At 42.2% G+C, this 144,179-nt stretch overlaps 4 protein-coding genes across 4 annotated transcripts; 2 read left to right on the forward strand and 2 right to left on the reverse strand.

Annotated features, from left to right (window-relative positions):
- Nucleotides 1-26,489: 26,489 nt before the first annotated feature.
- On the forward strand, nucleotides 26,490-44,267 carry HEXB (hexosaminidase subunit beta; the record flags this gene model as incomplete). The annotated part of the gene is made up of 14 exons (XM_084278745.1): nucleotides 26,490-26,782; nucleotides 26,878-27,035; nucleotides 29,708-29,773; nucleotides 30,531-30,577; nucleotides 30,898-31,008; nucleotides 33,394-33,495; nucleotides 35,108-35,237; nucleotides 37,015-37,195; nucleotides 38,314-38,400; nucleotides 38,946-39,018; nucleotides 39,945-40,119; nucleotides 41,095-41,185; nucleotides 41,350-41,454; nucleotides 44,065-44,267. 14 exons carry the CDS (start codon nucleotides 26,490-26,492, stop codon nucleotides 44,126-44,128), a joined length of 1,683 nt encoding a protein of 560 aa, XP_084134871.1. The 3' UTR covers nucleotides 44,129-44,267.
- A 232-nt stretch (nucleotides 44,268-44,499) lies between these two features.
- GFM2 (GTP dependent ribosome recycling factor mitochondrial 2) lies at nucleotides 44,500-63,727 on the reverse strand (the record flags this gene model as incomplete). Its single annotated transcript, XM_084277998.1, has 20 exons — nucleotides 44,500-45,224; nucleotides 45,671-45,853; nucleotides 46,086-46,201; nucleotides 47,634-47,819; nucleotides 47,953-48,091; nucleotides 48,566-48,642; nucleotides 50,595-50,784; nucleotides 51,572-51,671; nucleotides 51,753-51,893; nucleotides 52,295-52,443; nucleotides 53,150-53,230; nucleotides 55,424-55,603; nucleotides 55,694-55,754; nucleotides 55,998-56,086; nucleotides 57,013-57,101; nucleotides 57,843-57,968; nucleotides 58,936-59,033; nucleotides 59,969-60,014; nucleotides 63,044-63,128; nucleotides 63,665-63,727. The coding sequence occupies 20 exons, from the start codon at nucleotides 63,725-63,727 to the stop codon at nucleotides 45,096-45,098; spliced, it is 2,328 nt and encodes a 775-aa protein (XP_084134124.1). The 3' UTR covers nucleotides 44,500-45,095.
- A 1,587-nt stretch (nucleotides 63,728-65,314) lies between these two features.
- Nucleotides 65,315-70,331, forward strand: NSA2 (NSA2 ribosome biogenesis factor). The gene is made up of 6 exons (XM_084279003.1): nucleotides 65,315-65,388; nucleotides 65,600-65,787; nucleotides 67,482-67,632; nucleotides 67,939-68,118; nucleotides 69,199-69,391; nucleotides 70,053-70,331. Exons 1-6 carry the CDS (start codon nucleotides 65,386-65,388, stop codon nucleotides 70,118-70,120), a joined length of 783 nt encoding a protein of 260 aa, XP_084135129.1. The 5' UTR covers nucleotides 65,315-65,385; the 3' UTR covers nucleotides 70,121-70,331.
- Nucleotides 70,332-75,352: 5,021 nt separating this feature from the next.
- On the reverse strand, nucleotides 75,353-94,465 carry FAM169A (family with sequence similarity 169 member A; the record flags this gene model as incomplete). Its single annotated transcript, XM_084278493.1, has 12 exons — nucleotides 75,353-75,880; nucleotides 76,640-76,840; nucleotides 77,623-77,785; nucleotides 79,784-79,922; nucleotides 80,261-80,315; nucleotides 85,476-85,588; nucleotides 85,784-85,912; nucleotides 87,786-87,965; nucleotides 90,220-90,391; nucleotides 91,699-91,784; nucleotides 92,785-92,884; nucleotides 94,331-94,465. 12 exons carry the CDS (start codon nucleotides 94,463-94,465, stop codon nucleotides 75,353-75,355), a joined length of 2,001 nt encoding a protein of 666 aa, XP_084134619.1.
- Nucleotides 94,466-144,179: the final 49,714 nt, after the last annotated feature.

Genomic DNA, 144,179 nt, shown 5'->3' on the forward strand with positions numbered 1-144,179 from the left:
GAGGTACTCCTGAACCTGCTCATGAGAGCTCCTATTTATGCTCAAGTGACAAAGACCATACAGAGCACCTCTGCTCCTCTCTGCATTGGAGTTAAAACTAGGTAGCTCTGGCTGAATACAGTTTAAAATGCATGTAGAGTAAGAATACCTGCATGGCTGGCATAGAAAAAGTGCTCAATAAGTTAACCTGGTCCAAAGCAAATCTTTGGCCTGGTTTATGTTGTTCTAAGAACTAAGGTCACATTTAAACACAGTTCAGGTTAAGCCAGTTTGTAGATGGGCCAATCTGTATTTTGACACTGCTGAAAACAAAGCTGGCCTAGCCTATCCCAGGACATAGTTTAACATGCCCACTGAACTAGTTTGAACATGTTTCTCCTAGTATTCATATGCCAGGATAGATAGGATCTTTGAAGCGTTGCTAAATATCATTATTTTATCACAATTTAGAAGAAAATTGGCCCTTTTCTCAAAGCTCCAGCTTGCAGAATCTTTGAAATTGGGATGGGTATTTTTTGGTTTTTTAAATAAGAAGTTTGAAAAAATGGCCACATGAAATGGAAGTGTGGCCTTCAAAACCAGAAAGCGTGTAAAACACCAAATACTGTCACTTTTCACCTCTGGAACTCCAAGTGCCACATTTATCACTGAAACCATTACAGTAGCAAAAACTACTTTGTTCAACTCAAATCCAGCTTGCTATGCAGAGAAGCACTGCTATTTTAACTAAATGAATTTCACCTCACGCTTTATTTAAATTGGTTTGGCTTCTGTGTTAAGACAGGTTCTTAGATACTTGAATGTATAGCACAATTTATAATACACCTTTATTGACACTTAAGTGCTTTGCAGACATACCTACGTAGCTGAAACATCTTCCAGACTACTCACCAGCAAGAGTTCCAGTGCTGGCAGAGCTGTACCAGCAATATAATCCATTTACCAGCACAAGTTATTTCATTCAGGAGATGGGAATACAATTTTGGTTTGTTTTGTTAGTATCAGCTGCATCTACAGTAGCAGGGTTTGCCAGTACAGCTATCTTGGCAACCCTTTTAAATGCAAACAAGCAGTATGTGCCCGCAGCACAAGCTGAGATCTCATTTTTAGTGCTATTAAACAGCTGTGTCTCAGGCTTTTGCCTTGTTAGACTCTTTTTAACCACATTATTTTGTTCAACTGCTAAATAAACAGCATGGGTTTAAATGTATTAGTGTAATTTATCTTCATTCCTTCCTAATTTACACTTCGAATGAATTAATTAGAATGATCTAATTAACACTTTACAATAGCAGTACCAGTGCCAGAGATCTCACAGGGGGATGGGACCCACACCTGCTTTTCTTACCATTTTCCTTCAATGGGCTTCTCCAGCCTGGCCTGCAACCAGAGTTTAGGGCTGATGTGGCACAGTGCTGCTTTAGTGCCAGAGAGACACATTTAAAGTGTTTGGTGGGAGGTCAACATTCAACAGCTCTTAGCAAAAATTATGCCTGCTTATACCCACTAGTTTTGGGATCACAGAATCATAGAATGGCATGGGTTAGAAGGGACCCCAAGGATCATAGAGCTCCAACCCCTCTGCCACAGGCAGGGACACCAACCTCCAGCCTAGATCTACACAAGGTTGCCCAGGGCCCCAACCAACCTGGCCTTGAACACCTCCAGGGACGGGGCATCCATCACCTCTCTGGACAGCTCATTCCAGCACCTCACCACTCTCTCTGTAAAAAACTTCCCCCTAATATCTAATCTAAACCTTCCTTCATTTAGTTTTAATCCATTCCCCCTTGTCCTGCCATTGTCTACCCTTTTAAAAAGTTGATTCCCCTCCTGTTTGTATGTTCCCTTCAGGTACTGGAAGGCTGCAATGAGGTCCCCCCACAGCCTTCTCTTCTCCAGGCTGAACAAGCCCAGCTGCTCCAGTCTCTCTTTGTAGGGGACGTGCTCCAGCCCTCTAATCATCCTTGTGGCCCTCCTCTGAACCCTCTCCAACAGTTCTGTATCTTTCTTGTACTGCAGGCCCCAGACACAGTACTCCAGATGGGGCCTCACGAGGGCAGAGTAGAGAGGGACAATTACCTCCCTATCCCTGCTGGCCACCCCTCTTCAGATGGAGCCCAGGATACCACTGGCCTTGTGAGCTGCAAGAGCACACTGCTGACTCATGTTAAGTTTCTCATCCACCAGAATCCCCAAGTCCTTCTCAGCAGGGCTACTCTCAAGGAGCTCTTCTCCCAGTCTGTATCTGTGTCTGGGATTCTTCCGGCCCAAGTGCAACACCTTACACTTGGCAGTGTTGAACCTCATTAGGTTCACCTGGGCCCACCTTTCCAGCCTGTCAAGATCCCTCTGGATGGCCTCCTTTCCTTCTGTTGTGTCAACCACACCACTCAGCTTGGTGTCATCCGCAAACTTGCTGAGGGTGCACTCAGTGCCATCAGCGATGTCATTGATAAAGATGTTAAAGAGCACCGGTCCCAAGACAGACCCCTGGGGGACACCGCTTGTCACCGGCCTCCACCTGGACATAGACCCATTGATCACCACCCTTTGTCTACGTTCTGTCAACCAGTTTCTTATCCACTGGATGGTCCACCCATCAAATCCACATGTCTCCAATTCAGAGATAAGGATGTGGTGGGGGACTGTGTCAAAGGCCTTGCACAAGTCCAGGTAGATGACATCGGTTGCCTTCCCTTTATCTACTGATGCTGTCACTCCATCATAGAAGGTCACCATATTGGTGAGGCACGACCTTCCCTTGGTGAAGCTGTGCTGGCTGTCCCGGATCATCTCCCTCATGTGCTTCAACATGTCATCCAGGAGGATCTGTTCCATGATCTTCGCAGGCACAGAGGTGAGGCTCACCGGCCTGTAATTCCCTCTCTTCCTTGCTCCCTTTCTTATAAACGGGAGTGATGTGAGCTTTTTTCCTGTCCCCAGATGGGAAATCTCAATCCTTCTTTGCCCTGTTCTCCTCACCTCTGGGTGTACTTTTTCTAAAGGATTATGTTCAGTCAGGTTGACCCTTTAGATGTCATTCTTGCATGGCCTGGCAGCTCAGAATGAAAGGGAAGTATCTGCTACTGTCTAAAAACTAGCAAATGTTGGTGTATGTGACATGCTTCTCTCCAAAACATTTATACTGTATCAGTAGAACAAACGGTTTTGAGGTGGAAGACCCTTGTCACCTGTAAAGTATATAAACACCAGCCCGTTTGAAGTCAGCAAGTTACACATTCATCTTACATGTAAGAGATTGGAAAAGTCAGGTCTTGAATTCTATTTAAGACTAAATATGCTTTGTACAGAAGATTTTCAGAAGTGTCAATTTGGCTGTAAAATAATGCTGTAGATGTGGATAATGTCTGGAGTGAGAAAGATTTTCATCTGAGTTCTCTTTTCTTGGAAAAGCTCGACTATTACGTCTAGTCCAGAATTTGCAAGTCTCTATTATTCCAGCAGTATGTACTTACACAGAAAAGTAGGACTGAGGAAAAAAAAAATCTCACAGACTATAAGGAGAAACCATCCACTTCTCTTTTGTACATCATTCCTCTGTCTAATAATTTTCTAGTTCGTCTTGTCCTCTAATTACTCCCCAAAAGCCTCTGCTACCTGACTTTATTTTTTTTGCCTTCTCCGTATCGCCCGTTCTCCCTCTTTGCCAGGAAAGTCATTCCTGGCCCGTGAAGACAACAGTGATGACAACCCACTTTTGATCAGGTTAGATTAGCAAGGGGTCTCCACTGTTTACTGGTATGCAAGCCAGTCCCCACGGATGTGTGGACCAACACAGGACTGGGAGTGCCGCTGCACAGAACTGGTACCGCTTCTGCCACCATTCACGGTCACATTCAGCAACAGTCTTAGCATGTTATTCATATGTTCACTGTCCGGAGGTTTCAGTTCCCCGTGCATGCGTTTGCTGGCTATTCCCACCTCTAACAGTCTCTCTGCAGAGAGGCACTTTCCTGCTCTGCTCCAGGAGCTATCTCAAGTCCCTGCAGGCTCCTGGCCTTGCAGCAGCTTCCCTTTGCTGCTCTCTTGCTAAGTAGCAGCGGCTCCCAGTGGTGGCAGCGAAGCCAGCTTCTCATTTCGAGTTTTCCCAGTCCGTAACGAAAAGCCTCCAAAACGTAACAGAAACTTGGCTCGAGGAGTTAGTAGTGAGGTCCCTGCATCTTCCCGTTACGCAGAGACTATGTGCCGCTTCCTCCTGTCCCCTTCAAGCCCCTACAAACCTAAACTTGGGACTGACCCACGCTGATAAAGCCTCAGAGAATCCTGCTGTACCTTATTATCTATTTAAGAACATCGCCTTGCTCATGAAATGTTTAGTGTTTGAGAAGAGACTGTGTAATTCAAACGGAGGACACCTGTCATCTAGGGAGATCCCTGAATGATGAAGAGTTTTTGTTTGTCTTTGTCTTCTGCGTTAGCATTGAAAGCAGGAAGACAAAAATGCGTTAATGCAAATGAAGAGCTTTGGCTTTGTAAGGGCAGGAATACACATCTGAGTAAATTTTCTTACATTCATGAGTAGTGCTGCACATTTAAATACACGGTGTTTCAGGACTTTTAATACTTAAGGACTATTGAAGGACTTTCATTCAATATATTTAAGGACCGGGATTTTTGACATGAGATGGGAGTACATGTACTTTTTTGGTGGTGCAACTTTGAAACACTCAAGTCTGAAAACACAAACCTGTATGTGTTAGGAAAAAAAATTGTGTTTGGGGACTTGTTACACTATAGCTTAGATGCTGTTTTGCCCTCAAGTCAGAAGGGGACTGACCAGCTTTTCACCTTTTCAGGCCTGCTGAAGAGTCCAGCCACACAGTGACATATGCTAGAAGAAAAGGGCAATGCACAGGAGCTGGAATGGCCTGACTGTGACACATGTTTTGGAGAGAGCTTTGGATTTCTTCAGGTGGATAAGAGCAGACATGGAAAAAACCAAAAACCAAACACAAACCCCTGCTGGTTTTTTTTTGGGCCCTGTTTTTTTTTTTTTTTCAGTGGGGCATTGAGCTATTGTATCCTTATGTTATGTTCAGGACCAGGTTGGTTGTAGACTTTGCTGCCAAAAATCTACACCTCAACGCTGCTGTCATCCATTCTACCAAATTAAAGTGACAGTCAACAGACATCTTGTAGTCATGCTTTCCCTCATTGTATACCTAAATCTTGCTGGACTATTTTCCAGAATATGGGCCGTGAGGTCATGGGAAGTGGTCCACAGAACCCAAGTAAACTGTGAAGTTTATATTGTTTCCAAATCAGAAAAGTTCGATGCTAAGAACACATAAGAAATTTTGGAAGGTTAACATGGTTTGTTGGGGACCACTACTGTAAAGAGACAGAGACTACAGCATTTCCTGATTTTTATGGGTCCAGAACAGATCCAGACAAGTAATTTAAAGTAAGCTTGTTTGTTTAAGTATGACTTTATTAATTTTCCTGCTGAACAATTCACCACAAACATCTGGAACGGCATTATTAGTAGTTTTGAGGTCACATTAATTCTGGATGTTCTTAAATAGCATTTTTACAGATACTTAAAGAAGGAACACTTTTGAAGGCTCTTGGCAGAACATGAGAAGGTTAAAATAGAGTCTCAGTTACCTAGTCTTATTCTGTGAAGCTTGATGATCATGAGGACTAAGTAATCTGATTCCAGACACTTTAGCAGAATTAAATGTGTCCTATGGAGTTGGTATTTCTGTGGTTTAGATCTAACTTTTGAACATGTTGCCGACAGCAGGGGTTGTTTCCCAGGCATTCTTATATGCACAAGTAGCCTCAGTATCCTCATCAGCCTATGTCTGTTTAATGAAAAGGACTTAAAAGGACACATTTGCTTGTTTTAAAAGACTTGTTTACGTACTCTCTCAAAGCCTTTATATGAGACTTTATTGTTCTTGTGCACAAAGGAAACCAGTGAATTGAATCCTGCCACAGAGCCCGTGTGTTATACAAAGGTTTAAATCCTTCATGGTGTTAGTTTGAATTTTTAAAAGCTTTTTTATAAGCAAACCTTTGTAGAAGATGAATTCACTGTTGGTGCAGTGGTGGTGCATTTTGATCTGCAGCAAAACCTTTTTTAAAAAGAAAAAAAACAGTTTATGAGTGAAGAAACATGAAATCATAATGGGTAAAATCTTGCAGGCTTCATGTTTAACAGTAAGGAGAAACCAGATTTCGAATACAGTGAACCATATTTCAAAAAGGTCTGTTATGTCTCTGCTCTAAATGTTAATTTGGACGATTTAGTTAAACCCAAGTTAAATAGAAAGGCTTAGATTTAGAAGAATGTGTAGTGCGGGCAAAGCTTCAAAACTTTCTTAGCACAGTCATTGTAGCATTTACTCTGGTTATTGATTTGCATCTTCAAAGCTCTGCTTTGTTTTAGGCTAATGGAGGTTAATTAGAGATCTGATTGCTGCTAAAAGTAGAAAAAACCGAGACTGTTGATGCTTTATTTGAGCTAAACATTTTCTGGCGATTTTCCCAACCTCTAGGACATGTCTGAACATGTTTTTAGTTCCTACCTGAAGAAGGAGCCACTTGGCTTGTCAACATATGTATATTTTGGCTTAAAGAAAAGACAGTAGTTTGGAAATACAAAAGACAGCTTCTGTCTTTTGTAACAGGTCGTGTGTTAAGATGTAAAAGAGGTGATACATTAAATTAGAAAGAATTTGAAGTGCATATTTGGAAGATAGCTAACTGATCACCTGAGCTTTCTTAAAGAAATGCATTTAAGGTTTTAGCTAACAGGCAATTTCCTTTTCAAAACCTACTTTCATCTGTATGTAAGCTTAGAATTTTGCTCAAATAGAATAACAAAGCCTTGTGACTCACCACATCCAAATAATATATTGGAAGAAACATCGGGTTTTTCCCTACAGGAATAATGCACATTCAGCTGTGGAAGCAATCATATTCTGTGCTGGCTAAAAGATCAGAAGACTCCCGCTAGTACATTCTCTAAGCGTCTTTGAATTTAATTGCTTATTGCGATAAACTGCACACTACACACGTATTCTGGATAGAAAATACCTGCAAGCTTCGTCATATCGCGATAAATAGACGTGGGCTGGCAGCCTCAACACAGCGTTCCTCACATAGCAGTTGCCAAGCACACATGAATGGATTTTGTCCTTCAAAAGTAATAATTCACCAAAATATCTAAGCAGATACCTCTAAGTGCTCGGGAGCCTGTGTGAAGTGCCAGCACTTACGGCGCGCGCACACACACGCGCAGAAGCCCAGCCTCTGGTATGCACAAGCCCAGCCAGAACTTGTGTCTGTACATGCGTAGTCTCATTTTCTCAGCTAGAAAAAGAAATACCTATTTTTTAAAAAAAATTGTATAGAGAGGATGAATTATATGAAAATTCATCAGGTTTGGAAATACGGCTTCAAAAATTTCTCAAGCAAATTTTACATGTTCATTGTTCTCGGGGAGATTGAAAATACCTAAAAACCTCAGTAAATATGAGTGCAACTGCCAGATTTTCGTGCAAATGAAAGCTGCATGCATATGCAAACAGAATCCTAAAATTTGCCTAGAGGATTACTTGAGCTCCTATGACTAAGATACTTTGGAAAGACCTTCTGTTCACTTCTGCTAAAGTACATTTCAAGAAGCTTTCCTTCTTCTGGGTGTGTTTGGCATTCCAGTATGTTAAATGGGGAGAAATCTTTGCGGTTAAAAAATACCTGACAAAAATCATAATTGGCTTGATCAAATGCCATTGATTTTGCCAGATCACAGTCAGATCAAAAGAAAAATATTTTTAAAACCTCAAGAAATAACACAGAATTCCCCTGTATGATTTACACAACCGTTCTTATAAAAATCAATAAATAAAATTATTTTATGTTGCTTCTTTGAGTAGGTCTAGTGAAGATGTATTTCTGCAGGAGAGCTATGTTGTCTGAAAGCAAGAGTGTTCTAATTTTTCTAGACTTCCTACGTCTTATTTCCTATTAAATAACATTAACATGTGGAATTCTAATACGTGCATGAAATAACGTGATGTGCTTTAGCTTTTTCATGCTAATGAATCTCAATAAACCACCTGCAGAAATGAACATATATTTAAAATGCAGGATCCTAGCCCATCCAGATATAAAGCATAAAATTTTGTCCCTGATCTTCAGAATGAGTTTTGACTGGACTAATCTTCAGAGTTCTTGACTTGTCAAACTTTTGCTTTCAGTGTATCAGTGTATCCTAAATATTTTGAATGTTTCAGAATACCCCGATATACTCTCATAGGAGAAGTAACCTCAACAAAATTCAGTCCGATGTTTTAAGGGACCAAGATAAAAAGATCCTTTCATAATGTATCACTACAACAAAGTTTATAAGAAGAGGGAATGTCTTCAAACCTTCATTCTTCTAGTCTTACAGTACCACAACTGCAACTGCAGAACACAACGTGTTCAATCATTTACTTGCTAGGCATAATGCCTTAGACACCTCTTTTCAAACCATGACAGCCATCAAGTCTGGACTGAGCTGTGCAGCCATGTGTCCCACAGTCCCTCGCAGCGAGGTGGTGGATGCCTGCACTAAGCCCAGCATCTCTGCAGGCAGGGTGGGACATGAACACCCTCCCTGTCCGGCTGGGAGACAAGCACATGGCATTAGGCCAGGCAAAGAAAGTGCCCAAAAGCTCGTGAGAAATTATGTTAAACTGACTGTTTAGGCAGTCCCTTATCATGAACAAAGCGATGGGATGAATCCTGGCTTTGTTGAAGAAAGCAGACAGATGATGGGAGACGTGGCTTTGTCTCACCAGTTATTATGGAGCTGGGCAATTATGTTTGGTGGAACAGACACGCATTACCTAGGCTCACAAACGTAAAACTAACTCCACCCTTCCCTCTTTAAATACATCCCTCCTCCCTCTTTTATTATTACTTATGGTACAATTACTTTTTCTTTATAGGTAAACTCATGATAATGGTATTTTTTTCCTTTCTTGGTTTCCGAATATATTTATTTCTCTTTGCACATCCCTGTCTTGCTGCTTCATCTTGGCATAGTACATCCAGGCTGTTAACAACCTACATTTTTCTTAGCTGCCCTTTTAGCGTAGCAGTATTTGTCTATGGAGGTAAAAGGAGCTGCGGAGAGGGGAGCCTGCCAATTGCCCAGCCAAAATATACTCAGTCACACCCTGGTAATGGACTGATTTTGGAAGGATTGCACAGATTCCACCCTGATAGGTTTTGGTACCACACCCCCTATCTGATCCACTTACTTCAGTAAATCCCACAACCATGAAATGATAGGTCTGACCTGTCAATGCCTGCGGGCATAATTGTCCACTCTACCCTGATCTGAACCAACAGATTAACTCGGAATTTTCTGAAGTGCATTTTGTCAACAATATTAATTTAACACTAAAATCCAGCTCTGGTGAATTCAATAGGAGTCTTGCCACTGAACATCAACACCTCTGCTATTTTACTCCTTGGCTTCCTAAGCAGGAACTGCCAATCATGCTGCACTACACAGTAATTTTATTAGGCATCCAATCTTTCTCTCAGTGAAGTAGAGACAAGTTACCCTTTGCCTTTACGGGCAACATATTCAGGCACCTTCAGCAAACCTCCAAGTTCTCTACATGTTTCTTTTGTTGGAAGACATAAACCATTTTGACATGTGAACTGATAAACATTATGCCATCACAAACATGTAGTATCAATCTCCTGTCTGCAAGGCTGTTTTCTGACTTTCCTCCACTCTCCAGGACCTAAGTATTTTCCCATTTCTGTTTGAGCAGCAAAGGCTGTAAAACTAGGCATTCTGTGTTTTATCATTCTGTGCAACTAATACAAAGTGTCAAGAAAACATAAGATAATAAAATTTGTAATATCATTTTTCACCAGAAAATCAACTTGAGCTTTACAAAAGTACAGAATTGCTACTTCAGTGTCTTTGCCTACAGGTATGTATTTCTGAGTGAGATGTCCTTTTATCTGATTATTAAAAAACCTCAATAATTCTATATACAACAAAACATATGGCTAATGATATTAGGCAATCTTCTTAAAATATTGGCACCTTGGCACAGCCACTCTTGGCAGAACTCAAAGCAGTAGACAGATATGGCTTTAAACTGTCTTTCTCTCTCTTTCCTTTTCTCCAGTTCCAGTCTCAGCCAAGGCAAGAAGCCACCTCCAAGCTTCTTTCCACAGTGTTTACTCTCAATAGCCCTCAGGGAAGGAAAGCAGAAAAATGTGTGCTACTTCAGGAACACAAAACACCAGTAGCACAAGTCTTCTTTATACAGAGGTTTGCTTTAAAGCAATTTGGCACCGTGAGCATCCATAGAGGTAGTTCCAAGCACAGGGTGGCCATCTGACAGCACATTTCCACTATCCACACAATTGACTTGAATAAAGCTGGCTTTCTAAGCATTCTTCAGCTGACCAAAAATGGTGTTGTGAATTATAGTTGTAAATTATAATACTATATACAGCCTATCTCTGATACCTTTTATTCATAGCGGTACTATGACGAATATTTACACAAAACATTCCAGGTAATACAAGTAACTAATGACCACAAGAAGCAGGAGTTAAATAACATGATCTGACCACTTCTTCTGACAAATTTAACTGCAGATACAATACACGAGTCTTGGAGCTCACTGAACAAAAGAGATTACTTACAGACTGCCAAAAAGGAAAGCAACATCTGTTACTGGGGTCTATATGAAGAAAATATTACTGTTTAACTGCAATCAAAACCATTCTGCAGCTCTTAAAACCTGCAGTCCAATTTAAATGCATTGGGTTTTATTTTTTTGAAACTTGATATTTTGTGAAGTTTTCTTTATTGCTTTAAAAAAGCTTCTCTCCAAAATATTTCACAATAATTCTTGAAATTCTTTTCAACAGGTCTTACTGAGTATACAGAGCTTACAAATGCCTTTTAGTTATATTGCGGTAGCTCTTTGGACTGTGGATCAGTATTCAGTCCTAACTTTGCCTGAAAGTCTTAGTACTCACAGCTTTCACAGCACAACTGTCAGGTACCACACTGTGCTTCTAAAGGAAATTATCACAGCAGATTAACTATTCATGGTAAATATTAGGGGCTTGGTATGCGTTATCAATAGCTACACTGATTATGTATTAAAGGATCAATCATTCATTCATGACTACACAGAAAATGAAAAATATTTCAAACCTAAAAACTAATATACATATCACTTTTAAAGATAAACTCAATAAATTTCACAGATTTTACTCTACATGTGTTGCCACTCTGCTCGTTACAGACTCAAAATCAGGAAAGGAGATACAAATCCAGTGAGAGCTCTGAAAAGCAGAAGCTTCGTGTTGAACCCAAATTCAAAGACACCTGGATGGATGGAGAGTATATATGGAAAAGTAACATAAGAATGGTATTCTGGGTCTCCTGAAGCTTAAGAGTATAAAGAGTTTGAACAACTGTAGAAGAAAGAGCTGAAATAGTTGAGACAGGAAATGATTCAAGAAAGAATCAGGATTTCAGCACAGACAGAGCTAAGACAAGGAAGAAGCCTGGGAGTGTCATAGAGATTGTGGGAGGTCAGTGACACACAAGCAAACTGTAAAGGGGGGCAGCAGCTTAAACAGCTCAGTCTCAAGGACGGCTTCAAGATTTCTGGCCTTCACTTCTGCAGAAGATAACTAAGCAAAGCATTGCATTAGTTGGAGTCTTCTTAGCAAAGCTAAAAAATATTATTCCATAGCTGCCAAGCCAGCACCCCTGCAGGGTTTTCCTTCCTTTCAACATAAACAAAGGGAAGGAGGGATGTGCTAGAACTACAGTGGTATTTTGGCACTGGCACCTGTCGAGGCAGGCCTCAGTGCACTTGCTTTGTAACAACCTATAACATATATTTGGAAATATGCACATAGAGATATTGCAGAGTGAAAAAAGCTGTAAGAGAGATTTGACATTGACAGCTCATCTACAGGTAATAATGGAAGAGGACACGGGACAGAAAAATTATAGCAAATGCAGGCTATTTTAGGATCCTCTAATATAGATAGAGCTCAATGGGCTCAGTGGAAATGCGAATAGTCAATGAAAGAAAGTCATAGGTGCCATTCTTGGAAAAGCAGTTACGATTCAGTCTGAAAATAGTAAAAACCTTAGACAAAGAAAAGGTGTAGAGGAGGGAACAGCTCGGTTACATGCTTTTCAGGGCTGTTTGGAAAGTAACAATGACAAAAGCAAGGTGGACAGGGTTCAGCGGAATCCCTTTTCCACCCAATAGATATTCAATTCACCTTACTTGAAAATGTCACGCAGGACCGTAAAAATGGAGACTGTGCAGCTGGCTTTCATGCAAAGCTGTTGTCTTAATGAGAAAATGTGAAAGGCTGAAGAATAAACGTAAAAGAATAATTATTTCATAGACCTGTAAATGTAACAGAACACAGTCCTAGAGAAGAAATAAACAACTCTTAGATCAAAGGATTCATAGATCACATTCACTGGAGGAATAAGTAGAAATTTATTAGTTGCCTTTTTCTTTTTCTCACAATAAGTATACAGCTTAATGTCAACTTAAATTACATCTACAGTTTTCTGACAGATTCATTTGCTTTTTCAGGTTTATGTCTAACACACTGACAGTTTCTAATCAATAGGAGACAATTCCCTTTGAGAGTTATTAAAATATACCGTGCATTTAAATGCAATAAAAAGCATGACTGAACATGCCTCTGTTCCTCATAACACATAAATACCACATCTGGTCCATAAAAAACATGCATTATACAGAGGTTGTATGAATGCCAGATACATATTATTACATGGAACTGTTTTATCCATCTAGCCTAATTTCCAGATGTTTTATTACTTGTAGACATGAGTATTGTCAAAACTGTTGCTGGAAGTCCATTTATTTCAAGAGGGCAAGGACAGGGATAGTGAGTTAAGCTACAGGAAATGTTTGTGATACAGTTAATGGCAAGTCATGTGACTGAATCATCAGTGCTATCATGTTTAAAGAAATGCACTTAAAAATTAGATTTCAGACTAAAATTTCAGTTGACTGCGTTTTAAATATGCATTTACTTATTCTTTCAGTGGTAAATGACACATAATTGCAGGTAATATTTACAGAAAACAGAGTGAGCAACTAATGGAAATGAAATGGAAACCATTACTACAAAAGTTGCTGGTAACTATAACTGCATCCAAAAACATATTTAGCTAAAAAATCTGAACTAATATCCTTTAATTCCTTAAATTTGGAATTAGGCTGTGGGATTCTTCTTGGTTTTTTTCTCTGTGAGGAACAGAAATGTGTTTTCAAACACTACTTCAAATGAAAGCAACAGCTCTGAAAGAGCCATGTGACATTTGAAAAGCTTGTTTGGTTAACCCACAAAAGTGAAGTTTCCAGTGCAATAGAAGAAGTATGAGGTGGAAGAGGGGATGAAAAGGCATGTAGGTGAGCACATAAAGGAAAGGAAAGCAGCAGACACTAGGTCGTAAAAATGGTGTTTCTCCGAGACATCAGAAAAGACAGGTCTAGGCTTACTCTGAGCACAGCAAGGTAGAAACAAAGCAATGGTAAGAATGCCACTAGAAAGTAGGCACTAATGTTAAGGGTCGGAGAGTAGCGTTTCCTTGTCATGAAAACATATTTCATTAAACATAGGATTTAGTTTAGTGAAGTACAAGCTATTCAGAGACATGAAAACTACCGAGTGAAGACACACTGATTTTTAGAATATTTGCCATACCAGTGTGACATTTCCAACTTTCTACCTGAAAACAAACTTAGAAGTAATGTAGTAAATTTACTTTACAGTCCCATTCAAAATGGCATCATAACATTATCTCATAACTTTTGCTTCTAAATAACATTAACTCCGGGCTCTTTTCTGTCCTGTAACATTTTGTATACTGGCACTGAAAACGTAAAAGTTCTTCCCCTCCGTTCATTGTGGGTCCTGTTTCAAATCACATACTACTTCTTACAGCATACCTTCTTTTTTAGTAAATCCTGAGCAGTAGCACAGCCATTAAAAAAAACCCCAAACATCTCTATGATCAGGTAAAAGCAGGCAGTCCTAATAGGGTCTCAAGAGAAGTCTGGAGGCTACAGTCTATGATTATAATGTCGACATCCCAGTTAAATGATTAATTTGAGTAGCTCTCTTCAGATGTACTAAAACTCGACATTTAAAACAGGATTTTTTTTAATCTACTGAAAGCCTAGAAAACATTTCCAAGTTGTTTCAGATACATGAATACCATGCCCCCATAACCTGTATTTACCCAAACCCCAATGTAGTCTGTAAATGTGACCCAAGGCTTAGACAGGAACTCAAAAAAAGGGAAAATACTCATCATCCTCTCCATGAAAAATATGAAGGTTGCTTCCTGCATTACCAATAGTCTTTCAGAAATCAAGTTAGGATGATCATTAGTAACATACCTTACTTCTCCGGTTAAGGCATGTCCTGCTGTGGCCATTAGCCCTCTTCTCTAAGAACAGCTCCAGCTGCAGCCTTATTGATTAGCATTTCAGCAGGCCCCTTACACCAGTTAGAAAACCTGTGGTTTAGTGTACTGCCAACAACTGCGAGTGCAGGACATCTAGAATTACAGACTGAGTAGAACAGCACAGGAGGTTACCCTTGTTAAACACAACATGCCTTGGTGCAAGTAAACAAGAGGATGAATGGCTTCTCAACATGGTTTATGGCCAAAACCTGGAGACTTCTCATGTCCCCTGTCAAAAAGTCTGTGTACAATGACCGAGATAGTTCGCAGAATCATAGAACCACAGAATATCCTGAGTTGGAAGGGACCCATAAGGATCATTGAGTCCAATTCCTGGCTCCACACAGGAACAGCCAAGTCAGAGCATGGGACTGAGTGCATTGTCCACACGCTGGGTGCTGTGACCCCTTCCCTGGGGAGCCTGTTCCAGTGCTCAGTTGCATAGCTGCAATAAGACTAAGGAGGTAATTAATATTTCTCAATGCATGTATCAGTTTTAATCCCTCCCTTTTCTCTTTCAAAGTCTTTGTTCTCTCAAAGTAAACTGAAAGGACTCTGGACAGAAGGCATGTCTGACTCTGCCTGTACAGTGTACTGCTTAAAGAGGACAGAGTACACAGATACATCCTGCATACAAACACCACCAAGAAGAGAGAGACAATGCAGTGCTGGATGAAAAATATCCTGTACATTCCTTGAAATGTTTTTGTCTTGAAAATGTCAGTGAATTTTTCCTTTCAGATCCCACAAAGAAGCACTGGTTAAATTAATTTTGAGCATGACTCCTACTATTGTAAGTAAATACAACTTAGCTTCACTGCACTGCAAAATACCCTGCGTGACTCCTCTAGGGATCAGATCTGTCACTTAGAATATGTCCATACTCTATCTAGCAGGATGAAATCAAACTTGACTGACTACAGCAATATAAACACGTAATACTCAAAACAACACCGTGTTACAAATATCACAAGACTTTCACCTTTATGCTCAAAATGGATATTTTTCTAAAACTAAGAACATGTGGACTATAAATGCTAATAGGACTGTTGATGTTAGGAGGTCTCCAAATACTATGCAAAGGAGACACAGCTCTCCAAATACAACAAGCTAGCCAAAAACGTGCTAACCAAGGCACAGAGACGGAACAGTCCCAAGCTAAATCAGAACAGCTGGAAATTGTATGGCAGGTAGAACTGTCCTCATACACAGTCTTTAGCATAATACATTCACCTGTGTCCCACTATCAGTTTTTATTGAAAGCATCTGCAAACTCTCACTACAACACTCTATTGTGCAAGAGAAAGACAAGTGTTGTTAAAAACAAAACAGTATCCTCAAAGTTTGATCCTCTGGGGACTTTTCCATATATTGTTACCTATGTTATTGTCTAAACCAGAAGTATTCCTTTGCAGTTCTCATGAAATCTAAGGAAAATGGATATCCATCTATTTTTTAATTTTCTGGACTAGAAAATGTGTCTGTCTTGTATGTACTCTGGGTCTTGCCTCCATACATGCTGTAATCCTAACACATGTTCTTGTTTCATTTTATAAGGACCAGTGGAAGAGTTTGTATCCACTGGCTTCTTTACTGCTCCATAAAGCATGCCTCTTCTATAATCAAAGTTTGTGATAAAAATGAAATGAGCCCAAGGAGGCTACTTCATGCTTCCTTCCTCCATATCCCACATCCACTCCATCCTGCATTCAGGAGTCTGTATTTGACATTGCAAAAAAGGTTTTAGATTATTTTCTTCATAACAGACTGCCCTGCATGCAGCTTTCTACTTTTAAAGATCATGGTCCAGGTTTAGAATAATGGAAAACCACTAACAATTTGCCAGCTGTGGACAATGCACAAGATCTAGTTTGGCAACACAGCAGAGCACAACAGTGGTGAGGAATACTATCTGAGCTTTTGGATATACAGACAACAAATAGATACTGTTACACAAGCATACCAAGCATTTTCAGAGGATCTCTCCCTTTCACCTGCTAAGCCCCTTCTTGTTAAGTGATCTGGCTGTTCTTGAGCCTGAACTTGACTTACGGGGCTCTACCTTGATGGAAAACCTGAAGCAGTGTGTGACACCCCCCACACCGCCCCCACCTTTTTCTTCTCTTCTGCCCTCCCTTCCAGGACCTCTTTAACACAATGGTAGCTCTGCTCCACATCCAGAATTGCTCTTCCTGCACCACCTCAGTGCACCAAGGCACAGTCACAATGAAGCTGCAGAGTCTCTCCAGCTGCACCATGAAGAGGCACAGCATGGCGAAGTGGCATCAAGCAGCTGAACCTAGTAAAAGTTATCTAAGGAGGACAGAAGACAGTATCATTAGGGTACTTAGACCATTGCCTAACACACGTTTACCTCATTAATCAGTACATATACTTTAACTGTAGTATGCAATATAGATCTGCTGCTGCTGCTGGCATAAAACTGCAACAGCACCGATCAAAGAGTATTGGCATGAAAGGACTTCTGGGCAGAGGGGACTGACACCACCACCAGCTGAGGTGAGCCACAGCTGTACCTGGCCAAGGTCAAAAGCCCCTATGGATGAAACTCTGTGGCCTCTCCAGGTAGCTTTTTCCACTGCTGCACCAAAGAAGTTACTGGCCTGTCCTGATGCACAGGGCTATTCTACCCCTGCACACTCCTCATCACTGAAGTCCATGAGTTTTCTTGTCAGTCCAATGCTTGAGTTTCTCAAAGTCTCTCTGAACTGACGTTCTACCTGTAGGCCTGTCATCCTCTCTTACTAAAATTGTACTGCCCCTGAAATGGGCATCTCACCATGACAGACCCAGCATAACCCAAGGTCTCAGCAACTGAAGTCATCCTAAATTTAACTATTCCAGTGACAGTGGGGAGAGGGGCAGGAACAAAACAAGACCCACTCAGGCCCTGAGAATAATTTTGTTTCTTGCTTCTCTAAACATAGGTGGTTTAGCTTTTTTTGCTACTGGAAAAGCCTTTCATTGTCCTTAAAGAACATGGTCTTACCCCTGTGCAGTGAAGTTTGCCTTGTCTCAGAAGCTGCAACAAATAACAATTAGCTATTATCTTTCAATCTGTAATCAGAATTTGAATGCTAGCTACTCAGAAACAAGTCATCATGAAGTAAGCTTCTGATTTGCATGGATTTCTTCAGTGACAAAACGCAACAACATTATTTAGCCATAATCTGTAATCAGTGAATTTGAATGCTAGCTACTCAGAATACAAGTACTCATGGAGTAAGCATCTGATTTGCATGGGTTTCTTCAGTGACAGAAAGCATTAAGATTCATTTTGCCACATATACACAGCATGCAGGAATTCAGGAAAAAAACTATGAGCGTGGAATCCCGGGGCTGTTTCTAATCAGCTAACAAAAGGAGCAGCCGAGACTAATTGCTGCTTCCATCACGTCTGTAGCTCCACTTACACGGTGATGTCCCCAGGAAAGAGAGCCAAACCCTGCTTCCGCGAGAACATAGCACCACCTGCTGCCGAAGACAAGGCTTCGAAGGGAGGAAAAGTTTTTGACCTTTCCTTGTAATATTGCTTAGTTTAATTTAAAAAGAAAAAGAAAAAAAAAAGTTAAAAGAAAGGAAAAAATAGAATTACCTCTCTGTATAGAATTTATCCCCTTTGATTATAAAACCTGCTTGGGTTCTGCACCTCGGACATTGTGTGGAAATTCCTAATAAGTGTTTCTGGGCCTTTCACATTTTTCTATCCTGTTCGTATTCAATGCTGACAAGGTGCTTCTCTAGAAAACGTCCCTTTCAGAGCTTGTACACACAGGCAGTTTAGTCTAGTATAAAGCAATAGTGTAGAAGGATCTGTGTCTTTAATGTGTAATTTATTAGCATGACGCAACAGATATGTGACTAAGATGTTCTGAAAGGTATTTAACCTCAAATATACAGTAGTTATGTTTGTGTGGGTCTGCCTTTGGTTCATAAGACATTAGCAGGTGCCTTCCTGTACCACACCTCTTCCTGATTCACCAACCTGCTCATGTGGATGCCCTCTGCTCTCCTGAGATCTTCAAAACCTTGACGTCACCTCTCTGAAAAAATGCTGTTGTGCAGCCAGGCTTGAACCACTTCCAGGAGATAGAGCACCAAACTAGCAGACTCAGCACCTGGTCTGTGTGCTGTGCTGCCTTGTCATGTTACCTCCTGGAGCTCTGCTGGTGTTATGGATTTTATTTCCTCCGGGAAGCAGCAAAGGGGCAGGATGCCCTGAATGTTTAATATCAGAAAATTATTGAGGAAATTACTGTCTTGTACTGCTATCATAGCTGTCTTGCACAGACAGACTACTGGTCCTGTCCAAGTCCCTGTTTATATATATATATATATACACAAAGCAGCTCTAACATGATTATAAGTTTTGCACTAAAAGACCTTTTAATAGCACTTAGTTTCATGACTGAGGGAATGCTGTTGCAGGAAGCCAGACAGATAACAGGCTGGAGATAATAGTGCATAATTGTGAGGAAGCCTGCCCAGAAGAAAGTTAAAAAGAACAATGGACCTATTTTTTAAGGACAACTTTATTTAACAGAAGGCCAGAGCTACTTGAATATTTGCTCTGTAGTGATAAAAGACCTGGAGATTTTCAGGGAAGTGGTCCTAGAAGCATAAGAAATTCTCCTTCTGCTTGAATAGTCCCTATTACTCTGTGCTCAAAATAGTGACTCATTTGCTCACTACCTTGCTTCTAATCCAGGACAGCCCTACCATGTCCTGCCCTGCCAAACTGCATGGGCAGTGATGGACAGTGGTCTGAGAAACCAGTAGATAATGATCAGGCACAAATCATTACTCAAACCAGACTGTACAACAGCCCATACTTGCTTCAGCCTTCCTCTCCCCTTTGATACCACATTGCAATCACTACAGACCAAAGAACCAGGGCAGATGAAACTAAATACCCTGGAGCAATCTATTCGGGAGCAGCCATTCTCCACCAGAATGGGATACTCCATCAAACTGAAGTAAGTCACCAAACCCAGAGTCAGTGCTGCTTCAGGCCTCAGAATTCCCAGAGAGCTGTGAAGCAAAAAGGCAAATCAACATAAGATCACAAAGTTTTATAGCCAGCCAGTAGACTAGAATGTTTCTGCTTCTGGCATGTGCTGGTGCTTTCTCCCAGCATGTTTTTCACACCACCTAGGGGCTTAAATGACAAAGCCACAGACTTAAATCCTTACCAGAATCATTCAGATTTTCTGAAATTCCAACAACATAGCAAACATTGAAACACTAATCAGACTGTAACACAAAGTGAGGCTGGTGTTCTGAACCCCAATTCTCTTTACAAAACAATATGTGTGTACAATATATGCTTTGTCCACAGTTTGCTTTGTAGCTGGTTTACATACTTAATACTAATCATGCATCTGGCATGTCCATCCATTCACATACTGTCCTTGCTATTGATTGAAGCAGTTTTGGCCTGTGAGTTTTCTTCACATTACATCAGTTAAACATCCTGTTTTGGTTTAGTTCTCACCCCTAATTACTTGCATTGTATGTCAACATCACTACAGCATTCTCAGCTTATAGCTCACATATAGCTCCTGTATAATCTTCTTCCATTTTGAAATTTGCCTCAGCCAACAAATATACTTGAAAGTCAGCCAGCCCTAAGCCCATAATTCAAGTACTCTGTGGTCTCACAAAGGATTTCTATGCTGTCAGGGGTTTCTAACCTGTTATTTCTAATACATGCCTGAATATCCTTGATATATAATGAATGTCCTTAAAACCAAGTCTGTCTAAAGTGGCTAGGATTAAAGAGAATATGTCTGGTGAAATCTGAACATACAATCACCATGCAGAAGATTGTTTATAAGCTAGGTTAGGAATTTACTGTGCAGCAAGTGACTCCCTGCTAGAAGTTTATTCCCTTGCCAAACTGCACAATTTTCACAACCTTTCCATGTAGAAAATTAATGTGAGCAGCTACTTGTAGCATTAAATTATCATCATACCTTACTTGGTCACACCACTTCCTTGGAGGCAAGCTCTTCAGCTGAGGTACCCTATGCCATTTACCTTGAGAGTAAGCTGACTGCATGTAAAGATCTAGGCTCATCTGAAAAGAGTATGCACTGCTCAAAAAGATATGTTCTGCTACTCACACAGTGGAACAGCTGAAATGCCTACAACTACAAAAACACTTATTTGTAAGTCAGTCTCAGCTAACTTAGGAAGTTAACTTTGCTTAGAAATGCATCTGGTTTTCAACTAGTGAGAGAGTCACACTTCTGGCTAACTGTGATAAATTTCTTTCAAAAATTAATGGATGGGACTTTAACATATTCTAAAAATGTCTTCAAGAGACACTAATGTGGATTTCCCAGTCTGGTGTCAATTCACACCCTAGTTTACTGGGCAGTAACATCCCCATATGTTGACCAGACTGCAGTGGTCACAGAGTAGTACTTGGTGATAAGAACTCGCTATTTCGTCCCTGCTCCTTTGTGATTTCTCAAATAAGAAAAGGAGTCAAGTGCAGAGACTATATAATAAATTTCTTTGCACACCGGGAAACATTGCTGAGAGCTTTCCAGTCACTTTGAAGTGACTGCTATAGCCACAACAGAATTGGGAGAACTGAGAGCCACCTTTATTACTTCCTCCTATCAAAGATACTGCTGTCCAGCCCTATTCCACTATTTTGGTTGGCAACATGAACCGCTGCAATTCCTTAATGTTCAAAACAGCTTTTTTTTCCCCTCCTTTTTAACACAGGGAAGTGTGTGTGAAGGAATTTGTACAAATCCGTTGTAGAAGTCCAGTTCAGCTACATTCATATCATGGTTTTTATTTTTCACTGTAGCAATTTTTTCTTCAGACCTCCCACAAGAGGTAAACCATAACTAACTGACACCTAACTTCTACCTTAGAGAATGGAAAAGCTATCTCTGACAGAAGCAGGGGATGCAGCTTCCTTACCTGAATGATTCATGTTAGCACTCCTGAGGCATAGATAAGAGAATTTTCCCATTCTACAGTTAGCAATCAAAGCAAAAAGTCTAAAATAAAAGGATCAAAACCTATTCCTCTCAGGAACACAACATTGAAGTTATAGAACAGGCTAAGGAAGGATAAAGCATTGTAGATTTCCATGTCCAGTTTTGAGCTGATACTGAAGTACAGTGATCTTTGGGAAATAATTTCATTGCTTTCCCACGCTGTCCTATGAATTAGAGCTATAAAGTCATAAATGATTAACAGATGCTTTTAAACAGCATTTGCTAATCATAGTACAGTGTGGAAGTATAACCATACTTGTTATCATTAAAATCTTATCTATCACTTTATGTATCAGCCTAGCTACAATTTTCATAAAGAAAACCAAACAAAATAGGATGATTGTACCCTAAATTGTGACACTTCTTTTAACCCTCTGTAATGAGTAACTATAATAAGGTATATCTCTCACCTGAAATCTACTTCCATGGTCAAAGCCTCCTTAACAAAAATAAGGCTAAAATGTCTCACCTGAGGTGTTTTCTCCAGCACCATTCCCAAGTTTTATGGACCCATTTCCATGTCTCTACAGATAGATAGCTGCAAAAGATTTGATTTAGATTGGATATTAGGTACAATTTCTTCACCAAAAGAGTGGTCAGGCATTGGAACACGCTGCCCAGAGACGTGGTGGAATTGCCATCCCTGGAGGTGTTCAAAAAACATGTAGATGTGGCACTTCAGGACATGGTTTAGCAGACATAGTAGAACTGGGTTGATGGTCGGACTTGATGATCTTAGAGATCTTTTTCAACCTTAAAGATTCTTTGGTTCTATGATTTTATGAAAAGATTCCTTCTCTCAAAGTCTCCTGCTTCATCCATATTTATTCCATTCACTATGTCTCATCTTGCCTTTTTCGTCCACTGCCAACACCCATATCTGACTCTCGTAAAAAGGGTGGTTAGAAGAACTAGTAATAGCAGAAAAGTTACTCAAGAATTTAATCCCACAGTGCATATTCTTCAGGAAAAGGAAATGACCATGCCACATCTCACCACTTACATGTTCTACTATAACTTCCTCTAAAAACGCTGTTATCTCCCAGACCCCTGACCACAGAGTAATAGCGAATAACATACCACATAAAATAGCTTCTACTGATGTCTTACTTTCCCATGAGAACATAAGAAATCATGTGTTCTGCCAGAATATGCAGATATGTTTCCATTACTGACAGCAGGGTTCATTATTCACAGGGAAGAGGGGCCATGCTGTGTTTGCTGGGGGAGTGGGAAATGGAAAGAGGCTCTTCGGTTAGTTAGTCATAGGGAGTGGTTATGGGGTTCGTAAGAGATGAGGACACTAAAGCAGGCTGTCTGGCCAGGGAGCCTGTAATTTCCTTGGCTTTAATAATAATTTAATCATGGCTATCTTCCCTGTAACCTTCTGAATGAAGATTTTTTTGGAGGACATTTATTAATCTGAAGGAAGTTGCTTCCTATTTACAACCAATTTATGCCATGCATAATATTTTCTTTCTGCCTTGCTAGCTGTCTTTAAGGAACTGAAAGCATCAGCTGTGTGTGTTTGGGATCCATTCAATCTTTCAGATCTTGTGTTCATTCTCTACTGAGGAAGTACAGAGGGAAAAGCACACCCATCAGCCTGTTGCTGCCTAACCTCTGACTACGTTCCACATCTCTGCAGTACCAACCCAGTCTCTTTATTGTTTTTAAATTTCTTCTTGATAAGGCTCCTTGATTGACTAAGGCTTTGTTGGTTGTTTTTAAAGAGCGTGAATCACACTGCTGTCTTCTCTCCTTGTGCAAGGAACAAGGAACAATTACAGTCCCAGCTCTGCAGTTTCATCATTCTGCTATGCTCAGTGGAAACCCCACTGAGATCAGCCAGCCTCTGAAGACACCAACATACTGGAGGACTGCAGCCTGCAGTCAAATGCTCTTCAATTCTGCAAGTCCCTGCTTGTCCTCTACTTCATCCCAGTGAGCTTAGAACCAGTCCCCAGATGCAATATGAAACTTGGTTACCTTACAGAACTTCAAACACAATAATTTCTAAAAAGACCAATGCAAACTCAGATTACTTGTGGTTATTAAAGACACTACAGTCAGGTTCCCTCAGAAAACCACACATAGAACATGTTAGGTTAGGAGGGACCTTTAGAGGTCCGACAGTCTAACCCCTTTAACTAGATAATGTCTACTCCACCCTTCCAATCAATAACTTTTAAATCCCAGTGGCAAATTTCAGCAAAACTGACAGAGAAGTAGATGCCTCAGAGGCAGTAGGCTTCTGCAAGTCTATCCAATATACAAACAAATAAAAAGAATGAAACTGTATTTGTGGACTTCGGTGAGGAAAGACTACCTGCTCTCGTGTTTATCAGAAAACCTATCCAGAGGAAGAAAAAAACCCCAAGTAAAATATATTTAATTAGTTTCTGTGCACAGAATAGATTATTTCTTATTATTAATAGATAGAAAGAGTGAAAATAATAAACAATTAGATGAACATTTATTAGGTGACTAGATAGTGTACTTAATTTGTATACAACAACTTTGCTCTACAGAAGCTACAATTACTGAGAAGAAAACTGAAAGTAAAAATGCTCAATGCATATATAGCATTGGGATGGGCAGGCTGGTTAATGTTTACACATAAATAGCAGACCTTAAGAATCTTAATTAACTTACTTTACCCCAGGAACTTCAGCTACTCATCCCCACCCTCTACTTCCCCAAGCGAATTGTGTCCAGTTCTGGGCTCTTTTTGGTTTAAAAAGGACAGGGATCTCCTGGAGAGAGTCCAAAGAAGGGCCATGAAGATGATTAGGGGCCTGGAACATCTCCCCTGTGAGGAAAGGCTGAATAAGTTGGGACTCTTCAGCCTTGAGAAGAGAAGACTAAGGGGGGACCTAATTAAAGTCTATAATTATCTTAAGCAGGGGATGCAGGGGGAATCAGCCAGCCCCTTTTCAGTGGTCTGTGGAGACAGGACAAGGGACAATGGCTGCAAGTCGGAGCACAGGAAGTTCCGCACCAACATGCGGAAGAACTTTTTCCCAGTGAGGGTGACAGAGCCCTGGGACAGGCTGCCCAGGGAGGTGGTGGAGTCTCCTTCACTGGAGATATTCAAGACCTGTCTGGACGCCTATCTGAGTGATATGTCCTAGGGAGCTGCTTTGGCAGGGGGGTTGGACCCGATGATCTCTTGAGGTCCCTTCCAACCCCTACAATTCTATGATTCTATGAATTTAGCGACCTCTCAGTTGTGCCAAAGAAACCCATGAAATAATCCAGGTTTTCTAAATATGCCTAAAAATGCTGAACAGAGGTAAGGACACAAACAGTTGGGTCAATCCAGTTGTGGAGACAGTCACAGCGGGCAAAAGGAAGGTTGTGTGGTATAGGGAATCCAAAACCTTTGCTGCCACTTGAAAAGCAATGCCTAACTATTGCCTCTAAGAATGCCAGAAAAGACTGCTCTGCCATTTCCACATCTCTTTGGCACACAGTGGGGTGGAAGAGGAGATGTGCAGGTGTGATGTGCTCTCAGCCTGTTCGGTTTCACATAAGAATTGCCTTTTAGTCATAGCACAACAAGATTAAATAATATTCCACCAAGATAGCCTGCATGAAACATCTTCTATCAAGTCTTTGTAGTCCAAATGCATGGATGGGCACAGCAAATGGCAAAACCAGCATGTTTTGGGATTCCCTTCAGGTGCAGTTCACAGTCTAAACAGGCCTTTATTTCCCACTCCCCCCCCCCCCCCCCCCCCTTTCCAGTGTGCCACCACTTTCTTTGGAGGGGAGTGACATCAGATCAGCTCCCTGGATCTGCTGAGTGCGTGACATAAAGCTGACTGCATGACTGGGAGCAGCACTGGGGACACTCAGCAGTGGGTACCCACCTCCTCTTAAACTGCTGCGTGGCCCAGCCCTGCCATGATTCACTAAGCAGGTGAAGCACCAGTGTTTCCCCTGGGAGTCCTCTAGGTAGTAGGAAGATCTTCTCCTCCAAACTTGCTCAGTGAAATAGGCCAAAGGAGGAGGAAAAACCTACCAAAGAAGAGGCTTCATAGTAACTCAATGGCAAAATGTCCGCATTCTTTACACAGAGATGTAACTTTCATTACAGCGACACTTTTTTTTCTTTAAAGAGACTATTTTGTAACCCCAAGCATGTGACTCCAGAGTTACCCTTCCACACAAGGAAGATCCTGGAGAGAACAAGGGCTGACTGCTTCTTCACTTACAGGGAACTGACAGCAGTAGGGGCACTGGCTCCTACATCGCTGTGGGTTTAACTGGTGCATCAGAGGAAGCAACAGTGATGGTGCTGGCATTAACCCTATGGTTAGACAGCTTAAAAACCTGCATTCCTCCACGCTGTGCCTGCCAGCCCTCAAACGCTTCATTTGCTACCCGAGCGCTTCACAGCAGCTTTCCAAAATTGGTACAGGGATCTGTCAGACCACCTGGCGTGTTTGGTGGGAGCTGGAAACACTGCCCTGCAGCTCGGACTTCTGCCTCTGTGAAGACACAAGGCGGCTGGTTTATGGCACAGTCTGTCTGTTCAAAAGCAGTTTCCGCGGAGGCTGGAGCGGCTCTGTGGCGGTGCCGGACGCGCACTCCCAAACCAAGACCTTTCCACACAGGAATTAAGCCGCTCAAAACCTCCGAGCCAGGAGCGCTCCCTCGTTATTCCTCCGAGCGGTTTCACGAGCGGGGCTGCACGACAGCTGAAGGGCGGCACCTCTCCGGAGCAGCGACGCGCCACCGGCTTCCCGGGCCGCCGGCGGGAGGCACGCAGGCGGGCGGGCCCAGGGGCTCGCTGCCGAGGCCCGCCCCCGCCGGTCCCGTGATGGCAGAGGCGGAGCCGCGCTGCACTTGAGAGGGTGGCAGCAGTTTGGCGGGGCTGCTGCGTTCGCTGCGCTATGGGTAGAGCCGTGGGGTTGGTGGGTTTGCTGGTGGGGCTGTTCCTAGTGCCCGCCGTGCTGGTGAGCACCAGCCTTCGCCACGGCGCCCCGCGGACCGACCCCGAGCCGGAGGCAGTCGAGTGGGAGCTGGGCTCCGGTGCCGTGTCCGAGGACTCGCTGTGGCCCCTGCCGCAGTGGCTCCGCACATCTTCCCGCCAGCTGCAGCTGGCCCCTGGCCGCTTCCAGGTGGTGCACGGCTCCGGCTCCTCGGCGGGGCCGTCCTGCGGTCTGCTGCAGGACGCCTTCCGCAGGTGAGGGGCGGCGGGGCTGGGGGGCTGCAAGCGGCGGCCCGCTGGCGGGAGGTGTTACCGCAGGGCCCCGCCGGGGCCTGTGCTTTCCCCCGCAGGTACTACGAGTACATGTTCGGGCAGTCCCACCGGCGGAAGCCCAGCCGCAGGCCGCTCGGCGCCCGAGCGGAGCCGGAGCTGTTGCAGCTGCAGGTGGTGATCGAGTCCCGGGACCCGGGCTGTCACAGCTACCCGCACCTCGAGTCCAGCGAGGCCTGTGAGTACCGCGTTCCTCTCGCCTTCCGCGGCTTACACGGCACCGCTAGCGCGTGTTTCCCAGTCCCGCCTCCCGTGCGGCAGCAGTTCGGGGGGTTGTTTTGGTTTGGTTTTTAAAGGAACTGAAAATCGCTCCCTGAGCTGCTTGAGGACCTTTCACAACAGCGGCAGCCAGAAGATAATTCTTGCTCTTCGCGCTGTGGGAAATCTCAGCCCGCGGTGAATCACAGAGCTGGGTGGAACTGAAGCAGTTCAGCTGTCATTCAGCTCGCTTACCGGCCGCTGGCCTTTCTAGTAACTATCGCTAACAGTCAGAGGCATCGTGTGGTGATGCACCCACTTGTGCATGGTGACATCTGCGTGTAGTCGAGAGATCATCTTTTGCAATACAGGGTGGCGAGTGAAGACTGATGCTGCTTATTTGTCTGCTCTCATCAGAGATAGCTACACTGGAGTTCAAACTGCCTGTACTGGATTGTACATACAGTATTTCTGGTTTGCCCTGGAAAAACAGAGAAGTGTGTTCATTGAACTTCTTGTTGTTAATCTTGAAGTATTATAAATCTGTTTTCTATCAGTAGACACAAGAAAGGATTTAAAACCATGGATTTGTTTTGCTATGCTTCTTTAGTGCTATCACTGAAGTCCAGAGTGAACTACTCTAAAATCAAGTCTTACTCACCAGAGAAGCTTCTTAACAGAAATAAGGATGATTTGATAGTGTTGCTTTTTTGTCTGGACAGGTTAGCACAGAAATCAACACACGCAATTAGTCTAGTTCTGTCTTGAGATAATCTTCTGCACTAGGCAAGGCAGTTGTTTGGTATCCAGGATACAGATCCTCACAAAAAGATCCTTTTAATCTTAAGTCATGTATCTGCAGCAGGATTATTCCAGTGACTGGTGATCAGTGTACTGATTTCAAGTGTACTCAATCTTTCTGGTACATACAGCCAAGTAATGCAATTTCTGTGTGCAAGTTTATGATAAATTTCAGTGCGCATAGGTGTAGCAGCAGAATTGGTAATGCTTAAGGATTTTTGTGTCACAGTGAGGTTCTTATACAGCTGTACTACTTGTTGAACTTTGAACTGGTTTCTGAACTTCAGATTTAAACCAAAGCAGGGTCTTCTGTCAGGGGATCCGTCAGATCATGTGATTTTTAGGTTGAACTCTTCAGAATAGTTGGAATTTTTCCCTCTGCTGTAGGTAGGGAAAAGTTCCTGTTACAAGTAGTGTTCTCTGCACATAGTAAGCTGAGTTGTTCAGACTTCAGTGAGGCTTTGATTTTCTACATTTAATGGTAGAGCTTGTTCAGGGGGCAAATGCTGAAATAGGCAGATATTAGGCATGTGAGCAGTTTCTCTCCTTTTCTGAATAGAGATAGTATGGATCACTCGGAGACTATGCTGTAGCAGTATTGTCTGTGAAGTCAGTGTGAGATACCTGCCTTTCTCCATGCTGGCTTCTTGCCTGCTTGTGTAAAAGCTTCCAGACAGCTACACAAAAGTTATTGTTCTTTATTCATTTAAGGTGTGAAACATGTTTGGGGAGGAAAAAAAGGAAGCAAGTCCCTGACTGAACATTTTTTCCACAGAAAGACTTATGGAGATGGCAGTAGTATTTTAAGTTCTGTTTCGTACATAGAATTTCCAGTATATCCAATCTGTGCTTGAGTTGCTTGCTTTGTGGCCCTGAATGGCTTTCATCTGGTAGCTCAGACAGGTGTTTGAACTGTGTAACTTATAACCAACCATTCTTTCATGCTGAGGCAGATCCAATAAATCATACAGTAGTTTATCCCTCTGATTTTATCTGCTGCTTCAAATGTGTGACTCTGGTCAGTTTATTGTTGCTTTGATGTTTAAATGGTAAAATTTACATTTGTAGATTTACAGCTATAGTGTATTTTTATACATAAAGAAGCATGTGTTTTGTAAAAAATTAACATACTTGTTTCTTCACTAAAATTTACTGAATCACCTTAAATAGAAAATCAGAAATATTTTAGCTGCCACCTCTCTGTACTTTATACTGTACTTCAGTACTCAAACTTAAGGGAGAATTGTAACAGATACTTAGCTTCAGATGGCATTCTTCGTTTTACTTGCCTTACCTTCACTCACTGCCCCCATACCATGCTCATTAGAATGCAGGGACTGAGGTTTTGTGGTTTAATTGCGTTTTTTTCCTTTTTAAATTTGACTTTTGCAATAAGCATCTAACATTATTATGTGGCAAACTGTATCTCTAAAAAATTATGTAAGTATATAATCTGTATAAAAGGAAGGCTAAAGGAGAAGTGAACTTCTGCGGTTAGGTCTGGCTTAGTTACCCAGTCCTTATCACCTGTGTCTTAAATGCAGAAATGCAATATTTTAAATCAGTTGGGTTAAACTTGATTGGAATTTTGGCCCATGTGCAATATTTAATATTGCCATTATTAAGCACTGTATCTGTTCACTCATCGTAATGATTGGAAGTTGACTCTAATAGCTTGCATTATTTCAGGAGTGCATAAATTAAAAATAGCTGCGTGGTGTCACTGTTGAAAAGAGCAGTTAGGATTTAAAAAACAAAGGGAGAAGGGAGATGTGGCACTTGGAGGATCTCCTTAATGCCTGTTAGCACTGTCCGTTCCTCGGGGAGTAACTTGTTTCTTTCTTTCTTTAGATCATTTAACTGTAAGTGAGCCTGTGGCTGTCCTGAAAGCAGATGAGGTGTGGGGTGCTTTAAGAGGTAAGCTGGCGCTTCTATAGAACTATTTGTCCTGGGGTTTATGCAAACTGGAAGCCAGACTCAGAATCGGCTAACCGCTAAGTTACTTCTCATGAAGGACTGTGTGAGGCTAAGCTTGGGCGTAGAGGTCAGGATATCCAGATGTTTGCTGGCCAGTCCTCCAGTCTAGATGCTCAGCATCACAGGTCCAGTGGCACACTGTAAAGGCATGCTTGCTGTGACTGAAATCAGGCAAACCAGCCAAATCCTGGGTGCTAAAAAGCTCTCCGATCTGCAGCGTGACCAATTTAATTCTCTGACTGCACCTGATAACTGAACATGCTGAACGTATAACTAAGTTTCAGTCTGCTGTTCTTACTAGAATGTCAGTCTAAATTAGCAGATTTTTCATGCTGTGTTGGAAACTTCACCAGCTCCAGAAATGACAGGAACAGATGCATGAGATCACCAGAAATTTCTACCTTGTGCTCAGTAATATACATGCTGCTCAAGGTTTAATTCAGTACAGCTGAGCTGTAGTGCTAATATTCAGTACCTGTGTATAATGAAGAGCTTGAATGAAGTTCTGAAGAGAGCACCATTAGCTGTGGTGCTTGTGTATTTAAGGAAACTGCTGAAGAGAAGGAAACTCAGCTACCAAGCATTCTTTCTAGCTATGTAAACACCTGTAAATAGTTATGGTACCATTTTTAACTAAAACTTTAAGGATAAGTACTGGATTGTACTCCAGATGACTTTCTTGGATTTTTTTTCTTAGGTTTGGAAACCTTCAGCCAGTTGATTCATGAAGATGACTATGGAAGTGTAAGTATAGCTATCAACTAAAAACCACGGTCCTGATAAGGTAGCCACATTCTCTAGTAGGCAGTCTTCTAGAAACAGCAGATCTACTAGTTCCATTAAGTATTTTTTTTCAGAAAATCCTAGAACTATAGAATATCCTGAGTTGAAAGGGACCCATAAAGATCATGGAGTCCAAGTCCTGGCTTCACACACAGGAGCTGCCAAGTCATAATAATAATAAAAAATAATTCTTCAAAGCTGTTAATGAACTGAAAAGTAAATAATGTTTGAAATGCTGAATATGAAATGGGAATTCTAATTCTTAAATCTTGTTCTCATAGTTTCTTGTCAATGAATCTGAAATTGATGACTTCCCAAGATTTGCTCATAGAGGAATCTTACTGGACACTTCCAGGCATTACCTACCAGTGAAATCTATCCTTACAACCCTGGTAAGTGGGCTATTTTGTATCATTAATAATGAAAGCTTTTTGTGGTTGTGTTTTGCCTCCTGAATTAGGTAGCAACTGGAGTTGGCATGAAAGGAGAACCCATATTCTCTGTCTGTCTCCTAAAAAGGCAGACTGAACTGTGCTAAGTGAAGGTTAGAACATACACCAGAGTGAAAAGACATAGTGATTAGTGAATCTATAAAGGATGCTAGGATTTATGGTATCTTGGGTTGGGTTTTTTTTTATATTTTCTGTTGCTTAAACTAGCTCGTGTATTTCTTGGAAGCACTTTTTGAAATATCTGACTACCACCAAATAGTCCAGGGGAGACCCTGCAAGTCCTGACTTTCAGTACTGATTGCTGTAGGAAAATTCGAGTCTTTTCAATAACCAGGCTTTGGTAGTCCTTTCTTCAGCTGCTGAGAGCAAGCCAGCAGTTAAGTAGTACAGAGCAAGGGGGTAAATTGGAAATGTTCACTGGAAGCCACATGTTCCTTTCACTGTGTCCTTTCAAAAAGAAAAAATCCCATGTAAACAAAAAACCCCAAACAATCCAAAAAGCACACTAAGAATTGTATAATTTTGCCTTGATGAGAAAGTGATGAATTTGTGTAATCATGGCATCCAAAGCTGTGTGGTTTTCTCTTTTGTACTTCCTTTTTCTTTTCTGCTGTTGAAATCCTTGTAGCAGGGTTTATTTGGTGGGCTGACATGGAGGAGCCTTTAAGTCAAGGAACCTGCAGTTTCTGGCAAGAGGCTGTAGTGTTAGAAACTTCCCTTCCATGGTGCTGAACTTTTCAGAGCAGGCTTAAGATGAGCAGGAAGAGTAGTGCAGGTAAAACCTGACTTCATTTTTGAGGTCATCCTTGACCTATGCTCAGAACTTGTCCCTCCACAGGTATTTACCACTTGTATTTACCTGTAAGATCAGCCCCTGTTCAGCAAGTGGTGTTTGTGTAGTGTTTCATTTTTCCACTGATGGTGCTTCAGAGACTCAGTTACCTGTGTCAGTATTTTTCTTTTCTAAAAAAGATGACAGTGCTCAAAGAGTAGCTTAGTTTCTTGAGGCTTGCACTTGCAAACTACTTTTGTATTTCTGCAACAGTTGTTATTCTTTTTCCTTTCCTTAAATTATGTCTGTGGCTCTAATGATTTACCAGAGCTATATTTTATGACATTTTGCTGTTTTAAGAAAACTGTGCTTTTCCTCTTGCCTCTATGACTACTTGAATCCAGGCTAAACTAAAAAAACACCAGTAATACCTTCACTGATGTGTGGTAAGTAGATGCTGAAGGCAGAAGTTCAGGTGCATTTCTTGTTTGTGTTCAGCTGCTTCCAGGAAGGGCATAGTCCTTGAGGAAGGAGTGGCTGAGGTGAAGGTCAGGAGAGAGAATTTTCTGTGTGGAAACATGGTATTTGATAGAAGTGTGTGAAGGGATGTGGCAATGACATTGTCTTCTGTCTAATAAAACAGATGAGATAATTTTGGAGAGCGGACAAGGTATAAATCTTCCTTTGGATTTGGTGAGAGTTTCTGAAGAGATTTTTGGACTTCTTTAAACGCAGCTTGGTGAAAAATGAAAGGGAGAGGGGTGGAAATTATTGTGGCAAGAGTTTGGAAGCAACTCAGTTGCAGTAACTCAGTCTCCAAAAACCTAGAGAATAGTTACTCCTGCTCTCAGCACACAACACTCCTAGTAACACTAACAAACTTGTGATATTCAGAGTATGTATATTTGTCAACTTTCAGTCACTGTTCTAAAATAAGTGTGTTAACGTTTTATCTTGATTATCTTCAAAAAAGGGAAATACTAATGTTGTGCTGACTGAGAACATAAGGGGAACAACACTATCTTCTGCTGGAAAAACACATTGTTTAATTTGGAATGGGTTCTGCAGAAGCCCATCTAAGTAGGGATGTACTTAATGGTCTCTCATACTTTTTAGTTTCTTTGAGTCCAAAGTGTTTAGGTGGAACATAACTATAATATAAGCTCTCTCTCTCTCTTTATATATATATATAGTATAAGCTCTTTTCTAAGCTGAAATAGCTGATGCATAGAGACTTACCCAGATATGTTCCAAAGTGCAAGAAATTCATAAGCAGTTATAGCAGTTCCCCTTCTACCAGCGTGATCAGATCAAGAACTTGTTGACTGGAGTTGTGCAAGTAGATGGAGCAGTAATATAAAGAGGCTGGGGTGTTGTGGTGCATTCTTTAGGATTCAGTGAAACATGGTATAGTTTTTTTTTTTAAATTATTTTTTAGTTGTTGCTTTAAACATGCAGGATATACTGGGACAAGACCACCTTTTTTTTTTTTTTTGCATAGGTTTTCTGAGAGTGAAGTGCTTCACAATATTGTAATGTGTTATTTGTTACAGGATGCTATGGCTTTTAACAAGTTCAATGTTTTCCACTGGCATGTAGTAGATGATCAGTCATTCCCTTACCAGAGTATTTCCTTCCCAGAGTTAAGCAACAAGGTGAGTAAGTATTGCTGGAGCAGGGTGGGAGGGCAGAAATCTGGCAAGTATTTTGTGAAAATAAAATGCAGAGCCCATCGGTGTTTGAATACATCTGCCTTGGCTGATTGTGAAACAGTACCAGAGTACCAGTAATCAGCAAGTCCACATTTAGGATCCTACCTGAGTGTCCCTGTGGACCATTTTCAAACCTTCCTTGATGGATACATAGTAAATGACCTTCCTAACTCTTCTGTGTAGATTTGCTGGTGACAGTGATCCTCAGTGTTTGCAGGCCTTCAAGCAGTAATGGTGTACAAATAACCTGTGGTGAATGTTGCTTGGGTTTCTGCTGGTTGGTTGGTTTGTTTAAATGGTAGACTTCCTGCCACTCAAGCAAATATAAGATGTTTCCTGTCAGCTCTATGTTTGGAACCACTGCAGTAGTACTCTTGTCCTTTCTGAGATCTGGTTGACTTTACAAAATGCAACATGTCTATAGTCCAAAACTGAAAAGGTTTTTTTCTAAAACACAGCGTAATGTGTCTCTTCACTTTCTCATTCACAGCAGATTTTGCAAGGGAATGAAAGTCATCATAAGGGGTTTTTACTCAGTCACAGTACAGTAGTAGCCAGATCAAACATACATAATTAAGCAGACAGAGCCCAAGTGCAAGATTTGTCCTTCTTTTTCTAAATGCTTTCTAGAATCTGACCCTTGTGAAAATTGTTGCCAGTGCTTGGGCAGATGCTGTGAAGAATTTTGTAATTCAAAAATGATAGATGCTGGATGGTGCAGTTAGATTATTTTTCCTAGTAAAGCCTGTGGAATTGTGTCCTATTTGCCACTGACAGCTGGAGAGGTGGAGATGGCCTTTGTGCCAAAAGTGTTTTTGAAAGGCTTCTTGTTTACCATTATCGTGTTTGAATTACTCAGCTGTGCAAACCATTTCCAGACAAATAGAAGCTATGTGGGCTCTGTTAATCATGAGGAGTCATGATGCTTTTCTTAAGTGGTTTGGCCCTTTGGCAAGTATCTGTTTTGCTAAACTGGAGCAGTCTGGATTATGTGCCACATTTGTTAGCCGTGCAGGAGTGGAACAGTGCTCAAACTCAGTGTCAAAACAAACACATCCTGAGCTAAAATTGGCCTTGTATCAAAACTGACAAGGAGAGGTGTTGGAGGAAGATGCCATTCTTGAAGGCTTGGCAGAACTTTTCCATTGGCCCTGCATGTCGTCTGACAAGGGCCCTATGTTTCAGAGCTGATGATGCAGAGATGGAGAGAAAAGCTGATTTGCTGCTATACAGAAGAATTGAAAAACCTGTATTGGAAATCTGATGGACTAGAAACTAGCTTTTCAGTTCAGTAACTGTGAGCTGAGGAAAGAACAGTCTCCCAAGGAAGTTCTTCTCAGTGTGAAAAAAGGGGTTAATCTTTGTGAGTGCGTTTCCCCCTGGCCCCCCATGCTGATCCACAGGAAAGTTCTGTCAGTCCGTGTGCACATATGACAAACCATAAAAGACCAACTTGTAAAACTGCTCTCCAGTCTACGTTGTAACACTGATCCCAACTTTGTGAGCTGCTGGCATCATGTTTTGTCAACTGTCTTTAAATATGACTGCTTCACAGGGAGCCTATTCCTATAACCACGTCTATACTCCTGCGGATGTCCACCTGGTGACTGAGTATGCCCGGCTAAGAGGCATTAGAGTTATCCCAGAGTTTGATACCCCAGGACACACAGAGTCTTGGGGAAAAGGTATGTCCAAGCAAGTATTAATGGCTAAAAGGTTGTGCTAAGTGGGATGTAACAAGGAGGTGAACTTGTTAAAAAGTAGCCTTTAAAAGGGCTTTGAAAGGCCCTTGATAGGAGGAAAGCAAGGGGCAGACTCAGTGGGGTTTATGACCTTTACCTGTCAGAGAATTGGAAGGGAACAGAGAAAGCTGATGCTTCCTGTGCTGTATGTGCATGTTAAAGCACATCTGTCTGCCTTAGACTTCACGTTGTTGTTATTCCCTCCACCCAGTGCTCTTGATAAGTTTAGAGCAGTAAGGCAGTGGCTAGAAATAGTGAGTTGCTGTCTCTGGAGATTTCTGCTTTGTGAAGGTTCTTTCAAAATGGTTGATGTTTCTGCTTATAGTAACAGCAAAGTTGGATGCTGCTTCAGTCTGTTTTCTGGGTTTCAGAGCAATGCTTCTCTTGACAGAGAATGATTCAGTCCTGAGAGTGGTGGTGTTTATGTGTATTCAAGGACCAGGGAATTTTGTGCCTTAATTCAAGGTGCACTGACTGCAATTTCACTACAGTTAATGTGAGGTGGTTTGGGCCAAGCTGGAAACAAATATTTTTCTAGCATTTCATAGTGTTAGCCATAGAGCAAGCTTTGTGCTCATCCTGTGTGAGTGTGGCCATAATGTTGGAAGATGCCTCAGGCTCTTTCTCCCTAATTGAAAATTAGCAGGAAAGAAACAAGGCAAAATCTATTTTTTTATCTATTCACATTTGCTGAACAGTCTTTCTGAATGCATCTCATGTGGTATTTACATTCATACAAAGAGCAAGACTCAGTTCCCTTGCCTAAAATCAATTGATCCTGATAGCTTCTTGTATAATAGCTTTGTTTTAGTGTGATGTGTAAGAGCCAGTCCTGGCATTGCCTATGAACCCTGGGTAGCTGTGCTTCCTTTGCATTCAGATTCCAGAGCTTGGAGGCCTGTAAGGAGGGTGACTGAAATGATTATAGAATCATAGAATGGCATGGGTTGGAAGGGACCCCAAGGATCATAGAGCTCCAACCCCCCTGCCACAGGCAGGGACACCAACCTCCAGCCTGGATCTAGACAAGGTTGCCCAGGGGAAATGTGTTCCCTTTTTGGGGAAATGTGTTCAGAATAGGAAACGTACAGCCAGGATAGGTGCTGCTGCTGCTACAACCACAGGCTAGCCAATAACCTGGATTTAATAATCTCCAAGCTATATATAGTAACTTGTTCTTATGTCATTACCCTGGCCCATGTTGCTTCAGATGACTCAAGAACCAGTGCATAGTTTTGATGTCTGTCTAGCATTCCTTTCTTGTGCAGAGGTAAATTCCTAGCAGACTGAGGTAGAACATCTACCTTGAGCCGTATACCTCCCACCTAATCAGGTGTTAGCAAAGCAGTGATAAAAATTGAAGAGAGGCCTCTGGAGCATTCTTATTATATTTGGATTCCTTTTAATTGACTACCTTCCTAAATCCATTAAAGCTTTTTTATTCAAGTAGTTACCCAGAAGCTGTTTTCCAGGTGCAGTGACTGGTTCCATAAATTAATGTATATTAAATAACTGAAAGTCAGAGTCCTGATTTCGAGTTACAGGTTTCTTCAACCTTGGGCAATTTGTTTTATTTCATTCTGCCTCTGATTATACTTAGAATAGTTGAGTGCTGAAGTCATGAATATTAACCTTTTTAATGTGGGTAACAGCCTCTTCCTGCTGTAAAGTTAGTATACCAACATTGAACTGAATATCCTCTGTTAATTGTTTCTATTAGGTCAAAAAGATCTTCTCACCCCTTGTTACAGTGGTGGACAGCCAAGTGGGTCCTTTGGACCTGTAAATCCTGTTTTGAATACAACTTACGACTTCATGAGTAAATTCTTCAAAGAGATCAGCAGTGTATTTCCAGATGCATACATTCATCTGGGAGGAGATGAAGTGGACTTCAGTTGTTGGTATGGTGACAGTTCAAAGAATAAGTATCTAATGGCCCTTAAACGTGCCTAAATCTACCAGTTGTGGAATTCAGATGAGTAAGACAGTTTTTACTGCTTAACCCAAAGATTTGCATTCCTACTTCTGTAACTATGGGCCGAGCATTTGTGATCCTCAACGAGTAAGTGATGCTGTGTTCAATTTTGCTTTGACTAGCAGCTTCACAAATGTTCAGGTACTCTAAAGGATTTCTTTGTGAAAATTAACCTGGCAGGATGGAGAACTAGTATGGTAGAAAAGTATTATAATGATCATATAATAAATCAAGAATTGGAATTAGATCTCTAAGGTCTCTTCCAACCCAAACCATTCTATGATTTGATGATAATTAAAGTTTAAATGCTTTGTGTTGAAGGTAAAGCCGGTCTTTACCATTGCCATTGAGTTCTGCCTTCCACAAAATCAGCTAACATTAAGTAATAAAGTACTGACTCTCTTGTGCTTGTATTAAAAGTATGGTATGTATTAACAGAGTCCAAATATTTTGGAGCCTCTCTACTGGAGTAAGTAATAATACAGAATTTGGAGTAGATAAAGTTGGATGAACGTTCAGATTGATTAGTTTGTATGCATTCTCTTGAAACATCAAATCTGAACATTCAGGACTTGCTTTATTTTTTTTTAAAAAAAAGAACATTTCAGACAAATGCTTTATCACAAAAGTATTGTTTTGCTTTGGGACATATTCCCAAATTTCTGATGGCAGTCCTGCAGATGCCCTGGTTGTTATGGTTGCTCAGTTTCCAGACCTGCTGGCAACCTTCCCACACAGTTGTAGAGAAACCAGGAAGCCTAGAACTCTTAGCAGTGTGAGGCAGGCTGCCAGACACTGCTTCAGAGCAGGGACTCCAGTAGTTCTACCAGAGGACTACTGGCTTTATTTCAAGTCAGGATTAAACTGTATCAGAATGCCTAAGTTGTGTTATCCTGCTGCTTCCGCTCCCACTCTGTGCCTTCTAGGCTATGGCGTGCCTAAGGCATCAGCTGGTGTGCTGTGCATTGGTGGAAATGGTGGGGAAATCTCATTTAAAACAAACCAAAATCGTTCTTTTAACTTGTTTTATTGTTATGATTTAAGGGAATCTAACCCTGAAGTGAAGGAGTTCATGAGGAAGCAAGGATTTGGCACTGACTATGCTAAGCTGGAATCTTACTATATTCAGAAGTACGTTGGTTTTCTTAATTCTTCCTCAGCTTTTCGCAGCTGCTATCTGAGGGTGGTGCAGAGGTGCAGATACCGAAGCTGAGTTAGGCTACCTAACATAATTTCCAAAAACTGCCAGGTATTGGGGGCTACCTGCTATAATTTACTGAATGTAACATTCCACAGCTTTAACATGCGGGACACAAGGATGCATAGGCTAGTTCTGCACATAGTCTGAATGTACTGGGTACCTTAAGGTGTCTGATGTCATTCATGTTAGTGCTTCGGGTGGGAAGGAAAAATTCTAAGGTTTTGCAGACATTTATCTATCTTGTTCTTAAATAACGTGGATTTAGACACCTGTGTGAGTTGTTAGTAGTTCTGAGTATCAGTTTGTGCTCCTTATACACAGGAGAATGTCCTCTTTGAGGCAGAGCACTGAAGGTAAAAATCAGAAAAAAAAAAAAAGGGTTTTCATGGTTCAGTGCTGCGGAACTGACGTTCCAGAAGGTAGAAAATGTGTCTGTAGGGATCTCACTGACATCATCTTTATTTCTGAATTCTAGGATTTTGAATATTGTTTCCTTCTATAACAAAAGACACATAGTCTGGCAAGAAGTGTTTGATAACAAAGCACAGGTAAGATGGGAAAACAAACAAGATACTTCTGTGTAACAGCACAATGCTGTGAGGGGCTTCCAAAGTAGACAATGTATGGCTGTGTCTCTTAAAAATTAAAGCAAGTCTACTGACTTAGTCTCCCCAGGTGTGGGACTTGCCTTGAAATTATCAGTTATTGAGAACATAAAATGCATGGAACAGGAACACTAGCATTGAAGCACTTTCTAAAGCTGAGCAGAGATAATATGTTTAGACCATTGTTTGAGTAAAGTTTTCTGCAAGTTTCTTCTTCCCCCCACCCCCACATAACTGTGCATCTGGTTTAGTAACAGCAGGTGCTTAGCTTTTTGGATAACTAGTGCAAATAACCTGGTTCCTACAGAGCCCTCACAAGGGCATGTAGCAATAGGACAAGGGGTAATGGTTTTAAACTAGAAAAGGGGATATTTAGGTTGGATATTAGGAAATTAAAAAATCTTCAATATGAGGGTGATAGATCACTGGAACAAGTTGCCCAGAGAGGTAGTGGAGGTTCCATCCCTGGAGCTGTTCAAGGTCCGCCTTGATAGGGCTCTGACTGATCTGATCTAGTGAAGATGTCCCTGCTTACTGCAGGGGAGTTGGACTTTAAAGGTGCCTTCCAACCTAACGTAATCTATGATTCTGTGATTCTCTTAGGGCATTAACTGTCTGTTGTATAACCTAGGCTTCACCCGAGTGTGTTTAAATCCAGCAAAGAGCTAATCAGCTTTAGACTGGGGGCGGGGGGGGGGGTGGGGGGGTGGAAATGACATTTGGGTAGCTCCCAAAATACTCCTCTGAAAACCAAAATACCCACTTTTGAATTCCATCATTATTTTTCCAGATAACAATTAGATTATAAATAAAATAAGACTGTCTCTAATGTTTTGGGGTTTTGTTTGCTTTGTTTCCTCTCTTTTTAGCTGAAGCCAGACACTGTAGTTCAAGTGTGGAAGGAGGACAACTATGCTCATGAACTGAGCAGCGTCACTGGAGCTGGGCTCACTGCTATCCTGTCAGCTCCCTGGTACTTAGACTACATTACTTACGGACAAGACTGGAAGAAGTACTACAGCGTTGAACCACTTAAATTTCCTGGTCTGTTACTTTTTTAATACTCATGTTCTATTTGTGAAGTAGATACTTGGTGTTAGGAAGAATCCTTCCCTGTGAGGGTGGTGAGGCCCTGGCACAGGTTGCCCAGAGAAGCTGTGGCTGCCTCCTCCCTGGCAGTGTTCAGGGTCAGGTTGGATGGGGCTTTGGGCAACCAGGTGGTCTTTGAGGTCCCGTCCAACCCAGACCACTCTTTGATTCTATGGAGGCTTTGGTTTGTTATAAGGTGTAAAAGAATAAGGCTCTGCAGGGAAGTCATGCAGTCATTATGATCAGATATGCTGCAATCAAAGGACTTGAATGTCAGCTAGAACTCTGGAAAATTCTCAAATTAAAAAAAAAAACAACTCCATTTCTCACATGGCAAAGTGCTGCCTTCTTCAAGCACCTGGCACTGGTGCTTTTGTGAGACAGGATGCTGGACCAGTGGGCAGATGCATCATGGATTAGGGGCAGAGTTGTGTACAACAGCCATTGGTTGGCAGACATTGAACTCTGAGGTTAGCAAGTGCCTAGAGCATTGGACTGTTCTAGAAAAAGACACGTTCTCTCCCACTGCCTACAGTGGGTACAAAGATCTCGTGCTTTCCCCAGGGTTTCTGGATTAGGGAGGGTGCCTGACTTCACAGCTTTCTCAAGGGATGTTCTGTGTGTGGTAGAATGAACAGTTTCAGTCAGGACTTCATGTCAGAAGGCTGAGGGAATGTCTTCAGGGGATGAAAGATAAAATGCTTTCTGACAGAGAAGGGTAATGGTTTCTCTGGGCAAATGGCCTTGTCGTTCTGGCATCCAGAAACGAGACGACCAACACATTAAGTTATTGCTCAGAGTAGCTATTTTAGCTGATGAAACATTTAAACAACTGAACGTCAATCCTCTCTCAGTATTGAGAAGTGAAATTGTTGATACATGCCCATCTTCTGTGCAAATAGAAATTCTAACTTTCTGCTTTGAATTCAGGGTCTGAAAAACAGAAAAAGCTTTTAATAGGTGGAGAAGCCTGCCTGTGGGGGGAATTTGTGGATGCAACTAACCTCACACCAAGATTATGGTATGACCTGCTTTACTGTTTGTTTTTAGAAAGCCAGTTACAAGGAGCAATAATTCAATGATGTTGATGGTAACAGTGCTCTGTGCTGAACCTGAGCAGCTGTAAAAGTTGATGCTTCTCGGTTATAGACCGTATCTACTCTGAAACTCAGTATATCTCTACAGGCCTCGAGCAAGCGCTGTCGGGGAAAGACTCTGGAGCAGCAGGAATGTGACCAGCTTGAAGGATGCCTATACAAGGCTGACTAATCATCGATGCCGCATGCTCCAGTAAGATCAGTAGCTTTAGTAAAGCTTGGTGTCATTCCACGTGCTTTTGTATCCACAGAAGAGAAACAACAGATACATTAAGACTGGGGTTGCAGAGAGCTTCGCAACTAACTTTTTCAGAACTCCTTAACTTTCTTCAGTGACATGCTAGAACTTATCTGTGTCTCTTTCCCGTAAAAGAAAAACCAACACTGTGATTGACTTATTTCAGGCAAAAAGGATTAAATGGTATGTGGGAGGAGTACACGTGAGAAAAGGTAGACTTTAAAAGAAAATTGTTAATGATTGATAATAAATAATTAATGAAAGGCTGTTGGCATGAGAGATGAGCTGCAGCAAACTATTCTTACAGGTATTGCCTTAGTTTAGTGACTGAAAGGGGTGGATAAGGAGTCCGTGATAATTTTAATTAATTTATGACTACTGTAGACAAAGTCAGTTTATAACATATTTATTCTTCTGTGCAATTCCTTCCTAAAAAACACCCATACAAGTTACTAATTGTTACTAGTGCTGTCTTTGCACATTCACACTTGGAGAAATGGGTGGTTTCTGGGTCTTAAGTCCACGTTTGACTCTGCTCTTAAAAGTGTATATTCAGAGAGCCTTTTAGGATTTCCCAAACATCACTGCAGAGTTGGACTGTAGCAAGAATGCAATATGCTGTTTGACTTCTGTACAGAAGTTTACCTAAACTAACTGAAAATCCCAGCAGTGTGGAGAAGTATTTCAAGGTAGATATAAATCAGCTTTATAGAGAAGATGGCATGGCAGTCATAGTCAGTACTGAAGCACTCTGCTCTTGTGTTCCTGTCAGCATCATTGCATTTTATCCAGTGGAATCACTGACTTCTAGCTCACAGTATAAACTAGCGCTTTAAGAGTGATTGAAAGACTTGTTAGGTTTTGACTCGTTGGGTTTCTTTCAAGCTGGTTTAAAAAAAAAGTTATAGGAAAATAATGTAGCTGGCATATGGTTATACAGTCATGAGAAAAACAGGTACATAGTTAATAAATACGTGTTAAAAACAAGATTCAAAGAGCTGTAAAAACTTGCATCCCATCACTTAATAGGACAGTGCATCTCTTGCTGAGGCTGAGAACACCAATGGCACTGAACAGTGATGAGTACAGTGAGTGGCTGTACTGCTGGGATTAGGGTCTTAGAGTGAACTAAGCCATGTTATTCCTGGACCTGGAGAACTACTGTTGCACCTCCATGCTGGCACTGTGTTGCTATCCAGGTGACAGCTGCCGCTCTGGTAGTGCTAGCACGAGCGATTCAGAATGCAGGGGCAGGCTAAGGACTGCTCCCTGTGCTTGTTGCATGCTTTTCCCTTAAACTGCTTCATGCTGCTGAACGGCTTTGCTGCTCTATAAACTTAGGGTAAGCAATTCCTGTTACAAAAGGACACATCTTCCTCGAGCTGATGTCTTATACAAAGGCTTTCAATCAGGAAAGTACTGAGAAACTTCCCTTTCCACTAGTGAGTGTTCCTTGGAGCTGTGGTTCTGTTGCCTTTCATTTATGGGGCTTCCCTAGCATTGTGTGAACTTGAAGAGCTGATTTAATCGCTCAGACTGTTGTAAAGCCTTAAGGGTGTGGGCAAAGAATGACGCCTGTACTAACACTTTAGTACATGGTATATACAGACCATGGCAGTTGTGCTGGCCAAGGAGCCTTTCCCAGGGGAACAAACAGCTCAGGTGCCAGGGAGTGAGGGAATGGGTGGGCAGAACTGGGTAACAGCTCTGCCAATCTGAGGCCACAGCTGCTGCAACAGTACCGTGAAAGCAGTAGCTGTCATTCAGATCTAAATCCACCTTCTGTAGCATACAGCTGCCCAGATAGCAGAGAAATGGTGATGGGAGAAGAGCAGTAAACCCGTGGGTGTATATTCCTAAGAGCTAGACAACAGCCCCATCTTCTACTAAGAGCAGGTCTTGCTTAGGGGCAAGCAATAGTTTGGATGAGTTATTTCTTCTGTTGCAGTTCTTAAGTACAATTTAAACACTGGTATGTATTACCCTACTCATTACTGTAGCAGTATGATCTAGCTCTTAAATATCTGAGAGGCAGATTTTTGACTGTAACTGCTGTAACTCTGAAATACCTTTTTGTGCTCTCCTACTGTACCATCAGAAAGTACAGTGTCTTCGGTTTTGTTGTTGTTTTTAAAGCCACATGAGAACAGAGTAACTTAGGATAGCATAGCTAAAAAAAAATCCTGCTTACTAGAAGTAGCTCCCCCCAAAAATGAATGATGCAGCTGCATGCGAAAAATGTTGGAGTTGGGGGAGTGTGGAGATGTCTACTGATTCATATTTTCATGTTCTTACAACAACAAAAGCAATAGATTTCACAGAATTTTGAGTCAATTAGCCCCTGAATGTAAGCTTTTCAACCTGTTCTCTAATGTCCTGTACTTAACTGAAGTACAATTAACAGTAGAATAGGGCCCTCTTTCACCCCTTAAATGGGCTGCCTGTTATTTCTTGGAAGTGGTTTTGTTTACACAAAGATTAGAGTGCCAGTATCTCCCTTCCTTCCTAGCAGGAACCAGGCAGTTGTTTGATTCTAATCATACACATTCCGCTTCATTTTAACAGCCGTGGCATAGCAGCAGAACCTGTATTTATTGGATACTGTGCCCGTGAAGCAAGAGGGTTGTAACTGCTGGAAAGACGTCTACTGGTCAAGATCCTGAAGTGCCTATGGGGTATGAATATATGTCTATGCAGTTTGGTATTTGAACAAAGACTTACCACTCTTCATTATAAAAATAAAGTTATTTGACTTTTGTTGGCATAAACCATTCTATGATTCTATGATTCTATGAAAAATGATGGGGTTTAACATTCATTAGGAAGGAGGGGTTCTGCAGTGTGAAATCCTGAAACCTGGTACCATTTCAAAATATCACCTGCTACTTCTCTATGTAACCAGACAATTACACCATTACAGCTTAACCACTCATTCCCAAAGATCAAAAAAATATTCCCATAGCACTCCAAGGTGGTAGGCAGAGATTTCTGTTCAAAGGTAGGAGTTTGCCTTTATTTTATTTTTTTTTGTACAGATCTTACTTGGCATCCATTCCACTCATTTCCTAAATCTACACACAGTCCTGAACTCTGGGTTCAAACTGGTTTCTAATGGTACAGGAAGTAGTACTTACTTCCAATGGCACAGTTTATAATGCTTATTAACTGCATTGTTTTGTTCAGCTCAAAACAAATCAAGATAGTTTTGGCAGTCTCTATAAAGTTGTTTCCTTCATAGACAAAAATCTCACAAAATAAGAAACAGTCCTAATGGCGTGTTAAGGTACGCTCTCAGTGCTTGTTTCTGGGAGGAGCGTTTGCATCACGCTGCAGGTAGCTGCAAGATGAGGACCGGTGAAGCAGCAAATTGTGTTTGCATCACTGGTTCAGCTGCTTTGCCATTTACAAGGCTGTGCCAGAAGAACACTGTCTCTTGAGCCTTCTCTGGGACAGTTAAGAACACAGCCTGTTCATACAGCTGGTCATTCTTCATTTATCACAAGCAGTTGGTCCCAGAATGTCATACTGGTGTACATAACCATAAATAGGCTCCTGGAAATACCTGACAGGGTCGTTAGACAACCAGAGTATAGTGGTCACACCAACCCCATCCTCCTCTGAAGGAGCGCGCTTTGCTCTTGACTGTTCAGCGCTTGGTAGCTGGCGAGCTCCAAGGTGAAGGTTGCTGACCCTGATGTTAGAGAACGCAGAACGGTTGAGTAGCCCTGGACAAAACAGCAAACACATCACTCAATTTAGGACCAAGTGAAGATGAGGTAGCACAGAAAGCTGCTTAGGGTACAGAGAGAGTCAGAAGTGTACTGCATTGTACTTTTAATATTACTAAATTGAGTGCAATACACGCATTAGTCAACCTTATACTGTAGTAAAAACCCTATTCTCTGCAAAACCTGTTTCAGTAGTATTTACTGCTTCTCTGACTTGCAGTTAAAAACATGCTGGTGTAGCAATCCAAGTCACGGACAAACGCCCTACTAGACCTGTGGGCATATGCTTCGCACCTTCAGTAGTTAAAATACTATAAAAGCCATCCACTCCCAAACTATTCAGCTGTAGCAACCAGAAACAGAAACAGAAGCCTAATTATCTTTAAGCATATAAAAAAGTAATATTAGATTTGCACTTTACCATTAATAAGATAGTCACATACCATCGTTTCTGCTAGTGGAACAGCAGCGACCACAACCCTGTTATCTTGACGACTCTGGATTTCCTGAATGCTGCCCCTCCGCTGTGCAAGGTCAGCAAGTGCTGCGCTGAGATGATCTTCACTCACTGTGATTTCTAGGTTCATCAGGGGCTCCAGTATTTGTATACCAGCTTTCTTCAAAGCCTGCATGGAAGGGAAGGAGAGTTATGTTGACTTTTTTAAAAAAAATAAGTACTCAACACAATTCAAGCTAATGGTGCCTCTCAAATTCTCTCCTTCCAAAAGTGACTCCTGTGAGAACATTATCCTGTCAAAGAACCATCACCAGATACCGATGCACCTGTATTTTCCCAGTGGTGTATGTATATGGTGCTGCTGCCTTCTAGGGCAGCTTACAGTTTCAGTTTCACTGTACCTTTTGCATGCAACGGGAGACACAGGCTGATACCATTGTGTGGGAGGTGTCAGAATGCACTGTCAGTGATTGCACTGTCACATCTATATCCTGAACTGGGAATCCAAGCAAAGGTCCTAGGATTAAAAAAACAAAACAAACAAACAACAAAACAAAAAACCAGAAATATAGTAAAAGAAAAAAAAAAACCACTTGTTTTTCAGAGTGTCAGTAGACACATGCCAAGAAGGGTCAGGATTAATTCAGAGCTGCTCACTTATCTCCCAGGGGCATGGCAACTCGTTTCATTCCTCACTTTGTGATTTTGTCACTACCTAGCTTTGCCAAAAGAGACAAATGAGTGCAGACTCACACTTTATTACTCCCTTTACCAAAAACAGAGATAAAATTTTCAGGACCAGAAGTACCTGAGTGTGCTCACACATACAACCGTTACCAAAAATGAAGGTGGTTTTTTTTTTAATACATTACAATATTTAAAACTTGTCTATTGAAACAAAAACTCATTTGAAAAAGTAGCAAAAACCTTTTGTTTCACTTGAAGCCGGAATATCTTCTATATTTCCCTTTTCAACACAATGTGATCACAGCAAGGCCTGACACTAACCCACCATCAAAACTGCAGGGTTAATCCAAATCCACGAGGGATAAACCATGTCTCGTGCCCTAGGTAGGCTATCTCCCTCCAACCAGACCAAAAACTGTACAGGACTGGAAGGGAGCCCTGAACCACATCTGAGAAAACACAGCTTTTTGCCTACAGAGAACATGGCCAAATCTTTTTTCTTTTTTTTTTTTTTAAAGCACTTAATGGCATGAATTTTAGGCTGGAGACAGCAGAACTGGAAGGTGTCTGAGGAGTGTAAAGAAAAAACACAGCCAAGACCTGTTCCACCACCAGAGATGAGAGATACTTTCCAACTCAACAAAGTGAAAGGGAAAAACAACACCTCGTGCTGCTGCTTCTGCAGTAACCATCAACCCACTGCCTGCTGGTTTTGCTGTGAAGGAGAGTTCTTTGGCCACAAGTTACTAAACAGTTCCTATTTTTTAATCCAACATAAAGGCTGCTTTTAGTCCTTTAGAAAGCCTACACTTTGCAATTAGGTAGGACTTTTTTAGTCTCCACTTTCATGGTTTTAACATATTTGGAAATCAAAAGTCTAGAAGTGTGGTATGTATGTGCTGGCCTCCAAAACCACTTCTGTCACATCACTGTGGTTTATGTGATGTCATAAGGCTTTTACTTGATCTCATATCACATTCAAAAGTAAACCAAAAGACCCCCGAAACTCACTGTTAACTGAGAAGAAATGAACTTTTAAAACCAAAGGCTGACTTCCACTCTGACTTCCACTCCTGGCATAGGGAAAGGAGTGTTTGACAATTTCTGTAGTTAAGGGAAAGGTCCGTTTTCCTTGGCATCCAATGTTAATATGCACTATCTTTTAGTTTTCAAGCTAGCAAGTAGTTTTTCCTCTTAGAAACACATTAAATTGCTTCTTAGAGAAATGTTAGACTGGTATAGCTGTCCTAGCACTTCTCTACCTTGAACACATGCATTTGTGATTCCATTTTCTATAGCTCCTTGAAGTTCTTTGGGTAGCATTTCAATGACACTTGCAGCATACTCAATGACAGGTTTTGTTGTTGCTCTCTCCCCAAACCTGGGCCTCACTTCTAACTCTGCAGTTACACAGTGTCGTTTATCTCCGACTGTTTTGTCCAGTACATCTGGGGAAAGAGGCAAAACAACCACTTACAAACAAATACATAAAATCCCTCTGAAAGTTACCCCGAAGATCTATTACACTAAGTCAGCCTACAACACCAGAAACAAGATCTTCCTTCCGTCTGCTCATCTTACCTGTAGCTTGGGCAGCATTTAGGATGGTTTCTCTGTATGCTATTTGGAGAGGTCCCAAATAAGTCTCAATTCCATATTCACGTTTAATTCGGTCATGAATTATTTCTATGTGTAGTTCTCCCATGCCACAAAGAATAGTCTAGTAAGAAAAGAGTTAAGGGAGAAGAGGAAAACCACTGAAAACTCGGGTTTTAATACTAGGTTTTTAAGGGAGTATTTGCATGCTCTTAACAGTTACTTAGAAATATTTCAAATTCTAAGGAGCCTAGTAGAGATAAAATAGGACTGCTTTACATCATCTGACATAAACACCACGTAAGCGAGAGGGTAATTACTACTGCTGTGACTGCTATATTAAAAAAAAGTTATCTTACATTATCTTAAAGACTAATTAAAAGGCTTTTATATACAGTAGTCTCAAAAACATGCAGAGGATGGCTTCCTCTACTTTGTAAAGCACAAGTGGACAAGACTCCGTTTTAGTTTGATACACAGAACCTTGCACATACACAGCATGAACAGTTAGACATGCAAATGAAGTATCTGAAGGGTGGTCTTGACAGTTTGAAAGTAAAACTTGGCTATAAGGTGTGCAGTAGAAGAAGAATCTTACTTGTCCTGTGTCAGGATCTAGCTTCACTTTCAAGCTTGGATCTTCACGCTGAAGGCAGCTCAATGCATTCTCCAAGTCTGTACGTAAATATCAAAGATTATATCTAAAGAGACTTCAGTAATTTGAAAATCACAATGAATGTCTAAATGTCACTTTCCCCTTAAGGTCAAATCTTATTCTCAGAAGGAATTAAAAGGACCCAAGAGAAGCATAGATTTCAGCGAAGTCAACTCAAATTACAAGCAGCTTGCAACTTCTGATTCTCTCCAACAAATTCAATGCATGCTACGAAGTGCCTGAATTTCGTCCCTAAAAGTATTTCTTTTGGAGCAATAGTCTGTACTTGTATGAGGACAGAATGGAACCTGCCAAGTGCTTCATCAAGCCTGTAAAAAGTACTGCTCCCTTTCTACAGAAAGGAAACTTGTCAGCTAACTCTTACATGGCCATGAGCCACCAGTGGGCCCAGGTGGCTAAGAGAGCCAATGGGATCCTGGGGGGCATCAGGAGGAGTGTGACCAGCAGGTCAAAGGAGGTGATTCCCCCCCTCTACTCTACCCTGGTCAGGCCCCACCTGGAGTATTGTGTCCAGTTCTGGGCTCCCTGGTATAAAAAGGACAGGGATCTCCTGGAAAGAGTCCAAAGAAGGGCTACGAAGATGATTAAAGGCCTGGAGCTTCTCCCCTATGAGAAGAGGCTGAATAAGCTGTGGCTGTTCAGTCTTGAGAAGACTAAGGGAGGGATAATTAATGTCTATAAGTATCTTAAGCATGGGATGCAGGGGGAAATGGCCAGCCTCTTTTCAGTGGTCTGTGGAGACAGGACAAGGGGCAATGGCTGCAAGTTGGAGCACAGGAAGTTCCGCACCAACATGTGGAAGAACTTTTTCCAGTGAGGGTGACAGAGCCCTGGGACAGGCTGCCCAGGGAGGTGGTGGAGTCTCCATCTCTGGAGATATTCAAGACCCATCTGGATGCCTATCTGTGCAATATGAGCTAGGGAGCTGCTTTGGCAGGGGGGTTGGACCCGATGATCTCTCGAGGTCCCTTCCAACCCCTGTAATTCTGTGATCCTGTGATTTGCCTAAGTATTTCAAAATGAGTTCAACATGAAAAGATTCAAGAGCAAGGATTTTTTTTCCCCGATTCCCATTATTTTACCTGCTGAGGAAAGCAACAACAGGAAGGCAGCTACAGAATGATAAACACACAGCTGAAACTGCATTTATCTACCTTACAGTCTTTGGCGGTGGGGTAAGGAGCGGAGAGAAGAGCGGAGGGAAGGTAAGGGAACCAAACCCCCAACCAAAAAACATCCTCAAAATAAAACATACAAAACACCCAATACCCCCTCCCTCCACCAGGAACACTGTACAAAGCGGCAGCTCAGCTTAGACAGACTGCAAATCAACTTTCTACCTTGCTCCAGTCTGTCACGCTACACTGGTACTTACCTGCCCTCCTCCCCAACCCAACCTAGCTCAGCTTTGCTGGAATGAAGATACCAAGTTTCAAGTACATATTTCCAAAGAGTTCTCTGGTATGGATTCTTGGAAAAGGCAGTAAGATTACAGGTCATGCTGGATGGGTGAACCCTACCAAGAACTCTGTGTGTGTAGTTAAGTGACACCACAGAGTAAAACCTCGAGTGCTGACTGGAAAAGCCTCACATTTCAAGTGTACTTGGGACACCATGTCTAGCACACCATGGTGAATGCAGCAAGACTACCATAAGGAAACGAAAGTGTCTCCATTTCTTCTTTCAAAACGAAGAACTACACTTCTCTAGACACAAAAACTAGAAAAGTGCTAGTACTGCTTGATGTAGTAATAGCAAAGGATACTGCCAACCATGATCTAAAATACGTATCATCAGTGCACAACAGCAAAAAGGGCCTTATCAGGTCACTGACTGATAAATTTGTGCAGCTTGCTCATGTCAACCAGGTGTATGGGACTGGGGACTAATACTGTTTCCTACATATGGGAATAGGATCATGCTTGAACATTCTTAGGCAGCTACATCATACCTTCTTGCTTGGCCATTGAAGGTGATTCAATTGTACAGAAGAAGACAGGGTCAGGGACCTCAACACCTGCCAGCAGAAGGCTCTCTGTGTCACTGGTGGACTTCTTCTTTTCCCCAGCATCCCTTCCAGCTCGGCGTGCTGCAGCTACTGCTGAAGCCTTGGATGACACTATGGTATCTCCAGTGGCACTCTACAGAACAACACCCAGCGACCCGTAAGACATGGGAGAGGAGAGGGTATGACAAAACTGTAAAAACAAACAATACCACAAACCCTGTCCATTTCTCTTCCTCAAAACTACTTCTGCTAATGCTACTTACTTATAAACAATTACTGGGACTTCTCTCTTCAAATAACTAAAATGTTCTGGAAGAGGAGAAACTGCACTCAAATTTAGACTCATGTTTCTTTGTCCAGTTCACTGCATTTTAAATCTAAACTACCAGTCAAGATATCAAGCTACAAAGAACAGTACTGGTGAATGAAAATTTGCTTGTGCATGCCAAAGTTGGACACATTTTAGGAAACCTGTGCAAATGAGATGCACGCAGCCAGTTCAAGCAATCAAACACTCAATTACAAAGCTAAGAGACGCAAGTGTGAAACAAACTTAATTGAACTTGAATTAAACTGTTGATTTTGGGTAACTTATTTGGAATATCACTCTCCTTCCGCACAGGTTTCTCCATGACACTGCATGTATTTTAAGAGTTACAATATGAATACAAACTCAGAACCCTGCTTAAAACACACCCTCAGCTTTCGGTCCTTCCTGTGTAATTGGCACTGTATCTGTTCAGGTCAATTACTGATATTTGTACATTTTGTTTAGGAGGAAGTACATGTACCTGTACTTCAAACAAAGCAAGTTTGTATATGTCACAATAATCAAGAATGAGTCTGAGATACAACAGCACAGAAGTAGAAAGCACACTGGTGAAACAAGCTCCCTTTACAGAACCAGTATTTTCCATTACCTGTTTTAACCCCACAGTAAGGGCAATGTTGCCAGGCATTAGTGATGGTATTTCAATTTGCTGATCAGCAAAAGGCAGGAGCAGACGGCTCATTCTCTCCCTGAAAATTAAATTATTGCATTATTCAGTACTTTAGCATATATTCCAGTGCTACACTAAAACACATTCCTATCTTACTCACGTGCAACTTTTGTTAATATTATAGACAGCTGATTGAGGTTTCAGTGAACCCGAGTAAACACGAACGAAAACTAGTGGTCCACGGCATTTATCATGGAGAACTTTAAATGCTAGTGCACACAGGTCATCCTTGTACCACTGCCTGCAAAACAGAAAACATACTCTTAAGAGGCAGACTTTAAAAAATCATATTTTATACTAAAAAAATACTAACCATAGCAGTTCCAGCAGGATATGTAAGATGTCATGTGACCCAGCCAATACCAAAGATGACCCCCAGACCTCTATTTTTTTTACAAATGGCAATATCCTCAGATAAAAAATAGGACTTTAGCCTCTGAAGTGTCAGACTTATGACTGGAGATAAAAGCATACAATTCCAGGAGCATTAACCAAAGCAGGTTCAGCACTCCAGTGTATTTTTACATCCATGCATCTTTACTGTTAATACCTAAAACCAGTACACATTTTTAAAGATAGGAATGCCTTCTTGGTACTTTTAATTTTCCCCCTTTTCTGATCCTCCTTCCCCCCCGTACTTACAGAAACTCATATGAGCGCTCATCAGGCGCAGGCAGGTACATGGTAATAGCATCCAGCAACGGCTGCACTCCTTTGTTCTTCAGCGCACTGCCACAGAGGACAGGTACCGCTTTCTGAGCCAGCGTGACTCTGCGGACAGCAGACTGTAACTGCCAAAGAGAATTATCTTCTGGTCACACCTGAACTACAACGTAGCCCTAAGCTGCATTCCAGCTATCGGATACGGTTAACAAATCCCCAAAAGCCAGGGAGCTTGTCTGCAAATAAAACATCACTCAGCCAAACTCCTTCTACTGCTTTTCATGAGCTCCAAACCATAAACCCAATTGCTAAAACAGAAGACATCGCTCTCAAGATCTGTGAACATTTGATGCAGATCTGCACCTGCTCCTGTTCCCAGGTTCAAACAGTCCCTTCAATTCAGAACGTTGTAACTCACCACCTTGAACACACTGTGTCTGAAGGCCCACCCAATCAGTATCACTTGAGAAGCTACTTTTGTTAGTAAGAACCAGCAGCTCGGACACAGACTGCACTGAGTCTGCCTGGAAATTCCACACACCTTCTCCTAAACTCTTGCAGCAGACTAACTTTCAAGGAAAACAACTTTCCTACTTTTAAAGCTGTGCCTAGCATGCCTGAGAATCACAGGAAAATTCACACCAAGCTTGAATATACTTTTTCTTAACTACACAACAGTGTAATTTCACTACAAAAGCTGGTGTACTTTTTTTTAAATAAAAAAATGCACATTTACAAAATCATAATCTGCATGTAACAAAGGAAAAAAAACCCAACCCTTCAGAATAACAGTTAGTACAAACTTGTTCATAAATAATGAGATGTAAAACTTACCTTGTCAGGTGGTATTAAGTCAAAATTCTCACTATATTCTCCTAGAACCAGTTCAGCAAATTCATCATCCAGATCTGCAACCTTGAACAGAAGAGTTTTTTATTACTTGACATATAGCAGTTTCACAGACAAGTCACAAATCTTTGTTAATTAGGATACACAGATAAACAGAGCAGGAGCCTTTAAAGACTGCTATCAGAGGTGATAAACCACAGAAAAATATGGAAATAAAGGTTTCAAGAAGTGTGTGTGGGAATTAAAACTCAACTTATAAAGCTGCTGTCAGGCAAACCATTAGTGGGAGAGAGAATTTTTGTATGTCTTCCTGAAGCAGGAAAAGCCTCAAGTCATACAGTGAGAGTCATGAAAGGTTTAAACTATAAATACGTATTTCAGACCTGCAAACAAGGCACAATCTGAACTAAGCAGTAACCACAGCAAGCCAACAGGCAGATATCCAGCTGGAAAAACCAGACAAGCCTTCAGGTCGTTTCAACTACCTTCTTGTCAAAGGCTTGTAGGTCCAACAGTTTGTCTGTGTTTTCAAACTGTACCACCTGACAGATAAATTAACAATGCTAAACTTAAACCTAGTCTCACATATGCCTTTGAGCTGTCACAGACCCTGGACATCCTACATGCAGGAAGGCACTTTGCCCCCCCTGCTGGTTACAACAGCAGTTGAAATGGATCACCGAAGCAGTCAGAAGGCTAATCAAGCTAATAGTTAAAATATAAACATTCACCTACTTAACTGAAAGCAAAGTGTGCAAGACGTCTGGTATGTGACCTTACTATATTTTACAGTGTTTCTGATAAAGAGTGTTAGTAGGATTGAAAGCACACATACATTAAAACTAACAACTCACTTTACAAAAACAAGGTAATTTCCATTATCACAATCCTGGTCCACCTCTTCCTGCTTCAGGGAGGGCCCAGAAAAGAAAGGAGAAAAACCCTAGCACTGTTCTTACAACGCTTTTTATCTGACAATACATTTAAGTTAAGAGGCCGAGTAATAACATTTTAAAACTTGAGGTTTTGAAAACAAGACTGTGTATGTGTTTTACTGAGCTAAACAATATAAAACAGATTTCTCAGATTCTGATGTTTCAAAGGAAGCTGAAAGCCTAGCATCATGTTTATGCACTCATGCAAGATAATTCAAAGCTGCATGGAGGGCAGCCCTTCCAGCAAAGTAATTTCCGAGACATTGATATCTGAGATATAGTTGTTAACCTCCCATATTTTAGCTTATAAAAGTATGCATTTAAGTGTAATCACTCCTACACTTTTAAGTTCTATATTATCAAATCAAACATAGTATCAAAAACCTTTTTACTTGAGGAAAGACTTGCTTAGAGCCTCTCAAGTACAACCAAGTCTTCTGATATCATTGTACATATTACACAAAATAATGTCGGACCTTAGACTGCCAACGGAGGAAAAACACTGTGGACAACCTATTTCAAATGCTCTGCACCACTCAACAGACAAATTATTCTTTTACTTCCATTAATCTTCACCCCTTCCAAACTGTCAACTCTGCAAGACCTAGTACTCAGTTGGTCAAGTCTCTATTATCTTTCTTAGATTCACAGTATGACAATTCATGTTAAAGAAATACTTATACTTTCTTTTCTCATCGTTCCCATGGGGTTTTTTGATGGATCTGGAACAAGATTTATGGTGGGATTCATCTGCCTCTAACACAGTATTCTGCACCACTTCGATCAGCCTGCAACAGCCCTTCCAGCTTCTAACTGCCAGTCCAGGAGGGTACGGATAACCTGCGGGTCCTGGGTCACATCTGTTAGGTGTCCCAGCACAGAAGAGACTGACAAACTGTGGGAAGCGTTGTCTGCCTTGGAGAGGATATGGCAGGATGTCTCTTACTACCTGAAATGGTGATGGTGGCAGGCCTGCTGCCTCAGGGAGAGCACAGGCAGAAGTATACAAGGACAAGTGGCACTGCTGCAGGTTGCGACATGGTAAATTCCCCTTAGACAAAGAGAGATGAGGTTTCACTGTACGGATGGTTGATCCAGCACTGGAACAGGCTGCAGAGACAGACTGTGATTCTCCATCCTCAGAGACTTGAAAACTCAACTGAACGAGACCTGAGCACCCTGATCTCATGCTGAAGGCAGCTCTGCTGTCTGAAGGCAGCGGGTCACTGCATCAGACACAGGCAGAGGTCCCTTTCAGCCTCTTTTTTTCTGCTGTTCTAAGTAACAGTTTTAAATATTTTATGTATTTACTTTAGAACTTTACTTGTTCTATTAAGGTATTTCTGGCATCCTGGACTTCTTGGAACAGGTTGGGATCATCTGCCTCCAGCACCAGCTTTTGCTCAAAATTTTTTCCATCATCCAAATCAGTTTTCCAAATTATTTTCTCCTTAGTCACGACATCAACAAGTCCTCTGAAGGTCTTTGCTTCCCCAATGGGCAACTGCAAATAGAGTGGAGATTTCAGACAGCTGCAAAAATTTAAGAAAGAAGTTTGAAAGAGAGCAAATAAACATTCCATTTCTAAGCTTACCTGTAAAAGCAAAGGTTTTGTCTTCAACTTTTGTTTGATACTCTCAACAGCATACGTAAAGCTGCATGAAAACAGCAGATATGAAGTTACAGAAAACTTAATCATATGGTAAAATAGGTTTACCACTCCTTATTTACTGAAAAAATTACTCCTAAAATTGCACAGAAACACTTATCTGCATAATCAGAGATGTACTTAATAAATGTTATCACAATCGGCTTGCTTTATGCTTAACAGAAAAGCTTTTGATAGATACCTTCTCTTGCAAGATTTTTAGCAATGATCAATATAACTGCCTAAATACCTTGCCCTGCTTTTGTCCATCTTGTTCAAAAAGCAAATCCGTGGTATCTGATGCTTGTCTGCTTGTCTCCACACTGTCAGGGTTTGGGCCTACAGCAAAAGAAAAGCGACAAAACACTAGTGACAGAAGCAGAATGCAGACAGAAACTAAGCTTTGCAGGGGATGTATATGGAAAAAACTCATGCAGAGACTTAAGATTTTATTGCCAAGACATGTAAGCACACACAGGCAAGCATTTCCATGGCTAAACATACACTAAAAACTACTGTGGTTTCACTAGTGATTTGTATACTGCCAGGGCACTTAGGAAACAAATTTTTGTTTGAAAGTTAAAACAGGCATAGGTGAAAATCAGTTCAGATTCAGAATCAGTGTCTTACCAATACATGGAAATAATGTAAGAATTTCCTAGTTTTAGAGAAAAAAACCCACAAGCAGAGCTAATTGGTTGTTGGCTGTGGGTCTGCCAGTCAGTTTAGGTTCACATATGATGGTACCTAAAATGCTTTCCAATAGCAATTTCTTATCCCTCATCTATGAAGAAGGTTATGTCCCATGGAACACAGCGATTTCACAGCACGTAACTCTTCAGTAGGATTGAACTACTCAGAACATCTCATGCTGTGAAGTCAGATTTTGACCTGCCGCCACCTTTCCTGCACTACGCCCCAAAAACCACATTACACTGGGAGAAAGTCAGGATGAAAATTACTCATTTTCTATGTGAAATCCAAAAACGAAATGCACAGATATTAGTTTCTTTCCAGCAGTGAGGCTATCCAGAAGCATTCACCTCAATCACCTTTTGTAAATGATGGCAACAAAACAACAAAATAACCCCCAGACTTTTAATGGAAACCCCACTTACCACCATGGAAATTCCTGTACATTACAGGACTTGAAATTGTAATCAAAGCATCAAATGAGGTAATACAAAGCATCATCTCTGTGCTAGCATTATTATTTCATTCTGATTAAAGAAAAAGAAGAAAAAAAAGCTACTAATTATTCTTACCTCAACACCAGCTGAAGCATCAAAGACTGCTACAGCTCCATCCAGGACTCTCAAGCAACGCTCAACTTCCACTGTGAAGTCCACGTGACCTAAGAAACAATATTCCTTTTATACCATCGTAATTTAAACAACAACAGATCATAACGAGATTTCAATATATGTATTTTTTTACATGTCAAAACAACCCTGTCTTCACTTGCAGAGAAATACATCCATCAGTCCTTGAAACACCCAAGACTGCTACATTACAATGTCAGAACTAAGAGCTATTTAGCATGGGAATGTCTGAGCTCACCTTTACCAAGCTGGATTTGGTACCAGCAAATAATAATTAGCCAAGGCTGAACAGAGCTCAGTACAGGCTAAATACTCCATATTTAAAACTAAGAGGTACATTCTACGACACCTCACCTACTCTCCCCTCATATTGCTGAAGTACAGTACCTGGGGTGTAGCAATACATCTTGTGAGGAGTGGGCTTGTGGCCCAACCAGACTCATTAATGCCCTAATATAATCAGGCCTGGGGAAGCTAACGAAGATCGGAATGCAGTAAGAGGAGAGCAGGAGCTTGTGAGAAACAGGCTTGTGAGGTAAGAAACTGCAAGAATGTTAACAGCTGCCTTATAAGGACTAATGCGACTGTGTAGCTTTAACCAATTGTTATTAGCAATAGTCAGGCACATGTAAGACAGGTGAACAGAGCATATAGCCAACAGCAATGTAATGTAGCTCGTGTACTGATACAGAAACACAGATAAGCTGTGTGTGTCTTTCAATAAATGAGCCCAACATTGATTCGAGTTGGGTCCGTTACTCCAGCTGGGGCACCTGGGGTGTCAATCAGGTTGATTCTGTAGTCCTTCCAGTCAAACGTCACAGCAGCAGACTGAATGGTAATGCCACGTTCTCGCTCCTGTACCATAAAATCTGTCACTGTGTCCCCATCGTCAACATCTGTGAACAGGAAGCAGGATTACAGCTGGGTAAATAATTCAAAATCTGGAATTGTCTTGGAATACAGACACTGCAAGAGGTTTAGAAATACTGTCCCTTTTATATATGTATAATCTATGAAAATTAGCTTTTTTTCCCCCAGAAAATTATGATGTCAGCTAATTTACCCAGGCTCTCTTTTCATGGAATAAATGCTCCTTAACTCAAAGGCAAGCAATTCCAACAATTTCCTTGTACTTAACCCCAGTAACAACATGAAAGACATAAAAACTAAAGCAAAGTCCAAAATCATGAACAAATTAGACTTTAAAAACCTGGCTGCACTCACTGTATGGACTGAATTATTTAAAATTTAGTAATTAAAAGTTAAAACAACAACAACAACAAACCCAAACCAGAGGTTGCATTTTGCTTGTGTTGTTGACTTCAGGATCTTCTTTAATTTTTCAAAAAAAGAAAAGCACTTTCACTTCTTAAACAGGCAGGCCACCATGTACTACCACTCTACAAGCCTAACATGTACCATTCTCAAACACAGTAGAGAACAGGGAATTAAAAGGTCAGAAGGTAACACAAGTGGCTGCTGTGCCCTTTCTGTGAGAGCTGTTGAAGGAAAGAATTCTTGCTGTGCTATGGCTTTCAAAACAAATTATTACTTTTTGTTAATCTGGTTTCTTTACAGGTCAAAAGAGAACTGAAGAAAAAGCTTTACTGTAAGGGCCAGCAAGTAAGAAATAAAATAAGAAAATCTAATTGCTCTAAAAGAAAAATAAGAGCCTATGATTTCTCCAAGTACAACTGCCTTAAAAGATGAAATGTGCATTAAAATTTCACTATATGGCAGTGTAACTTTGGAATTACTGCCTTCTAGCCAATGTATTCCACCAGTAACCTCTTAACTGCACTGCATATTATCATATACTATTAAATCTCTCAAACCTAGTAAAACACAAAAAGTATTTCTAACCTCCAAGAGTTCTTATGTATCCAGAATAATACAGCATTCTCTCTGTTGTTGTAGTCTTCCCTGCATCAATGTGAGCCATAATGCCAATGTTTCGGATCCTGCATAAAGCAAAAACACTGCCGTGATTTTTTTATTCAGCGATATTGTTATTTATATAAACAACTAACAACCACTGAGAATACCATACCAGTTGAACTTTCTTCCTCTATCCCATAGCTGACAGCGAGTACATTCTGACATGAAGTCTGTTAGTACTGACATGGTGGATTTTCTTCAGATCAGTAGTACTCTACACAGGTTTCCATGCTTCCCTTCATCAGAAGACCACTTCTTGGCCTCATCCTCGCCCACCTGCTCTCTCCACAGACAGAAGCAGCTCTTCCACCCTCTTATCCATCCCAATCCCTAGTCCCTGGTGCCTGAAACCACTGGATATATACGCTTTCTGCCCCAAGCACAGCATCCAAGTTCCCGTGAAGTTGCCTTTGATTCTGTTCAGCCATGACTTCCTTTCCTAAGTACCCCATCAGCAGCTTCCAAAACAGCTTCAGTAGCTCTGTGCATCACAGCCTTGGGTTCAGCCCTCCTGCTCAGCATTATTGCTAATTCGCCCTCAGGACACAAGTAGTCCTCCAAGGGAACTTCAGCCCCGAGCCATTTCTTTGGCAGCTCAGCCCCGAATTACCTTGCCCTCATCCAAGAGGCTGAGTGCTCCCACAGAACAAAAGACAAAGTGTACAGCCTGGTCCCCAATAGTGGTCTAATTGTCAGGACACCCCTTTGCTGGCGTTCAACTCCCAGCAACCACCACAGATTTGGAGCTTCCTTAAGAGCTCAGTTTTGGCTCTGACGATGTAAATGAAAGACAGTCCCTGACACCAACAACCGTTCTACACTGAAACGTAACAAGGGTAGCAGTACGGACACACAGGAACTATGCATGTGATGGGCACAACAACAACCCCTGACTTTGTATCACACCAATTGCTCTGGCTGGCAATTACATCTTAAAAAATAAGCTAGCGTGACGTACCTGGATATATGAGGATTAATGACAGAACGCAGAGACTTAACATCTCCTGGAGACAAATAAAACAAAAGAACAATGTGTAACACTTGCTCCAGAGTAGAAATTAGAGATTTTAATAAAATCAAATGTATTGGAGAAAAGTCCATAAAACTTATTAAAAAGAATAATTCAGAGTCACAACTCATGACAATCTGTAATCTCTACAACCTTCAATTTCTGAAGATACGTATTTAATTTTCAAAAAAATTCACACTCTCAAAAAAAAGAAAAAAGAGAAACTCTACAAAACATCTGTAATAGCAGGAAAAAGTCAACACAGGAAAGTATTATCAGCACAACAGAATCTTACTGACTCTGCAGAAGCAATAACCATACATGCCACAGTTCAAGACAGCTGAAATGCTGACATTCATCTGAACTAGCTCTTAGACAGGCATTTCTCCTTTAAACACTGAAGCTAGACAGTGTAATTCCCAGGGGGAAAATGCAAACCGACCTAAGTTAAGAAAACACAGGACTGAGGAGTTTTAAATGCCTGTTTTCTTGAAAGGTATTTCCTCTCTCACATCCTATTCAGTTGGGAAACAAACTGACAAGTTGATTTTTCACGAAACCAATCCACAATTCACTTACTCAAGCAATTTAAGTTGTGTTTCAGGAACTCACTTTCCTAGGACTTTGGTTGGTAGGCCAAACAAAATACCACAATATTTAAACTAAAAATTCATTGACAGGTAATCCCTGTTACCAGAGAGACATTAAAGAGGCATATTGGAGGTTAAGATCTCGATGAGGAGGAAGATTGATCTTAAAAGAAGGGATCAGGCTGGAAATTCACTAATACCTTTCCCCTCCCTTCCCCAAAATAATGACTCCAACTAACACTGCCTTTATCCTTTCAGTTTCTAAAACAACTCACAAAAATAACACATTAGTATGCTGGAAATTTCTTGCTTGTCTAAGCCATATCTCCTTGTGTATGGAATGAAACTCTGCTGTCATGTGACACAGTGAAGTTTTCAGCACAGCAAAACTGGGCAGTCGACCACAAGGGCAGCGCATAGACAGCGACACTGAAACTGTGAGACACAGACAACAGGGACTGTGCTGACATCAATAACTGAGAAGACTACATCTTCTCCTCAGGTATATGACTGCAGGTTAGACTTCTAAGACAGACAGTGCTGAACCCATTATCAGTTTGGGGTTTTTTAAAAGAAGTTAGTTGCCCACCCGTTATGAACAGGAAGGTGATTCAGGAACGCCAGCATGGCTTCACTAAGGACAAATCCAGCCTTTCCAACCCAGCAGCTTTCTACAATGCAGTGACTACATCAGTAGACAAGGGAAGGGCAAGAGATACCACCTATCTGGACTTCTGCACGGCCTTTGTCGTGGTCCCCCACAACATCATTCTCTCTAAACTGAAGAAACTAGGATTTGATGGATGGACTGTCCGGTGGATGAGGAATTGGTTGGATGGTCACATCCAGAGGGTAGTGGTCAACTCCAGTTGTCCAGATGGAGAGAAAAGTGGTATCCCTCAACAATTCACACTGGGACCAGTGTTGTTTAATATCTTTGTCAAAGACACAGTTTGCAGATGACACCAAGCCAAGTAATGCAGTCAACACAGCAGAGGAGTGGGATGTCATCCAGAGGGACCTGGACCAGCTAGAGAGGTGGGCCTGTGCAAACCTCATGAAATTCAATAAGGACAAGTGCAAGGTCCTGCACTTGGGTTGGGACAATCCTCATTATGAATACAGGCAGTGGGATGATGTGATAGAGAGCAGCCCTGAAGAAAAAGACCTGGGGGGACTGATGAAAGAAAAGCTGGACATGAGCCGGCAATATGCATCTGCAGCCCAGAAGGCTAATCACATCCTAGTCTGCATCAAAAGAAGTGTGGCCAGCAGACTGAGAGGTGATTCTATTCCTCTACTCCGCTATGCTCTAGTGAGACCTCATCTGGAACACCATGTCTAGCTTTGGAGCCCTCAGCATAAGGACATGGACCTCTTGGAGCAGGTCCAGAGGAGGGCCACGAGGATGATCCAAGGACCAGAACACCTCTCCTATAAGGACGGGCTGAGTTGGGCTTGTTGAGCCTGGAAAAGAGAAGCCTCTGGTGGGACTTTGCAGCAGCCTTCCAGTATCCGGAGGGGACCTAAAGAAAAGCTGAGGAAGAAGTGTTCACCAGGCCATGTAGCAATAGGACTAGAGGAAACAGTTTTAAACTAGAGCAGGGTAAGATCAGATTAGACATTAAGAAGTTCTTCACTATGAGGGTGGTGAGACACTGGCACAGGTTAGCCAGAGAGGTGGTGGAGGCCCCATCCCTATAGACATTCAAAGTCAGGCTTGATGAAGCTCTGAGCAAGCTGATCTAGTTAAAAGCGTCCCTGCTTATTACAGGGGGATTGGACTAGATGACCTTTAAAGGTTCCTTCCAACCTAACACATTCTGTCACTCTCAGGATTTTCTTCCTGTCTCCATCTTGATGTAGAAAAAGCAGCCTTGGCTCACAACACTACCTTAGATCAATGAATTTTCATTCTGTCTCAGTGCAGCTGAAATTTACCAAAAAAACCCAGCAAAAATGCCTTTAAATTGAAATATGGTTTCCAAGTATCTTACTTTTACTCTCTTTCATCCTGAGTCTGCAAAGAAAATACACTAACGATAATTTAAAACTGTTATTTAATCAGATCCCTGTCTTTTCCCTCCTGTCCAACACCTTGGCTATCCTCAGTTACTTGCTAATCCATTAATAATTCAGGCAACGGGACATCAGTTTCAGCATGTTTCATAATTGGCCTGATTTCTTACACATCTGTGTATAAGAAATCTTTCTCTTGTATGGCATAAAGCCTTCAGAAAACATCTAATGAGAAAAGAGCTGCAATATAAAACACTTCTTTTTAGTCCCTGAACCTTTTAACTGCTCTGTTTGCACTTCACACTCCAAATTCTATAAATAATGACCAAAAGAATACAATAAAACAAATTTAAAAGGCATTCTTCCTGATTTTCAGAGTAATTCCTAGTATTAAGAATATAATTTAAAGTTATACCTGGTGGAGAACTGTAGTTTCTTAGACTGTGGTTTTTCTGTGTCACGCTTATGATTCTCATTTTTGTCTTCCTGAAACACACATGCTTCAAAAAATAAAATAATTAAACAAGGTAATAATTACAGAGAATTACTTTGTAGGTACATTTTGTTCCAGTTATAGAAAACTAAGCTTAAGAAAAATTTCTACAGGAATGATTAGGTATTTATATAAGCTCAGGACAACAGCTATTTGGAAGCAGAAGCATGAAGACAGTAGCACCAAGGTTTAAACCAAGTCCAACACCAATATTACTTGGGAATTCCAGTAAAAATCTATGATAGTGTCAAAATAGGTTTTGAGTATCCACAATACATCTAATTGTTTGTGTAAGTAATACAAATTTAACAATGACAAATGTCAGGTGGTCAGAAAGTTTACAGAAAAATGAAGAATTTAACTTCTACATTCTGATTTATGTGAAGTCCAGTCCCAGCACGAAATGATACGTTCTGTCTGGATGCCAGTTCTTAAAGGAAAGGCCAAAGGAAGGAAAAAAAACCCCAAAGATAGATACTCAGGTAACTGGGAATTTCTCTTTCTCACAGAAGAAGTATCAAAATTTGGGGGGAAAAAAATTACCTTATTGCACAAACTTGATGTTTTCAATGCATCCACCAAAGATTTCCTCATAATTCTTAACATTCTGGCTCTCGTCTCTAAGGCTGGTCCCTGCCAAGGTAAGTAAACGTTGTGGTTGTGATATAAAACATGTAAATATACTACTTCCATGTAAATCAATCATGAAAATTAACTGATTTTAAAGTTAGATCAGGTCCTTGTTTTTTGGTTATTACTTTGCCGATTAAATTGATGTCAAATCTATTTTAAAAAAGTTATTAAGCCTTAAAGGTATAGCATAAAAGCATGGCCACCAACACTAGACATAATTCTCAAAGCAATTTGCATATAGTAATGTCATACATTAAAACTGTCACAGTTTTATGCTCAGATTAGCTCTAGAGTACCTGTCACTAATCAGTGAAGTGTAAAGAGCTCTTCTTGAAGGAAGGCAGTGAGCAGGGAAAATAACGTATCTGTGACAGAAATAAAGGAAAACAGTAAATACCATAAGCTTTTAAACACTGCCAAAAACACTACGACACAAAGCCCAAGTGCAGAAGCTTCACTGGATTTCCTGCTGACTGCAGCTTACTTCACAGAATATGTTATGATGGAAGGGACCCCTAAAGGTCATCTAGACCAACTCCCCTGCAGTAAGCAGGGACATCTTCACTAGATTGTGTTGCTCAGATCTTCATCAAGTCTGACCTTGAATATCTCCAGGGATGGGGCCTTCACAACCTCTCTGGGCAACCTCATCCAGCGATCTACCATCCCCATAGTGAAGAACTTTTTCCTAATACCCAACCAAAATGTCCCCTTTTCTAGTTTAAAACCATTACCCCTCATCATATTGCTACATGCCCTTGTGAACAGTTCTTCCCCAGCTATCTTATACGCACCTTTCAGATTCTGGAAGGCTGCTGTACGGTCCCCTGGAGTCTCCCCTGGAGTCTTCTCTTCTCCAAGCTACACAAACCAAACTTTCTCAGCCTGCCTTTGTAGGCCAGGTGCCCCAGCCCCTGGATCTTGCTTGTGGCCCGCCACTGGAGTCTATTTAAGGAGCCGGCAGCACCCAGCTCCAGTGATTTCACGGGTGACTTTTGCACCAGGAGAGACTTGACCACAGGCTCACTCCCGCCCCCTCCTTTGACGAGCCAAACACCCGTCTCCCCGAGCTGCCGCGGCACTTTGCTGACCGGGCGAGCAGGACGGAGCGCTGCCCCCACGCTGCCCGTTGCGAGCCGGCCGCTGACAGTCCGCACTGCCCTGCCTGCCGCGTTACGAACCCCTCAGATGTCACTCCCCGGGCCCCGCCGCTCCCCTCTACCGCCAGACGAAGAGCTTTAACGAGACCGAGCCCGGGCTTGCGCCGCAGGCTCGGTCCCCACCGCGGCAGCTGCCATACCACCGGAAGGGGCCCTGCTTCTTCCTTTCCCCGCCGGCCCCGACACACAAGCACGCTCCGGCCTCGGCCTGACCTGACAGACTCAGGGAGCAAAAAAACTGCCGCTCAGACCTCCGCTCCTCTGTTTTCCCCCTCTTCTCGGCCGTGCCGAGTGGGCGGACAGCCCTCCGGGGACGCGGGCCTCCGCCTCCCCGCCAGAAGGAACCAAAGCGCCGCGGGGAAGCGTTTCCGGCCGGGGCCCTTTCGCGGCGCGGTCGGCCTTTTCGCAGCAGGGGAAGCTGGGCGGCGGAGGGTCCGGCGAGGAGCGGAGAGACGCCGCGCGGACGCCGCCATGGTGGGAGTCGGGACGGCGGAGCGGGACGGGTCGGGCAGGGCGGGATACGGGGCGGGGAGGGGCGAAGGGGGCCGAGCGGGCCCCGGCGCCCCGCAGTGAGGGTGCCGTCGTCAAGCCACGGGCCGCTCGCCGCGTGTCCCGGGGGCGCCAGCCGCAGCCGGCCGGTTCTCGGGCGCCGGCCCCCGCTCACCGCGCTGCTTTGTGCCCACAGCCGCAGAACGAGTACATCGAGCTGCACCGCAAGCGCTATGGGTACCGCCTGGACTACCACGAGAAGAAGAGGAAGAAGGAGGGCCGCGAAGCTCACGAGCGGTCGCGGAAGGCCAAGAAGATGATCGGGCTGAAGGCCAAGCTCTACCACAAGCAGCGGCACGCCGAGAAGATACAGATGAAAAAGACGTGAGTACCCGTTCTCTGGCGCCGGCCTGACAGCTGGCCTGCGTGGCTTGGCTCAGGCGTTATGCTTTTAGATAGGGCTCAGGCTGTAGCTTAAAGTGGGTTTCACTGCAGCGAATGTACCTCTGATTTCGTCGCTTCCCAGTGGCTCTTCACAGTTCCACCTCTAAAAGCACTCATTAAGATCAGCGTCAATCAGCAAGAGCAGTGATTCATGTAATTATGCAGAAACTGCGAGCGCATTTACTCAGGGCTTTTACAGCGACTGCTGTATTGGGGCAGCAAGAGACAGCAGGCGGTTTTTAGACCGTGTTAGTAGATGAAGAAGAGTAACGAGCCAGCAGTGTGCCCTGATGGCCAGGAGAGCCAATGGGATCCTGGGGTGCATCAGGAGGAGTGTGGCCAGCAGGTCAAAGGAGGTGATCCTCCCCCTCTACTCTGTCCTGGTCAGGCCCCACCTGGAGTATTGTGTCCAGTTCTGGGCTCCCTGGGATAAAACAGACAGGGATGTCCTGGAGAGAGGCCAGAGAAGGGCTACAAAGATGATTAAGGGGCTGGAGCATCGCCCCTAGGAGGAAAGGCTGAGTGAGTTGGGACTGTTCAGCATTGAGAAAAGACAGTTAAGAGGGAATCTTATTAATGTTTATAAAGACCTTCAGTGTGGGACACGGGGAAATGTCCAGCCCCTTTTCAGTGGTCTGTGGAGACAGGACAAGGGGCAATGGCTGCAAGTTGGAGCACAGGAGGTTCCGCACCAACATGTGGAACAACTTTTTTCCAGTGAGGGTGACAGAGCACTGGCACAGGCATCCCAAAGGGGTTGTGGAGTCTCCTTCTCTGGAGATATTCAAGACCCATCTGAACACCTACCTGTGCAACCTGTCCTAGGGAGCCTGCTTTAGCGGGGGGGTTGGACCCAATGATCTCTGGAGGTCCCTTCCAACTTCTACAATTCTGTGAATCTGTGAACATACAGAGCGCTTGAGCAGAATGTGAGGTGTGTCTTTCAGGATAAATTACAATATCAACCATAGAGGAGCAGAAGTGTTGTGAAAGTTTTCTCTGTTGTCCAGAAATTGAAACCAAAGCTACTAATAATATTCTTTATTGGTACTGAATTTAGTATCTATCCACCCTCTTTTTGTTGATTTCAACTGTAGATGGTTATTTTCCACTGTTACTTGTATAGGTATTTGTTTTCTTAACTACTTTGTGGGGTCCCATTTTTTTCCTCACTAAACAGCCTCAAAAATAATGAGAAACAACCTGTTTTGTGCACGTTCCTCGGATTTGTAGGCATTGCTATCATATCTCAGAGTAGTAGTAATAGTATGTTAGTTGGTGTTCTGAGGGTTTGTTTTTGTTTTTTTTTTTTCCCCAGAGAGGAAAGCTACTCTGTCACAGAGTCCCTGACTGCCTGTTTTAAGTCATTCAGAAATTCCTTAATGAGGTGTATGTCTCGTGGCCCTGTATCAGTGGGATCTGACAAGCTTTTCTGCACTGTACAGTCTATCATTAATGTCATTAAGTGAAATTACTAGTTTTCCTTGAAAATTACTTAGGATTATTCTTTAAATATGTACTTGTTTACAAATATTTCTGAAAAGAAAATTTAGAGCAGACACAAACTAAGTTAAAAGAATCTATCTAAAAATGAGCTTGCCCCCCATCTTAATCCTGGCTTTCTTTCCTTGCAGCATTAAAATGCATGAAAAGAGAAATACGAAGCAAAAGAATGACGAAAAGACGCCTAAAGGAGCTGTGCCAGCATACTTGCTGGACAGAGAGGGACAGTCCCGGGCTAAAGTACTCTCTAACATGATCAAGCAGAAAAGAAAAGAAAAAGCTGTGAGTAACCATTAAAATTCAGATCAAGTTACTTGTGACAGTGACTGTTTTGTCTTGCTTATGCTTAGGTCTGTGAAAACCTACAAAGTCTAAATGAAGCTTGAAACCTCGAGCAATCTAGGACAAAGATAGATAGGCAGTATCTGGATTTTCATCATTTCAAAGACTAATTGAAATAAGTAGTATGAGTTGTATAAAAAGTATAGTCTACTGCTATTCTTTTGGGAAAATGTATGTTTTGGTTTTTCCCCTTTCATTTAGCAACGTATAAGACTACTGAGTGTTTTTTCTCTCCACACTTTCTAGGGGAAATGGGAGGTTCCTGTGCCAAAGGTCCGTGCACAAGGAGAGACAGAAGTTCTAAAAGTGATTCGTACTGGAAAAAGAAAGAAGAAGGCCTGGAAGAGAATGGTTACAAAAGTTTGTTTTGTTGGAGATGGCTTTACTAGGAAGCCGCCTAAATACGAGCGATTCATCCGCCCAATGGTAATGTTCCTGAGCCTTAAAGAGCGTTTAAGTAGTCATTCTTTTGACTTTCTGCTTTGTGTTTTTGTGGTGAGGAAACTTTTTAATATGACAGTGTACTTGGTTACTATTAGGTGTAGAACACTTAGTTTCCTAGCAGAAATCTGAACTTGAATAGCCTGAGGGTGGGGAGATACCCCTACAGCCAGTTGTGCTGAAATGAAATACCTGCCACCAAGTTAAAGCTATTCTTAGGCAGAGGCACTTTGCGTAGCTTTTGAAATTAGGGCTGCCTTTTTCAAGCTGCTGTGCTTCTGGGAGCTGCAGAGGCCAGCTCTGCACTAGGACTCCAGAACTCCCTCCTCCTGGCTTGTTAAGTAAGCTTGAAGCACAGTTGTCATCATGTGCAAGGGAAGTGCTGTGCCTCGAGCCTGACCTTTCTTTCACACCTGCAGGAACCATGCCTGAGCTGTAGCAGCCTAGCACAGGAGGAAAACTTCAGTTCACCAAGATACTGTAGTGTTCTTGTAAATACATGTTCCTGCTTCCTCACAGGAATCACTGGGGTTGCTGTGCAGACTGCCTGTTAGATCTTACCTCATTACTAGTTTGATAGTCACCTTACATGGAAGTCTTGGGTAGATTTTTATTGACACAGAAAAGTCTATGGTACTTAAGAGTAAAGTACTCTTTATGAAGCACAGGTTGCTAGACAAAGTTCTATAAGAGATGGGCATTTTATAGTATGTGAAAGGTTGTTCAGTTTTACAGTAAGAAGAAAATTCTAGTCTTAAACATACTACCATAAATGCTTCATTTCTTCCTGGGACAGAAGCCATCTGAAATAGCAAGTATTATTCTTGTACTATTAAAAATTGGCATCCTGGAAATATATGTGGAAAGGTTTATCTTGTCCTTTATCAGGTTTTTAAACAAATCTGATATTCTACAGTAGGCAGATAGCATTCTGTATTCTAATCTGTTCTCTTCCCAGTCTCTCAAAACATAAACCTGAGGACATAATGCTTAAAGTATTAAACAAGGTAAGTCATGAATGCTTAAATCAAGTATTAACTCGTTCTAATACTCCTTATGCAACAGGGCTTACGTTTCAAGAAGGCACACGTGACCCATCCAGAACTCAAAGCTACATTTTGCCTACCTATCCTCGGCGTAAAAAAGAATCCTTCTTCTCCTTTGTACACAACGCTGGGTGTAATCACCAAAGGTACCGTCATTGAGGTGAATGTGAGCGAGCTTGGCCTTGTGACACAAGGAGGCAAAGTTATCTGGGGTAAGTAGTCAAACTAGCTATATACTGTAGAAGTACTGTAAAAACTTTCAGGTTTTCATTGCCTGATATATTACTAAGACCACATCCTTTAGTTATAATTGAACATTTAACATAACCCCTGGTTAGGTTCAGGCAGTAGCAGAATCTACTACTGGGCAACTCTGAAAGTGCAAGCTTTAATTTCAATCTTAGGCTTTCTGTTCACACACTCAGAATCCCATTAGGTGATGTACAGAACAACGTACTTGCTTGCCTCTGTCTCACATTAAGCAGTGCTGCAAGTCCATAAAGACCACATGAACTATGAACAATTATATTGTGGTTGCAGTGTAAGTTCTGTGTAGAAGTATCTTCATAGAATCAGGCTGACTTCATTTTTAGAAGGGGATGATTTGGACTGTAAGAACCTACAATTTTTTTTTTTTTTTTAAAGCAGACCTCAAAATGATCCATTTATATAAAAGTCTGAATAAAATTTTGAGATAATATAAGCTTACAGCTCAGCAGAAGGTAGATTTGTATTTCAAAATTAATTTCAATTTTGGAACAGGATTTGCCTGTAAAGCTACTTGTGGATTAAATTTACAAACATAGAAGAGTCTCGTTTATTATATAAACTACTTGAAGCTTTTGTAGACATTTATTTCCCTCTTCTCTTTAGGAAAATATGCACAAGTAACAAACAATCCAGAAAATGATGGCTGTATCAACGCAGTTCTACTTGTTTAAGTTGCATTTGATACTAAGCATTGGACATGGGCTCCTGCGAAAATCACAGCAGTTCCAACCAGTCTGCAAGATCTCTGAAGGCTTGAGCCATTCAGGATTGACCTCACAAGCTGGTGAGGAACTTTTAACATGCCAGAAACAACTGTTCAGGTTTTTATGTTTATTATATTGCTGAGCTGAACACTGTCCAAATAAAGTGATTCCATTTTCATGTTTGGTGATGTTGTGGATTTGATCTAAACCTTCTTGGTGTTTTCACTGGCTCTCATATATTTTATAAATACTTAAATTCATCTCACACTTGTTGTGATATGAAATACAGCCCATGATGGCAGACTGTAAATAGCTAGAGGTACAGAGGAACACACCAACTTGTATTCTGCTTCTGGGAAAGCCAAACAGCTGGAAGAATGCAGCTAGAATCTTACTGCACACTGACACTCATGCTTGTCCCTACAGAAGCACAGGCTTGAGAACACATTAGCAGCACAGGGATACAGGGGTGGGGGTGTAACTAGGAGGGTGGGCGTTTCCCCTCTTCCACTCCCATGACCACGTTAATGGAAGGAGTAAGAGCTGGGGAGCCAGCACTGTAGTTCCTGGCACAAGACGACGTTTCAGAGGTTTAAATTTATGATGTTGGAGGGCTTAAGATGTGAAACTTCTGACTGGTATGGCAAGTATGATACTGTAACTAGTTTTAGCTATTTTGGTAGCTTTAAGAAACATTCAAGAAAAACAAAGTTCACGAGCATCAACTAACAAAATATATTTAGCTTGCATCCTTGAAATACAAGAAAGAAAAGCTGCTTCTAAACTGGAGGCATTCAGTGTTTTAGATAACTGCACTACTCATCTTCTAGTTGAGAATTTGATAGTAAACCTAGCACAATCTATCACTAACAGCATTTTGCTTTTGTACCAGACTTTTTGATGGAAGCAGTACCTTTAACAAAACCCACCAAGGTCATCTTTTACATTATGTTTTGTTTAAATCATTGCCCTGTTCTAGACTTGGTAACTTACTGGGATTTTTACTTCTTTGTGTAGTGGCAAGTGACTTGAAATTGAGAGGGTAACAAGCCAGTAGGTAGTTTTCTTAGAGGAGAGGACATCTTAAAAGGAAGCTTGTCTGTTTGACATTCTGGTTGTTCCCCATTGCTGCATCTTAACAAAAAGCCATGAACAGAATACTTTCTTTTCCTACAGGTGTCACAAGAACATTACTACATATTGTGCTATAAATACATGACTTCTTGACATTTTGCTTTCAAGACACTTTAAAATACCACTCTATGGGGAGTGCATTACAGCATATGTAGGTGGCTTGCCTGTAACTGTGTTAAGAACTTACAAGTCTACATCACCTTGCATAGCTGGTGTAAAGAACAGAATGCATGTTCACACTCAGAGCAACTGAGTCTGTAGCTTTTGGGTTGTTTTTGTTTTTACAAGAGCAATACATAAGTTAGTTATGTGCAGGAAATTGTTTTGATTGATGAAAGATTTTTCAATTTTTAATATTTGAGCTTTTGAAAGTCCTTGGTAGATTGTAAAATTATGCTAGTTCTAATGAACTGAACCACTTTAAAATACAGCTCCTGTATAGTAGAAAGGACTTAAATACTGAAAAAAACCTCAAGAAAAAGGTAATCACAAAATAGAAGTTTAATTACTACTTCAAAACATTTCAAAAGCAGCCAAGACAGTAATATGAAAAGGAAAAACTAACACTTTAACAAGACTATAATATTCTAGCACAGTAACACATCCTTAAAATTTATTAACACATTATCACTACCTTAGAACACATCTAACACAATTGTGAAAATAAATCTAGAAGCATATCCCCTTCAAAGTTTTAGAATGGTCACTTAAAGCAGAGAAGTTGAAACTCACACCTGTTTGTTGCTATGTTTAACTTAGTGGCTGATGGTATTGTAGATGATTACAAACATCTACAAATGGAATGGTACTAAAAAAGCAATAAATCAGGGTCAGACATCTTCAAATAAAAGAGCTTTTAAAGACAGACATGTATACATTTTTGTGCAGAGGGCTATGAAACACAACAACTGCAAACAAGAACTCTGCATGAAATAAAAGCAGACCAAAAGAGAATGTGGAAGCAGCAAAGCAAATGATGTTAAAAATTAACAAGCAGTACAACAGTCATTTGGACAAGTCTTGGATTCAGATACAAAACCATTTACCATTTAAATGTAAGGCTGAAGTCACATACTAATGTTCTTTAAACTCTATTCCTAGACTGAAGCACAAAAATAATACTGCTTGCTTTCACTGTACGCATGTACTTCCACAGCATGTTTTAATAGCATCTGGTACAAACCTACATAAAGTTGATGTTTTAATCACTGGTTGCTGGTGCAGTAAGATCTTGAGAATTCTTTAAGTGTTTGGTAATAATAACAGTTAACAGATCAAAAAAATCATCCAGTCCTAAAAAACACTGGCTTTCTCCAAGTGAAACACATCAGTCAATGCATTGTCACACATACGCATTAATGTAATAGAGGGTATAGGCTAATTAATAGACTGCTATTCCAATGGGTCAGTCAGTACTATTACTCAGTATTTTTGCTACTCCATATTTACTGCAAGACAATTGATGCCAAAGAGGTTGCTATAAACTGTGCTCTTTAGTTCAAAGTACTGCTGCAACAACGAGAACAATGTCCAGTTTTCAAATCTACTGGTTATCAGAATTGCCACCAGTCTGTTCATAACAGTCTGGCCATCAGCAGCTGTCTTACATACCCCAGATTTAGAGAGCTGTCTACTTGAGTACACTTAAAGGTGTGGATTTAAGTTCAGTATTTAAAAGTGACTCACTGAAATGAGTTCACAGATCTGATCTCAGTAGAAACCAAGACTGAGATAATCTAATAGCCCTGTTGTAATAGTTATATATTCAATACACAAATGTCTTAAAGATACTAGATTGAAATATGTTCCAACTTAGCTATAAAAAGTAAAATCCAAATGAGAGACATGATGTTTTCCAAACTCATAGGGAGTAGAAGTGAGATGTATGTACCAAAACCCTACCTAGAGACAACAGAAGTAACTGGAACTCACTTTCCAAAAGCGAAATAATCCTTAACTTTTTGACAATGTATGCATTTGTATCAAACCAAGCATTCAGTGAATTAATCTTTAGTAAGGCTTGCTCTCAAACTGGAAGATGAGTCAGAATAGACCTGTATACAACCCCCCTGTAAGCCACCAGCCCTCACAGATACCAAATTCTTAGCAACACAATGGACGTGTTTTGTAGCCACTTTTTCTTTTGCACACTAAATCTTAGCATTATAGAAGCCATACAGGTCATCACAGAAGTTTTGTCTTATGTGCTTTATAGAAAACACTTGTTTTTTGAAATGCCTACAGTTCACTTAAATTATAAACAATCATGAAATATCTTTAAATTTGTCAGTCATGGAATTCATAAGGAGTACCTATAAGTACAGTAATAGGAAGTTATAGCTATATACAGTAGTTAAAGAAACCTAGATTTCGCTGAGTAATCGCATACCACCTGAACCTAAAGTTTAGGTAATGCAGATTTCTTAAAACCAGCTGTTTTATTTTTCTTCTGTAAGCTGTTCTCAAGAGATTAAAAAGAAGCACGGTACTTAAGCTATAAGAAGTGCTATTAATGTACCTTACACAGTTACAGTATCTTACAAATACAGTTAAAGTCTGTAAGCATAAAATCCCAAACCAAATTCTTACATTAACTTTTATCCCCCTAGAAAGCTAAGACAGCACTGCAACTATTTAAGTGAATCATGAACTCAAGAGTCCTACACAGCAGTTTCCAGATGCCAGCAATTTATAGACACTATGGGGAACTACTAGTTCACTCAACCTAGAAAAAGTGTGTAGCAGGACAAATAGTGGTGTGATTTCCTGGTCTTGGAACCATTGTTCTGTCCGATTTCTGGGTTTAACCCATTATGAAAGGACTCACTGAAACAAATATAAACTAAGCAGTAACTTCCTATCAGAGAATACAAGGTTTTCCAGGAGAAAATCTGAAGGGAAACATGAAACACCTGCTCTTATTTCTGTTTGCATAGAGCAAAGTTTGCTCAGAGCTTTCAAGAAAAGCTGTGAACTGAGAAGCTATCATCAAGTTAGGAAAAGAAAGTGGGAGTCAGACATGTTTGCAAGCAATCACTAAAAGCACAGAAGTCTGTCAAACATTGCATTTGCTGTAACACCCACCAATACTCACACAAACCAATGTCAGCCACCTGAAATGGCAGCACTCAAAGCAGTCAGACCTGGCAGATACAACACTTCAAGGGTCACTCAGCATCAACTGAGCCTTTGGAAAACAAAGCACCACTTCCATTCTGACCAAAACAAGATCCTACGCTGACATACTGTTTTCCTGGAAGGTAGGTAACAAGTAGTCAGGAAGGCAGTTCAAACAACTCCAGGTACGTACCAAGGCAACACTGGTTACGTTCTGGGAAACACACAACTCCAGGTACGTACCAAGTCAACACTGGTTACGTTCTGGGAAACACACTAACAGATACCCATCCTCACTTTCAACTTGCAGTTTACTGTGTAGACTTCTTAGTCTTCACATAAAGAACTTGATTATCAGAGTGTGCTATGGCGGGTACTACAATGACTATGCTTCTACTGACTCAGCTATTTGAAGTAATCCTTGTGAATGACAGGTGCAGCTTATGTTGTTTTGATCTAGTTACCACTTCTTGTGTATTCTGAGACACAGAATAGCAGAGAAGTTACATGATAAAAAACTATGAGGAAGGAAAAAAATGCAAGGACAATTTTTTTCTTGTTCCCTTTCTCTCCACAGGAAAGTTACTTAGAAAATGCTAGTCTCCATGAAAAATTATTTTGTCTGGAAATGTAAGGGACAGGATTTGATGCCACATTTTTCTTCTGCAAGTAGCACCTCAAATATGCAAACCATTCCCTCGTTAGCACGACTGTATATACTCAGCATGCATCCTTTATAAAAGGAGGAGACTGGCTGTTTACTTTTATACTCTGATGAAGCTTTATGTCTAGTGGTTAAAAATTTAGGAAAATTTGAGGAACAGTGATAAATTCTAAGACAATGTCCAACCCAGAACTTTAAACGTGTCCTGTATGTTTTAAGTGCACCCTAGTGTTCTACACAAAATAACAACTTTCTTATAAATAGATGAATTAGCAATTTCATTTTTAAACTGACTTTCCTTTTTTCCTGGGTGGACCTTTGTAGCCTTTGGCCTTTCTTCTCAAGTTTCTCCGATCTACAATGGGTACCTCAATTTCTGCTTCCTCAGAGCTGCTGTCAGCAGCCCGCTCTGCTGCTGCCTGCATGTAATGATCCATCTGCTCAGCAGACTCTTCTGAGTGTTCTTCAAGCTGGTTTTTCTGTCCTTCCTGCCCAGAAGGCTGCTGCAAAGAAACACCCTCGAGTTCAACCACTATCAAAGAGCCCTGACCCAAGGCAGCGGGTGCCTCCTGTGAATTGTGCCCGGCTTCCTCATTCTGCGCTTCCAATGAGGAAGACGCTTTGGGCAATACATTTTCAGGAACAGGTTCTTCTGCTGCTTCAGCTACCACAGCATTAGGCAGGCCATTGTCAGAAGGCTTATCCTTTGATGCTGAAGCAGCTGCATTTTCAGTGGTAGGATTTTCAGGTTCTTGCTGTTTTTCAGTGTTCACCTCTATCACTGTATTTTCCTCAACCGGCAATTCTGAATCCTGTGTGGGGAGGGGGAAGGGTGCCAAAACAACCAAAGGGCCAATTAATTGAAGATAAAAGAAGCTGAAAAACTACTGACTGCCCTTCGCTATCAACCTCAGAGATTATTTTGACATTCAGTATTTTTTTTATACTACATGTTTAGTCAGCAAACCAGTTCTTGCATTCTTTTTGTACAAGTCTGTTTTCTGAACTGCATTTGATAGCCAGAGTTGCTCTCCTCTATTTTCAAATTCAAATGATTCAAAGGATTATTCAGGTACAGTAAAAACATCCTGACATTAATCCCAACATTTTTTAATTTTAGATTGATACAATTACAATTTTGCAAGCATATAGCAATCTGCTTATGCACTACAAACAACCCACCCAAAACCCCGGTAAAATTTGTGTTCTAGGAGGGTATTTTACTATTAATTAATTAATTGCTTGTACATATAATCAGGGCACAATTACTAGACAAATTAAGTATGTGTCTTTTCACTCATATCCATTGGTGAAAAAGCTGTTTTATTATTGCCAAGGCAAACTGGAGCAACATATCTTCCTTTCTGGTATGCCATGTACTCATGCTCTGCTTCTGTGTATTAAAACAGAAGTGTTATTATCGATTTACATCATCTAGCCTAATAATTGCTTCTCCCAAGGCTTTTATATGATGATAGTGGCTACTTTCTACCTGTTACTTAAATAAAGAACAGCATGGTATGCACATTCTGAAGGAGAGATCACATGATATTTTGTTTCAATTCTCTCACCTCCTCTGTTTCAGCGTCTCCTGAAGATTTTTCTGGAGACTCGAGAATTAATGGAACAATCAGCGTTAATGGCTCTTCTCCTCGAGTCTCAGACTGCAATTCACCACTTAGAACTTCAGTTTCCATTCCCTCTTCAGCCACCACCGAGGTCTTGCCAACTTCTTCTGTTACCTCACCATTAAGAGGTTCTGATGGAGTTTCCTAAAAATAGTATCTCCAAGTCAAGATTATGGCTGGCCATTCTTCCCCAACCTAAGTGGGTGCATCTGTGATCTAAATTTGCAGCCTAATATGAGAAGCAGATAGCTCAGGTACCTAGAAACATGCACTGAGACAGTAAGAGTTTACTGCAGAGTAGCAAGCATAACCAGCATACTAGCTTGATGTTGCCACCTGCACTGTTTCTGTCCACAGCTTACACTGTTAGGAACCACAACAGGCATTTTTGATGCACCTCACAACCATACAGGTTTCACTCATTCCTTAAGCTCACTTTCTCACTGATTCGTAAAAACATGAAACCCTGGAGGTATCACTAGGCACAAAGGGTACTCACAGATTGAAATTCAACCTGTTAACAAGTTGTTTATGTATAAATTTTATCTACATTGAATCAGGAAAGCCTTAAGTGGAGAAATAAGAAGAGTCAACAGTAGTCACTGAATCATACCAGCTTATTCTAGTGCTCCAGAACACAAGATTAGGAGAAATCAATTAAGAAAAAGTAAGTTGGTAGACAAGCTAGATACTCACCTTAACTGAAGATCTTATCAACACTACTGTTCAAAATAAGTATAATGGAATATTCCCTACACCTGATTCTGAGCCTTAGCTTCTCAGATATATTTCTCAATGAAGCATTGGTACAAAAAAACCCCATACAAACTTGATAGCCACACAGATTAAGGCAGCAAGGACCATGTTTAACAGAAACTATAGTTGTATTCCAAACTTATCTGCTATCTCTATCACATCCAGCTTACCTCCCTCTTACTCTGGTTCTCAGGGTGTGATACACGTAGGTCCACTTCTGATACCAACTGGTTCTCGTTTTCAACAATTCCTTCCTCATTGTTCCCAACAGTATTGTCCTCTGACACTCTTAAGTCTTCAGATCTTTCAGATGTGTGGGCAGGAGGTTCCAACCTGCAACAGGTTTTAAGATACATCTTTTAATCTTTAGATTAATACATAATTTTGGTGATCTCAGCAGGGAAACTTTCAGGACCAATTATGAAGTGCTGTACTACATGCTTGCCAAAGGGAGTAAGAATCCAGAAAACAATCTCAAAATGTCTATGTCTGCTTCAGGAAAAAAAAAATCAACTTGAAAAAATTGCTTTGGCAATTATACAATGAAGACATCCATCTCACTTCCACTTTACGGGAATAAAGGTCAGAAATGTTTCAAGTTCATTTTTAAATTTAGAAAAGAATTCATTATGCACAAAGGTGTAACAAAGGACACAATTTCTCTAACACCAACTGTAGAATGCAGTTTAAAATTACTGAGTTATAAAAGCAAATAAGCAAAACCGCAACTGCAAAAGAATTAAAGGCAATAAACACATCACAGCTGAAGAGGATTCAATCAGCTAGAGATTAAGTCAAACAGCTAAAGATGAAGCTCTCATGCACCTGTTTGAGTAACACTACCTGCAAAATTCAGTTCCTATTTTTTTTGGCATAAAACTTGGAGGAAGTGGAAGTAGTACATACAAGGAAAGAAAAAAAACTACATGCAATAGATCTGCAAGAGGCTGCTTCACCATCTCACAGTGAAGGCTGGATTGGAGGGTTTCTCCCAGGTGCCAGTCCTTTAGATGAAGGCACACCATAGGATAAAGTCTTTGACAGGTGTTGGTTAATGCGTCTGGAAGGACAGAACTAAGCTGATATCCTGTCCTGTTGACACCAGGCTTTCCCTTTACCTCTGCTTAGAAATCCTATGTCACACATGTTGGTTAAAGAAGCAGTGGCACCTCACCGACTTTATTTTGCAAGGGCCAAAATACAAAGCCAAGTCCAACTTAGTAATAAGAGAGCAAAGAGTTTCTGTGGCAGAATCAAAAGATGCTATCTGGCCTGTCTGAACCAGCTGAGGGCAGCACACCAACAGTGCAGGACAGCCAAAAATGACAATGTATCTAACAAAAGAACTCAGCTTCATATGGGGGAAAAAACCAAACGTAACTAATTTTGTTTAAAGAAACCTAATGGAAGAAGTTTGAAGAATTTCCTAGAAAATAACCAGGGCAGGATATCTTCAGTTCCTCAAAAGTGTTTTTTGGGGTTGTAGTGTGTATTTTTGGAAGAGAATGAGACACAGACACAGGATGAGGAGGTGGGCAAGGGAGCAACAGGGTGTGCCTCTGAGCATAAATACACACAGGAATGGGGAGCACAGAGCAATTTGTGTTATTTACAGTAGGCCACTGTTTCTGCTTTCTGAATGCAAGCCAGTGCAAACTCATACTTCAGGCCCTGTCTGGTATGAATTGTTACAGCATGTAAGTGGTCCAATACTTCACATCACCAGCTGACAATTGTTGCATGGGTTAACATCCTTTAAATTGCAGGGAGCTTTTTTTTCCAGGATGTAAGTTTGGACATGATGGTTTCAAGTCAAAAATTTGCCTTAACAAATTACTGTACTCTGCAGATGGGTGGCTCTCTATAGCTCTTAGTATTAACTGACAAGCAGTAAACAGCTCCCAAACTGAAGTGTTGAACTTAATGCAGTAAGTCACCACCACAAGAGGTCAGCAAGGGAGCCCTCTCCGAGGATCACACACAGCACTGTGGATACATGTCCAGTTATATATTTGCAAGAAACTATGCTGTATGAATAAAGAAGTTTTTACCTTCATGCAGACTCAGTTATAACACCCTCAGGCCTCACTGAGGGCTTAGTGTTATTTCCAGTATCTGCCGAGCTTTCGGAGACACTGCATTTTGGTGCACTCATTCTTCAGGTAAAGTTGCAGCTTTCTTTCTCCCATAAGGCTTTATTTTTAGTCATTTTGAAATAAGTAAAGTATGAAGAAAGGAGAATAAATACCAAGTAGCACAGAGAGACAGCAACCTAGCTTGTGACTGCCCACACAACAAAATAAGTAATAAAGAAAGTATGGGATCCTCTACCTGCTTTCTGGCACGTGAGGAGTTCTCTCCACAACTCCTTGGGAAGTTCCAGGCTCAGATTCCTGTCTGTTCTTTCCTATCCTTGGACGTTTAAGAAAACTGCTTCTTAACTGAATAGCAGTGGTAGTTACATTAGGTTCTTCGGGAAAAAACACACAAAATAAATTCAAGTGAACAAATGCAATCTAAGATCTGCATACTTTTATTAATTTTTAACAAAAAGACTGCAAGTAAACCAACATTTCTTTGTAGTCTTTTTTCTGAACACAGATGCAGAATATCTTTATTAAGACTCGTAACAATTTTATCCAAAGTCCTTTAAAATGTTGGTGAGTTCATCCTCAGTACGTTAGAGAAAGCCATGGTTTTTATACACTTTGCAGATTAATATGCTATGATTGGAAGCAGTAAGAGAGCCCACCAACATATTAATCCGTAGTAATTACAACACTGATGATAATTAAAGGTTATTTTTACCTTTAGATGTACTTGCACGGACATCTGTTGATCCTTTACTTTTTTGAGAGTCAGCCTGTGGAGCAAAAGCACAGGTAATGTTATTTCAATAATTTCTGAATTCACTGAAATACTTTCATCACCCAAACAGTGGTTGCCTCCTTCTAAAGCACTATGTTTGGCGGGGGGGGGGGGGGGGGGGGGGGAGGGGGAGGGAGGGGAGTTAAAATATTCTTAAGTTATAAGGATGAATAATTATTTCTGCAATTTACTTTTGGCCTCAACACAGAAGGCAAGACTTGAAATAAGCCTGTCATCACGAACAACACTACGAAGTATTTTTCTTAAGCATTTGATTTATAGTAGTCAATTTCCTGTCCCTAGAGCTCTTTTGCCTCATTCTTCCACACCACTCCAAAATTTCCTTTGTTCCTCAAAGTTATTGAGCATTTGATACTCTGAAGTGGGCAAAAGATGTACACATTAAAATAGCCAACATCCATGTTTTCTCTTGCCCTTTCAGCCTCACTTCCATGAAGACTAACAGAAAGTAACCACATGTACATTCTGCTGCTTGAAATGGTTTCAAGTAAGTTTTACTGTGCAAAACCTTTTGTGTTCAATGACATTATTCTAGCATTAAAGAACACAAAATAGTAAGCACCAAGTGAAAGGTGAAAGTGAAAATTGGGGAATAGTTTTTTCTGGTTTTGGGGGAAGGTGGGAAATTTTGTTTGGCAGCCCAACAGTTTTCAAAGCTTTGCAGAACTGCTTATAGATAGCACAGGTGCCAAGAAGATTGCTGCCAGGAAGTCTACCAAGCTATGAGGACTTGGAACAATTTGGTATCTACTGTCTTCCTCTTCTGGAAGAAGGCAAGTGACAGTGCTTTAGTTATTAATTCACAGCAACATAAATCCTAAGAACTACGATTCCTCTGCTATCTTCTCCAAGTATATTCATATAGCTCTACAACCAAAGTACACACTTATAGATAATTTTGCTGATATGATCATTAGTGGAAGCTGAATCTAGAACTTTATGATGATGCTCAATGCACTATTATAAATAAAAGACAACAAAGAATTGTTGTTTCTGGTCTATCAGAGACTAAAAACATAAATACTTTGTTCTCAGTTTTGCTTTGGGAAATGTTAATTTTGTCCCTGGGAAAAGTGACATTTGACTTACATTCCAAATCTAAAGTTTAGATGTTAATAGCTGACACCATCAATTCAGCCATTGTTTTCTACTTTTAACTGACTCTATGATAGCATGCTCATGTCAATACTTCAGACAGTCCTGAAGCACAAAAAAAGAAAATCCATGCCCACTGTATTTGCAGCTGCAAGATATTCTCAAGCACATTTTGTGTGGCCTCCAAACACAAATAACAGAGGAACAGTTTCATAATATTCGAGGAAACAAATACTGATAACACAGTCATAGATACACATAGCCAAAATCTGGTTGGTATTTCAAATACCTACAAAGAAAGAGGCAGTTCTACATCAACAATGTAGAATGCAAACAAAGCACTTTCCTTTGTATGGAAAGAAGATATGAATGTGCACTTCCATAAACATTTGTCCTCATTCTCTCCACTCGTAAGTAGTCTACCGTTCAACAGCCTTTTAGTTTAATCTTGGAGCCTGCCGACAGGTTAACCCCCCCCCCCCCCCCCCCCGCCTCTTCTTTAAGCTGCTAGCAAACAGCTCAAATTACAGACCCTGACAACTGTGACAGACCCTTTACATTCACTGGGACACCCCACACCACCTGCAAAAAAAACCCAACCATATTTTTATCCCTAGTGTAGTCATCAGTGTTACAGCAGTAGGAAGAATAACATCCACCCAAAAACTAACAAAAGCATTTGTCTTTGATACAATAGTCTGGACTTGAGCCAACTCCATAAGACAATGAGCCAAAAGCATTTCTCATACTTTGTTTTTTTTTTAACTGGCAAAGCAATAAAAAAAAAAAGAGATACCACTTTCTGGTAGAAGCCACACATTCTGTCAAACTGCCTGCCATTTGAAGTAAAAAGATACAGGAAGTACAGGCTTTCTGCATAACCCAGGGCTGTTCTTTGAAAACTTGAACTAGAAGTATCAAACAAGCATAATATACAGTTGATCAAACATCCTAATTGGAAACGCGTAATTTTTTAAAGTCATAAGTGTTTACTGAACATAAAGAACAGCTAATTGTCCTGATTTTGGCAGGGGTAGAGTTAAATTTTTTTTCCTGGTAGCTGGCATAGTGCTGTGCTTTGGATTTGGAATGAAAGTTATGTTGGTAAGCGTGGTGTTTTCACCCTGGCTGGAGGCCAGACATCCACCAAAGTCAGTCTGTTACTCCCCTTAGTTGGACACAGGACAAAATATATATATTAAGAGGCTCAGGAGTCAAAATAAGGACAGGTAGAGATCATCCTGTCATCAGTGACGTAGGCAAAACAGACTCAACACAAAGTGAAGACAAGAGAAACTACTCTACCTTATTACACTGCACTACAACTATAAAGAACAGTGAAGAAAAACTGGATTTGGGAGCATGGCCAGATCTTAAAACAAACATAACCAAATCTTAAAACACTTTCCCCCCACCATTCCCTTCTTATCGGACTTTAGTCAGGATTATACTCCCTTCTTCCCCCCAGCTCGCAGTACAGAGGAGCAGGGACTGGGAAAAAATGGGTTCTCGGTTACTTCTTCATGAGCTGTTTTCCAGCTCGTAAGACACCTCTAACCTCCCTCCCCGCTCCCTTCTTAGCAGACTTCACTCTAGTCATGATTACACTCCCTTCTTCCCCCACATTGCAGCACAAGGGGGCAGGGATTGGGAGATGGGGACTTCGGTCTGTCCCTTGCAAGTTGGTTTCCCTCTCAGCCGGGGGATGGGGGGGAGGGCATTCATTCCACACCCTCCCCCTGCTGCACCGTGGGGTCTCACCCACAGGAGATAGTCCTCCACAAATCCTTTCCCCAGGGCCTTATCTATTCACCAGCTGCCCTGGCGTGGGTCACTGCTATGGCAGGCAGTCATAAATCACAATGTCTCTCAGTCCCAGTCCTCTGTGGGGTCACCAGCCTCCCCCAAGCAAACCTGTTCCGGTGCAAATCTCTCTCACTCATCTCTGTGTCTCTGATTCTCCTCATGGCTGCAAATGCTGGCAGGGGTTTGTCCCAACATAAGGTCACAGCATCTCCTCTATGACTCCACCTGCTCCATCCAGCATGGAGCCCCTCCACGGGCTGCAGGTGGGGTCTCGGCCTTTTCCATGGGTTTCTCCATGGGCTGCAGGGGCATCTTTCTCTCTGGCACCTGGGCGCCTCCTCCCCTGCCCTTTCCCGGCCTTGGTGTCTGCACAGCTCGTTACATCTTCTCGCTCCCTTCTCCGGTGGCAAAATGCAGCTGCTTACAGGTTTTTTCCTATGTGTGATTCCCAGAGGCTCTGTGACTATCTCTCAGGCCGCAACTTTGGCCTTGAATTGCTCATTGTTTATAGTTTAGGCTGACAGAAAACTCTAACTGCTGCTTAAAAAAACCTGTCTCAGCAACACAGCCTCACAAAACTGCAACAGTAAGTCACTGATTTTAGTTGTTGCTATGTAATCTTTTTAGCTTCTCACTCCATCCTGACAAGAAGAGGACAGGAGCTGCCCAAGAAGGTGGGACAGGACAGCCAGGGCAGCTGACCAAAATTGACCAAATAGATATTCCATGTGCCACTTATAACTTGAGGGGTGGGCTGGGGGCGTGGTGCAACATCAGTTTCAGCTGGTGAGAAATTGTGTTATTTGTCATTTGTTTTGTGTATATTATATTTCTTTTTTAATTGATCCTATTAAATTGTTTTTATCTCAACCCACAACTTCACTTTTACGTCTGAATCTCTCCCTCACCCTGCTGGGAGTGAGCAAGCCAGCAGCTGCATGGTGCTCAGCTGCCAGACGGGGTTAAACCATGACAGTTCTTTTTGGCGCCCAATGTGGAGCTCAAAGGCTTAAGATAACAGATTCAAACTGAGCATGTTAAATTAGCTGCAAATGTACATCATATTCATTTAATAGTTGCTGGACACGATGTTGTTTACATGGCTACAGCTTACTGCTATTATTATTTACTACAGAGCTGTATGTCTTTTCTGGGAGCTGGATGGGATGGCCCTTTTGCTGCACAGTGCTGTACTCACTTATAAAATACCATTATTGGACATGGGAATATTTTGGTCTGTGTATGCAGCATTGCTGTCTTCTATACCTTGGGTGCTATCTCCTAAGAAGGATTAGGAATTACATTACCTTTTTTTTTTAGGGGAGAAGCGATTTATGGGGAGGCAGGGAGACCAAGGGGAACACTGTTGCGTCCCTTTCTCCTTCACACTAGTTACAACAGCTTCCCAATATTCTTGGGATGCTCAAACCAGCATATTTCTATTACTAGGTCTCCTGGATGTGGTTCAGGTCTTGTTTAAAGTTAAACAGATACTTAAGAATAGCACCCAATGGTGCCACAAGCACCATGACCCCTCTGGCACCCCCACAATAGGCACCACAGCCTCTCGAACTCTGGCAACAGGTACTGTAGTTACTCCAACCCCCATGACAAGCACTGCAACTGAAACAAAAAACAACCCATACCAGTATCAATTACCCCAATACAGAAGACATAAACAAAGAAAACCCAGTTCACTTAGTACAGGATGACAAACCTGGGTCATCACAAGACCAGGAGGAAGAACCAGAGGTAATCTCACAAACCTTATTCCCAAGTGAGCAGTGAGACATGCACAAGGCCTTCAGCCATCATCCAGCCAAGTGCATTATCACTTGGCTACTTTGATGATGGGATAACTGGGCCAGTAGCCTGGAATTAGAATCTAGCGAAGCCAAGCACCTAGGGGCCTTGCACAGTATCAACTTTGGGTGGTAAGGAATTGTGCTGTTCATCACTTGTTTTCTATATATTATCATCAACTTTTTGTTTTATTAAACTGTCTTTATATCTCAACTCACAAGTTTTTTCAGTTTTACTCTTCCAATTGTTTCCCCCATCCCACCAAGCAGTGAGGAGAGAGCAAGCAAGAGGCTGCATGGTGCTTGGCTGCCAGCCAGGGCTAAACCATGACAATAATTCAAGTCAGAAGAATAGGACAAGATACATTACGTGGGTAGAGAAAACTTAAAAGCTCCCATGCCTTTCTAATATATGGACAGTGTATACCTACACTTTGCTGTGTTTCTTGCTCAGTAGTCTGTACGCTTGCTTCAGCTACTGGTGCAGGCTGAGAACTACCCACCGCTTGGGAATTCGTATTTCCTCTCTCTGGAGCCTCCCTTGCTACAATTTAAGAAAGGAAACAGAGAAACATAATATCATAATACTTCTATATAACAGTACAATATGATCTCTCAGATCCCAGGACAAATCTTTCTGCTAGTTTCCACAGGCACTATTCACAGAAGTCACTGTTGCATTTGTAGAGTGTTCAACTTCTACAAAGTATCAGAAAACAATATAACAAAGCATCCATACCAGCAAGTGCCTGTTCTCTCTTCCGCAATAGATACGGAATGGATGTTCTCTGGAACCACTGTCCTGATCCCTCCACTTGCCACAAGAGATGGCAATTCTCAGGGTGCTTCTCCAGGTACTGCTTACAAGCTGAACAAACAGAAGAAACAAGCTATTGGTATACTATGCACTCAGTTGTACCTCGTGTTTTAAAGTTTATCTGAAATAAAATTAATTCGCAATCTTCTATTGTATACATAAACCACCACAGAAAGAACTGTTCAAGAAAATTGCTCTGAGATAAACACCTCAAGAAATCCTTTCTTCAGATTTAAACACAGTGATATTTGGAAAAGCAAGAAAATTTCCAGTGGCTAAGGCGGCCAGATTAAAAAGTTCATAAAGAAGCCTGGCAAATGGCCAAAAAGCAAGGCAAGCCTTGAGAAACAGGGCAAAGAAAATGTGCTTCTAGCCTGAACACAGTCCTACACAAAATAATTTCCAGCACGTCTCATTTCCTATATGGCATAAACCTCTGTTGTGGTTTTGCATGACAAGGTTCTGGTGGAAGGGGGATGCTGCAGGGGTAGCTTCTGCAAGAAGCAGCTAGAAGCTTTCTGTAAGCTTAACAGACTAAACACCAGCCAACTCAAAGCTGAACCTTCCACTGACCAAGGCTGAGCCCATCAGCAACAGTCACAGCGCCTCTGGGAATCACATTCAAGAGAAAAAAAACCTCAAACAGGCACTTTTTGCTACCAGAGAAGGGAGTGAGAAGATGTAAGAAATTCTGCAGACACCAAGGTCAGTGAAGAAGCAGGGAGAGGAGGTGCTCTAGGCACCAGAAAGGAAGAGTCCCCTGCAGCCAGTGATGGAATGGGTTGTCCCTCTGCAGCCCATGGATGATGCAGATCAGAGGCACCATGCTGGAGTGGGTGGAAATATATGGAAGATACTGTAACCCACCCTGGAGCAAGTTCCTGGCAGAACCTGCATACCTTAGAGAGAGCCCCACACTGGAGCAGGTTTTCTGGGGGGGACTCGTGACTCTGGGGGGAACCAGGCTGGAGCAGCCTGGGCCTGAGACACATTCTATGATTCTATGACTGCACCCCATAGAAGTGACTCACACTAGGGTAGCTGAAGAGCTGAAGCACAGTGGGAAAGGGACGCACATTGGAGAAGTTCATGGGGGACTGTACCCCACAAGTCAGATCCCACGCTGGAGCAGGGGTCCACCCCCTGCCCCATCCATTAAGGAGGAAGACAACTTATGAGGAGCTGACCTAAACCCCCATCCCCATCACCCCCTGTGACACCTGCAGGTGAGGAAGGGAGAGAAATCATGAATAAAGTTCAGTCCACAGAGAAGGGAGGAGTGGGTGGAGGTGTTCTAAGATTTGGTTTTACTTCTCATTACCCAACTCTGGTTCCTATGTGTGTGCATGCCTCTCAATATGTATTTTCTCCCCTGTCCAGCTAAAATAGAGAGTGATAAAGTGACTTCAGTGGATGCCTGCCCTCCAGCCAGGGTCAAACCACCACACTCTCTTGGGTTACTAACAGAAGAAACAAATATTTGCCTTGTACATTAGAACAGTGTCTTATTATACCCAAGTTAAAACAGACCAGTTTGTCCGTTTCACAAGATGTTCTGAGAAAGCATGAATTAAAGACCTTGTGAAGTTTAGGTGTGATCAAGAAAATGGTCCCACAAAGAAGATATACACCAGATCACACAGAGAAACACCTCAGCCTATTCTGGAGGCTTGGGGGAAGATACAGTGGTAAACTTCACAACAGCAGAAAGCCAATGGAGATCCAATAATCTAGTGTCCTGTACAGGATTAAAAATCTAATCGGGAACTATTTCACCATCTTAAATCAGGATTTTTAACCTTCACTGAAAAACATGAACACAACACAAAAAACTGAGGATGCAGCCACAAACAAGGAGCTTGAATAACAGCACTCATATGGACATGCAAAGAAAGCACAAAAAAGAATAAATTAAACAGCTAGCCTGTGTATGCCAAGGTTGACAGTGGGTATCGTAGACCAAGATGTTCTTCATGAAAGGAATCCACAAAGTCTTCCAATATGATGAGCCCAGAGTCTATGCCTTGATGTTTCCTTCTTACAAACATTGTGTATAGCACTGTCAAATCAAACGTTGTAGTAGTGTAAGGATTACAAACACTTCCTGGAAAATAAGAAGGGGAAAAACATTCCTCAGGACTTCAGTACTGAGATGCTGCAGCATGGATTTTAGCTTGCTCCAACGAAAGCTTTCATAATTTCTAAGAAATTACACCAACTTATATAAATGCAAGTTATATACAATTATATTTAAATTCCTGAAAATAAGTAATTGTTATCAGCCATTTACTGGCTCTCTGGGAAAGCTTCATAATGTTGCCAAGAAATATCAATAGATTAATATGTTAAAAAAATATCTGTGATACCAGAAAAGAATAGCAGAGATAGAGAGGAAAGGCTCACACTGAAATCTCACTATACAATGCCATGGGAAAACTATACTAAAAATGAAGCCGAAATAGGGAGGAAGGAAAAAAGGCAATAAAATTCTTGAATTGCATTATCACTCCTCAGGGCAAATATGGAGACTCTTCATAGTTACAATACAATAGCTCAGCTCTCGTTTCAAGACTGAAAAAATAATTCCAATTTCTGAAGTGAAACCACAAAAAAAATCCAAGGACATTTTACATTGAAATCCTCCTTGAAACACCACATTATCCATAATTACACAAAGATGAAACAGATTGTGACAACACATAGGTACTTCACTATCAGGAGATTCAAAGGGTAGCTTGGACTCAGGGGTGACAAAGGGACGTCATATAATGGCATTAAGATAGCACATCAACCATTTTCAGGCCCCGATTTTGTAAGTCTGTGTGAATTATGCCTTTCCTCTAACAAGGCCAAAAAGAAGCATAGTTAGACAACTGTACTACACTACGGCTAGCCTCTGCAACCTTGTATTTTTGAGACCAATAAACATTTATCTTAATTTTATAAGCAATTATGGGTTAGGCAGAAAGGTTACATTACCTGGGTACCCTCTGGGACACCAGTCAGGGTCTATCACTCTTTCCTAACTATCTGTCTGCAGAGGTCTTTTTCCACATAGACTACGTATTTGGATAACACAACACATTCAAACATGGGTGAGGCATTGGTAATCTGAGAAAGATTAGTCTTTCTCAGGACTAATTGCTACTTCAGGACAAGCAAATGAGACAGTATCGTGAGAAATATAACAAGTCAGCATAAGTATGTGGCACTAAAGTTCTGCTGTAAAGAAATATCCCCATTCTAGACTGAAAGGCAACACTACTCTGATTTCCAGCTTTACACAGCCATAACAAAAGCCACTGCAATGTGAATACTACTCTGACCCAACTACAGCAATTTTGACATTAAACACCTAGATAGATTAGGTGATATGTAGGCTTTTTTTAAAAACCCAAAATTTAGAAAGACAATAATCAGAACAAATTAGCTAGTTGCTTTCTGATCTGGCAATCAAGATAGGAATAGGGCAGTGGCCCAAAGGATTTACTACTTTAATAGCTTGTAAAGGCATACATGTAATATTAGATGGCAAAGTCTCTAGTGAGCCTCCCATGTGATTATTAATCCTGAATTAGGCACCCACTTTCTAGAAAGAAAACAAAAACGCTAGACTGTTCCTCCTTGTTTTCAATACTGATATTGTACAAAGTGCTATCAACATGCTGAACAGCCTACACAAGCACTAAATTTTATTCAGAAAAAAATGCAAACATTAAAAAAACCTAAAGGGAAATTGCAATGTTTTAAAAAAACAGAACAAGAACAAAGATGTTCATTAACAACATAAACCTGCTGATTCAATTGTAATCTCTGACAGAATGCCTGTGTGGAAGGAAACGGAATATCTTTTTGTTATCATCAGGTTTATCTGAATCTTATGCCTGTGAGCAAGTTTTCTATAATGTTATCCTATGTAATGTTTAAGGATAACGCCATATGATTATACTATGATTTCAGATAAAAAGGATCTCAGCATTCTGGAGCTACATAAAAAAAACAACTATCCACCACCCCAACCCAACAAAACCAGGCAAAGCTCAATTCAATTGTAATCAATCATCCTACAGAAAGGAGAAAAAGCAAGCTTTTGGGTATACCTCATTTCTACAGGTATATCTTTTTAGAATATAAAGATATATAAAAAGTTTCTTAGAGTGCTAAAGCACGTATGCATTTAAGCCTGAAATCTGAACAGCAATCTGGTCTGTTACTATTTCAGTAAAAATACCAAACAGAATAGGCCTGCAAGGCTTGTAAAGTCTACTAAAGACCATATTCTTCAAATAAGCTCCCTATCTCCCCCCCACCCCACCCCCCCCACCAGCCCCAAATCCCACAATACTCAAGTGTTTTACCTTTTGGTTTAACAGAATAGAACCCAATAGCTTCTCCTTTTTCCCATAAAATCTTAGCATAGTCATTGCTATTGTGACAGAGAAAAGGGATCTCATTTCCCTTCATTTCTTGCGTCCGATAGATAATTCGATTCAGAACATACAGAACAATCCGCTCTCCAACAGACTTCACCTAAAGGAACACAGAACATTTAGAAGTGTGATCAGATTTGTTAATACACATCAGGTCCTTATTTTTCAAAGTCACCAGTTAACAAAGGTGCAGACAGATTCAAGAGAAGCTGTAAGTGCTAAAGCAGGATGAAGCTCTGGGGGGTTGTTTGAAGGAAAGTTGATGCTCGGAAGCCACAGCAATAGGTTAAGTATAAAGCACTACCATAGACAGAAGGTACTTCATGACTTCAATGCCACTCCTATCAATGGGTAAAAGCCGTGCTGGAGTGGGACAATAGGAGGACTTACTTATTATAAATTTTAACCACAAACTATTTTTGGATATAAGAAACATTCACCAAAAGCAAGAGCAGTACACCAGCCTCAGAATTCTCAGGCTAGCATATAACTGGAGTCCTACAAAAGAGAAATGAGTCTCACTGGATAGCACAAAGTGGCACACTCAATCACTGCTGATCATAGTGGCAGACAACAGGACATGATGCAGTGGAAAAAACAGTTACAACTGTTTCTGTGGCATGAAACAAGGAACTCAATATCCTTTTCTCTGTCCTGTAGGATTCCTCTTACAGGAGAGATTTAAATTCACCACTATCCTATCTGCAATAAAGGAAGGACCTCTGACTCCACTTTCCTGAATTAATCACAATTGTGATTAGAAAACAAGGCTACATAACAAATTATTTACAGTAATTAAAAAAAATAATTGAAGATGAAGTGTTCAGGTCCTGTGAGCTGAAACAAGTTGCACTCCTAAAAAATAACAGATATCCAGTTTTGGAAAAAAACACAAAACTCCATCCTACATAGGTGTCAGTAACAAAGGTCAATGATAAGCAATAAAACAGATCTAATTAAGTCGCAATAAAGGCAACTTACTTTCCCAAACATCACGTACTGCCACTGCAAGCCACCAACTTGCCTCAATCAAACTGGTTCCAAACAATACTTTCAGTTTACTAGTCTCCTGATAAGACCAACAAGTACTGGTATGGTATAATGAACCACTCTACTAAGATGTTTCAACACAACAAGAGATACAACCTTCTAAAGAAAAAACTCTTGTTAACATCCAAATAGCTTCCACATGAAGCTATTGTACAAGAGTCACTCTTACTCTAGACACTGTCTTCACAACCAAGTTTCCTTCCCCCAGTGCCTATTCCTCTATTCCCAGTGACCTTGCTTTTGACATGAAACAGCCAACTCATTTCTGAATGAAATGAAAACATGTAACATCTCACAAGCTAGCTATTTGCCTTGTAGGATAAGAATAACTGCTAGGTAAATGTTGGAGCACTTTACCTGACAAAGTCCCTGTCTAGCAGGAGCAGATGTTCTCACAATGTCATCAATTGACCACCACTGGTCAGCAAGATACAGGCCTACAGCTTGAAAGAAACAAGGGGAAATAAAACATTAGTGATTCTTACCATTCCAAAAAATGCATATTCTTTAAAGCTGCCAAACAATTAGGAGCAACACTCTAGTAACCAAGTAAAGCATCTTCTAGTTGGCACTGCAGCTCTTACTAACCTAGGACAACAAATGTGATGCTTGCTATACACTGTCCCATATGCAATGCTTCCTACTCAAAAACTTGTTTGAAACCTGAGAACGATAAAACCAAATACAGATTTTGTGCAGTACGACTTATAAGAACAGTTTTTCCAACATAAGCGCTATCTTTCATCACTGCACCCTAGCACCTCTTTCCACTAAAAACTGGGCCTGCCAAGAAAAGTCTCATTCATACAAGTGTGTTAACTTTGTATTGCTAATGGATACTGAAACTGCGCAAGTTCCAGGGAGTTAGATGAATAAAAAGGCTGATGGCCGTGCAATTAGCAGTCAGAAAGAGTTTGATCTATGGGTATATGCAGCAATCATATACATAGCATTAAACTGAAAGAGAAGGAAACATGGAGGGCTAAGGGAAGGGATTAAGACTCCACACATCTTAGCCAGAGCTATGTTTGGACCTAAAGACAAATTTATATTTGATGCTGATCAATCACTGATAATAAAGAGCATCTAAATTCATGAGCAAATTAATGGATTCTACAAATACTCAATAGTTGAAGAGGTGAGGTATACATCAAGAAAGATACACATGTTGTACTTGCCTTCAGACAAGCACTAGGTTATTTTGCTACATATCCTCTGAATTCAAAATGGGTTTGGTTCCACTCTATTGTGCTAAGTTTTATCACTTGTGTATATAAATTCATAACTAAAATAAAAGCATGGGAACAAGAATACAGTGAACAAGTGCAAAAGTGGTAAAGTTATGAGTTATGTTAGCATGGAATAAACAAGGGTTTCATTACATGGGTTTTTTTGTGATAAATACATAACAGCAACACAGAGATAAAAATCTTAAAACGAAACCTGTGAACGTGTCCTCTGGTGCAAACAAAGCAAGAACTTTGTGACTCTGTTCTTCACCATAAATAGGAATAAAGCTCACAGATGATAATTTAATAGGAACCTGAAACAAGAGTGTACAATACTTCAATAGACTCTTGCTAAAACAAGAGTAGTAAAATATACAGAGAACACTTAGCAGGGTAAGCAAGACAAATGTTGAAAACAGTGCTTAACTGTAAAGGACAAGCATCAGACCCAGCTCTTAAGAAGTTTCTTTCTAAAGATGGGCTACATTATAAAGAGCTCTGACAGGTTTAGCTATAGTAAATTCTACTGCTAACAGCCCTCTGCTGTCAGCAGTTTACGTTTCTGTGCAAAACTGAAATAAGTTGCACAAAGAGACAGCAGTATATACATTTCAACTGCCCCAGATACGCAGGTTACCAAAGCCAAGAGAAGAATGAGGCAGGCAGTCAAGAACAGAGGCAAGCTGGCACAGTGAAGCTGCTATTTGTTAACACAAGCCCTAAGGTGGGAAGGCTGGAATCATGAGGGTTTTCTTCCTTAAATTGCACACATTACAGAAATTCCAAAGTTGCCTGATGGATTTCCCCTCAGGAACAACATGAAAAGAGCGAAATAAACTGACCTTTCAGAAGTGAGTACCTTTGTGGAAATCCATTTTGCTATTTAAATTCAAAAGTTTTCAGTATTTAATTAATGCAAGAAAAAAAAAATCAACAGACATTAGTCTATTTATCACACCTTTATCTCACCATATTTAAGGAGATTATGTGTGCTATGCCACAAACAAGGATGTTAGTGCAAACAAGTATGCAGGCATACAGCACCTGCAGAAATACAGGAAAGCACTCAAGGCTCTGCTTCTGCCAAGGAATCTGCAGCACTGACCTTTTGTTCCCCCCCGAGAATCCCCTCAGCTAACTTACTTTATTGAAGTTATACACCATTGCTTTGATTGGTACTGGTTCTAATAGAAATTTTGATCTAGACAGAACCAACACTGACCAACTTATCACACAAGTATAGTAAGTGAATTGTCACAGCCAGCCTCCACTAGAGCTCCCAGAAACAGTGGGGAATATATCAGATAAAACATAAAGAATCACCTCTGAAATTAGTGAGGCTTTCTGATTAAGAACCCAACTGTGAAAAGCAGTGAAGGACTGAGATACAAAAAAGAGACAGTTAGCTTCACTAAATCATGAACTCCTTAGTTATGCTGATAGACTTTTGGTACTGCATGTGTTAGTGCTTTTTAGGAAAGTTCGAGTCATCATTTGATATTTTAAGTCTTCTAAAAAAATTACTTAACGTGTAAAGGTCCATTGCCTAGAAGCAGCAAATAGTTACCAATGCCCAGAATTAAATCCAATTATAGAATTAAAAAAGACCAGTAGACCTTGACACATGAACAGCATTTTGGAAAACACAAAAGATTCGCTAAAATAATTATGTAATTCGATAGTTACAGACTGCATATTTTAAGTCTTTTAAATCTACAAGTATATCAAGAAAACAGTCTAGAGCATTTGCTGGTTCTTACTTCGCCACGGCCCGGCACAGACAAGCAGACAGGTTGGTCTGGATTCTCATGTTGAAGGCAAGACATGTATTTCTCTCCCGATTTCTCCAAGTCATTATGACTGCAGTTGTTCAACATATCCACAGGGAACGACATCCTCTTGAGAAATAAAGAAACATTATTGTAGTTAGTTTGAGAGATACAACACACGGTTTATCACATATCCCTACTAAACATGTAGCTAAGACTTGAATGCTCCCTCTGTTACTCTCTAGAGCCCTCAATCCCCAAGCCCGAAAGGAGAAATACTCTAGATGTTTAATTAGGATGGTGCCTATTGACACCCAGTCTATAAAACAAACACAAACCCACTCTGTGTTTGAAGAAAAGGATGAGTTTAGCCATAGATCCCCCTAGACCACAACATGGCAGATTTCCAACACTCAAGCCACTGTTTGCAGCACGCCTACAACAGACCATATGATGCTTGGCAGTAGCAGGCTGTTACCTACCTTCCCGTTGATATTTCTGAGGACAGTATAAGCAGGAAGCATCTAGTCAAATATAAACTCAGACCAAAGGATAACAAGAAAAAGTTAATTTGTTGTGGAGACTTTGCATTTATATGCGTCTCTGAAGAAACCAGATCATTACTCAGAACTCCTCTCAACAGCTGGCCAGCTGGTTGTTCCCAAAAACATTTCAACTGTGAAAAGGAGATGCTACAAGCTCATTAAAAACAAGAGCCCACAACAGACTAAAAGAGGCACTTTAAGGAAGTGAAAAGACAAAAACCGAAGCACTGAAGAACAACCACAGTGGAAATAACTCCTTGAAAGCTCTTGGATTCAAGTGTTCCTTGTCAAAATTGTGTCAAATTAAGATGAACAAGAGCTGCTGGACTCCACTGAGTGCTTTTCAGGTAAGGCTCTTCTAGATCTATGTTTCTGAGCATAATTTTCAAGCTGCAGCTCAAACTTTTCACAAGCATGAGCTACCACAAGCTCACAATGAACCTGTTCTGAAAGAACACTAGGTTCTCTTGATCTATCCTGCTTCAGTTTCCAGGAACTCATAGCCAGCTCAAAAACTCAAGCTTTTCACAGGAGACTTACAATTCCTAGTCTCCACTATAGCAACTTTGAACATGATGTTCAATAAAGTCAGGTGCAGGGTCCTGCACCTGGGTCAGGACAATCCCCATTTTCCATACAGGTTAGGAGAAGATGTGCTTGAAAGCAGCCCTGAGGAAAAGGACTTGGGAGTGCTTGTGGATGAGAAGCTGGACATGAGCCACCAATGTGCATCTGCAGCCCAGAAGGCCAATTATATCCTTGGCTGCATCAAAAGAAGTGTGGCCAGCAGATAGAGAGAGGTGATTCTGCACCTCTGTTTTACTCTGGTGAGACCTCACCTGGAGTATTGTGTCCAGCTTTGCAGCCCTCAACATAAGAGAGATGTGGACCTATTGGAATGCACATCCAGAGGAGGGCCACAAAAACAAAGGGCTGGAGCACCTCTCCTACAAAGACAAGCTGAGAGAGTCCAGTTGTTCGGTTTGGAGAAGAGAAGGCTCCCAGGGGACCTTATAGCAGCCTTCCAGTACCTGAAAGGTGCCTATAGGAAAGCTGGGGAAGAACTGTTTACAAGGGCATGTAGCAATAGGACAAGGGATAATGATTTTAAACTAGAAAAGGGGACATTTAGGTTGGGTATTAGGAAAAAATTCTTCACTATGGGGGTGGTAGATCACTGGAACAGGTTGCCCAGAGATGTAGCAGAGGCCTCATCCCTGGAGACATTCAAGGTCATTATTATTACAATTACATTCAGAAGATGACAGGTGGTTAAAACTATAGTGCATAATTTTACCTGCTTCTTGCACTCAGTTTTCTACAGTAGCAATTCTTTCAGCTGCACACAGCTGAAGGCTTGGTAAGGTACAATAAAGTGATCAGCTTCACAGACAATGCAGCTGGTGAGCTCACCAAAACATGGTGGGATCAAAGAACACCAGATGAGCTAGGGACACAGATAACTAGAAGGAACTTTACCTTGCCTTTCTCAAGGAAAAGGTAGGGTGGAAGGCAGTTGACAATAATACCACAGGCATCAAGAATAAGTTCAAAGGAAATAATCAGGGCTGTCACACAACATGGTTGGTCCTTGGTTGTGATAAAGTCATTACTGAGCGTCAGTCTGTGTCCAGTCATTTTGTTAAGAGGTATTTCAAGCTACCATCCCAGATGGCAGACACCATTCTCAAAAATACAGCAGCAGGGGTACATACTTCCATGTGCCCACGCAAAACAGCACCAGTGCTTCCTCGTCTTTACAAAGGTGACACAGACTACCCCAATCTAGCTCACAGCTGGACTCAGCAGTGAATATGTGTCTTCATTGTTCCACCTTCAGGGGAGAGGGAAAAAGGCACATATGAACTGAAACAAGAAAACTGGAAGTAAACTTCTTCCTCTGAAAAATATGCATTCAAGAGACAAATTCAAAGCTAGCATCAATATGACGAAGATGCTAGGCAGGAGTCAGGCAGGCATCGTGTGGGCTGTTCCAGCCACAAGGGGAAAACTATAATTAGCAAGGTCTGGTATCTCTTGCTTATGTAGAAGACTTGTTCCCAAACCAAAGAAGAATAAAACATCAAGAGAGCATACCATTGCTCAGAGCCCTCAAGAATCTGTTCAGACACCTGCAGACTTTTATCCCTCTTCTCTGTTATTTTCCATTGGGACCACAGAAATGGACAGCAGCTTAGGGCACACCATCTTCCCCTAAGTGAATTGCTTCTTCCCACTGTCAATACCTAATGCCATCAGAACCAATATTTAGCAAACTCCAGCAACCAGAGCATGCTCTTGAGCCACTCTGTCTGAAAGCCTTTGCTTTCAGCAGTCTTGTACTTGCAGATGGTTCGTTTTTGTTTCTTACTATTGCCTCAGCGGAGTTCGATCTATCGCAGCTGAAAAAAAAAAAACCCATTGGTTAACATGGGCATTCATTATCTGTCAGTGAACATGTTACCACAGGACTGAAGTTCTATGCCTGAGAACATTAGCAAGAACGTCTGTACTAGTGGAAAGGAATTCACATGCCACCTCCTCCCTGGTGTTATCCTGTCTTTATCTCCATCATCAACCATCCTGACATCCTTCCAAGAACGTACACAATTCTGTGTATGTACCACATTCCCTCTGCTTCTCACTGTAATACGTATTTGTAAGATTCAAACTTCTAAGCTATTGTCGTGGTTTTACCCCGACTGAGAGCCGAGATGACACCAAAGGAATAGGCAAGGGAAAGGAAAAGGAAGGGGCAAATAACCCCAAAACCAAGAAACTAAAAGGCCCGTGGGTTGGGATAAGGATAGTTTACTAAGATAACAGAAAGATAAAATATAACAATGCTAACAGGACTTCAGAGCAAAAATATATGAAGCTGTTGATACAGAATACAGTTTCTTACTGAACCCACAACTCAGGCCGTGCCACCCAGAGCCGTCCTGGAACCCGACTGTCCTCGAAGCCGCCCCTCTGCTCTACTCCCATCAGCCCCCCGTTATACTGGGCAGGACGTAACTGGCATGGAATACTCTCTTTGGCCAGTTTAGGTCACCTGTCCTGGCTTCGCCCCTCCTTTCTCATGAAGAGCTGAGAAAGCCCTTGACTGTCTGACAACTAAAACCATCGGGGTGTTATCAGCACTGCTTTCATTTTAACTCTCAAACACAGCATTTCATCTGCTGCTATAAATGAAGTTAACTCCATCCTGACCGAAACCAGGACAGCTATATCCCCTAGTACCTAGGCTATACTGTTAAAGATGCAACTGTGAGAAGTGATGTTCAAGCCAGAAAGCCTTTCTATTTGCAGCACTGCAACCTACAAAGGGACTAAATAAAAGATTGGTCTCCTAGCAATACATTTACTAACCTAAACATGTTTCGCATTTTTAGACCTGGTGTACTGTAAGTACGAAGTCCATGAGGGTTAACACAGCATTTCATAACATTCAAAGCTCATCAGTGCTCAGGGAAGGCCCGTGCAGCAGCAGGCTCACCACCACTGATATGCTCCAACTTTGGAACAGGCTGTGTTCTGGCACTGCCTCAGGGGCTACTGATTTGACAGAGACCACACCTTCACCAATTATTCTTTCTTTTCAGTGATCCACAGAATTGAAGGAACCTATTTAACCACCACCCATGTCGAGTCTGTTTTCTCTGTGACATTAATTGTGGAATGATCTCCTTGACTTCTAAGCCTCCCAACATGTATTTATTCTCCTGTCCCACTTAAAAGCAGAGTGATACAGTAACTTCAGTGTGCATCAGGACTCTAGCCAGCATGAAACCAGCACATCAACCTGACACAAAACAAGTATCTGCACTTAAGCAGAAAGACAAAGTTTCTGCCTCATGCCTGCTCACAAGTATCAGCTGGCAGGATCTCCACACAACATGCTAGTTTTCCAAATTTCTCATTATTAATACTGAAAACTCCACAGCCCATAAGACCTTAAAGACCATTCTTTAACTATAGCCTATGAATAGAGCATTAGCACATATATAAAATCAGCAAGTTAGTGTATTTTTCCTCCCATTAATGCCAGTAAAATCTTTTGCTCTAGCTCCCAGAGTAACCCACTTTCACAGGCTGGATTTAACACCACATAAGCAGGATAGCAATGCTACGTCAATGAGTGTCTCAGGCAAGCTGATTCCCCTTGCTTTAAGAGGGAATAATCCACCCTGCCTCAAAATATATTTAAAACACCCTCATACATCACATAAAGGAAAGCATAAAAGAACATGCACAACTGCATGTCTACATATATTTGCACACATATGCATGCACAAAGCCATCTTTTGTTGAGGGAGGCCTGTGCTTCTGTAGCACAGCGATTACTATTTTCAGACATATTTGTAAAGGTGTGTGTATGCGTAACACATCTTACAGATGTGCACAGCTACCCTATGTACATTGCAACTGCAGCAACACATACACTACTAGAATCGATGCCCCCACAAAATACGGGAGGCCCGAGCTAACACGGAAGGGCCTGTGCCAAAACTCACACCAAACTTGGCATCATACGCGCCTCTGCTCGCATCCCGCATCCCCGGGCCCCGCGGCAGGCGGAGGCCAGGCGAGGCAAGGGGCGGTGGGCCCGGCCCAGGGGAGCCCGGCCGGCCCCACCGCCCGATGGCTCGCCTCCGCCCATACCCGCAGCCCAGCAACCCCCTACGACTGCGAGCTGGGGGCCGCCACGGCGCGCCGCTCGGCCCTGCGATGGCCGCGGAGGCCGGGCGTTGCCCCCAGGGAAGAAGAGCGACGCACGCAGCGAGTAGCGGCGGGGCTGCCGCCAGACACCTGGCGCAGGGGCCGGGTGCGGGCGCGGACGACGGACTGCGGGGGGAGCAGCCCCTCGAGCCTGCCCGCCCACCCGCCTGCCTCCCGCTAAGCAGCAGGCCCCGTGCCCACCGGCGCGGCCGGCCGGAGCAGCGCGAGCCCGTCTTTCCCCGGTGGCTGCAGGCGGCCGCCCGGGTATCCCACCCGCCCGAAGGAGGGACAGGCCCACCAAGGCTGCGCGGGGAAGGCGGACGCCTCAGTACGCTATCCCTCACGCCCTACCCCGACTCACCTCAGCCGGCCGGGTAGCCCACCGCGGCGGCGGTGGACGAAGACACAGGCGGCGCCGAGATGAATGGAAACGACAAATGAGGCGGGCAAGCTTCCTGACAGCAGCCACGACACTCCCCAACTTGCCTCCGCCTTCACGCGGTCCTGCTGCCCGACTCCTGATATCCCATCCCACGGCGGACTCCCCGCCCCTCGCCGCTGACGCACTCCAGCTGCTACGCATCGAGCCGCCGCCGGTCGCCCCGCGCCGCCCGCCATGGCGGCTCCCGGCGTTCCCGCAGCATCGGCCCCCGACATGACGGGTAGCTGTGTACCCGCACCATCGGCCCCCGCCGCGGCGGTTCGCCTGGTACTTGCGTCATTGCTCACCGCCGCCGCTGTTGGTGTAGTGGTCCCTGCACCACCACCCCTCACCCTCTCCGTGGCGGCTGGTGTGGTACCCGTGCCATCGCACAACACGGCGGCAGCCCTGGTCTTTGTTCCCTAGTCAGCCTGGATGGTTGCGGTGGTACCTGCGCCATCGCTCACTGCGGTGGGAGCGATGGTGTCTGCTCGCTGGCCCTGGCATACAGGGGGCACCTGGGGCTGCCATGAAGATCAGTGGTACCCCTCAGGGGGAAGAGCAAGGCCACACGCACTCCTCTAGCACTGGGCAGCTCACCATGGGGCTAGGGCTGAAATAGGCCCCTTGCAAGAAAGGTGGCTTCATGGCCCTTGCTGCCTCTCTCTATCCAAAAGATACCCACACTGTAGGCCATCCCAAGTCCTCAGCACGCTCCCGCTGACCAAGCTGGGCAGGTGGCTGAATTGAATTACTGTAAGGAGTGGGTTTGCCAAAGGAAAACAGCTAGTCCTGTTCCCTGGTACTGGGCATGGCACCCAAGTATCTACCCCTGAGATGACCTGTGTGTCAGGGAGCTGAAGAGCAACAAAGTCAAACAAGGGTCCCTGCAAGAGAACCCTTGTCTCTGACTATGCAAGGTACCCTTACTTTATGGCATATGATCCTTTGCTCTGAGCTGGGGAAATGCTAGGTACACACCTGTGGTGACATTGGTGGGACAGAAGAGCCTGGCCACAAAATGGGATCACTGCCCAGTGTGCTGGGCAGCTGTCCTTCCATGGACCTATCAATGCTATCTACCAAAGATAGGTTTGTTGCTCCAGAGGCCAGAGGACTAGGGGTTTTATTAAAACAGGTGTAAAGAAAGGTGTAAAAAAGGAATGCGCATCTTGCAGTTCCTTTAACTGACAGGTTGGTTTAGAGCATATCAATGAGCTATGACAGGTGTTTTTATCCTTCAGTGTTCTCTTCTTTAGCCTCTCCTGATATCCATAAAGTACAAACTTCACAGGGACAGGAGGGTGTTTGAGTTAGTGCTCAGACACTGTTTAGTTTAGGGTTAAGTGCACTGACTTGCTTTGCTAACAGCTCTACTGAAGAAAGGCCGAAGGACTGGTGAAGAGCAGGCTTTGCTCAAAAGTACCCTTGGAGAAGAGCTGAAAGGCTGATTGCCCTGGCTTCGTCCCCTCCTTTCTCATTGTCGTGGTTTCACCCGGCTGAGGGCCAAGATCCACGCAGCTGCCTGCTCCTTTAAAGAAAAGAGCAGGTTAAAGGAAAGGGGAGGGGGGGGTGAGAAGTAAGGGAAGGGAAAAGGAAGAGAAAGGGGCAAATAACCCCAAAATCAAGAAATTAAGAGGCCCGTGGGTTGGGATAAGGATAGTTTACTAAGATAACAGAAAGATACAATGTAACAATACTAACAGGACTTCAAAGCAAACATATATAAAGCAGTTGATACACAATGCAGTTTCTCACCAAACCATACAACTCAGGCCGTGCCACCCAGAGCCGTCCCAGAACCCGACCGTCCCCCCAGAACCGCGCGTCCCGGAGCCGCCCCAGGCCTTCCTCCCATCAGCCCCCGATATCCTGGGCAGGACGTAACTGGCGTGGAATACTCTCTTTGGTCAGTTGGGCCACCTGTCCTGGCTTCGCCCCTCCTTTCTCATGAAGAGCTGAGAAAGTCCTTGACTGTCTGACAGCAACTAGAAACATCAGGGTGTTATCAGCAGTACTCCCATTTTACTCTCAAACACAGCATTCATCTGCTGTTACAAATGAAATTAACTCCATCCTGACCAAAACCAGGACACTCATGAACAGAGAAATACGAAGAACTGAGAATGCCTTGACTGTCTGACTCAACTAAAAACATCACGGTGTTACCAGCACTGCTTTCATTTTAACTCTCAAACACAGCATTCCATCCACTGCTACAAAAGAAGTTAACTCCATCCTGACTGAAACCAGGACACTGATAAAGAGAAAACATCCTGCCTGGGCAGGTGCAAGAGCTGGGGCACTGCCAGGAAGGAATGAAATCAACAAGAACTGGGGGAAAGTTAAGGGTGGCAAAGGGAGATTTCTACCACACACCCAATTAAAGAACTAGGCAAATGACCTCTCCACAACTTCAGGGAGCATGCACGCTAATTTCAATGTGTTTGACCAATATTAGAGGATGCGGCAATTACTAACCAATTAGTGTCAATTTTGGCAGGTTTTTGTAATCCTGTAACACAATAAATAGGTTGTAAATTCTGCATGTAGTGGGGCTACTTCTGTGGAATTATAACTTAGTGCCTGTTTCTGCACAGGCATGGAATAAATCAAATACTTCTGCTCTGTGTGTGTGTGTATAGATATATGGGTGTATATAAATACACAGACACACACACATATATATACTGCACACCAAGAAATGACCCAACTTTTGGGACAACACTCCCACCACCCTTGGCAGCATGGACAAATAGTCGTGACATCCTTTGAAGAGCTGCATTTGCTCCAGTAAAAGTGATACCATTTTGTCATCTCTATTGATACTTGGTCCATCTCTGATATATGTCCATCTGATTTGTGTTAATATGGAATAATGTTGGGGGTGCATAATGACATACCCTTGTATGGCCATGTGCCTTGGAAGGGACAGTTTAAGATTTTTGCGTGTACTGAATGAAGTATGTTGAAGCAGCAACAAACTATATTGAAGACGTACAAAGCTTTGCCTAAAGGACCACGATGTTAGCAGGTTGTGTGCATTGTGATATCTCAGGAGAAACAACTTGTCTCTGAAGAAGGAGGTGACAAAGAGGAAGAGGGAAAGAAGAATAGGAAGGTCCCTCAAATCTGCCTCAAGTCTGCAGAACCAGCTGCCTGACTTTGTTAGCAAGACAAAAGCTAAAGCTCACCTAAAGGATGTCTTGTGGGGGTCGCCTGGTGGGCACTCCAGTTTAAGAGGGCATGCGTAGAAAGATCCCTGGAGGACATATAAGCCAGGGACTGGAACTGTACAGTGTGCATCCTGGTGGAGCGGAGACTCCCAGAGCACCCGGCACTGTCTGTGCACCCCAGCGCCATTTGCTTGCCTTTATTGGTTTAATAAATTGTTCAAATTGGTTATAATCCTGTTTGGGACCAAGTCATTTATCACACATCCATGTGACTTAGTAGCAAAAGACTGGGTGTTCTACTGTGGTGGGTTGACTTTGGCTGCCACCACATGCCCAACATGCTGCTCTGTCACTCGCCTCCTCAATAGGACAGGGCGAGAAAATACGACAAGAGGCTTGTGGGTAGAGGTAAGAGCAGCAAGAGATCCCGCACCAATTACTGTCATGGGCAAAACAGTCTCAACTCAAGGAAGTCAATTTATTATTTATTTCATTAATCAGAGTAGCATGATGAGATATAAGAACAAAACTTAAAACACCTCCCCACACCCCTCTCTTCTTTCTGGGCTCAACTTTGCTCCCTATTTCTCTACTTCCTCTGCCCCAGCAGCACAGGGTGGCCAGGAATGGATGTTGTGGTCAGTTCATCACATGTTGTCTCTGCTTCTGCTTCCTTCTGCTCTAGTGTGTCCCACAGGAGACAGTGCTCCACAAACGTCTTCTTCAGGTATTCAGCATGAGCTGCAGGTGATCCTGCACCAGCACCTGGAGCACCTCCTATCCCTCCTTCTTCACTGACATTGGGGTCTGCAGTGTCTCACATTTTCTCAGTCCTCTCTCCCAGCTGCTGTTGCAAAGTAGTTTCTACTCTTTCATAAATGTTATTCCAGAGGCACTACCCCTATTACTGTTTAGCTCAGCTTTGGTCATCAGTGGATCTGGCTTGGAGATAACCAGAAGAGGCTCTATCAGACACAGGGGAAGCTTCTGGCAGCTTGTCATGGAAGCACTGCACCCAGCTGCTGCCAAAATCTTGCCACGCAAACCCGATACACCCACAATATCATAACGAAGTTAGTTTATCTCTTCTGATATTCCTGTAGTAAGGTTAGAAACATCTTCTGTACTGATCAGATTATTCCACATGCAAAAGGATTTTTCTGTCATCAGAAACACGTAACAGAGCATGTACATGAACATCAACATGTAACAGAAATAACACTTCCCTTTCAATTTCCAATATCATCGCCTGAAATCTCCTCTTTTCCCTCCAAGTACTGCATGAATGTTGCTTTCCCATTCTGAGCTTTTTTTGCCTACCTCCTACTCTCTCAAAGACTCCATGTTCTGTCTTCTGGTATGAAAACATTTTTTGTGTGGTTTCAGTAAGTCTTACCAGGAGCTGAAGACTTTTAGAGCATTTGGGGATTATTTCATCAGCTGCTTTCATCTGCATCTTCCATTTCTTCACAAAATCTTCTTAATCCCCAAGTAGAGAATGGGCATTGATAGATAAACCAAAGGTACTGTAAATGAGCCAAATAGAAAACTGTCTTGTAAAAAAAAGTGGCAAAATGACCTGGGTTTGGCTGAGATAGGGGTTAGAACTAGTTGATCTTCAAGGTTCCTTCCAATCCAAAGCATTCTATGATTCTGTGACTTTCTTTCTAGTAGCCAGTATAGTGCTGTTTTGGGGATTTAGTATGAGAATAATGTTGATAACACAGTGACATTTTAGCTGTTGGTAGGTAGTTGTAGTGCCCACACTAAGTCAAGGGCCTTTTGGCTTCTCACCCCCTGCCAGGTGCAGAAGAAGCTGGGAGAGCACAGCCAGGACAGCTGACCCAGGCTGACCACAGGGATATTCTCTTTCATAGAACACTCTGCTCCATATACAACTGGGGAAGCGAGCTGGGATTTGGGATTACTGCTTGGAAACAGGCTGGACAAGGGACTGTGGGTTTTTTTCCTTACACATGTGTTGAGCAGTTGCATTTGTGCATCTTTTTTTTTATACATATATATTTATGATTAATAATAACTATAAATGTTATATTTATTGTATTTATTATAATTAGTTGTTGTTGCTGTTATTACTATATTTTTATTAGCTTACTATATTTTTATTAGCCCATGTCATGCTCAATTACCAGCTGGGCTAAAACCACAACAGTCTTTTTAGTTGACTAGCTTGGGGCCTGAAGGTTTGAGATAATGACAGATCTGACCAGAGCCTGTAAATACAAAGTTGTTATATGCATTCCTTATATTAGTTTAATTATCACTGCTCTGCTGGTCACTTTGTTGGGTTTTGGGGTTTTTTTTTTGTTCTCAGAGTTCTGCCATGTAACACCTGACTTGCTGTATGTTATCACTGGTTTTGTGTCACCTCTGGTTATTGCTCTGCTGTATGGTATAATAAAATTATTGGTAGACCAGTTTGGTATTTGTATTCAGCAGTGGCAGGCATCACACAGACTGGAGCAACAGTGGCATGGAGCAACAGCTCCATACATCTGGAACTATCCATCAGAAGCTATTAATAATTGCACTTTCTACTTGTTCTCCTTAGAGAGACAGTGTAGGGTCAGACAGCTTCCCTCACCTTCCCCTTCTTCTCCAGGCAAATTACAATAGCTCTTGGGAATGTTGTGTCCTTGGGATGTTCAGATTTATGTGCTTTCATTGCTCAGTCTCCTGAACCTGGTTCAGATCTTGTTTAGGGTTAAATAATACCATAAATAAACCCTGAGACAGGCACCGTGGCTACTCCAGCCCTGTGCCATGATCTACAGCTACTCCAACTCCTGCAGGAGGTGCCAATCGCTGTCACAGCAGTGCACCAGCAGCCCTATCGCACCAACCAAGACTCCAGTTCCCATCCAGAAGCTGATTCATCAAGTGGAGAGCCAGGGAGTGGTCAGCAGAACTCGCTCACACTTTAACTGTCCCATATGGACCAATCAAAAGTCTAACGGAGAGTGGAGGCTGACTTTACACTATTGTGTTCTGAATGAAGACATGCCACTGATGAGTGCTTCTGTGTTGGATATGCTGGAACTTCAGTACCAACTGGAGTCACAGGCAGCCAAGTGGTATGTCATAATTGATATTGCTAATGCATTTGATTTGTCTCGATCCCTTCAGCGGCAGAGTGTAGGCCACAGTTTGCTATCACATGGAGGGATGTCCGGTATACCTGGAGTCAGCTGTCCCAGGGGTGGAAACACAGCCTAACCATTTGCAGTGGGCTGGTCCAAACTGCACTGGAACTGGGTGAAGCGCTGAAGCACCTGCAATACATTGATGCTATCTATCATCATATGGAGCAATACTGCAGCAGAAGTTTTTGAGAAAGAGAAGAAAATAGTCCAAATTATTCTGAAAGCCAGTTTTGCCATAAAACAAAGTAAGGTGAAGGGATCACAGAATCATAGGGGTTGGAAGAGACCTCCAGAGATCATTGAGTCCAACCCCCCTGCCAAAGCAGGTTCCCTAGGACAGGTCACACGATAGGCATCTAGGTAGGTCTTGAGTATCTCCAGAGAAGGAGACTCCACAACTCCCCTGGGCAGCCTGTCCCAGTGCTCTGTCACCCTCACAGTGAAAAAGTTCTTCCTGTGCTCTAACTTGCAGCCATTGCCCCTTGTCCTGTCTCCACAGACCACTGAAAAGGGGCTGGCCATTTCCCCCTGTGTTCCACACTGAAGATACTTATAAACGTTAATCAGATCCCCTCTTAGCTGTTTTTTCTCAAGGCTGAACAGTCCCAGCTCACTCAGCCTTTCCTCACAGGGGAGATGTTCCAGGCCCTTAATCATCTTTGTAGCCCTTCTTTGGCCTCTATCCAAGAGATGCTTGTCTTTTTTATACCAGGGAGCCCAGAACTGGATACAATACTCCAGGTGGGGCCTGACCAGGGCAGAGTAGAGGGGGAAACACTTCAACAATTGTCTTTGTGACCTTATCAATCCCTGTCTTTTATTAGAACTGTGGTGGGTTTCTTTATGCCCACTGGTGATTTTCTGGCCTTTATTGAGACTTTCCCTTCTGCAAAACCGTCCTCCCTACCTGTTGTCCTCTAAGCACTCCCTCTTAAGACTGCTGCTGAGTTGCCAGTTGCAACTTTAGAAGGCTTTCCTAGCATCTCCTCAAAGAGTGCTCCCTTCTCTTCAAGCAGAATGCCATTTGATAGTGACTACAAGATATGAAGACTTGAAATCTGTATTCATTCACTTGAGAAACTCATTGAGACAGCTGCTCTCCTCAGATGAAAACTTCCTGTAGAGCAGGGATCACACAGCAGTGAGTGCCAATGGCATTTCTGACCTGTGCATGAGAATTTATATGCACACCCTCCCCAGCCACAGGGAAATCAGTGTATAGAAAAAAGTAGTACACAGGGAGAGCTGCAAGTGAACTTTAAAGACAATTTTTGCTGTGAATTTTGGGACTGGAAAAGCAGAAAATAATTTCCTTCTGAAAATGTGACTGTCCAGTAGGTGAGGTCCCTGCTTTTCAGGTGGGAAAAATAAAGTGCTAAGAACTAATTAGAACAATTACCAAATATGTGTTTTGTAGTAATAAATACAGATCAATATCTGAGGATGAAAGAAAGAGTTTGCTGTTTTCTAACTTTACATTAAAAACATGTTCAGCTGGAGCAGTTGTTTTCACTCTTTGCCACGTTGCAGGCCTCTGCTTTGCAATGTTCACTTCTATGTAGTAACACTAAGTCTAAGGACAGAAAACTTGTTTTGTTTTTTCCTAGTTATCCTTCAGAAATATTTTAAAAGTTGTCACAGAGCCACAGGGATACCTGTCCATGTTAAAAATCACTGTACTTGAAAAGTGAAAAGATAAGGCCGGGAGATGTTTCTACCTGCAAAAGTGCAGTACAGGCAACACTTGTGTCACATGCACGGCAATTTACAGTTCTTTAGGATGTATTGAAGCTGTGGGATGAAATCCTGACTTCAGAATTACCATTTGGCTGTGCTAATTTGTCTGTCCATCCATTTTCTCTTCTGCCATATTATGCCAATTCTGCCACAGGCGGAGAATCATCTTATCCATGGCCAGAAAATGGTTGCTGTTCAAAGAACTGGCAGTCTCTTGACAAGAAAGGAAGCATGAGTGTATGGGTGCTGTCAGAAGAAGCATGAGGTAACGGGGACACAATAGTGACATGCCCAACAGGGAGTGGTTTGAGCCTACCAGCAGTCTGCATATCTGCTATCAAATATCTGCAGCTACCACCAACAAAAAATGTATTATGAACGGATTTGAAGAGAGCCACAGAGAGCTGCTTTGGTATTTACTGAAAAAAACTCTCTAAATGCAAGGGAAGTGTGTATATTTCTGCCAGAAGTAGTAGAAATGTGGTAAAAATTTGTTTTGTTTTCTAAAAACAGAAAGGGTAGCCCCCGTGTAATTACCTGATACTCATCACTGGGCAAGGTATTCTCATGGGTAGTTACTATACATTAGTTAAATCCATATCAAGAATTGCTTCACTCTTACTTGTTCTTATCAAAATGTATTGAGATAAGATAAACAGAGCTTGCTTACCTTAATTTTATCTGTTCTTCATTATTCAAGTCATATCTTGTAAATTTGATTTTAGGTTTTCAGTGCAATTTAACTTCAGATTTTTCAATCTGTGCATTTTCCCAATCTCTTTACATGTGTGCACTGCACTGGGCCTCTCTAACTCCTGAAGCCTGCAACTAGTGAATGCGTGGTTGACTTTTTGCTGCACAGAGCAGATGGTATTTCATTTCACACTAGGAAAGCTGTAAGGGGCCATAAGCCTCGAAGCCACAAGGAACCATAAGTCATGGGGTAAGACAGGGGCCATGAGGCCAGGTTTCAAATTAACTGCATAATAAAAGCATTGTTGAGAGAGATGGGGGTAGGGGACATGCATCCTGCAGAGGCCAGACTACTGATTGCAGGCAGTCCTAACAGCAGAAGATGTGGAGGGTGAAACAATAAAGAATCAATGTGTTTGAGCAAGCAAAATTGGACAGTCTTAGAATGGTAGTGTCGTTTTTCAGCCTTTGTGAGTAGTCTTCTCTTGAGTTGCTCTGTGATGGTAGAGCCTTCCCAGAGATCTTTCTACATCTACAGTTCCATGTGGCACCTTCTTTGAACACAATCCCTGGTCTCTGCATTACTAATGCCCTTTTGCTATGAATAGCTGTGCTGACATGATTTAAGACCTGCACACTGTCTGTATAGTAGTATGTCTACCTGTGTGACAATCTCACATCTGACCAAAATATCAATATGGCACAAGAGGAGGTCTAGGTTGGTGGTTTAAAATGCAGTTCCACTTATGTGAGGTCAGAAGATCTCCACATATATGATATGACTACTCAAAAAAATGTAAGGAGGAGTTATCTAGATTTTATTCTCATTTTCTTTTGTGGTTTAGCCCCATTCAGAAAGTAAGTAATAACTTACCATCACTTACCCTTCTCTTCTCCAAGGAAATGGGGATGAGAATGGAAAAAAACCTTGTGAGCTGAGATAAAGACAGTTTAATAGAACCACAAGGGAAGATGATACTAATGCTACTAACAATTTATACATGTTTAATATAACAACATTTACAGTAGTAATATTACTTGTTATTATTTATATATATTTAAAAAATAAATGATGCACAAACTCAATTGCTCACCACATGTGCAAGGAAAGAAAACCAATCCAGTGCCCAGTCTGTTTCTGAGCAGTAATCCCAAATCCCAGCTAGCTTTCCCAGTTATATATGGAGCATGAGGTTATATGGCAGGGAATATCCCTTTGGGATATCTGGGTCAGCTGTCCTGGCTGTGCTTTCCCAGCTTCTTCTGCACCTGGCAGGGGGTGAGAAGCCAAAAGGCCCTTGACATAGTGTGGGCACTACAACTACCCTGTACTTCATGCCTATGTCCTGAAATTCCAAATACATCCCAATTAATCACCACCACTATTCCTGTCCTTTGATATATATGCACAGATATCATTCATTTGGTCTACAGGCCATCCTTGTAAAATGTCTCCTGAGTTAATTTAGTCTATTAGTTGGGGCTCCATTCTTCATAACAGTCCCTCAGGGCAGGAGAGATGGTGCGTAGTGGTGTGTTGTTGCATGCTGCATCCGGAGCTTGTAGCAGATGTATCTGGAATACTCCATGATTATGGTCTGCAGGTGGAAGATATCAGTCTTAAGGAAATTGCTAAGCGCCTGTTGCTGAACGCCGTTCTGGTTTCATCACCTCTGCAAGCTGTCTTGGTTCACCTTGTGCTTCAGCAGCTTCTGCAATTCATTGTGTGGGACTCCATACAGCAGCCTGATGTTTTCCCAAAATGTGACAGGACCCATCAGTGAATAGGGCATTTTACTTCTTATTTTCTGGTAATTTATTATACAGTGGGGCCTCTTCAGCATGTGTCGCCTCTTCTTCTAGTGACATCCCAAAATCTTTTCCTTCTCACCAGTCCATGATAATTTCCAGGATCCCTGGGTGACCGGGGTTTCCTTTTCAAGTCCACTGTGTGATTAGTGCGACCTACTTACTCCATGCAGCATTAGTTGCATGATACATAAAGGGGACCCTCCCTTTGAACACCCACCCCAGCACTGGCAGTTGAGGTACCAAAAGAAGCTGGGCTTCAGTACTAACCACCTCTGAAGCAGCTCAAACCCCTTCATGTACTGCCAACATCTCTTTTTCAGTTGGAGTGTAGTGGGCCTGGGATCCTCTGTATCCAGAGCTCCAAAATCCCAGGGCCCAACCTCAAATGTGTCTTGGTGCTTTCTGACAGAGACTCCAGGTAAGGTCATTCTCCCCAGCTGTGATGTAGAGCACATTTGTTATGTCTGGCCCTGCCTGGACTGGCCCAAGGGCTACTGCATGAACAATTTCCTGTTTGATCTGTTCAACAGCTTGTCAGTCCTCGGGGCCCCATTGGAAATTGTTCTTCTGGGTCACTTGATAAAGAGGGCTTATAATGAGACTGTAATTTGGGATATGCAGTCTCCAAAAATCTGAAACACCTAAAAAACCTTGTGCTTCCTATTTGCTAGTCAATGGAGACACCAGTGCTATCTTGTTGATCACATCCATTGGCATCTGACAAGTTCCACCTTTCTGTTTTATTCCTAAAAACTGGATCTCCTGTGCAGATCCTGTGGATGGTGAGATGGGTTGAGAATGGTGAGGTGAGTTGTGGACAGTGAAGTGTCCACAGGCCATCCGATTGTGTCTAACTACGTTACTTAAGGAGGAAACTTATACTTGCAATCTATGGATAGCATCACTTGTGTCCCTTTGGAATAACTCATGCTAGAAGATACGTTAAGTAGAGCTTTTTCAACTCACTTACTCCAAGCCATGGGAGGAACTATCTAGCAAAATTGTGAAAAGCAGTTGGCTTGTCACAAACTAGGGGGTTTAGGCCCTTTTTATGTATTGTCCTCCAAGGTGTTCATAGAATTCCTGCTGGAGGGTGTGAGTGATTAAATATTTGGTCTCCAGGAATTAGATATCCTAAAGTACGTGTTCCACTCCATTTATGTGGTAATGCTTTTCGGGCCCTTCCATCTCCACATAGCCACCATAATCCTTTAGGAATACAGTCAAATGAAAAATCTCTCCTTAATCCCTGAATTACAGGGGGCAGACACCCACTTGGTATGGTAGTGTTTTGACAAGAAGCTTTTCCTTTACACTGGTCAAAACCCAAACTCCAATTTAGGGCTATGAAAGTTGCTAACAGCACCTGGTATGGTTCCTCTCACTTTTCCCAAAGTGGATCACCTTAGTTACCTCTCTTCCCAGTTAGTTCTGCAAGGAAGTGCCTCTGGCCATACAGAAAAGGTGTAAACAGACTCACAGAAGAGATCAACCCCCCTGCCAGAGCAGGTTCCTTAGGACAGAAAAGTACCAGTAAGTGTCAGTAAGTACCAATCAGTATCTGTACTCCCCCTTTTCTTGGGGGCTCAGAGAAATCAATTTGCCAGTAGTTCCCCGGTATGTTTAGTTTTCCAGTGTTCCCTAATTGCACCTGGTTATCTGTGTTGGGGTTATTTTTCAAACATTACTGAGTCACTGTCAAATTGTAATATATATATATATAGACAGAGATTCTTCCCTATTAATTTTGATTTAAAATTTATACAGGGAGTATAAATAGGACACATGCTCTGCAGTGGTGGTCTTCGATAATTCCCTTTACCTGTTATTCTAGTAATTCTTTATCAGCCCAAAAGTATTCAATATTTTCCTGCTCATTCAAAACTCCTATTTCTATCTGCCAGAATTAATGTTAGAATCTCTTGCAACCTTTCTGCTGCCTGTTTAGCCTCGTGATCGGCCAATCTATTACCTTTTTCTGGTCAGTGTTACCTTTCAGGTGTCCTCAGTAGAGCATAATGGTGATCTTGGTTGGCAGTTGAACTGCTCCTAGTAAGTGAAGTATTTCTCCTGCATGCTTAATGCTTCCCTTGACTTGTTAAAAGTCCGTGCTGTTTCCAAAAGCATACTTAGAATTTGTCCGTATAGTTATCGTTTTTCCTGCTGCAAGTTCTGATGCTTTGGTTAAGGCAATAATTTCTGCCTTTTGGGCTGAAGTTCCAATAAGTAAAGGATTTTATTTTATTCTATTACCTGGTCAGTAGTGGTCACTGCTTATCCAGCCTTACAGATACCTTGCCAGACAAAACTACTACTATCTGCAAACCAGGTTCTTCTTTTGAATCTGGTCTGCTAGAATACACAGCTTCCGTTGTCTCCAAGCTATCCTGTGTTAGTGGTTCGATTGTAGTTTCACTGAGGAAGGAAGCTTGATTCACAATGTTAGTTACTTCAATCACAATATCATCAGGCTTCACAAAAATACCTTGATATTTCAGAAATCTGAATGGGAAAAGCTAACGATTTCTCTTTAGTTCCAGAACACAGTATGAGAAATCATTCCTGTCATCTTCTGTCCCAAAGTGAATTTTCGGGCTTCTTCAATGTTAAGTATTATGGCAGCTTCTGCTCGTAAACACCCTGGCCATCCTCTGCTCGATGTCATCCTTCAGCTGTTTAGAGAAGTATGCCACTGCCCTTTTATAGGGTCCTAAATGTTGAGCCAGAACTCCCAGGTTTACTCCTGGTTTTTCATGTCAAAAGAGCAAGTCCAGAGCTCTCATAAGTTCCTTTTTAAGTGTATTAAAAGCTTTCTAGACCTCTTTTGCCCTGTTGAGCAGGGTTAATTTTCAAGAGGTCATAAAGAGGCTTCACTATTATTCCACAACTGACACCAGCTCACAATTCTGAAAAACGTTCTGAGTTCTCTTACCATCTGAGGGTCTTACAGATGGCTTCTTTTGCTCAGTGTCCAATTCTCCTTGTCTTACAGAAATTTCACATCCCAGATAGGTTACTCGTTGTACCATTTCAGCTTTCTGTTGAGAGACTCAATATGCATTTAGCCCCCCAAAATTCAACAAACTCGTTCCTCGAATCCAGTCAGGTTTTGTTTCAGTTACTGTTAATAGGCCATTCACATACTACAGAAAGATTTTGTCTCTGGAGGGAGGGTCTCATGCTTCAAGTTCTCATGCAAACTGATTCCCAAAGATTGATGGATTTATTTTTAAAACCGTGGGGTAACACTGTCCTGGTAAGCTGGGTTCTCCTACCAGTGGTGGGATTTAAAATGCAAATAACTTCTCATTTTCTCTGGCTAATGGCAGGCAGAAGAAAGCATCTTTTAAGTCTAAGACTGTAAAAACCAAACCTGTGTATTCTTAAGCTTTGTTAGCAGTGTTGTTGCAGTTTCGTGTAGCTGTGCTTTTAAGATGGCTTTTGCAAGCAGCAGAGCTACAGCCCTAGACTGTCAACCCAAAGCCAAAGTCACGACTGACCAAGGCTGCACAAGTGTATAGAGATTAGCTACCACTGGGTGCAAATCTTTAACAATATTATTTATTGCCCTGAGGTCTTGTACTATTCGATATGTTCCATTGGCCTTTAATTGGTAAAATACGAACATTTTATTCTGATTCGCATTCCCTGTAGAAGAAAAGGAAGGTCCTAATTCATCTGGGTATGGTATTTAACCCCCCCTTTTCTTCCAGAAGCCCCTTTCATGTACTATACTCCCCTATTTTACAAGCAGAGCAGCATCTCTTCAGTTGTTCCCCTTTCTCTCTGTTTTTATCTTTTCCTAAATCCAATACTAAGGGATCCTGTGGTATTGTAAGCCCACATTCCCTCTGCCATTTCCTTTTTCTCTTAAAAAATCATTAATTGCAATACCTCAGCAAATTCTTTTTACTCACACTCCCACTGGGTTCTGCTCCGCTATCTTTCCAGTGCCAAATCTCACAATCCAGAGAGCTTTTCTTAGGGATTTCGCTACTTTGCCTCCCTCAGATTTACCTCTTGATTTCCGTTCTTATTTATAACTCAACTCCCATCTGTCTGTCCAGCAATACTAACAAGAATGATACAGTTTCTCTAACATGTTCACAGTTTCACACTGATTACACTAAAAAAATAAAAACAAACCGTAAAATTCTAGCGGGTAATTTTCTCTCTCTCACAGATACGCTGTGACTCAGTCACTCATCACTCACACCAGGGTTAACTCATTTTGCTCACACCGATCGTTCATCAAATCTAAATCATTTTTCTAAAATCAGTTCCTTGTAACAATATCCAAAGTCAAGACCAATAAATCAATGTCACTAGAGCAGTGACTCCCTCTGGGAATCAAACCCTGGTCTCCCATGTGGCAGGCAGAGGCTCTCCCACTGGCCGCAGAGCAGCACGCTGTTACAGAAGTTCACAGCAGAACTCCACACTCACTTTGTGCTTAATTAAACATTTCGGTCACACCTGAGCAAGATCTTTATATGATAACTCCAAACCAGAACAGTACTCACTCCATACAGTTATCAAGATTCAGATTATTAGCAGCATTTACATGCTACTAACCAGGTGTATACAATCAGGCACTGGTAACCTGGTATACGACACTCGCGTGGGATGTCTCCCAACGGCTTACAGTATCCCCAATGACCGGTCTCCAGAAACCAAATACCAAGATACCCAAGTATACCAGCTACAGCCAGGTATCCGCCAAACCAGGAGCTCAAGTAAATTTAAAAGAATACCTTAAAAAACAGAGGATGGTCCTTGTCTGCTCCCGCAGTGAGCCGAGCAGGGCGAGGAGTCCCTCCAGGAAATCCCGGGGTGCGCCTAGGGAGTCCTGTTCCTTACCGGATCCTGCAGCCGAGCAGAGAGGGTCCCATCTGGGTCGCCAAACTGATGCCTTGGAAAGCTGAAATCAAAACTCAGTAGCCTTGGTGACTGTTAAGCAGGTATCCTTTATTGCAGTACTGGGCACACAGGGGATTGCTCCTCTGAATGTGTGCGCCCATTAAAGCCAAATTTCTCCTCTTTATACAGATTAACACCATGCACCATGCAGCATTATTATATTTCACTGAATCACTCAGCTGGGAAAAGGCAGATCTCATCACATCTGAGACCAGTGATCTGCAAGAAAATGTTCTTCTTTGGAGCATTTGTGATCAGGAACTTTAAATATTTATAAACAAAATTATTAAGGTTTTTCTCCTCAAAACAACAATATTCTTTAGGGATATTTTTTCCGTAGTCAACAGTCAAGGGAAGCCAAACAAAATCAACTTCTTTCTCAATTACAGTAGAGATTTACTACCTGTGTTAAGCATTTTACTTTTTCAGAGTAAATAATTTAAAGTAATTAAGTACTTGTTTATGTTCCTGCAGGACCACAATCTATATTTGTTTTAATTCTTTACATTTTAATCTCTGTACAAATGACAATTACGCTATCCAGATGGAAAAGCAATGGTTCTTCAGCAAGATTTTGTTTTTGCTAAGAACTGCTATTTCTTGCATGGCTGTCAAATTGACTGTATTCCGTACTATCAGTTACAAAGTAGGCAAAATACTTCAGTGAAAGATGTTACCCAGATAAATTCCAAACAGTATCCAATGCAAGAAAGAGTTGCCACTCCACAGACCTGGCTGACAAAAATCTTCATGTAACTTTTTTGTAACTGGTAAGTGCATAATGAAATTTAAATATGTAACAGTAACACTTTGTTGGTTTTGACAATCTTTTTACATATCCCAAAGGGTTTTTTCCCCTCCACAATATGAGATAAAGTGAAAAAAAAAGGTTTTATTTTTGTATTCAGTTGATATTTACTGTATGTGTGGTGAGGCTCTGTGAGAAAAAGAACATCTCCACCCATACACAGGAACACAAAGGCACAGTGCCAGACAGAAGAACACTTGTAACCCCATCAGGGGAAGGGAGCTCCTGCCCATCTTCTCCCAGGGCTGTCCCAGGCTTGTGTTTGTGTGAGTGATGCATTTTCTGTCCAGCGTGGCCAGCTGTGTGTGTGTGTATATATATAATATATGTATATTTATATATATATATATATAGTGTGCATGTGCCTGTGTGTGTGCCTACTGGGACTACGTGCTCAGCCTTGCTCTCCATTGGACCTGGGAGTGTGGAGGTGAGATGGCTTCACCTCTGTTGAACTACCCAATGTGTCACCTCCATTACAAGGTTTTGACAGCATATGAATGGTTTTCATTCCATTGCAACCAAATAGGTTTTAATTTGTTCATAATAATAAAATCTTACCTCAGTTTCAAAGTGCTTTGACTGGGAGAGAGTTTGACTTCTCAATTCCAATTCAGAAGAACGGGCATACGAAATATGTGATTCTTTAATGGGGAAAAAAAGTAATTCCTCATCACTTTTATCCCTAAGAGGCTCTGGCAATTCCAGAAAGGATAAACAAATTACTAGATATTTTGCATTTGTATATGCTTGTTAGGCTATACTTGAAATCAAAAATAATTGCCATAGATTGAACTGTGCAAACAGCCCCATGGTAGAGTTTTGAAGTACTGGGATCTGCATATCTGATAATTTCAAAAAGCCCAAGATGACCTGAGGAGAATATCCTCATTTTACCCTCAATCAGTTATGCTACAATTGAAATGATGGTGTCCCAGTTCCACTTCAATTAAGACTGTGCTCATTAGTCGCAGTGAAATTTTCTCCTATTATAACACCCCTTGTGTACTATAATAAATGGAAAACAGACTCCTCCGATACTGTATTTCTTTTGAATGGGGAGCGATACACAGTGGGCTTGTGTATATACAGCCCAGTATCCTCCTGCTGCTGCTGGAGCTGCAGGATCAGGTCATCCTGAACACAAGCAGCACTTTAGCACATGAAGTGCCTGATGTCCTATCAGGCTGGAATTGTAGGGCAGAATTTAGATAGGCAGGGTTCAGCCATCTGAACCCGTATCAGAGTAGACCAGTAAGAAAAGAAACCCAACAGACATGTATCCCCAGGGAAGAGCTGGAAACATCTGAAAAGCTTTTGCAAAGCTTGCAAATAAAAAAATGAAAGTTGAACTTTGCTTCTGCTTGTAGATTTTATTTTTTTCCCAAGGACATTTTAGGTTTCTGAGATACTGCACAGATTTTAGAAAGAATCAGATGTAAAGCAAAGTAATTAAAAATCTTAGTTTACCACTTAATACTGCATCTAGAGTTCATCTGAAAGTCACAGTGGGCTGTCTAAAGAGACTGATTCATGAAGATAATAATTATTCTCTTAACTAAAATAAAGTATGTTACAAAATGGGTCTCTACAACCTGAAAACTTTTATAAGCTCTGCTATATGCTTAAATTTATCTGGGAAAGTTCAATTCTAATTAATCCTCAAAAGAAAAAGAAAGGTAAATATGAATACAAAATATTACTTCTGTGTAAGTCCATGTCCAAATATGATCTTTCAAAGTAGATCAATATTATCTTAATGGATATTTATGAATTGAACATAATAATAATGTTGTATTTAACTTTACAAGTCTGAACTGAGGCTCTCAAACACTTGTGAGTAAATCTGACATAATGCCAGCACACAGTTTCTGTTTATTTCAGTACTTCACTGATCATTCCTGACTACAATTGAGCTCCCAAGAAATACCCGAACCTTGAGGATATGCTGGTAGTGTGACATAAGAGAAAGTGAGTCTCCAGAGACACAGCTTGCTGATCCCTCTCTTCTAAACAAGACACATAAAATCAATCCACATTTCTTCACCTTTGTGCTGGAGGTCATACTGTGCCCTCCAGCCAGAGCTCGCTCCCTGTCTCTCCCAGCTGACCCCACACCAACCATTGCTCTCATCCTGCTGCTGCTAAAGTGGTTTGGCTGGTGGAGAGAAAGGATTCTGCAATGTAAATCTGACATTCAGTTTCACAGCTGAAATTGTTAATGACTTGGAAAGGCAAATGTGGTCCATTGTGGCCCTCTGCACCAAAACTGAAATAAATACATAGCAACATGTGAACACCCCTCAGGTTGTCACCCTTCACACTGTATGTAGGTAATGATATAGAGATGAACGGAGAAATTAAAAGTGCCACAGAAAGGAAGAAATTACATTTTTACATCCCTCCTGATTGCTCCTTTCCATCCCCAGCAGGTGCTGTGGGTACAGGCCTGGTCAGCTTGTTTCTCCCTTGGCACCCTTTTGCCTTCACACTCTGTGGGTCAGCTATCGAGCAGAAAGGACTGGTCTCCAGTTACATCACCAGCTTTACCAGTGCACTTAGGCATGTGTTACACAGTACCTGCCTTCCTCTGAGACTGCCTTTCGAGAGACAAGCCAGGTTGGTTGCCATTTGTCACCCAGATGATATACTTGCACTGGTCTGAAGAGCAATCACCTTCCATTTCACAGCATGACCTGCAGACAGGAGGGAGTTCGGGGAGATGTCTTGCCCATGTAAATGCTCAGTTCCCTTAGATAAACCACCTTTGCTTAGTGCACACAAGAAGGAGGCAGCTTCAGCCTTCATTCTGCATTTCTCCCTGTCTCCCCCGCACCTCAGAGCAAGCCAGCCATACATACCCTGTAAGAGAATTCATGAAGCAAAGAGTACTTGGAGACCTTAACAGACAGCATCATACCCCTCTGATTGCTCATCAGTGAGGAATATCTAATGTACTTCTTTCCAGGCACCACCACCCACATTGAAAGGTCCATAATTCCATAACTGGGGCCCGAATTTAGAAGGAACAGTCTCAGTGGTTGCTGATGAAAAATGATGGAAGAGTTTACTGACAGACAGTAACACATGATAGCACTTGCTAGTTCCTTTGGTATCTTGATGTATGTTGAGGTGACCAGTGTCCCCATTTCAGGTTTCTCTAAGCCTGACTGGGACACACTACCATCAGGCTGCTTGGGCAGGAGAATGACAAGTGCTGCATGGGAAGACACACAGAACAGGCACCATCAGAGGGAACATTTTGTCATCTGGATTCTAGGACACAGAGGCCACACAGGTCAATTTCTGTATTTAACAACTGCTCAGCAGCCAGGTAGCCACTGCAGTTTCTCTCTTCTTTTTAGAAAAGGGAGTAAATAAATATATTTACTCAGTAAGTATACAGAGTCACAGAATCACAGAATCACAGAATCACAAGGTTGGAAGAGACCTTTGAAGATCATCGAGTCCAACTATTCCCATCCTGTGCTAAACCATATCCCTAAGTACCTCATCAACCCTTTTTTTTGAACACATCCAGGAATGGTGACTCAACCACCTCCCTGGGCAGCCTGTTCCAGGCCCTGACAACTCTTTCAGTAATTTTTTTTTCTAATATCCGATCTAAACCTGCCCTGGCACAGCTTCATGCCATTTCCCCTTGTCCTAACTCCTGTCACCTGGCTGAAGAGACCATCTCCCACCTCTCTACAACCTCCCTTCAGGTAGTTGTAGGTGTTGATAAGGTCTCCCCTCAGCCTCCTCTTCTCCAGGCTAAACATCCCCAGCTCCCTCAGCTGTTCCTCATAGGATTTGCCCTCCAGCCCCTTCACCAGCCTGGTTGCCTTTCTCTGCACTTGCTCAAGGACCCCAATGTCTTTTTTATGGTGGGGAGCCCAGAACTGCACACAATACTCGAGGTGTGTCCTCACCAATGCCGAGTACAGGGGCACAATTACCTCCCTAGACCTACTGGCCACACTGTTTTTGATACAAGCCAAGATGCCATTGGCCTTCTTGGCCGCCCGGGCACACTGCGGGCTCATATTCAGCCTGCAGTCAACCAACACCCCCAGGTCCTTCTCTGCCTGACAGCTCTCCAGCCAACCTCCCCCAAGCCTGTAGTGTTGCATGGGGTTGTTATGTCCCACATGCAGCACTCTACACTTGGCCATGTTAAACTTCATCCTGTTGGTCTCAGCCCATCGGTCCAGTCTGTTCAGATCCCTCTGAAGAGCCTCCCTACCCTCAGGCAGATCAACACTTCCTCCTAGTTTAGTGTCATCTGCAAACTTACCGAGGGAGCATTCAATCCCTTCATCGAGGTCATTGATAAAGATGTTGAACAAGACCGGACCCAGGACTGAGGCCTGGGGGATGCCACTCATGACCGGCCTCCAGCTGGATTTGGTTCCATTCACCACCACCCTTTGGGCCCGTCCACCCAACCAGTTTTTAACCCAGCAGAGGGTCCACCTGTCAAGGCCAGTGACAGCCAGTTTCTCAGTCAGAATGCTGTGAGAAACCATGTCAAAGGCTTTACTAAAGTCCAGGTAGACACATCCACAGCCTTCCCCTTGTCCATTAAGCGGGTCACCTTGTCATAGAAGGTGATCAGGTTAGTTTGACAGGATGTACCTTTTGTAAACCCATGTTGACTAGGCCTGATCCCCTGGCCATCACGCATGTGCTGCATGATAGCTCCCAAGATGACCCTCTCCATGATCTTCCCCGGGACTGAGGTCAGACTGACAGGCCTGTAGTTCCCCGGATCCTCCTTCTGGCCGTTCTTATATATGGGTGTCACATCTGCCAGCCTCCAGTCAAGTGGAACTTCCCCAGTCTGCCAGCATTTCTGGTAGATGATGGAAAGGGGTTTGGCTAGTACATCTGCCAGCTCTCTCAGCACCCTCTGGTGAATCCCATCTGGCCCCATTGACTTGTTAGTGTCTAACTGGCCAAGTAGGTTGCTAATCATGTCCTCCTTAACCATGGGAATTTTGCTATTCCTCCCATCTCTGTCAGCCAGTTCCTGAGGATGAGTACTATTTACTATTATAGACTGAGGTAAAGAAGGAATTAAGGACCTCAGCCTTGTCCTTATCCCTTGTCTCTAATGTTCTCTCAGTATCCAAAAAGGGCTGGAGATTTTCCTTGATCCTCCTCTTACTGTTAATGTACCTATAGAAGATCTTTTTATTATCTTTTACAGAACTGAACAGTCTGAGTTCCAGTTCAGCTTTAGCCTTTCTGACTTTCTCCCGACATGATCTCACTAAATTCCTATAGTTGGCCCAAGACACCTGCCCCTTCTTCCAAAGGTCATATTTTTCCCTCTTTCCTGAAGATCTTCCTGGATCTCCCTACTCAGCCAAGCTGGCTTCTTTCCTCACCGACTCCTGTTCCAACAGACTGGGACAGCCTGTTCTTGTGCCACCAAGATTTCCTTCTTGAGGAGCAACCGACCCTCTTGGGCTCCTCTGCCCTCAAGGGCTGCCTCCCATGGAATCTTATTGAGCAGCTTCCTGAACAGACCAAAGTCAGCCCTACGGAAGTCTAAGGTGCTTGTTCTGCATTTAACCTCCTCAAGAAAGGGCAGCCTTTTCTAAAGATACTTTGGGCATAGCAACTGGATTTGTTTCTTTTTAAATGTTTTGTTTTGTCTACAGTGAAACTGAGCTCTGTTCTCTCATCCTGCACTGACAGCTCTGTCTACAACCCACTATGCATCTGTGTAGCAATGTACCATGAGAGGACTGGGCTTGTGGTCCACCCAGATTTATTGCCAACCCCCATATAATCAGGACTAGAGTCTCGCATGTCAAGGCATGATCAGAATGCAGTAACAGAAAGCAGAAGCCTGTGGTAACAAGATAAGAAACTGCAAGAATGTTAACAGCTGCCTTATAAGGAATAAGGTGACCACGGAGCTTTAACCAATTTTTAGCAATAGTGAGGTGCATGTAAGGCAGGTGACAAGAGCATATAACCATCAGCAATGTAATGTTGCTTGTGTACTGATATAGAAACATATATAAGCTCTGTGTGTGTTTCAATAAACGAGCTTAGCATTTGATCACATTGATCCAACTTGAGTCCACAAATCTTTGGCCCCAGCAAAACATAACATTTCCAATTGCATTATTCAAATTATCCACACACATTTAATAATTAACTGGCTGCCAGTTAATTTTTGAGAGATTTGTATGTGTTTGTATGACAATTTATGTGTGATAAAGCACTGGTGTGGCAATTTTTGTCAGAGGCTTTATCTAAAATATGTGACAATATAGGTGCTACCAATTCTCATGTCCATTCACGTGAGATAATACTGATTCTCCTAAAGAAAAAAACCTCCTACTGTGATACAAGTCAGACATGTTACAATACAAGATTCAGCAGTTTGTATGGACAGAGAAAACATATACTGCTGCATTTAAGGCAGTAAATACTTTTTAACCATCCCTCTAAATCTGTTCCTAGCAGAAAACATCCAGTTTCCAGCTTACCTTCGGCTAAGGCTCCAAAGTAGATAAAGTTATAATCTCTTGTTACTTTCTTGGTAATTTTGCCATTTGATGTGGTTAATATCCTGAAGTTTTGGCTTAGATTGAACCTGTTATAATAGCAAGCTGCTAAGAGAAGCAACATGCCTTTGGGTGCTGGATGCTTCAGCAGTGCAATGCAGAGACTACTGGACTGAACTGGGCTGTCACATGAGCAGCCCATATAAGGAAGCAATAAATTATTTGTAAGTATTCTTTATAAATTATACTGGGACAATCCTGTCAGGGGGGGTCAAAACCTGTGGAGTGACTTCAGCTGTTATTGTGGTGTTTTGGCCTTGGCTAGAGACTAGGTGCCCACCAAGCTCCTCAGTCTCTCCCTGCCTCAATGGTACAGGGGAGAAAATACAGCACAAGACTCATGGGTCAGGAGAAGAGCAGGGAGAGATCACTCACCAGCTACAATCATGGGCGTTTGTCTTAGAGAAATTAATTTAATTTACCAATCAAATCAGAGTAGGATAATGAGAAATAACCCACAAACACCTCACTTCTTCCCTGGTTTCAATTCACTTCCAATTTCTCTACCTTCTCTCCCCCAGCTGCAAAAGGGGACAGGGAGTGCGGGTTGCAGTCGGTTCGTCAGTCACTGTCTCTGTATCTCCTTCTTCCTCACAACCTTCCCCTGCTCCAATGTAGGGTCCCTCCCAGCAAGATAGTCCTCCACCAACTTGTCCAATGTGGGTTCTTCCCACAGGCTGCAGCTCCTCACAAACTGCCCCAGCGTGGGTCCCTTCCATGGGATGCAGACCTTCAGGAAAAGGCTGCACCAGTACTGGTCCCCTACAGAGTCACAACGCCTGCCACTCCTGCTCCAGCTTGAGGTCTTCTCCCCAGAGGTCCACGGGTCCTGCCAGAAGCTTGTTTCAGTGTGTGTTTCCCACAGGGTCACAGCCTCCTTCAGTCATCCACCTACCTCAGCGTGGGGTCTTCCATGGGCCACAGGTGGACATCTGCTCCACTGTTAACTTCATGGGCTGCAGGGGAACGACCTGCTTCACCATGGTTCTCTCCACAGGCTATGGGGGAATCTTTGCTCCAGCACCTGCAGCACCTTCCCCCTCTCCTTCTTTACTGACCTTGGGGTGTGCAGAGTTCTCATTTCTTTCTGTTCCAGCTGCTGTTGTGCAGCAGTATTTTTTAAAAATAAATTACCTCAGAGGCACTACCACCACAGCTGATAGGATTGGTCTTGGCCAGCAATGGATATCTTGGATCTGGGTGGCGTTGGTGCTATTGGATTTGGGGGTGAGCTACTGGCAGCTTCTCACAGAAATCACTGCTTCAGCCCTCCCTGTTACCAAAACCCTGCCATGCAAATGCAACAAACCCCTTCCCTTCCCTTCCCTTCCCTTCCCTTCCCTTCCCTTCCCTTCCCTTCCCTTCCCTTCCCTTCCCTTCCCTTCCCTTCCCTTCCCTTCCCTTCCCTTCCCTTCCCTTCCCTTCCCTTCCCTTCCCTTCCCTTCCCTTCCCTTCCCTTCCCTTCCCTTCCCTTCCCTTCCCTTCCCTTCCCTCAAAAAAATCAGCTTTCACATGAAGGCTTTAGAGAAAGTGTGAAAGTTAGTCTGGCTTGGATTGCAGGTTAGTAGCTCAAAGTGTTTCAGTTACCCTCCTGAGACACTCTGATGTGCCCTGTGGCAAATACTCAGCTTTTGCACTGACAAAACTGCTCTACACATGTGTCACATTTGGTTCACCGTTACTATGGGGCACACTGGAAAAACACGCATGGGAATACCTTAGCTAAACTAGGAGGAGGACATACATCAATCAACCAAACTATCGTTTTGAATGAGGGTAATTTTGGGTAGGACAAAGAGTGCATTCAACCACCTGAGAAAAGCAAAGCTATATGAGACATTTCCAGGAGGTGGTGCTATTCTCAAGCCTTTTGCAGCTTCTCAGGGAGCAGGATCATAGGCCTGCCTTTCCCTGTTAAATTCCATGTTATAGTTAAAATTCCATTTATAACCACCAGATTGGTTTGGTTTCTGAACTGCAAGACTGCATGTTGAAGGGCCTGCGCGGCCCAACTGACCTGAAGAGATGGCCTATGACATCTGCGTGCAGAGGGGCCTGCTTGGGTTGGAGGAGACCTCCTGCACCCATGTGGAGGGAATAACTTCTTAGTCTCCACCAGAAAAGGAAACTTAAGGGAATGACCCCCAGGGGTTTTGTCCTTTGTTTTTTTCCTCCAGAATCAAAAACCTTTGTACCTGATCGTAAGCAAGACATTTACGCCTAGATCCATAATGGGAGTGCACCAAAGCTACAACCAGCCACCTTTGTAAAGAAATCCTTGGTTTCCAGTTCAGTTCCCAAACAAACACCTGCAGGAATTGATGGCTTCCAACTGGAAAACACAATAAGCAGTGTGCTGGGCAGGGAGCTGAAATTAGCCTGAACAGGTGATGCCATCCAAAAGAGTGCATCTCAGAACCTTGCCTGCATTGAGATTGCACCACCTACGCTGTGCTACGGGTCAGTTCTGTGCCGACAACACAGATCCTGAGACTGTGATGGCTCTCTTTAATGGTGGCTACTCAGACGAGTTACAGGCTGCAGAAGACTCAGCTCCTACTCCTGCTTTTGCCAAAGGATACTAAACCGCATGTGTGTCCTATTACAGGCTGTTTTTCAAGAGAGAAGTTGGTTCTGTATTCCATTTTAAATCATGCAACAATTGTGCCAAAAGGCTAAAACTGAAGGTTAGAGGAATCAGCTGGACATTAGAGACTTGATTATTAAAATTGCACAGGTAGACTTTGGAACACAGAGAAGATCCCAAACCTCCTGGCTGTAATACTGCTCCTGCTCTCAGTCTAAATCACTCTCTTTTTTTTTTTTTTTTTTTTTTTTTTTTTTTCCCAGCATCATGGCTTTGTATGGAGAGTGGGAGTATTTCCCCAGCTTGTGTCTCAAGACAAAGAACCTGTGGCTCGGTGGTTAGAGCAAAGCTGCTTGCTGTATGTGGGAAGTGAGACCAAATTCCCACCTTAAGCCATGAAGAAGAAGTTGTTGCCTCACCCATTGCTACAGCAGGAAGAACCTGCATTTTAGATGGAAGCCAATGCAGCAGGTGTCTCTAGGCACACGTGAGAAATGGTCCTTAAAAATGCTGGATGAGAAAACAGCAGGTTTGTGAATCCCAACAGGCTTGAGGTGCAAGCAGATCCATGCATCAGCAGGAGCCAAGAGCCTCTGGGTGTGCTGAGGGAAGTCATTCAGACATCAGAGGAAACTGAATGTCAAAATCTCAGGTGCTGGCAGCCTCAGAGAGCAGACAAGGGGAAAGATATACCTTGGGTGGCACCACATAAATCTCCTGATCTCTCTAAGACTTGGTGTTTCAGCTGTAAAAAGGGAAAGTAATCTTTATCCTAGTATATCGCAAAATGGGCCTGAATCAAATGTGCCAAACATACCAATGTCACAGGACAGTACAAATAAATGAGGTGGCAGGCCTGGATCCAGATTCCAGGTTTGTTGGGGAACAGAGCTCCAGGACTTCCTTTTGCCAGCAGCATTCAGGCTGTGAAGCAGGATCTGTGTGTAGTTTCACTGAAAGATGAAAAGGCACAAACATTAGTTTTGTTTAAAGAAAACTGTAATTTTTAATTCTACAACCATTAAAGACCAACAGCTTTCTTTTTTGCAAAAAAGTTTGAGAAGTTTGATTCTTGAACATTTTTAAAACGTGTAGTTCATGGACATTTAGTGCCTCATGGACAAGCATTTGTGGAGGACATAAACAAAGAGATGGTCTGGTGTCCCCATGATCAATTCTTTCTTATATTCATTATATTTTTTTGCTGCTGTTTGTTTTGTATGTGTAACAGATAATCCTGGCTTCTGCTCCCTTAATTTAAAGAAAAACACACTGAAGAGTTAAACATGTTTTAATTTTGGTATATTGGAATTTGTTGTCTTTGGCTTCTTTGCAGACAAGCCCTTCTTGACTGATTTTGGCACTAGTTTAGGAAAGCCTCTTTACTCTGAGAGAATATTTAAGCATACACTTCAATTGTAAAATGTATTTGAGGCCTGTTGCCGTTGTGGTTAAACACTTTCCTGGTGATTTCAGCTAAAGAATCAGGGTCTTTAGCTGGTTTATATTTTACTTACTGAGAAAGGACCTGTCTTAAAAAAAAAACCCTCCCTTGTCTGCAACAAGAAGCTATAAACAGTGAATTAGTGAATCAATGTAATTTTAGACCAGGAAGCTGCTCTGAATTACATTTTTCAGCTTTTGGAAAATTGCATTAAGCTCTGCAAATGAGCCATTGGGGATATGAGAGTGGATCATAAAAATCCATTATGAATATATTAGTTGCATTGAGTTTCAGTGTTGTAAAAAAATACTTTCACTGCTTGGTTGAAGATTTACTCACAAAAAGAATACAGAAGCATCTGTTATTTTTTTCAATTTCTCTTTATACCATGTGAGGATGTGCAAACAAAGTAAAAGACTGTTTTATGTGATATGCTTAAATTCATCCACATAGTTACTCCATTGACTTAAAAATAAGGGCTGCATTTGGCTCTGTATCAACAACAGAGCCGTGGATAAATGAGCAAAGCTTTGCTGTTTGTTTGTTTTGGTTGGTTTGTTTTTTTTTTTTCTGTGCCATTATGGGAAAATTAAAGAACAAATTTTATTGTTTGTTTATTATAGATGTGGCTTGTAGATGGAAAACATCATAGCCACCCTCCATGAAGTTCATTTTTGGTACTAAGAAGTAATAAAAATTAACTAGTGTCTCTATCAAAGAACCTACTGCAAAAATGGGAGTTGTATGACAAAAACACTTACAGCAGACATCTGTTAAAAATTGTATGTTAACATTCATATGCAAGGACTATAGTTCTAGTACTGCCACACAAACCACTAAACAACACCTGCACAAACTTCCTGGGACCTTCTGCACCCGGATAGTGTGGAGGTACTGGAAAGACTCAGTGCCTAGTGCCTGCCCAAATTATGCCCCCTGCCTCTCCCCTCCTGACCGGGTGTTTTATGCCGATTTATGCCATTTTATATATAGTTACAGTAAGTAAATAGGACTTCTATTAAAATAAATAGGACTTCAACTGATGTGGGAGGTTGAGCTATATGCTCTTTTATGACAGGTGGTATCCTTTAGGCTGGAGCCTTTTTACAAAACTGGCCCTGTTTGCAGTGAAGATTCAAGTGCAACTTCCATTGAACTTGAATATAATTACATTTATTTTAAAATTCCAGGTAAGCCTTTACCATATGCCACATGCTCCAGCCCAAAGCAAATAGTTAAATACTGTAAAACTGTTTCTATCTTCCATCTTTGCTCTGTTCGCTCCCTCCATTGTAAGCTGGCAGATTCTTCACAGGCCTTCATGTAACAAAAGTTTTTCTGCCTTTCCACCTACACACCCTCCTTCCCCAAAGCACAGCTTCCTCTAATCAAAGCAGCTAAGCAGCAAAACAAGACTTCCTCCTCTTGTTCCAGATTTCAGACACAGGTTAACATACCTGATGTAGAACCACCGTGCCAGTCTGTTGGGCCAGTGCTGCCTCTGAGCTAACAGGTCTTTTTGCAGTCTGGACGAAGGTGCACTCCCAAGGCACCTAAAGTCCAGTCTGTCCTCCTTGGCACTGGTCAGTCCTCACCAACATGGATCCACCCTCAACTGTGAATTCCCCCCAGTCCACAGGCATGAATAACAGTGCTTTTTTGTGCTGGGCATCAGTCAGGTGGAATGTGATACCAGGAGGAGAAGGCTTAATGAAAACCATCAAATAGTGTCAGGCTTGCATTGAAATGCTGAGTTTTGGCAATAATGACTGCATTTTCAGGTTCTCAGATCAGAGCTCATGAGAGGTACATACTGCTGGCTCCAAGCTCTGCTCCATAAGCTTAACAGAAAAAGCTGCACTACTGGACTATTCCGTCGACTGAAGCTTGAATACGGAGTATTTCAAGTCAAGTAAACCATTCTCTGACTGGAGGAAGTGTAGCAGAGCATTAAAGAATCATAGTATACCAAGTTGGAAGGGACCTCAAGGACCATCTGGTCTGACCTTCCTTTTGCCAAAATCTCCATTCAGGCAAAAGCTCCATTCAGACAAAAGCACCATCTAGACAAGATGATCCAGCACCCTGTCTGACTGAATTTTAAGTGTGTCCAATATTGGGGAATCCACCAATTCCCTGTGGAGATTATTCCAAAGGCTGATTGTCATCACTGTGAAAAGTTCTCCTCTTGTGCCAAATCGGAAGGTCCCCAGGCATAACTTGTACCCATTACCACTCTTCTATATGATCTCTTGTAAAAGAGATCTCTGTCTTCTCTGGAGCCACCCTTTAAGTACTAGAACATGGTGATGAGTTTTCCTCTAAGCTTTCTTTTCTCAAAGTTGAACAAACCCTGTTCGCTCGGTCTTCCCTCACATGGCAGACTTCCCTGTCCTTTGATCATGCTGGTGGCCCTGCTCTGGACCCTCTCCAGCCTGTCCATGTCAATTCTGTGTAACAGGGGCCAAAAGTGAACACAGTTTTCCAGGTGTGGCCTGACAAGCACTGAGTGGGATAATGACTTCTTTATCTCTGATAGTGATGGCTTTGTTGGTGTAACCCAGCATTCTGTTCGCTTTCTTTGTCACCACAGCACACTGTTCACTCATACTGAGCTTGTTGTTCACCAGGTCCCTTTCCACAGAGCTTGGGAAAGGGGAGGAACAGGCAGTCCAGGCACCAGAGAGAGAGATTCCTCTGCAGCCCACGGAAGATGATGGGGAACAGAGACCCCACCTGCAGCCCATGGGGAGGTCCCACACTGGAGCAGGTGGAGAGGTATGGAAGATGCCGTGACCTACGTTGGAGCAAGACCCTGGCAAGACCTGCAGCCCATGAAGAGAGACAGAGAGAAAGAGACAGACAGAGAAGCCCAGGCTGGAGCAGCAGGTTTGCTGGGGAAACAGGCTGGAGCAGTCTGGGCCTGAGAGACATTCTGTGATTCTATGACTGCACCCCATTCTATGACTGCACCCCCATAGAAGTGATCCATGCTGGGGCAGCTGGTGAAGAGCTGAAGCCCCGTGGGAAAGGACTCACGTTGGAGAATTTTGTGGAGGACTGTCTCCTGTGGGGTGAGACCTATGGGAGCAGGGAACTGGTGTGAGGAATGCCCCTTGCGCCCTCCCACACCAGGGCTAAGAAGGAAGACAACTCATGAGGAACTGATCAAAATTCCCATTTCTCCCCCACCCTCCTCCCTGTGACATCCTTGGGGGAAGAAGGGAGTGAAATCATGACTAAAGTGAAGCCTGCTAAGAAGGGAGGTGCTTTAAGATCTGGTTGCACTTCTCATTATATGACTCTGGTGTCAATGGGTGTCTGGTGTAGTATAATAAATTAGAGAGTTTTCTTCATTCCATGTTGAGTCTGTTTTGCCTGTGACAGTAATTGCAGAACGATCTCTCCCTGTCCTTGGCTCCTTTCTCCCACAGTCCCCAGCTGAAAGGGGCAGTTATGGAGCAACTTTGGTGGGCATCTCTTTAGGAGCACAGGAAGTTCCGCACCAACATGTGGAAGAACTTTTACACAGTGAGGGTGACGAGCACTGGGACAGGCTGCCCAGGGAGGTGGTGGAGTCTCCATTTCTGGAGATTTTCAAGACCCGTCTGGACGCCCATCTGTGCAATATGAGCTAGGGAGCTGCTTTGGCAGGGGGGTTGGACCCGACGATCTCTCGAGGTCCCTTCCAACCCTATGATTCTATGATTCTATGATTTGGCCTCAGCCAGGGTGAAACCACCATAAGTCCCTAGGAGGACTTTTTCCATAATTTCCCCAGGGACTGAAGTGTGACTGATATATAATTTCCTAGAAGATACTGGATTATGAATTTTTTCCTGGATTGTGGATGTTTTCTGGAGGCCAGAACCCCAACTTCACATTTGAGGACACTCAAAGCATGCTTACATAGAGTAGAAGTAAAAAAAAAAAAAAAAGTCTTTAAGCAGTGGAGTATTGTTTATAATTAACTGAAAGAAATAAAACATGGTGAGACAAGGAGGGCTACCCTCTTGGATTCACTCTACAGAGTGCTGTAGAAAGAACTGGTCATTCTACAGAGTGCTTTGAAATGAGTTTTAGTACATGAACTGCATTTCAACACCCATTTCTGTTCTACAGTCACTTTACAGACTTCACAGATCTTTAGCCTGCTGAAGCCAGGCAGAGCGTTGCTCTCATTGGAGTGCCAGGGGTACTAGCTGTACAGTTTGGGACCAGTAACGTGATGCAAGGCTTGCCCATAAAGCTCCTTTTAATGTCATCTCATGAAGTTACTGCAGTCTCAGGGCAATGCTGACATCTGCTCAGCTCTGCTGGTGTAAAAATGGTTTTCAATGAGCAGGTTGATGGGGTGTGGGTGCATGAGCTGGTTTTGACATCAGGATGCAGGGAGGAGGAAGTTGCTCTGTGCCACTCCTGCTCTCTCAATGCATTGTCCGGTGTATCTCACTCTGTCAACAAGTTAAGCAAATTCAAGACAGTGTCAAAACATCACCATTTTGTTCAGTAAAATGCAAAACTGCTTTTTCTGGCTGTTTCCCAGTTTCGCTGTTTTTGCCTTTCACTGTAAAGTTGTATGAAGGTGCCCCATGCAGTCTCTGGCACACTCCTGGAAAATCAAAGCCACACAGATACAATTTCATAAAGCTTTTAGCAGGTGGTCAGCTTTTTTTCTGCTGGAAGATGTTTTAGCTGGGTGTTTTATGTTTGCGTGCATCCTTTGGTGTAAATCAAACCATGAGGCAGTTTATAATTTCTGGTGGGACGATGGGAACGATAACAGGCGTGCTGAACTCAGACAATAAACTAGACACTAGGGGACAGCAGGGATCCTACTATTATGACACATAATAAATAATGTTCAGCTATAATGCAGCTAATAGATGTCAAAATGAAATCTATTGTGATACCTGCCTGAACTAAGATATCACTGGGTTGTCACTGGGGAGCAGCCCATCACATTTAGTTAGTCGGGTGGTATAACTAAGAATTGTTTAAGATATGGCAATAAAAATGCAATAATGAGTGCTACAAATCTTTTTTTTTAAAAAAAACCCTCATGCTTGCGGTGTTGTGCTTAATTTTATCAGGCTCAAAATCCTTCCTTCCATGCCACCTCAATAGACAGAGACAAATGAATCTGGTGTGTAAAATATCTGGATGTGGGAGCTAGGATTGGATTTGCTGACAATAAATCAAAAGTATCCAGCAAAACTGAAATTTTTAATAGGTCTAAACAGAATAATCTGCAGATGTGGACAAAAGGATTTTTAGAAGCATTACTCTTCTAAATTATTCAGTTAAATCTGACGCTATTGTTAGTGGCATACACAGGAGGTAATAATTTCCTGATAAAAATTTCTTACAGGTTCAGCTAATTCAGAATTAGGATCTATTTTTCTCTATCAGAGCAGAAAGCCTGGAAAGATCACACATGTTGACAAATGCAGCTCAAAGAGACGAGACTGAAGCGCTGTTGGAGGGTGGTGTTACACTCTGAGCTCTCATTCTCCAGCTAATAGGAGCCTGCCTGCCCTTTGCTGTGCTGATCCCTTTCTCTGGGAAGGAATTGGTCCAGGGCTGTTTGAGGCTCCTTCCAAAGACATGCTTTGACCAAGGTTTGCAGTAATTGGTGAAATGTTTCATTGCTCTCTAATGGATGTTTAAACAATGGGGCCTTTGCTAATGCATTTTGCAACTGCATACTAAGATCAATGCCAAGACACTACCACAAACTTCGTCTGAAACCAACACACGATAAATAATCTATTGCAGCTCCCGTTATCAGATATTGGCTTGCAACCTAATAGCTTTTACGGTTTCCCATTAGACTTGCCAGCCATTCATTTAGTCCCCAGGAAAGAGGTACTGTGGGAAATGAAGGAATGGGCATGGTCTGGTCTCAACAGTTCGTCTTGTATCACGGGAGCTTAGCTGGTGGGTGTGACTGGGGGGCTTGTGGCAGACACCCACCAGGCAACATTCAAACACAGCAGCGTGACAGAGTGAATGAACACAAAGCACTATTGGTCACCAACAAGTTCAAGAGCAAAAACCTGTCTGGGCCACCCTCGTCACAAGAAGAATGGTTAAAAAAAATGGTGATACAAAGAAACAAGAAGAAGGAAAATGTATGCCTGCTTTCTGTTTTGGAGGCCTTCACCCTTTGGTGTTTCAAGTCATACCCCGCAAACAAGGAGGTTCCACACTGATGCTGCATCTGGAGCTTTAAGGAAAGCAATGGATGCACACTTTTGTGATCAGTTTAACTGTGAATTAAGGATACTGCAAATCTCTCTGAAAATTCTAAGGTACCTTTTTGTGCAGAGTGCATACTGGTATGTAATATAGATGAAATCTTAAGTTTTACATGGAAAATGTAAAAAAAAAAAAGAATTCTTTTAATTGTGGTTGTATGGTCTGAGCAAGACATGCTAATGAGCAAGAAGCCCCTCCTGGAATTCCCGTATGACACTGTGATGTCGAGAACTTTTGAAGGCAGGGAATTAGCAGGTGCAAGAAATGTGGCTCAGATATTTTCCTGGCCACCTACCTTGCCCCAGCTCCCCAGAAATTTGTTCTCCATAAATCGCCCACAACCATTTGAGACCTGCTGCTGCTGAAAACTCATCATTATTTACAACACAAGACTTATTTCAGCAAAATATTTGACACTGAAGATAAAAACTTAGATAGCACAGCAACTGATCTTTGATACCTTCACAGAGGCCCAAGGTGATACTAAAAACAGGGGCAGGGTATGGTCTAGAAATGCTGAAAACATTTAGGTGCATGGGCATACACCAAATAAGGATTGCTAGTGTAGGCATACTGGTAGGGGTACTGTAGAAAATTGCTACGGCAAAATACAGAAGATTGTCTGGGTCAGTACTGCTTCTGAATAAAAATTATTGTCCCAACAGCAGCCATGCAACTTGCTTTCACTGTAATAAAAAGCAAAATAATTTCTCTCAGCCAACATTTCATCCTGGTAAACGTCTGCAGTTCTTATATGTACTACCTCACAAACAGAAAACATTCTTAAATTCCCTCATGCCTTTCAAAACCTCCCTGTCACATAGCATGTTTCTCTGTGTCCCCCTATCATCCTCTTCTAACTCTGTTTTCTACTTATGTGGCAATTTCATCCAAGGTAAAAAGGGGCATAGGTCTATCAAGTTCTTACACATTTACCCCCCCTGCAAATTAACAGAACTGGAAAAAAATACAACTGGCCAAGCCATCACGCATGTAGGTACCGCCTAGTTGTGCAGCAGTTTTCAGACTAGACAAAGGCAATCAGAAACGGACATAAGGAGACAAAGAAGGATGGAGTATACTGGGAAAAGGGGAAGAAGCTGAACCGGAGGTGGTGGGGGTGGTCATAAGGTCTAGGAGCATGGGAAGGACCTAACACTGCCCTGGGGATAGTGTTCCAGGGACACGAGGAGAACTGCCGAGGGAAAGGGACAGAAGTCTGAAGGAAACCAGTCCTCACTAATTGATCTGCACATGGAATCACTTTAGACAAGCACAACTATTTGAAAAGTTCTTAGGCCATCCTCAAAGACATTGATTAACTTTCCAGGGTTCTCAGACAGATGTGGACATCTGGAGATACATGTACATCAACTACACAAAAATAATGCCTGCACCATTTTAAAGTTAATTTATTTCATCCCAACAAAGAGCACATACTTTACCATTGTTTATGCCACATAGATGCAGATTGGTGGAAATGAATGTTTGTCCTTGTTTTTGTGCTTTCTGCAGGTCATCTCAGTATTTCTATACAACTGTTACAATCTGCAGCAGTATCAGATGCCACAAGGAGATGTGAAAAGAGGTCATTGTGATTGCATTGGGTTTATCCAGGCTCAGGAAGCACAGCTAGTTACTGTCTGTGTTTGAGAACCACTTCTGGACATACTTTTGATAAAGAGAAATGGAATTAATTAGAATAATTTAGAAAACAAACAGAGAGGAAAATGTAGCTCAGAATCAAATAAAAGCTCCATGCAGTTTAAAACTGATGTGACTGGTTTAGGCCAGGCAACTCTTGTCTTTGCTACCTCATACTCCATAATTTTGGGTCAGCTGTTCTGACACAATCTCCCCAACATTGCCAGCAGTTGTGTGCGATTATCTTACCTGCCATCAGTCAGCCATCTGAGGTTGCCAGGAGAAAAATTCTAAGCCAAGAAGCTGTATTTCTCCACAATACAATAGGGACCCTGAGCACAGCATGGAATGCACGTTGACCTGACCACAGCACATGTACTCACAGCGATGAGACAGGTAACATTTTTATCTTCTGTCTCGGGTGAGGCCGACGTGGGGGGAATCCACATGTAACCATAATCAAAGAAATACCGTCCTCGGCAGTCATGTAATGTCTTGAATAATTAAGAAGGGTCAGTGGGTCCACTCTGAATGAATTCCTGAGATGGATTGTGCAGTAATGCAGCTGGGAAAGCCTCACATTATTCAGAGGCTTCTGCATGCAAGCAATCAATGTAGGTTCTCCCCCTCACTGGCACAGTCGCTGACCTTCCAATACAGCTGCCATGAACGTAATTCCTTTTACCCAGGCCATTTACAGTTTACAGGAGTCAGTTTAAAAGCCAGCTGGAAGATTTAGGGACAGAAGCTCTACTGACTTCCAGAAGACCTTATGTCCTGATCATAAATCCTCCAGATGCTTCTGAAAGTCTCCCAACATGCACTTTCTCCATGTCTGAAATAGTGAACCAAAGCACTTAGTCCATAATAACGTTGACATCAGAAAAAGTCAGGTCAGCAAAGAGGCCCCAACCGTATTTAGGTAGGCAGTTCCCAGTTCCTGATGCCCATCTCCTTTGTTTCTGACTTATCTTTGAAAGCTGGCTGTTTACCATTTCCTCCCATGCTATAGAATAACACTGAAATACTGCATTCTAAAAATATCTGTCCCCTAGGTTGTTCTGTTTGAACATCATATCTATGCATGTGCTTCCCAGAAGTGGCATGTCACCCCTGTCAACAGAGGGCATTGACTAGAGATACAAATGTATTAGGAAGGGGGCGTGCAAGGGCCCCTCTCTACTTGGGGAGACCACAGAAGACAGAAGAAGACTGTCAGGGCCATCATAAAGCCCTGACAAGCTTGGGGAAATTTATGAAGCAATTCATTCAGAAGGAGTACATCTGCCAGACCCATTGCCACGAAGTCCCAAACGCTGTCTAACACTCCCTGGTGATGACCCACAAGGAACAGAAGCATCAGAGTGTGAAATTCAGCAGAGTTTAATCTTACACTGAGATCTTAGTTTACTGCTAACAAAGCTGCACAAAAATGATTCTGACCAACTTTGTACTCCTGGTGTCACAACACTTCACCAGTACACCAGTACAGTATCTGCAAAATTGGTGATAACAGGTTTTTTGAAAATAAGTGTGTTGAGACACAGACATGCTAACTCATTTGCCTGTGACAGATCGCATCATGATACACAGAATCACAGCAAGGTGGGGATTGCAGGGAACCTCTTGAGGTCATCTTGTCCAACCAGTGCCCAGTGTTCAGTCACCCTCAAAGTAAAAATGTGTGTCCTGGCATTCAGACAGAAGCTCCTGTGTTTCAGTTTGCAAACATGCTGACTACTCCTAAACAACTCTCTTGTCCTTCATCTTCCTGAAAATGGTTTCAAGGACTACTTACTCCATCACCTTCCCAGGAATCAAGGGAGGCTGGTCGATCAATAGTTTTTATTCCTAATGATGTGATAGGCTCTTAGTGACTTCAGCAGACTTTAGTTCAGGTTGCAAAGACGTTGAGAATACACTTGTAGTGTCAGCCAGCAGACCGACTTCTTAATGTTATTGTGAGGGTCCAGTAGCTGCCTTCTGGACACAGGACAAGTAGAGCTCATTGTTTGAGCAGATGAGTAGTGAAGTGTCTTCCAGTATCACTTCTGAGGAAATGATGTTCTAAAATAGGCTCACTATGAAAAGGCTCAGGATGACAAACCTGCCGCAGTACAGGGTTCAGAGGGATTTCCATCACTCTCTGACTAGTACTTAAACTGAGACTTTTTTCTCAAAAATACACAAACATCTTCTCTGTTGTTGGCTAGCTTTACAGTTTGGGGTTTTGTTGTTTGGGCTTTTTGGGGTTTGGGTTTGGCTTTTTTTTGTTTTTTGTGTGTGTGCCTGGTTGCACATTAACTCTGTCATGGTTTTACCCCGGCTGAGAGCCGAGATCCACGCAGCTGCCTGCTCTTTAAAGGAAAAGAGCAGGGGAAGAGGGGAGGCGGGGGTGAGAGGCAAGGGAAGGGAAAAGGAAGGGGCAAATAACAACCCCAAAACCTAGAAACCAAAAGCCCGTGGGTTGGGATAAGGATAGTTTACTAGAATAGCAGAAAGATAAAATATAACAATGCTAACAGGACTTTAGAGCAAAAAATACATGAAACTGTTGATACACAATGCAGCTTCTCACCGAACCCACAACTCAGGCCGTGCCACCCAGAGCTGTCCCGGAACCCGACCGTCCCCCAAAAACCGTGGGTCCTGGAGCCACCTGCTCCTCCTCCCATCAGCCCCCCTTTATACTGAACATGACATAATTGGCATGGAATACCCTCTTTGTCCAGTTTGGGTCACCTGTCCTGGCTTCATCCCCTCCTTTCTCATTAATAGAGAAATATGAAGAGCTGAGAAAGTCCTTGACTATCTGACAGCAACTAAAAACATCAGGGTGTTATCAGCACTGCTTTCATTTTAATTCTCAAACACAGCATTCCATCTGCTGCTACAAAAGAAGTTAACTCCATCCTGACTGAAACCAGGACATTATCCACCCCTTATTCCATACCATTTGCGTCATGACCAGATCCAACAATTTCTTTTGGGTACAACCAGTTTCTTGTTTCAGACACACATATATGTATGTACACATGTATACACACACATGTGCATACAGGTATTATTCCCTTAGTCTATGGACCATTCCTCTGAGTTTGTTGAGTAAATTAACATTTAGTCCACGCTTTTCAGGCTCCATTCGTCGTAACAGTCTCTCATGGTGTGAGTATGCACCATTGGATCGTTGCATGCTGCATCTCGGGCTCTCGGCCAATACACCTGACACGGTCCATGCTCATAGTCTGTGAATCAAAGGTGTTCATTTTCAAAAGGAAGGAGGAAAAAAGGTTCTTGGGATGGCAGGTCTTGATCCCATCATCGTGGCACTCCTCCTTCGTTGACTTGTATGACTCCGGCTGTAACTCCATTGGTACAACATACAGCAATAAAGCAATAATGAATATACAGTAATGGGTTATTCAGCAATTATTATAATACAGTTTCTACCTTATTAATTATACTGGCTATTCTCACCTAAAATCAAATCCATTTGAGGTACACATCGAACTTCTCCGTCCTTCTGCATTACCCACCAAGTACAGCCAGGTCCTTGAGCAAAAACAATCCCAGACATGCGTTTACCTCTGCCTGAAGCAGGGATGACCCAAATCGTCTTTCCTAATATACTCATCATATGCACTACTGGGACTCTGTCTCCTTCTACAGTACATGGAAATTTTGACTGGGCAGGGCCAGCTCAATTGGTGGATCCCCTAGAGTTAACTAACCACGTGGCTTTGGCTAAATGTGTATCCCAATATTTGAATGTTCCACCACCCATTGCTTTCAGGGTAGTCTTTAAGAACCCATTATATCGTTTAATTTTCCCAGAGGCTGGTGCATGATAAGGAATGTGGTACACCCACTCAACGCCGTGCTCCTTGGCCCATGTGTGTGTGCCTGGTTGCACATTATCTCTCACTTGCACTGTCTCCTCCTTTCATAAGCCTGCAGTGAACAGACATGCTGTCCCTCTCATATCCCTTTTCCAGACCTCCTGGTATTCAGTCTCTTCTATTCAAATCTCATCTAACTTCATTATTTTTTAAACATTAGAGGGAAAAGTCTATTCCCATTTCATTGCACTGATTTATTTCTTGGCTACATGCATCATTCAAAACCATAGTCCAATTGTATGAGAGCAAGATGGAAATTCAACTTGCACATCACATCTACAACCCCTTCTGTGATATGTGGCAGGGAATAGATACTAAATATAGAAATTAAATAGCTTCCATAGTTAATCTAGATTAAGTTAAAATTTTAATATTGAAATTAAATATCTAACATGGCATTTAATCAGTATACTAATGGGATCATGTTTCAAAATATGAATCAGAAAATAGAATGTTCAATATTTTCCACCTGGGAGTCTGAATCTTGAGATTTGTATTAATTTTTGCTTAGGTGCCTGTAATTCCCTTCATACACCTTACCAGACAAAACAGTTTTGAATCACAAGGAGGCTTGGCCACAGCCCAGCTGAAGATCTGCTGGGTCTCACTTGGCATTTACAACACCTGGCATGGAATATCACTGGCTGAAAATTGGCTTGGGAGACAGTGTAAGATCCAAACTGCTGCCAGGCCAGCAGCAGGTTGCTCCCTGGCATGAGCTGCTCCACACTGATTTAAATCCAAATCTCCCTAGAACATCTGTGCTCTGCTGAGGGGCCTTACGCTTTGCTTGGATGCTAGAAATGTCTAGGTCTTACACACACATCAGCTGCAAACATCAAATTAAGTAACAGAGGACCTTACACCACTCCAAGGAGTGCTAGAAGCACAGTGCCCCTCAGCTAGGGAGCTGCCCTTTGTGTCCTCTTTCCTTGGTGCTGCTATGTCTCCTTCCTCACCTCAGACATCTCCACATTTTGGGAGCCTCCCAGGCCATCCCACCCTTCCCCCCAATCTCATCAGGATCCAGAGGATCTCTGCTCTAAAATGACCATACAGCCCCAAGGCAGCTGGGCATGGCAGCAAGCTCTAGTGAACTTGTCACTACTGGGGGTAAGGGGCTGGAAGCCCTCTTCAGAAGTGCTCTGCAGATGTTGTTATATGGATCTGAAAACTTCATGTGGTTTCCACATCCCGTTCCTGTATATCCCGTGGGGCTTCTGCTCACTGCAGTCCAGAAAATGCACAGATTTGGGTTCCCCAAGCAAGCTGCATTCCTAAAACTAAAGCTCCCAGGTTATCTCATCATAGTATTGCTAATGTCAAAGGCCTGCAAAGCTTTCTCTGAAGTATATTCCTGCACCCAGATGCTTTAATAATTTATAAAGTCAGCAGATCACACAGTGTTGGCACAGAGATGCTTTAATATTAAGCTGCTGTAAATCTGGACCAAATACATTCTGGAATGAAAGGCAAATAGCAATAGCATGACAAGACCGCTGAAATATTCAGTACATTTGGAAAGATGCTTGCAAACCCAAATATTTAACAATTTATGCATATCTTCTGAAGATGCTTAAGGATCTGTGCTTTTTTGTTTGATTTTTTTTTTTAGTTTGATTTTGCTGAACACAAAGGTAAGCTACTAATAAGGTCACAAGCATGTATATATTCACTGTACACAGCACAGTGTTGTATAAGAGAAGAAACCCCTTGAGAGGAACATATGCGTTTCTTCCACAACATGCTATATAACTATAAAGTAATTCCTCCCATTTACTTCCAGTCATGTCAGACAGAATTGAAAGAAAAACAACAACAACAATAAAATATCCAGCTGAATAATCTTCTCCACAGAGGGAAAATGGCAGTCACAAACAGTTGCCTCTGGGGTAGAACACGGCAGGTTTCAACAGCACAGAGAAACATTGTGTGCATGCTTTGGGGTGGAGAGTAGACCGAGAAGAACACAGGTGACAGAGCAGAAAGCAGTCCCACAACTGTGTCCTTAGTCTCTATGGGTCTGTTTCCTCACTGACAGCAGGAGTAGGTGTCAAGCATGTTAAAGTTGGGTTTTTTGCTTGTTTCAGTGGCACAACCAATATGGGATTAAAGAAAACATAGTATTTGTGAACAAGGGAAAGTGGCATTCCAACAAATAAATGGAAAAATAGTGGATCCCAGACTAAAATAGATACAGATATAACAACAACAACAACAACAACAACAATAATAAAGTCTGGTAATACAATGCACAGTGCAGTGCAGTGATTTAAAAGTCGTCGTAATTAGAAAGTGAGGCAATACACAGTTCAAGCATCAGAAGCACTGTCTTTACTTTCATTTACAGTAAAAAACAGGCATGCTGACATATTCCACACATGTTTCTAAATAAGAAGATTAAATGTAGACTATAAAGTTTTATCTGTATCTCCCATTATGGCTTTGTACCAACCCTTTCTAGCCCCCACCTAAAATTAATAGTGCCTTCCAGACACTGGCTTCACCTTCTCTTTACCCAGTCTCTCCCAGAGGTCTACTAGTGTTCCACCAACACAACTGAATGGTGACTTATTCCTTCTTGCTTCTGATGGCTTGGCTTTAAAAACAGAAGTCTTTGACCTCCTAAAATGTGCATTTGAGGTTTCATATTTGGTATGTAAAATAAAAAATTGCCAGCCTTGAGCTCTGAGAAATGCCAGGTGAATATCAGATGAACTGAAAAAGCAGAAAGTCGTTTCATCTAGACTAGGGAGAATCTTCCAGCCAACTGTGATGAGCTGCAGCATCTGAATATAAATATGCTTTTGAAAGAGAAGTGCATTTAAACTCTAATACTAAAAAACTTGTGCATATTGATGGCAATGTAGCACAGCAGAAGTTTCCACTGAAGCGTAAAGCATGCTTTCACAAAGTCCCAGTCCAACATAAATATTTCTTGTAAAGACAAAATTGACAATACTCTGTTGAAATCAGTGGATCATTTCTTCAATAGGACCCAGAGGTAACTGCTACCTAAACAATAAACATACGTGGCTTTGTCCCTCTGTACTCCGCACCACACCCTACAAGAGGCACAGCCTAAGCCTACCTCTTTGCCTCAAGCCCTGGCTTGCCTGGCAGCAGCACTGTCCCACTCAAACTCACACAGTGAAGTGCTGAGGGAAGAGTCTCTCATGTCCCCCTAAATGTAGTTCTGCCCCATTTGCTCTTTGCAAATGCTGGTCTGTGAAATGCAGTAGGGGATGAAGGAGCTTTGCAGTGGGGTACCCGGAGCGCCTTTTGCAAGCTTTGGCTGTGGTGCATCTTGCAATGCCAGTCCTGTGGCTGCACATACTAGTTGCACATGGGGACAAGAGAGCTATGGGCACTGCCCGTGCAGCACTGGGAATGCTGGCTGGTGCTGCTGAGCAGGCAGCTGCTCTTCTCTGCTGTGGTGGGACCTCACAGTGCCTGGAGCAAACATTGCAGAGGAAATTTTTATTTAATCAATTTTATTTATATTTTAAAGCTGATTTTAATCACTTTTGTACTCTCTTGCTTCTTGCCCTTGTCTGTATCATGTTTCCATCAAGTTCAATGAAACCCTCATCACTAAACTCAACAGGTCTCTTCACAATCACAAGCACTGCCAAATTTCTGACTGTAAAGTGACACATCCTGGCTTTGTATTTGATCTTGCATACCTTTCTTACCTGATCTTAGCAGCTATAGCTTATACTCACAGCTAGTGGGTCCCCTTTGTAGCTTAAGAAACTTAATCTCTACTTTTTTAAGCTGATGTTTTCCCACAGCTGCTGTGCTTTACTGTAGGCAAGAAGTTAGTAGGAAAAGCAGGTGGAGAGCTGTACTTTATGATAATTTTTTTTCATTTAATTTAGCCATAGAGATAGTGAGTCTAGAGGCACAATGAGACCAAGTAACGTACATAAAGTAACAGCAATTAAAGTTCAAAATCTGGTTTCCAGAACCCTACCCAGAGATAGGAGATAAAAAGCAGAATTTGTGGGGATACTCAGCACTGGGAAAATTCTGTGCCTGTCTGCTGGAAATGAAGAACACAGACACCAGAGAGAAAAAGAAGAGAGCTGATAAAACATGCACAAAGTCTTGCTGTCTTTTTAGAATAAGTAAAGATCAATTAAGAGTGAACATCTTTACATCTTTGAGTATTCCCTCCTCCTCCCTCCCAAAAAGAAATACTGTTGGAAAAGCTTTCATCTATGAAAGGACTTCTTAACAAATGTGACAGCGACGGGTCGTCATAGTAAGTTTGATTCCTGTTTTTTATTTTAACAATAGTTAATGAAAAGTTACTGTCTGATCAGATTTCTGGACCCAGATGATCAAGATGGTAAGAGATGAAACAGAGTTGGTGTTGGGTACTTTGTGTGCCAAAGTCACCAGCCCAGGAGAGTCCCAAGCTTTGCATTGTTCTGCTGAGCTGCCTGGGATTTGTATTACAGCAGGGTTAATAAGCTTTGTTAGTCAATCCCAAAGCAGACAACATAAAACCCACAGGCTTATAGGGCAGCCCCTCCTCCAGGGCTGGGAAAGACCTGGGGAAATCAGAGACCTGAGCAACCAGCTTCTGAGGGAAGGAAATCCAATTTAAAAAAAAAAAAAATCTTCCTTTTTACATTGCTGCCCTCAGGGAGAGATGCACATGTGGCTTTCTTCAGAAGCAAAAACTGAGGGTGAAGGTGGGGGTGGTGGTTTGCTTTGCTTTGCTTTTGTCTGTGTTGCTGCAGAATTGTGAAACTTGCTTTGCTAACCAAGTTACATGTTGCCTCATGTTCACATTTTACCCACAGACTCAGCAGTGAGGTAGGAAACCTTCACAGCATTTTTATGCATTCCCCCAAGTGCCATTATGGTTTGCCTGATGCCTAGAAAAACTCTGAAATTACTCCAGATTATGCTGAGAGGAGTTTAGAGGAGCCTCACAATCCTCACCATTCCAACGTGCAGGGTATGTAATGAAGTAGGTATCATGGGCAACCAGAAGCTGCCATACCATGCCTGAGGGTCCCATTACACAACTGGGACTGGAAATTGGCCCTTGAGGCCAATTTGACACAGTACTGCAACCATGAAGTGGCTTAAAGCAGGGTTTTATTTCTTTTTCTTGCAGGATCTGTCACCATGTACATTTGAGGCCAATGTTTCGTGTTAGGTTCTGCAGCATCTTACACAGGGGTAATTAAGAGCTCAAATATTCAATCACCCTGTCATTTTCAAGGGTGGTCATGAAGGTCAAGGTGAATTATGCCCTACATCTAGATCTATTACATCTCTGCTCTTTGTTACTGTTAATCAGGGTCCACTTGAGACTGGTTTATCAGGCACAGAAAACATCTGTGCAATGAGAAGCCTGAGCTTCTGCATTGAGTTAGGACATCTGGTGTCTTCAGGTCTTA

This window comes from Gallinula chloropus (genome assembly GCF_964237585.1).
Source record: "Gallinula chloropus genome assembly, chromosome: Z".
Taxonomy (NCBI): domain Eukaryota; kingdom Metazoa; phylum Chordata; class Aves; order Gruiformes; family Rallidae; genus Gallinula; species Gallinula chloropus.

Coding starts and splice junctions, on each gene's coding strand:
- NSA2 (XM_084279003.1), top strand. Junction 67,633..67,938: donor AGAAAAGAAAAGAAAAAGCT/GTGAGTAACCAT, acceptor CACACTTTCTAG/GGGAAATGGGAGGTTCCTGT. Junction 69,392..70,052: donor AGGAGGCAAAGTTATCTGGG/GTAAGTAGTCAA, acceptor TCTTCTCTTTAG/GAAAATATGCACAAGTAACA.